This window comes from Barbus barbus (assembly GCF_936440315.1).
Source record: "Barbus barbus genome assembly, chromosome: 1".
Taxonomy (NCBI): domain Eukaryota; kingdom Metazoa; phylum Chordata; class Actinopteri; order Cypriniformes; family Cyprinidae; genus Barbus; species Barbus barbus.
The window spans coordinates 19,160,752-19,304,930 of NC_136729.1; the positions used below are offsets into that span (position 1 = coordinate 19,160,752).

Sequence of the window (144,179 nt, forward strand, 5' to 3'; positions counted from 1 at the left end):
CATTTTTTCAGTCATTAAACTGAAACTAGAAAATCTTGTAGAGTTTCAAAACCATCATGACTATAAAGCATATATTTATATGAACTCGGCTTATGTGTTTTAAATTACATTTTTTTTTTATATTTTTCTTTGCCATATACACTGTTATTTAACTGTTCCTTGTGTTGGTGAGATGTAAATGTGATCTCTAGCTGTAATATGACTGGGGAGGTCAGTCCAGGGCTTGCCCAGGTGAGGCCCACAGCTTTGGGCTCACCGTGGGCTCTCTGTGAACAGCCCACACTATGGGACACCCCACATTAATCCAATGATGGCCCAGTCCCTTGTGAAAAAGAAGTGCACTTAAGTATACTTTTATAAAGTGTACTTATTGCAAAAATAATATACTTTAAAAGAACACACATAAGTGCAAATGAAATGTTATTTTCGACGTTTAAATACATTGTATTTGTAATTAACTTCAAATGTATCACATTTTAAAGTGATATTAAATGCAATAAGTTGAACTTTTGAGTATTTTTTTTTTTAAACCACTTAAGTGGGACTTTTTAGTACATCTTTATACACTGAACAAAATTATAAACGCAACACTTTTGTTTTTGCCCCCATTTTTCATGAGCTGAACTCAAAGATCTAAGCCTTTTTCTATATACACAAAAGGCCTATTTCTCTCAAATATTGTTCACAAATCTGTCTATAGCCCGATTCGGATGGTAATTGTTTCTCATATGGCCGTCTGTAAAAATTAATTTATATATGACCTCAGTGATAAAACTCATGGATTTGGACGGCGATTTATTCACAGTGGAGGAGCGAACACTGTGATCCTGCAAACCTGAGAACGCGCTGCTCACGTGGCCAGTCATATGATTGTGTGCTGTAAATAAAATTAATTTATTTACAAATCTATTCTTATTATTGTGTAAAATGTATTTAAAAATACTTATGTAAAATGTATTCTTTAATCCACAAACACCAGATGTCCTGATCCCACCATCTTCACTGACACTGGGCTTTAAAAATATAGCATTTTAAAAAATATATATATATATTCCTACTTTACAGGGAATAAAATGCAACTTTATCAATTACCCAAATATAGATAAATATCCCTAAATCTATGAAAATTAAGAAAGGTACCTTCCATTTTTTTTTTTCCTCATCTTGCCTTGGTTTCTCTCGCACTTCTTCATGAAGAATGTTCCTGTATTTCCCACGACAGACACAGCAAAGCTGCTGTCCTCTTCCTTTGGTTTGTTACCTGCTAAATACATCATGATTAGAGGGCGATGTGTAAAAGCACAGGTGGGAATATATTACTTGCAAATGGAAAAGATTCAAAGCATTTAAAATCCATTGGGATAGTGACTTAATATAGCACTTTTAGCTTGTCATGTGTGATCAGGGTGAGCTGACTGGGCAACAATTCATTAAAAACTTCTAACATCACCTCTTCAGTACTGGTCTGTGTTTCCACACTGTATCTCCTGTAACACATCTGCACTGATCCTGCAAAATGAATAACTCCAGATAAGTACAAAAATACGACATATTACAAACACAGCCAGTAATGAAACATCTCGCTCTTCAAATGCAAAAAGAAAAGAAAACAACAACAACAACATTATTTCTAGAGGTGGCTGATATATTGAATATTACTGGTGGTTATAATATCGATTATAGCCTATACATTAAATATTACAAGATCGGATCTTTGAATTTTGTTTAGTAGCGTTAAATTGAATTTTAAATAGTTTAGTTAAAAATAAAATATTGTACTTTCAGCAGCCAAATTTCTTGGTCCACGCACGTGACATTCCGATATCAGAATGCATTCGTAGATAAATTGTAACTTAGGACACGATTAATTCCCCTCCCAAGTCCATACAGCAAGAACTGCCGGGTGTTAAGAATACATTAAGAATAAAGAGAGCTTATAACAAGATATACTTACTTGATTCTGTGGGCGGAGACTGGCCAGCAATCAGTTTCAGGTGCAGGTGGCTAATCATATGATCAAGACCGCATAAATGGTTGTTGCAACAACAGATGGTGTTTTCTGCAGTTTTGCCGTGTTTTTGATGTTGTGCTCGACGTGCAGCCTCTGTACCCTTTCACATAGGCTGATTATTTAAGAGGTTTTTATTCTCTGTCTGGGAAGCGGGGTAGACAAACATTTATTGCTGTGGTATCTTCAATGGGCTGACAGCCGTGATGGAATGCTGAATAATGTACCTTTTATCTATCATGTTTGGGGATTGAGAGCTGAGATTGGGTAACTGCTGCAGTTGTACTTTCGATAAAGGGCAGACCAGCCACTGTTTCTTGTCTATTTAAGCTTTATATTGTGGTTTAGTGTCTTTTTTTTATTCGATATTGATGACTAATGTGATTATATTAAATATTGTGTGTGTTATTTGCTTTTTTATTTCTGTGGTACAGCGCTCCTCTTTTTTGTGTTACAGTGCTCAGTGACTTTGTACAGGGCCGGGCCTGCATTTATACTAAACCTCCTTCGGTGTAGGTGATTTGGGTGGCGTGCCACTGTTGTGTGGTGTGTACTAGAAGGTTGGCACTGAAATGGTTATTTATTTGCGGTGTATGCTGTAGGTTTTCTTTTTTGTTTTTCTTCTTTTGTCTCTTACAGGTGGTAGGAGGTTCATAAGAGCAGGCCCGACCCTCTTGCAGTCTTGAGGAGAGCTATTTCCTACTTTTGTGGATTTTATTATTGATGCGTCTTAACATTTGATGGTCTGTGTTGGACAATAAAATTGTGATTTCTTACAAACTCCATTGTTGCCCAGAATCAAGTATTGTGATTTGTGAAGGGCTCCTCCTGCCGTTAATAAGGAGGAAGCGTAGTCAGCTTATATCTTCTACACTACATTTTATTATCTGCAGTAATGAAGTATCATCTGTAATCATCCAAGCGCGCCGCTCCTCTGTTCTCAGTTGATCAGCGAAGCTCCCTCTACCCTCGCGCGTTGCATTTTTCAAACTCTGCTGAAGTAGCGCGCCATCATGAAGTAGTATTTTTGGCGCATGCGCATAAAACAAAAGAGATACTTTGCGTGGTTACATGTTATTTCAGGCTTTTCATTTCTGTTCAAGTTTAAGTTGTTCTAATTCATTGTGTAGTTAGACCAAAGACTATTGTTAGACTCATTCATGACCCATTCACCCAACTAAAAGTCAGTAATTTTTTACAGTGCAGTGTAGCCTAGTCTAAAATGAAATGTATTTTAATGCTAATTAATTTTGTTTAGAAAGTTAAACTTTTGCTTGCAATTAAATGTGTTTGAGTGAGAACAACGATATTGAAAGTATTCTGTACACAGATGTAACCGTACTATTACATACAAATACAGTACTCTCATAAATGACACTGTCAAATATTATGTCGAAAATTAAACTTCATAGAGTTCATAGCGCAAGAGCTGATGATGAAAATTTCAACAATAAGTTTTATTGGAGTATACTGTATAAGAAAGTATATTTAAGTTTAGAAGAAAAATACATTTCAAGTGCATTAATGCACATATATCAGGGCTATTCAATTGGCGGCCTGCGGGCCCAATCCGGCCCGCCGCCAATCATCTTCATCCGGCCGAGGAAAAGTATGCAGGTTGAACATTCGCCTTGAATTGTTCTTGCACTAATTAGTTTGTCCACAAGGTGGCAACACTGGCCCGGGCCAGCCAAAAAGAACAGGGAGAGACGCAATAAGAACAATCTACAGGAGACCACAACGTCAATAGATGGCATTCATTGACAAGCGCTTATGTGAGGGAGTTATGAGAAATCCACAATTCTAACGTTAGTTTAAACAAGTTTAAAGACAGTGTTATTGGTTATAAAGATTTTTATCAAAGCAGCAAGTAGTTTGAAAATCTGCGCGTTTGGCTGTACTCATAAACTGAGCCGCTTCAGACAAGCACGCCAGCGCTTTAATGGACAAAACCACACACTCTATTAAAGCCATTTGTTCCCTTTAATTTTAGCCATTAATTATAGCCATTTAATATTACATTATAATTGAAATGTTATGATACTATTTTTAACATTTAATAGGCTTTGAAAAATATAATAACTTTTTATAAGTGAACTTATAACAATCTTCACATAAACTATAAATTGTATGCATAAGCGATATTGATTATTCTTTCTTCGAGCTACAAAAGTTAATCAGCAAGCAGAGCAGTCAAGTGATTTCTCTTTTTCTTTAGTTCTTTGATTTACATCAATCACAGACTGCAGCAGGTTTCACATTAAAAGCAGTAAAAATACGTGGTTTTTAATGCAAGCTACCTCATAAACACAGTCTTAAATTAGTTATAAAATCCTAAATGACTGTAAAGAGTTGGGAGAAAATTGGAAATGTGTCACATCCGCGTCATGTGCATCAGGTTTTATTAAAGAAACAGCTCTGCTTTTAATGTGAAACCTGTAGTTACATACTGTACTATAATGTTAAAAAAAGGTTCTCTTCTCTAAATCTTCGGATTATGGTGGACACAGTGAATCTACTGATGTTTGTTTTTACCCTTTGTCCAGCCTCCCTCATGCTCATACCATGGACAAGAACATGGTCAATCACAGTAGCTCTGATTTCATCAGTTATTACTGTCCTTTGTCTTCGCTGACCACCTCGACCTCCTCTCACACGAACTCTTCCTCTCAGATTTCTATCCATTGTAGGGCCTCACAAACCAGTGCTCTCTGAACTGGCTTACTGTATATGTTCCCTCACATCATTAGCCACAAGTGTGATCAGTTTTGAGTTGTTGTGTTCAAGTGGTGAAACCTGTGCTTTAATTGTGTTTGACTTTTGTCACCTGTGCTCATCATTATGCAGCACGGGTGCATCACAATGAAAATGTGTTGGCAAGTTGTGTCTAAACAGGTGAAACGTGCTTATGGTTTTGCCAAAAGAGTGATTGATTCAATCAGTGGGTTCAGGCAACTGAGCATTTGCTTCAGACAATAGGGTTTAGTGTTTTAGCAATTGAGAAAAACTGTAACAAATGCAATTTTGAAGAACACACTTAAGTTGAAATTAAAATTAATTATTTTACATGTGCTTTAGTATATTGATAAATATATCAAAATAAGTGTACTTATTTAAAACACAATAAAATCATAATTATGTAAAATGTATGTTTAAGTAATACTTAATTAGACATTATTATAAAGTGCATTTTTAAAAAGTGCACTTAAGTATTAAGACCTATTGTCATTAAAGTGTACTCTTTTTAAGTACACTTAAGTGGCCTTTAATTTAAATTATATTATATTATCTGCAAGTGCACTTTTTAAAAAGTATACTTTTAATAACTGAAGTACACACTAAGTACACTTTTACTGCAATTAAGCACACTTCTTTTTCACAAGGGGTGGGCCAGCCCATTCGGGCCCAGAGCAACTTTTGTATCTTTGGGCCCATGCAGGTTGTTGTGTAGGCAGCCCTGTAATGCAACTAGGAGAATACAAACAACATTCACTGGCCATTCTTTAGCCACTCAATTGAACTGGAATGGCTCAAACCAAAACCTTTTCAGAACCTGTTGTTTCAAAGGGCCTGTGTACACCTGGTAATTTCATGCGTTTTCGCTGATCGGATATCTATCTGATTTGTTAAAACGTTTCCATTTACACTTGGCCACATAAATGTGTCGTCGCAAAACGGATATAAATCCGATCTTCAATTCCCGCGCTATATTTAAATTTAACGGAGTTCAAGTCAACGAAATCAAAAGATAAGTGCTGCATTTTATTAATTATCAACTCATTTCAAGTTCAAAGACCACAATAGGAGTGCGCGCGGCATCAGCACTGGAAAGATAAGTTTGTAGGTACTACTTTTAATGAAGATGATTGTGTGTTGTTGAGCGTCTGCGTCTTACATTTGTGGCAGTTTTGCGCCTATAGGCTTGCTGAAGAGATGCTCATGCTCGTCCGCGGCGATGCGATGCGTGTTGCATTAGCGCAGTCAAATCTGACTATAATGTCATATAGCCTTTAACACGCTCTCACACGTTTATTATTTTAACATTTTGGGAGGAGTTAAATTTACATATGTGTTTTCAACAACCAGATGCATTTACACTTGTCCAGTTTTGTCTGGAATGCGGCCCAGACCACCTCCTGAACTGGTTTGAGCGATCGGATTTAAATCCGTCTCGAAAGCGTTTCGGAGGGCATTTACACCTGGTCTTTTCAGGATCGGATAGCTATCCAATCAGAAAAAATGCATGAAGTGACCAGGTGTAAACAGCCCCAAATAGGCAGGGATCCACAAATCTGGCTCACGAGATACACTTTCCTGCAGAGTTTAGTTCTAATTAACCTTAATCAAACACACCTGAGCATGCTAATCTTTAGGATCATTAGAAAATCACAGTTGGGTGAGTTTGATAAAAGTTGGAACTAAACTTTGCAGTAAAGTGGGTCTCACGAGTCTTATTTGAGGTGCAACAGACATGAGCCAGTTAATAATAATTTTGTGGGCAGTTTTCTTCCTTACCACTAGGGGTGCTAGGGTGTTTTAGGTTTCCTAAGCCATGTGGGTAGAGGGAGTAGCAATAACAAGCAGCAGTAGCCAGCATGGCTCACCTGCTGAGCACATTGTGCTGTGGTCTGGTTGAGAAATGTGTCATTTCAAGCCCAGTCTAAAGTGAGGAGTTGATGTTTTTTGCAGAGATGTTACATGTATGTATAGCCTATGTTTGGAGTGATGCTAAGAGTTTAAGACAGTGTATTTGTATGCATTTTAGAAGGACTCTTTATTGGTGAAGTCACCACATCAGGGTCTGGTTTGAATATGGATTTAAAGTTCTTTTCGACGTGGGACCATAGTCTGGACTATTTTTTATTTTTTTTTGACATAGTCTGTGTTTGAGAGCTGTGGCGTGTTTTCATTACAAGAGGCTGAATTATTAATTTGCCATAAGTAACTTCAGCTACGGATAGTGTTTGGACATTTATGCACTACAGATAAGACTTTCGCACACATCAACTTTCACATGATGAAATCCTACAGTCTTACATTGCTTTGTTTGCTTTCTTTAGTTTTTTTTCTTTTGTGTAATTACATTTTTGGCTATATGTAGCTATATTAACGTGAATTGAATGTTTTCTATTTTGTATTTACTTGATTTGAAATCGCTTTGACTACTGTTAATTTTTGACAATACAGACATTAGTTATGTGGTGACTGCATCCATTTCAGATGTATAATAACCGTTTTTCCCAAAGACTTAAGATATTGTAGCTGGAAAGTATTGATAGTGAAACGGATGTATTGTTGTTGATTAATAGTGCGGGCCCTTTGTGGGCCTAGTGAGGGCTTCCTGAGGGCTAAGTGAGGGCTGCCCGTGCAGGGCCAGCACTAATGCTGCCTTCACGTGCTATCGGAAATTTCCTATTTTCCACTTATGAAGTCGTGATTACGAGCTTGTCCTATTCAAGGGCTTTAATGTCGAAAAGAATGAAATGTAGCGTCCCATTGGTTGACAATCATATAAACATTCACCGTGCTATACATGCAGTTTGCTGACAATTCTGGAATTTCGGTCAAGTACATGCTTATTTCGCTGCTTATAAAACATGCAATATGCTTTGAATGATCGTTCACATCTAGCCTATAAATACACTATTTTAGCGACAAGACAAAGGGATGTAGTTGTTGTGAGAACAGCATTGGCAGCACCAATGGTTGTCCCCTCCACCATGTTTAAAGTTTATGGCCCGCCCAACTCGGAAACTCTGTATCAAAATTATGCTGCGTTCCAGGCAGGTTTTTGAGCCGTAAGTCACGACTTCAAACCATGACTCACAACTTTGTAGCGTTCCAGGCAAGTCATGCCAAACTACCTGAGCGCAAGGAATTGTGGTAGCTAGATGTAAACAAACCAGCATGGCGTACCATACGGGGCTTATGCTCCTTTACAATCATTTATATCGCCAAAGGTGCTTCCTTGCTTATTTGAGGGAAACGGAGGAGGAAAAACGGCGCATAAGGCAAGAGAAGCTGTTATACAATGTTATATTGTCCTAAAGTCTATTTCTCACCGTGTACCACTTGCATAAACACCGCATCCGTAGGGGCTGCCATTGTTGTTTCGCGGGCTATGTGACGTCAGAGCTGGGACTGGGAACTGGGAGTACATCGATCTAGTAAAAGTTCACGGGTGGGAAGTCATGGGTTTGACTGCCGTTCCAGTGCACTTTCATGGGTAGAAGGTTGGAAAACCACAGGTTACGGGTTGCCTGGAACGCAGCATTATTTCCGAATTTCCCAGCAGTAAATACGACTTGAGAGGCCATTCACGTCCAATTTCCGATTAGGAAACTCGTATTTACGATAATTCCGATAGCACGTAAAGGCAGCATAAGGGCCAACGTTTTGCCAATGAGCAAATTCTCAGGGGCCCTGCGCTGGCAGCCTGCTGGGGGCCCTTAGGCTAGCCCTAAGTGGGCCCGTAAAGGGCCACTGCAGGGTTGTGTAGCTGAAACTTAACTCATTGCAGAATATTTAATAATTGTTGTTTCCCCCAAAACCTTATCTTACCTTAACTACAATCTTAAAGTTATTAAGCCAATCCTCAGTCTAAACACAGGCTCTACTCTTTACCACAATGGCAACTCAGACATTACAGAAACACTTTTAAATCCCAACATAACAGAACATTAACCACTAACAGATCTCCCCATATTAATCTTGAGCAAAAACATAAATTAACACCCAGTTTCAACATTTACTCTCCTTTAACAGTCCAAAGCAAAGCACAGCACACTGGGAAATTGAAATCTGCTGAAACTCATTTCAAGTTCAATTTCAGCTGCTTCGTTTAGTAAATTCAACTGTTGAATGAACTAGGGATCTGAAGAAGGAAGGATATGTCAAGGGTTTTGATGCACAGGACCCCAATAAATATTGAAGTAATAGCTGACAGCAAATATTTTTGTCTATTTCTCTATTACAGTAATTAGATGTTTTAACCTTGAAAATAATTTAAAAAAAAAGTTTGTTTTAAGTTATTACCATTAAAAAATAGGGATTTCAATAGAATACCATAACCATGATTTATCTAATGAAAAAAAAGGAATATCAAATTCATATAAATATAAACCCATATATATATATATTCCCATATAAATATAAACATGAATTAGCCTAACAACGTAATCTGACAATTCAAAATATGAAATTTGTCAAATATTTCCTTCTATATAATTCCCACAGACTCCCAAGCATTCTCTTCGCAGTGAGAGTGCAATACAATATGATGCAATACAAAAATAAAAAAATAGAGAACATGGGGAAAGAAGAAGAGGGAAATAAAACAAGAGAGAAGGTAGTGACATTTAATCATGTTGCTTTTAATGTAGTTTTAAACAGGTTATACATATTCTCCACCAATTACATATTTGCCTGCAGGTTGTAAAAATACAAAAGTATTTTTTGGTAGTACAGAGCGTGGCATAGAGGGTGGCTTGGCTTAATTAGAAAAGACTTGTGTTGTAAAAAGGTTTTCTTAAAAGTCACGTAGAACAGCTGTATGGAAAGTGTCAACAGTTCCACTTAGCACCTCAGAGATGAAGTTCAACAGCTTCAGAAGAGGAGCCAGACCACATCAGAGTTCAGAGAGTCTCTGAGAGAGCACTATGCTCAGATAGCCAAAAAGAAGATGAATGTAATCATAATAACAACCCTTACCTGCCAGACAAGATCATGTCACTCACAAAGACATAAAAGCAGCCACACATTTCCCAAGAGAAGAAAGTCTGCAGGTAGTTCTTCTAAAGGGCTCCACTGGGAAAATGTCTGACTTCTCTTTGGGATATTAGATGCCTGAAACATGACCTGGGCCCGTATCCCTAAAGATTCTGAGAATCCTCTCAGAGAGCTCCTAACTTAACCTAAAAATTCCTTGCCAGGAGTTTTAGCTTAGAAGTGATTCCAGAACATTTTCAGTGAACTCTGAGCAAGGAATGGATGGAAAATCCTATCTTAGTGAGGAGGTGTGGTTGACCCCGTTGCTAGGTATGAGTCATCATTTCAAAAGCCGTGATTGGTTGATCCTACAAGTTTGATGAAAATGAACTTTTGGTGATAATGAGCAAAGGATGTACCCTCACATCAATAAACATAATTATACACTCTAATCTTATGCAGACTGTAATTGTAAATAATATTTCACATTCAAGAAAATATCTGGAAAATGAATAGTAAGCTGTAGGGTTTATAGCCTAACATTAGAATCTAAAATATGTGAAAACTTAAGCTCATTACACCCTGTTCAAATAATGATTTGTGTCTTATTTGCTCATATTAATATCCTAGCTGGCATATTTTGTACTTTCACTCCCATATGGACCCCATTGAAAACAAGATGGCCTATCTCAAGGGGCTGTCCTTAATGAAGTAGTAATTGCAACGTTAGAACTCAGTGTGGTCTTAACGAGGGTAACACGGCTCAGCTTTTATCAATGTCTGTGATTGCTGGCTGGTCTATGTATGAAGGCTTGTTAACAAATATCCTACAAACACAGAAAATGGAGAAAAAAAGGAATCGCAAGCCGAACTGGACTGAGGAGCAAGGTTTGTTGCTGGCCCAGTTGGTGAACGAACATAAAGGTATGTTACGAGGAAAATTTGGCCAACTGTCACTAGCCAAGGCAAGAGGCGCGCCTGGGACACAATATCCCAAACAATCAATGCCTCTTTTCCACTGGTGGTGCGGACAGGCGACAATTGTGAGAAAAGGTGGTATGTGCTGCAGTCCAAGGCAAAAGATGAGATTGCAGCACACAAGCGTGAATCCTCACTCACAGGTGAGCAAAATATTATAGCCTACCACATAATCTGGCAACTTGCTCCTGCTGGCAAAGTTAATTTACATGCCTAAGTACTGTGTTCATTGACTGTTTCTTTCTAGGGGGTGGACCACCTGCAAAGCGGCTGTCCCAGGTGGCCGACACTGTCTTTCAAGTCCTGGGACACTCTGAGGTCAGTGTCACCGGGCTGCCAACAGGCATTGACACGTCAATGATGCAGGCCCTTGAAATGCAGCAAAGGTAGGACACAGGGTTATTCATATCAACAGTGTTTATTCATTGCAGAAGCCATTTCATCCATGCTCATTGTATTAAATTAATTTAATCAAAACAATAATTAAACTAGGCCTATGTATTTCTGTAGAATGGAGCCATCACAAGAACCGGGCCCATCAAGTTTGCCGACAAGATTGCCGCCTGAACCATCTGCAGCTGCTACTCAGGATAGCCCGGCGGATCAAACACCATTCCCATCCGCAGCACCTGCTCCGTCAGCATCCCTGCAGGAGAGAAGATTGCAACTCACAATTGATGTGTTTGAACAACAAAAAAAGTCCTTTCCCTTCAGGAGGAGTACTACCGCCTTAAAATTGAACACCTAAAAAATAAACCATTTACAGATTGTGTTCTGTGTCTTGCCTTTAACAATTGCAGGTGATGTGCAGTAAAACTGTGGTAGTTCTTAATACCATCACAAGTTCTCAAATGACATGGGGCTACAGCTTGCCTGAAATGTAAATTTGTGAAGTTTGCCCTGTAAGGCAGTCCACTCTGGGCTAGGTTCCCCTGTGGAATGTGACTATCTTCTTCACCACCATCCTCATCGTTGTCTTCATCCTCATCCTCATCGCCATCCTCCAGAGGTTCTGCAATCTGTCTAACCTTGCAAATATTGTGTAATATTGCATAGGCTATAATGACTTTGCTGACTTTTTCAGGCCTCAGCCCCACCTCTCCGTGGAGAACATGAAAGCGCCTCTTAAGCTGGCCTATGCCACGCTCCACCACTGCTCTTGTTGTCTTGTGGGCCCTACAATAGAATACAGACCTTTAATTATTTGATGGAAATATTGCACTACTTGGATGCTCTAACATATTGCTTGCATTTCATTTCCATGATTTTTGTATTGTTTGGCTTACCTGTTATAGTTTAGTTGGGGCCCTTGGCGTGGCTGGAAGTAAGGTGTAAGGAGCCATGGTTTGCATGGGTAGCCACTGTCCCCTAACAAGTGGCAATTAGCTGGCACATAGCGTCTCTCAAAAAGCTGTCTGATGCCACTCTCGGAGAGCATTCTCACATCATGTGTGGAGCCTGGCCATTTAGCCACAATGTCCAAAATCTTACAGGCCGCATTGAACACTATTTGCACATTGATGCTGTGGAAATTCTTCCTGTTAACAAAGACAGCCTCGTCCTCTGATGGCGCAATTATTCTCACATGTGTTCCATCAATTACACCCACAACGCCAGGGAATCCTGCAATGTCCATAAATGCCCTTTTATGTTTGTGTAAAGTGCGGGCATCCAGCGGGAATGAAACAAATTGTGTCACAATATTAGGTTGTGACAAAGCTGTCAGTTTTTGGGTGATGACTCTGCTGACGGAGGATTGGGACAGACCCAAGTCATCACTGCTGCATTGTTGCATTTTCCCTGTTGCCAAATACCTCAGGGTTGTGATTACTTTCTTCTCCGGTGTAATAACGTTGTGGCGTCGAGTTGGTGAAGTAATTGCATCTCTAAGGAGATCCACCACAAACATGATTCCTGCACGATCCAATCTGTAGCGTCTCAATAATTCCCTGTCATCCAGTGTTTGCAGGACATCTCTCCTGCCTCCTCTGTTGGCCATTTTGTGCAGCTGCTTAGGGGAACTCCTAAGCCACTAAAAGTCCTCTTACCTGCTCTTAGCAGATCTCGCCTTAGGAGCCCTTTTAAGCGCTAGGAATCTTGAGGAATAGCTTTTATATTAACTGGGATTTTCGTGTCACTTTTAGGGGAAATTCTAAGAAAACGTCATGACTCTGAGAATTTTCTTAGAATTTGGCCGCTAGGAGCCACTTTTTGCACAAAAATTCTTTAGGGATACGGGCCCAGAAGCTGGGATAAGAGAGTATGGGGAGAGGCAGAGCATCTACATAAAGTCTAACCTCTGTTGCCCTGAAGTGACACCCCTGCTCATGATCACATGAGGATATGCAGTGCTCCTGATTGCACACCTGGCTCATTTCACTTGAATTGGGCCCCCAGGAAATTTATGATGCACCTGCACAAATAGGTCATGTGGATTCTTGCCAAGACCGTCTAAGATACAACCTCAGGACTCGGGTCCCCATCAGCCCACTTACATGCCCAGATATGCTCCCTCTCCACTTGAAAGATGCAGTCGTGCCTGAGGCCCACTGTCACCACACCACGTCACCACACCACTCTAATACCCTTTATTTTTCTGTGCTCCTCTACCCTCACACCAAACACAGTGCTTCACACGCACGCTGCTAGATGATTATAGATGTGGTGCATTAGAGAAAGAAAAGTGCATTATCTGCAAACACCTATAAAATCCCATTCTCGTGATAATTGGTATTTTAACACCTTGCACAGTTTCCAAACTCTGAATACCTTAGGCTTATTTATGATTAATGCAAACTAGCAGTTATGATGTCACCAACATAACAGTTCGACATAATTAAAAGAAAAGGGTATTTTAAAACGATTTCTCATCGTTTTTTTTTTTATTATTGAATTTAGCAGTCATCTTGTCACTTGTTTGTTCAGAGTGAATACAAAAGTTATACTTTGTAACATAGCAGGGTTTCCTGGCATCAGTGCAAATCATGCTCAAGATCATCTTAACACTCTAGAGACTGTTTCTGAAACCAGTTTGATTTACTTTTTATTAAGTAAGAGATAATATGCAGTCAGTCATTATTGCAAAATAACCCAAACGGGTTATTATTTTATTTTATTAATTAATGTTAATAAAATAAAAAAAATAAAACACATCTGCTTTGTGCAGTTTTGATTAAAAAAGTTACACTTTGTAGAGTACAGTGTTGTCACAGAAAATGGTCATGATATCTGACATATTAGAACACTAATGCCATGGTTGGCTGAACAAAACAAACTTTCTTTTTTTCATTCCATGACAGTGTGCAATGATCAAAATGCATTAATATGATATATTGCTATTCCTATTACTCTGTTAAAGCATCTGTTTAACTTGCAAATAATAGGCTTACAATTGGTCCTTGGTTCTCATTAATTTAAGAACATTTCTATATGCTACTTAAACAGTAACACTTATGGGAAACATGCCATTAAGATGAAGTACTGCTTGTTTGCGACTAACATTCTACTTTAAGTCTTCAGGAAACATGCCCAAGGTTATCATCAGACAGAGAATAACAATTCACACAGGATTACACAACACAGAAAGTGTTCAGGTGCTTGTACACCTCTTGCACCATTGAAAATATTTCTCACAGTCTGGTACAAAGATCAGTTCATTTTGATGGATGTGAGAGTTAAAGATAATCCGTTCATTCTCCCACACCTATTTATAATGCCTAATCCTTTGTATTCCCAAAATAGCAGTGCGTTTACTACATTATACGCTGCAAAATCTAACTTGCATGGGTTGAGGGTCGAGATTCTGAAGCAAATCTCGCAAATTCAAGCAAATCAAATTCTGAGGTTCTGAAGCAAGTGAAAACCTGGCCAGCAGGAGCCATCTCTGCTCTTCAGGACTGTTTCGAGAACACTGACTGGAACATGTTTAGGGAGGCTGCAACTTACGGCGACTTAACTGACTTGGAGGAGTACACGTCATCAGTGACCAGTTACATCAATAAGTGCACAGATGACGTTACTGTCTCCAAGAGTATAATTTTACGATCTAACCAGAAACCGTGGATTACTGCGGAAGTGCGTGCACTTCTGAGAAGCCGAGACTCTGCCTTCAAAACGGGAGACATGGTGGCCCTTAGAAGAGCAAGGGCCAAACTTTCTCGGGCTATCAGAGAGGCGAAGCGCGCGCATGCCCAGAGAATTCACAATCACTTCAGGGACAGCGGCGACACACGGCGCATGTGGCAGGGATTACAAGCTATCACAAACCACAGGATGACAACACCTGCCTGTGACGGTGACGGCTCCCTTCCAGATGCGCTGAACAACTTCTATGCTCGGTTTGACAGACAGAACGTTGTGGTGGCGAGGAAGTCCACCCCTCCTCCGAACGATCAGGTGCTATGTCTCACTACAGCTGATGTGAAGAAAACTCTACGCAGAGTCAACCCACGTAAAGCTGCTGGACCAGATAACATCTCAGGCAGAGTGCTCAGAGAATGTGCGGAAGAGCTGGCAGATGTTCTTGCCGACATCTTCAACATTTCTCTGAGCAGCGCCGTCGTTCCCACGTGCTTCAAGGCCACCACCATCGTTCCCGTGCCCAAGAAATCTTCTGTGTCCAGTCTCAATGACTACCGTCCCGTTGCACTTACACCTACCATCATGAAGTGCTTCGAGCGGCTCGTCATGAGACATATCAAGACCCTGCTGCCCCCCTCACTGGACCCACTGCAATTTGCGTACCGTCCTAATCGCTCAACGGATGATGCCATATCCATTACACTCCATCTTGCCCTCACACACTTGGACAAGAAGGACACATACGTTCGAATGCTGTACATGGATTTTAGCTCAGCATTTAACACTATCATCCCCCAACAACTGATCGGGAAGCTGAACCTGTTGGGTCTGAATACCTCCCTCTGCAACTGGATCCTGGACTTTCTGACCGGACGGCCTCAGTCAGTACGGATCGGAAACTGTACCTCTAGCACCATCATACTGAACACTGGGGCCCCACAAGGCTGTGTGCTTATTCCCCTGCTGTTCACACTGCTGACTCATGACTGTGTAGCTACACAGTTCGAATTACATCATTAAGTTCGCTGATGATACGACCGTGGTGGGTCTCATTAGCAAGAACGACGAGTCAGCGTACAGAGAGGAAGTGCAGAGGCTAACGGACTGGTGTGAAGACAACAACCTGTCTCTGAATGTTGATAAGACAAAAGAGATGGTTGTTGACTTTAGGAGGACACAAGGTGTCCATTCTCCGCTGAGCATCGATGGCTCCTCTGTGGAGATCGTCGAAAGTACCAAATTCCTGGGCGTTCATCTGGAGAATGACCTTAGCTGGTCTCTCAACACCAGCTCCCTGCACAAGAAAGCCCAACAGCGCCTCTTCTTTTTGAGAAAACTGAGAAAGGCCCAGCTTCCACCACCGATCTTGACCACCTTCTATAGAGGGACTATCGAGAGTATCCTGAGTGGCTGCATCACTACCTGGTTTGGGAATTGTGCCATATCGGACCGAAAGACCCTACAGCGGATAGTGAGGACAGCGGAGAAGATCATCGGGGTCTCTCTCCCCTCTATTGAAGACATCTACACTACACATTGTATCCGCAAAGCCACCAGCATTGTGGCTGATCGGACACACCCCTCTCACACATACTTCACACTCCTGCCATCTGGAAAAAGGTACCGAAGCACTCGGGCACGCACATCCAGATTGTGCAATAGTTTTTTTTCCACAAGCCATCCGTCTTCTCAACAAAAAAGGGACTGGACTGATAAACATGCACGCACACACGCACAAACATTATCACTTAGCTTAAACTCAACTATCTCAAAACTTTGAGACTGGACTGACTGATTAACATAAGTGCAAACACACTGACATACACTACCAAACTATTACATCAACACATCAACTTACACATCAACTTGTAAAGGCTCTTTCTGCACAATATTTATTACTAGGACTACTCTTTGCACTAAAGTGTTAAATTCTCCTAAATTCTAAAATGTATACTGGTTTTGCACTACCTCATTTCACGTACACTTTATGTTGTTTGTTGTAAATCTACGTTGTAAATTTATGTTGTATGTAGCACTTTGGTTCTGGAGGAACGTTGTTTCGTTTCACTGTGTACTAACTATATATGGTTGAAGTGACAATAAAGCCTACTTGAACTTGAACTTGAGAGATACAGTGACATGAAGAACAGAATTGAGTTCATTTATAGTGCCCAATCAATTTAATTCGCATATATGAGTCTTTACTTATGAATGAACAAAACTACTTCCAAATTTCAAGTTTAATTCAATGTTACTTGTTTTTATTTTTTTGTTTTTTTAATTATTATTCATTGTGAAATTTATCAGGAATTTCTGTGTGATTTTTTTGTTCAGTGTGCCTTCATACTGTACTGACCATCAAACAGCCAGTGCAAGGGCACTGAAGTCACACTCATAAAACATACCCACTCCAAGTATTCCAGACCCTTGTTGACAAGTTCGAAAGGCTTTACAGTCATGCTTTGAAGCGATTCGGGTGAGTGTCTCAGCGAGTCCACCACAAGAAGCGATGAAGGGCTGCTTTATCTGTCAGACAACAGAGACATAACTGACAGCACAACTCTTGTTGTCAGTCCCATGACCAAGTTAAAAAACTTAAAACATCATCTTTTAGTTATAAATGTGACAATAATAGCTATTTATCCATTTCAATCAGTGTTTTGTTCCCTTGGAAACCGAATCTAGGTAAATAACATTTACTAATTGTCTTAAGAATTAGATAATTGGTGACTGAGAAACACAAAATGTGCACAACATCTCTTTGTCATACAGCCAACGGCAATTCCTTCAATGGCCTCATTCATTTGTGTCTTGGAGGAAAGCAGAAGAGAGAGATGGAACCAACATGACCGCAGTGCCTGATGAAGTATATTTGCATAATGTCTGCTGAGCAATGTGACAAGTGTTCTGTGGTCAGCTACTTTTATGGCCACTCTCCTCCTTTTGAAATTTTTAACAGCGTGATTTGAAAGGCTCTTATGTCTGACATGTAATTGTTCATTTCTGCCCTGCTCTCTCTCTGATATGTCCTCAAATTCCCCATCACCAGGCTGGAGACAATGACAGCTCTGTGAGGATATGACACGGTCTGACTGTCTGTCTTACACATCTGTCAAACATCTTGCGCTGTTTCAAGGGTGCTTGTGTTTGAGAAGCGGATGAGCGCCATCTAGGACCGGATGCTCCGATGATTTAATTTTTTCTGCTTTTCCAAGCATCATTACATATTTTCTAGCTTTGATCATAAACATCTGCTGTCTTTGGGCAATAATTCTCTGTATTCGTAGGACTTACAGTATAAACAGTTCAGATATGTCAGTCACATCTCTAGACACTTCTGCTGTTTTGAGACATTCAGGATGGACTGGACGGGAGGAGGGAAGAATGAAGCAGGATGATGGGGATTAAATGTGGGGAACGGAGGAGATGGATTTATCCGACGTGAAGAATGTGGCATGCTGAGGGGTTTATTTCTGATTACTCAACTGCTTACTGTTGATCAGGCCCAGAGAGACTGGGGAAAAAATAGAGAGAAAGAGTGAGAGACAGATGAAATGAGAAAGAGAGCGGCATGAGGTGCTGCAAGACCAGACATGCATACAAATCTCACACTCATCCCTGTACGTTCATGCAAGCTAAGTACACAAATCGTGTACTTGAGTTAAAATGCATTTGCTTGAATGAAATATTACTCCAGCAAATGTATAATTATAAGTAGCCTATGAGTGTAAAAAATAAGGGATCAATCATTCATTCTATTTAATTAGTGCATATTTATTTTGTTTCTTTAATTTAATATAAACCTAGATGAAAAAAAATACAGTGGGGAAAAAAATTATTTGATCCCCTGCTGATTTTGTACGTGTGCCCACTGACAAAGAAAGGATCAGTCTATCATTTTAATCGTAAATTTATTTTAACAGTGACAGACAGAATAACAACAAAAAATCCAGAATCCGCATTCTGAACTACCTTGACGACTGGCTAATGCTACCCGACTCAGAACGGCAAATGGCCTCCACAGTTCCCCTGGGCCTGCTACACAGGTGGCCCCTTCAATATTGGCTAAAAGCCCACGTTTCGTCCCACGCATGGTGCCTTATGTCAAGGTAACCCATCGCTGCCTCAAAGCTGTGGCCCCTTGGACAACTCCTCACCTGTTTCAATCAGGCGTACAGTTGGGGATGATCTCCAGAAGGAAGGTACCAGTCCAACACAATCTTAATTTGAATCACATAAACATAAAATAATAGCCTATAAAATGTTTACATTCACTACGGAACTCGGATGAATGTTAAACTGAAACTCATTAACAACTCAAATAAGATATGGCTTAATAATTGATCTCTGTAGATTTAATACATACAGTGATTTGCATTAAACTGTAAGCCCTCACATTACAAATAAAAGAAAATCATATATTGAAATATTATCTGTGGCAGCTCTTTGATCCCGGCCCCTTGTTTGTAAGGATTAGGTTTCATTCATTCATTAATTTGATCGCTTGCATTGTTGTTCGTTATCTCTAATAGTAAGGAATCTTCAACTTGGCTCATTATTTATTTGCATAGCATCCACAATACACATTGTTTCAAAGCAGCTTACAATAAGTTTTGTTACCTCTATAATGGCTTAATTCTTTACACTGAGCAGATTTACTGGGCAATTGTGATATACCAATGCTAAACTTACCACTGTTTAAGATCTAGCTATTCTCCCCTTTAAAAAAATAGCCTTGGTTTTGCTAATCTAACCAAAGTGTTTTAGCAGGTAGCCTATATCAGTACCACTGGGGAGGAGACTGAATAATGAATATTTGCAGCCTCTCAGACAAACCACAGAGCGATTTTTTTTTTTATTTAAAGAGATTTACATATTAGTCCGTTTTATTCCAAGAGTATGTAAGATGGTTTTCAAAAACTAATAGTTAATTAAACAATAGTAAATGGTCGGCTTTTTTCTGTGGTGATTTGCGTGTGTTTATTCTGTGTGCTCCTGCGCGTGACCTAAAACATGGCGGAATTTAACGCGGCGTGACGGTTTGGGTCACAAATTAAATTATTTGTATATATTTCATTTTCATTTATGTTTATTTCTATTTACATATATATTTAAGTTTTATTTAAATTACTTAAAACTATTATAACGAGTTGACACTGAACAGTTCAGCTGCATTTTCTGAATCCTGGGTGTCAGTTGAGAGAGTTGAGTTACCGTGACGACTGCAGCGCATCCAGGACCGTGAAAGCAACCACTAACTCTGGTCTCTCTCATTTACTACTAAGGTTAGTTAAATTAATTAAATGTCACATCAAACTGTAAGTTGCATGCTTTAATGTACAAATAACATGTTTCAACTGATTATTTATTTTATTAATAATTTTAAGATGCCTGTCACACAGAAGTAATTTATGTGTACAACTACTTACCCGAGTTGTTTACCTGAGACACTAATTCAGCTAGTTTTGTATATGAATTAGAGCATTTCTGTACATATGGTTAAGTTTTCATTTGGTTAGGCTATTTGTTTATTCATTTATTTATTGTGATTTGATTTAGTATCTATACAGTGCGTATTATTTTGATGTTTATGATGTTTAATCACTTTGTGATTCAAAGTGTCTTACTGACTCTGAAATACAAATGTGTATGTGTATTAAAAGAAAACAAAGAGGACCATGAAAGCAACCACTAACTCTTGTCTCTATCATTTACTACTAAGCTGATTACTGCTTGCCGTCTTACCGACTGTAACACAAACAAAAACAGTACAAACACTGAAGAGCAAAGCACTGTAGCTGCCATCTGCGGCCCCATCTTAGATATGATATGATATGATATGATATATCCCTTTAAGAGAGTGCTCCTAATCTCAGCTCGTTACCTGTATAAATGACACCTGGGACCCAGAAATCTTGCTGAATGATAGGGGATCAAATACTTATTTCACTCATTAAAATGCAAATCAACTTATACAATTTTTGAAATGCATTTTTCTGGATTTTTTTTGTTGTCATTCTGACTCTCACTGTTCAAATAAACCTACCATTATAATCATAGACCGATCATTTATTTGTCAGTGGGCAAATGTACAAAATCAACAGGGGATCGAATCATTTTTTCCCCACTGTACTAAAATGTATTTGAAATACATTTATTTCATGCTAAGTATACTACAAATACATTTACATATTCTTGTACTTAATAAAAATTCTCTGCAATTGTACTTTTGGTATACTAAACTGGTAATAATAAGAAATGTGCATTGTGCACTAGTAGTACTCCAAATACAGTTGAATTATAATTTTTATTTTAGTACGTCTCGAGCGATACGTCAGTAAAATGTTAATAGATTTGAACTATACTTATGAAATAAATGTATTTAAAATATATTACTTTTTTTTTTTAAACTAGGGCAGATTCTCAAAATTCATATTTAAGGAGAAAGGGCTCTAACGTGCCAGAGCACAGAAAGATAAAGTTTAACCGTCTTGATATATTATGAATTATTATAAATAGTAGTCAGCATTGTAGGATTTCATACAATCCTTGCTGAAAACAACTGAAACCAGCCTAAGCTGGTGAGCTGGTCTAAGCTGAAGATCAGTTTGGCCAAGCTGGTAGACCAGCTAAGACCAGTCAGCCAGCATAGGTTGGTTTTGGCTGTGTTTTTTTGTTTGTTTTTTGTTTTTTCAGTAGGGATGTGTGCAAAGACCCTGCCATATTACAGCAGCTTTAATTCACAAACAATTTATAGTTTTTTATAACATACATATGATTTCCATTTGCAATACACAATACGAAGATTTGGCAATAGTCACTTACTTTCCAATCAATTCCACTGAACTACAGTCAATTCTTCTGCACTCACTTCCTGTTCTTGACTCATTTTGAGTCAGACCAAGACAAGTAATTTACTATAATCTTGTTCTAAGCAGATCATTAAATCAGTGAGTTATTGACTCTAAAACAGCTTTAGGCTGCATCCGAAATTGCCTACTCTCTCAGTAGGTACTTCTTTTGAATAAGTATTTATTTTGCAACTGTTAAAAAGTATGTTCTATATAGTATGAATGTATATTGTATGAATACAGTCCAAATGAACCATGTTCGCCATATTGTGATTGTCATGTGACCTACCAGCATCAGCTGTGTCACATCACTGCCATTCACAAATCCTGTCCTGTGACCTCACTGTAAATTGGATTTGCACATCAGAATCTCGCCAAAAGTTGCAGGTCATTTGGATACTTTTAGCATTAGGATACTTATGTTTTATGAGTGCTGTGAATCATGACATACTACTCTTTTCACATACAGTTTTTCAGCTACTACTCCCAGACAACAACATAGTTTTGGCCCAGATCCGACCCACATCTGGCCGTGTGAAATCCATGCGAGCCAGATGTGGGTCGGATCTGGGCCAACACTGCTTGCTGTCTGGGCTGTATATAGTAGGGAAGAAGCAGCAGCAAGTATTCTGCAGCAGCCATAAACAGATCAGTCCAAATCACAAATTGTAATTTATGATGTTCATCAAAAAGAATCGAGCAAAAGAGCGATTAATTTGTGAACCAGACATTGCTATTATGCATATTATGCTATTGATGGAGCAGGTCTCAATATGTGTTTTTTTTTAATGAAATGTAATGGAGTCAGAAGCAAGATAAATTGTTTTGAAATGTGTTGTGACGAAGTAAAAGATCACTAAAATTCAAATATGCTAATAATGTAGAGGTATTTCTAAATGTATTTTTTTATGTTAAAGATGCTTTTCAGCTTATTTTTTCAAGCTATTTTTGCCATTGACAGTGTGCTGGCTCACTTTTTCAGTGCTAAATGACAATGGTTTTGACTTCTAGAATTCCTGCCACTGTCTTGCCACATTGATGTGGCTGCTGAGTGTGGGTTTGCATCTCAATGACATGTAGTGTCTTGCGGCTGACTCTCATAATGGGCGGTACACTCTCTGTGATCAGTAGCACATGGCAGCACTTTGAACTAATCACAAATTCATCATAATTTGTAGTTGCCCTGACGGGCAGAGCATGTAGTGGTTTGTGGTTTGGTATGGTTAATGCCAAGACAGTTTGCCAGAAGAACGTGATGGGGTGGTGTGTTGGCATCCGCTGTGCCTTTTGAGGATCTGGATTTCAGTAAATGTATTTAGTTGTTAGGATCTGAGTAGTGGTTGTGGTGCAGTTTCATTGACACAGTTGGATATTTCTAATAGATACATTTTGATTAAGTGCTTGTAGAAGAAGCTTATTGGTGTAGGTGGGAAAAGCAGTTGTATGTGTGTGACTGTGTGCATATACAAACATATGTATATGTGCAGAACCAAAATATGTTATGCTGGGAACTCATTTAGTGATTCATTCTGAGGTTTGTTTTTATTTCCTCCACAAATTTCCAGAATACTCAGATATTTTATGTTTGCACCTTGCCTATAAGTTTGTTGAAAGGCAAAATGGTCTGTAAGCTGTTTTTAAAGACAAAAAAAGAAAAAAAGATTATTCTCTTTTGTACTCTGTTGTCTTTAGCATTGTAAAGTTTGAAAAGCCCTGTTTTATGCCACCACTGAGTGTCAGTGTTTCCACTTCTTCTGCACTTAAATGTTGGATAAAACGTCAATCTCAACATGCATTTTCGAATTTAAACGTTAGATGGCGATAAAGGATCACTTAGCTGATCTCGACTTTTGCTAGATGGAACGATCATTGATATCTAAGCCTTACTTTTAGCCAGTCCGTCTCAGCATTACACGTTTGAATAGCGTCCATTCTACAATAACTGTTGCTAACCCTGTCAGGGCAATTCCACAAAACATAAAATCAAAACTTGAAGACGTTTGTTTTACTTTTGCTCTCAACAACTCATGAAAACTGAATGTTCAGAGCTATCTTATTGTCTCTCTTTCTCTCTCTCTCTCTCTCTCTCTCTCTCAAATCAATTAATTTCAATTCAATTCAATTCAGCTTTATTAGCATGACTATGTAACACAATGTTGTCAAAACATTAACATATATATAACAACAACAACATAAATAAATAATAATAAATAAAATAAATCTAAATAAATGAAAAGATAAAGTAAGTCAGTTTCAAGTTAATCATGTTTAACATCTAACATTGTGAATGGTTAATACATATTTTGCTGCTAGTGCAGCTGTGTTATCATCTTCTCCAAGTAAGAAGGGCATTTTCTCAGTATCACTAAGTTTAGTAAATGATGGGATCAGGGCTTCAAATCTGGGGAGAAATGTTTCCCTCACATTGTGATATTTAGGACAAATCAGCAGAAAGTGTTTGTCGTCCTCTGTAGATCACAGTGTCTACAGATCCTCTGCTCTCGCTCTCTCCATGTTTGTCTGTGTCGTCCTCTCTCTATTTCTAAATCATGGTTACTTTATCTGTATTTGGAGAGGATTTGTCTTTCTTTAAATGGTTTAATCAATAAATAATTGGCAAATTTAATGGTTCTATTTAGGGTTGAGTAGCATTGGAGTTCATTTTGAAGGTCAAAGTGTATTTTTAGACATTCATCATGAGTGTCTTTTACATTTTTGTCAATTTCTTTAATAATGGCTTTGGGGTTGAATCTGTAGTCAGTGAGGAATTGGATTTTATGAACTAGCTGAAGAGCGAGTGTGTTTAGAGGATGAGATTCTGCTAAGGTTTCATTGGCGAGGAGGGCTTTATATCAGATTGAATCAGGATCAGATCGATGGAGGTGATGCCAGAACTGAACACATCTCTTCTGGATCCCAGTCTTCAGTGGGTATAAGCCTAATTCAGCTCTGCAGGCATCATTGGACGTACCTCTATGGACCCCTAAAATGTTTTTGATAATTTCTAGTTGTAGTTTTTCTACTGAAGTTTTATCCCAATTTTTAACATTTGTTATTGGTCCCCAAATTTCACTCCCGTACTGTAGAATTTGTTTAATGATTGCGTGATATAATTTAATCCATGTTTTAATTGGTCATTTTAATTGGCCAAACCGTTATTTGATGGCATAAAATGCCCTCTGGGCCTTCTCATTCAAGGCCTTCACAGCCAGACTGAAGCCCCCTGATGCAGAGATCTCGATGCCCAGGTAAGTGTAGCTGGTGCTGTGCTCAAGGACTTCTCCTCCGTAACTGAACTGGTCTCTGCTTCCCTGAGACCTGGCCTTCTTCTGGAACACCATGACTCTGGTTTTGTCCAGGTTGACCATCAGAGCCCATTCCTCACAGTACTGTTCCAGCAGGGCTAGGCTGTACTGGAGACCCTCGGCTGTGGGGGACAGCAGAACCAGGTCGTCCGCATACAGCAGGCATTTGACTTCAGAGTCGTGCAGAGCGAGGCCCGGGATGCTGCCGGAGCGGTCCAGAGCTCCTGCCAGCTCGTTGATGTAGATGTTAAACAGGGTTGGGCTCAGACTGCATCCCTGCCTCACTCTACGACCCTGCTGGAAGAACACACTTCTGAGATTCCCAATTTTGACCGCACATTTACTGTTTTTATACATGGATTGTATAACATCAAATGTTTTTCCACCAATGCCAATTTGTAATAATGTGTATAGTAAACCATCATGCCAAATAGAGTCGAAAGCTTTTTTTAAATCAACAAAACATGTAAATACTTTTCTTTGATTGGCCTTTAGATTTTTGTTAATTAGAGTGTGGAGAGAATAGATGTGGTCAGATGTACGTTGTTTTGGTAAAAAGCCAATTTGTGATTTATTTAGGATGGTGCATCTTGTAAGGAATGTCACTATGCGGTTGTTTATTATATTGCAGAAAAGCTTTGCTAGGTTACTGCCCACACAAATACCACGGTAATTACTGGGATCGAATTTATCTCCTTTATCCCTATCTCTCTCTCTCTCTCTCTCTTTTTTGGACCTGAAATTGAATACGCCTATTGTGATACTGCTTTGTGGATGTGTTGTGAATTGTGTATATTTCCTCCTCAATAATTTGCACTGGATAAAAATATCTGCGTAATTAATAAATATAAATGTTTACTAATCATCTTGATAATTTATATAATGTTAAAATCTGAATAATAGTCAGGTCAGAAGTAGGTTTTCGATCTGTTTGAAGAGGTTTTACAATTTTTTGTGAATTTATGTCATCATTTTTGTTCATTTATGTCAGAATTTAATTTATTTAGCCCATTTAATGTGTTTGAAATATTACGGTGAAAAAAGTTTTTTTCATGAAAAATAGTAAATTGTATTTTATAATTCCACATACTGTCTAAGATTGTGTGCAACATGGCGTTTTGAAGAAGCTACAGAATCTGGGTTTCTCGTCACAACACATAGGTCTAGTTTATGACTTGTTTTATTGTTTTGTACAATGTTACTGTCAGACTTGTGTTTCTGTTTGTCCCTGTTGTGCTTCCTGGTTTTCCTTATTTGGTCATTTTCCTGACCTTGTTTAGTTTGATTGTCATTCTGATCACCTGTTCCCTGTTAATTTACTCATTAGTCCCTTGTTTGGTTCAGTATTTATAGCCCTGCTGTTCCCCTGTTTCTTTTTCCTGTCTCACATCATTTTAAGTGGTTGTGTTTCCTTATTTTCCCATGTGGATTTATTAAAGACTTCGTTCGATTGACTATCTGCCTCCTTTGCACTCCTTTGAGCGTCTTGCTCCAGCAACCTGTGACAGTTACGTAATGTACTTTTTTTATAATTTAAAAATCCCTAAACTCTGCAAACTATGAAAATAATGATCAAATACAGCCAAATGTAGTAAGCTACTGTTAAATTGATCTCAATTAAAAAATTGTTATAACAATTATTGTTGATCTTACTGTATTTTGTGTCTGTATCTCCCTCTCCCCATTCACAGCTTTGATAACCCTGTTTTGATAGTCACTGTCTATTTGCAGTGGGATCTTGATATGTGCCATTCAAATGTGCTCTCACCCATGTCACTTCCTCTTTGGGCCATCTATCATCAGGTTGCACAAGTGCCTTTTCACTGGTCAGCTGTCACTGTTACTAATGCAAATTGTATTTGCATGAAAACCCATTGCCTCGTGGGCCCTTCCTGCCCTTGGGAACTGAGACCACTGCTGCTGCGCATATCGACAATCAGATTGAACCCCTGCATCAAAATGACAATATTACTGCCTCTATGAATTGATCTTGTATAACCGATAGGCTATCAATTATACTAGGTATGTCATATTTCCATCCTCACCCAATCAAAGAAAGTGACGACAGGTTTTGACACAGGAGTTGGAGGAGTGCTCATCTGTTCCCCAAACATGCAAACTTGATGGTGGCTGCTGACATAAAGAGCAAATGAATTCAACACACCTTCGTTATTCACATACCCAAAGCAGACATACCTCTTTTAGTGATGAACATCAAAACATGTACTACAAACTAAACATTAATTTCCCATAAGTTTGACAATGTTTGCGGTATGGGAAGATTTAATTTTATCCTGAGAGGAGCGTAAGTTCACTTTAGACCACATGTAGTTTTTGTTTAATTTTGGTCTAATAAGGTTAAATGCAGCTCAATGGAAAAATCTGTCCCTGTTCGCATCTGGGCATAACAGAAATTGTGATAAAACACTGCAAAATAACATAGTCAAATGCAATAGAATGATAATGGTGTGAGGCGTAGCGTTTGGCAGACAAGATAAAGAGCTACAGTCTGGACAAATATCTGCCTATAAAAGCAAGCTTTAGTGATTTCCGATAAACCTGACGTCAATGGAGTAGAGCTTGTATCGAGGAGGTAACATGGAAGAACTTACAAAGCACATGCATTGTGGCCAAAACATTAAACAATTATTTTTTTTTCTCTGTCCCTCTGCTTTTACCCTCTTAGTTTATGAGTCAGTGCCATGTAATCCCATGGGTGGTGCAGCAATGTGTGTAGCTGTGCAGACAGTTATGAAAACTTTATTATGGCTTATAAAACTGAGAAAAACAGGAGTATTGGCAGACGAAGACAGTCTTTCTCTTATGTTATCACAGACAGTTTTTGCTAATATGCAGCCAGAATGGGTAGAGTGTATATTGTATTCTCTTGGCCTTTTCAAATATGACTTAAGTTTAAACTTTGGAGAGTCCAAATGGAGAAATATTACTGTAAATATCTGCAAATGATTGTTTTAAATATACAATACCTTGCAGATGTAGGCACTTATTTCACTGAATTACAGATTCTGCATGTGTTCTTTCAAATAACTTTATTTTTTAATCTTTATGATACACACAAGACTTTGAATTCTTATTAAAATCTCTATTTTAGAAGTATACACATATTTACACAAGCTCTAGCTTTTAAGTAATCTGCTGAAAATGATTGTGATACTGCTTTTGGATGTGCTGTGAAGTTATGGTTTTTCTCATTTGTAATTTGAATTGGGTAAAGGTGTCTGCTATAGTTTATAAATAAAAATTGTTAAAATTCTTGTTTACTTAATCATCTTGAGAATTTATGCAATATTCATAAAATCCTTTACAGAATTTAATAATACTTAACAGTGTTGGGGAAAGTTACTTTTAAAAGTAATGCATTACAATATTGCGTTACTCCCTAAGAAAGTAACTAATTACGTTACTTAGCTATTTTTTATGGAAAGTAATGCGTTACGTTACTTTTGCGTTACTTTTTAAATATGAGCAGGGCTTGATTGTTTTTAATACAATAAGTGCTTATTATAGCAAATGTAAAAGCCCTTTCACACCAAAAAGTGTAATGAATGAACCTCAGGCTGAAGGAAAAGTAAATTCATGTCTGTAAAGTAGAACGCAGGAGAAGAAGGCTCAACACTCTTCAGCAATAAAAAAACAATGAAGCACAATTGTTAGTTTATCTAAAGTCATTTTTGTTTATTAGTATGGTTGAACTGGATCATATTCTGATCCATAATCTTTTTGCGTCATATTCTCAGTTTGCATTTCACTGTTTTAATTAATTTTGATGAATACTAAATCAGTTTTTTTGTGAGTGGGATGAATTAATGCACATTCACATTTAGTCAAGAACTACTTAAAACAGCATGTTCACACAGCCCACTGTCAGTCAATAAATGGGAAAAAAGTAACTCAGATATTTTCTTGTAAATTAAAAAGTAATGCGTTACTTTACTAGTTACTTGAAAAAAGTAATATTATTACGTAACTCTTGTTACTTGTAATGCGTTACCCCAACACTGCTTATTAAATGTTTTTTTATTTTATTTTATTTTTTTATAACTATTATCTGTTTTTATACGTAAGCCTTGGCTCTCTATCTATTTTGGTCACACATGACTTTTCCCATATAGCAGCTCATTTTTATTCTTTTTGAGAGCATTTGAGAAATGGCTTTTTTGGGAACACACTCTATGCAGGCCAGTGTTATGCAGTATGGTTGATTGGTGCATCTTTTCTTTTCTCTAGCTGAAACAGAAGAGCATGGCGCTAGCCGAGTCAAGGATATTGGTTTGATTCCCATGCAGAGAAAGCAAGCACTGATCAAATGTACCTTGAATGCCTACTGTCCCTTTGACACAAAAGCATGTATACATCTAGATGTAACTATTCTCTGTTCTTAGCTACTGAACTTGTGTATATACAGCCTTTTTCTTTCTTTTAGTTGTGCTTTGGTTTAACAACCTTGGGATGGTATTCTGAAATTTAAGAAATTGGAATTCCCACTGGAATTGACTTATTTTGTATTATTTTCCTGATTACTCGTTTGAATCACCCCAAGCATTTTCCCCACAGCTATTTCTGCAGGTGAATAAAGAGCTTTTAATTGCTGAAGTTTTACCTAGAAATGATAGCGTTGTTTTATTGATTCACAGAGGACAACTTCAACAATATTTTCCATTACTCTGCAACAAGGGGTATTAATACTAATGTAAACATAGCCTATAGTTTTATGCCTTTTTGTTACTTTTTTCAGATGTTTCTTGCCACAATATGCAAATAAAGCTTTCAGAATATTTCACAGTCATAAGTTTTCTGCCTTCAGTTTCATTCTATACAGCTGACGTCGAGAAATCATTAATATGTAGGTTTGTATTAACATATTCAGCACCTCACTGCCTGTCCTGCAGAGAGAGAGAGGAGGAAACGTGAGTCTCTGACCGTGTTTTCTACAGGAAACAAATCAGAGAGAGAGAGAGAGAGAGAGAGAATACTGTTGTAACCGCCGTGGTTCGTCGCGGTTTTGTGAGTGTTTTCCTGGAAGCGGACGCTCAGCGAATCAGGGCAATCTGGAGCCCCGTTTGTTTAGACCCGGGAATCCAAGCTAAAGGTGTTTATTTTGTGTGTTTTTGGAGGTGTGAGGCTCGCAGAATGACCGTTGACTGGCCCGATCTGCCTATCGTTCGCGGGCATTAGGTAAGAGCACTTATTTACACCGAACATAGCAGAAAGAAAAGCAGGTAACATAACGTTTCTTTTGGGGCACTCACAACAAGAAGACATGTTGTGGCTTAATTTTAGTCTGTTAACTCGCCCACATCTGATCAAGCCCAGCGAATTCAACCCAAGTCTTCCGAGAGTCTGATATCGTACTTGTTCTTAGATTCAAGGAGCTATCAACATCTCTGTTTGCTGGCGAAACGAGCACCACGCATTTCCTTCGAGGGGCTTTTGGGTCGAAAAGAGGAGAATAATGGCATTGCTGGCCACCCGGATGCTCATGCTGGGGCTGTGGGGTTGTGCTGCTGCGGGAGAGGGACCGTCCACTCCGGCCACATGCTCTCCGCTGTGCCGCTGCGATGAAGACGGAGGAGCGGACTGCTCTGGACGAGGACTGACCACCGTCCCCACCGGCCTCAGCGCTTTCACTTATTACCTGTAAGTCACCACAGTAACGGTTAACAATCAAATCAAGTGCAATAGTGCATGCTGGGAACAAGTGCATAATGCATGTTTGACGTTAGAAATGTTTGGTTCTCTTTTCAAAACTGTCCTTGCAGTGTCCATGTTACACATGTTACATGTTTCTATAACGAATAGGAATCCCCTGAAATAATGACACATGTCATTTATGCAGTCAGTAAACTAACAATAACTTGTCTGATACAAGTCTTAAATTGTTTTCAGACATCAGTTGAGTAAGATCATGTAATATCAAAATCTTAATAAACTAACTCAGAATCTCATCTGCATACACTTAGTTTTATTCGCAGCATAGCAGTTAGAAAAACTGTAACAAAATATTAAAGATTAGAAGTGAAATTCCATATCGAGAAGTATGATTATTACATTTAGCTAAATGTGTCTTGTATCAATAAGTCTGGCAGTTGTTTTCATTCTGAGATTCATTTTTCGCTTTGCAGCTCAAAGTCCATCGTGGGCCGCTTTTGGGTACTTTGTGTGAGTGTAACAGACTAAATGCTCTATGACCCAAACTGGTAATATAGAGAGGGCTGCTCATCCATTATTAAATATAGTCAGCCTTTAAAACCTCACCGGCCTGCTTTTAAACCCATGCAACATAAAAAGGTAGATATTGTGCCAGTTATTTATATTTTGTGGTAAGTTGGGGTGCTTTTCTATGAATAGTGCTTTCCATAAATGTATTTCTTTTTCTCAGCAGTCTGGTGCTGAATTTTAGATGGCATAAGGGCACTAGTATGATCTCGTTCTGAATTCTTTACCGTTATATTTTCTTAATTTTTAAGTAACTTAATGGATTCACTGATAATTTAGGAGCCCTCTTACAGTAATAAAACTTAAAGTACGTCTAAGTATACTGTCAAGCTGTGACTTTTACCATTACTGACTAAAGGTACATTCATACCAAGAACGGTAATTGTATCGTTAACTATGTTAGCGTCCACACAAATGCATTCTTTTTGTTAGTATAAGCATGAGCTTCAGTTATGCCACATGCCACAGTAAATGCTCTAACCCTTTAAAGTCAGGTGAATTCTGATTGGCTGTCAATGTTTTACTTGTTCATCAGCAGGAAAATTTATTTTAATGGTATCGTTTCTCTGTATTGTTTTTATTACAGCTCGGGTGTTGACTTGTATTATATAGAAATAGGATGATTATTAATACGTTATAGTTATCGTTATAGTTGGCATCCTTGGTGTGAATGGGCCTAAATTCTTGAAGCTGGCTCCTTTAGTTTGTATCAGTGGAGCACTTGCATCAATTGTGCATAGTTTGATTTCTCCCTGGTTGACTTTGAGAACTATTTATCCCACAAGTTTTTCCATCTGTCTTAATACAGAAAGACTGGTTTATTGCTGGCCTGAGCCAGAGCCCGCTGTCTGTGGCACATGTGAATCACATCCCTCACCTCATTACACTTTACCAGCATTTATTGTGTTTTCACTCTGTTGTGATTAAGTGTGGTACTTTTCTGCCAAAGTGTTTAGAAGCGTGTCTGGAGACAAGTGTTTATTCTGCAGCTCTCTCTTGGAGCCCATACGTTTTGAAAACAGCTTGACCGGGCTCTCGAAATATCTCTGCCAAGCTGGAGCGTGTAACCCAACGCCAAGCTAAGTCCAGTCTGGAGAAGCGATAAAGCCAGAAATAAAGCCACAGAGTTAACACTAGTGGTGGCAGTGGCCATCTTGGATATCAGTGAATTATATGCAAATAGGGGGGCTGCATGTATAGGCATCAGCAGGATGCTAACACTCCCGATTGTTTTTTGTTTTGTTTTGTTTTTTTGTTAACAACTGTTTATTGAATTTTATTCTGTGGAACAGTAGTACAAAACAAAAAGCAGCAGTACAAATTTAGAACCCACCCCAACCCATCTCACCCCCTGGTAGACTTAAAAAAAATAAATAATAATAATAAAAATATATGAATTAATATTCATAGATAAATAACAATAAAATCATTTTTACAAAGATTTGAGAAAAGAAGACACAACATTAAAAGCTGAATGCCATGAATTTACAGTTTTCACGTTAGATCCATGTATACGAGAAGTAGAGAGTTCCATTGAGATAATGTCCAACAAATACACAGTCCAGGTTCATCTGTCCATTGTGTGAGGAGGATTCCAACGGTTGACCAGCAATTTTTTTGCTGCTGTGAGAGCAGCTAACAGTAAAGATCTTTGTTGCAGGGACAAGGTGAAGTCAAACATATCTCAGTACCCAACAAATATGATAGGTCCAGTCAGAGCTGAGTACAAAAAGGTGAGAGAAAAAAAAAGCAAAAATGTGCCTAAAACTCCTTTAGAACAGAGATTATACTTAGGAGAAGATGACAGATTCGTATAAAAACGTTTCATTGGAGTCAAGTAAACCCTATGCAGCAATTTCCAATGAATCATTTGGTGATTTAGGGTTTTTAGAAGACAATTTAAACATACCCCATACCTGATCGGAAAATAAAACATGCACATCCTCATTAAGATCCTTAGCCCAAACAGTAGTAATAGATAAAGGTTTGTATGAATGCTCAAGAAGAAAGAGATAGATGACTGAAGCAGAGGAGGGAGATTCCTCAGAAGGAAGGATTAGTTTGCGCAAAGGGTGAACAGGCATTTGGGAGTTCCAAGGCACCCTGAATACCCGTAGGGCCGATCTAATTCGCAAATACATAAAAAAGGAGGTGCCTGGCAGATTATATTGAATTTTAAGATTCTGGAATGATTTTAAACCACTATCATCATAGACATCTCCCAGAGTGTTTACTTTACTATGAGTCCATTACGGACAATGAAATGGAGTACTGCCTGACAAAAGGTATTTATTGTGGAAAATAGGCAAATGCCTATGCCATTTTGTAGCTTGTTGTGAACGTCTTTCAACATCCCTCCATGTGGAGAGGAGGTGGGTTACAATGGGACCAAACCGAGATTTACACTGCCTAAGCGGAACTCGTGAAAAAACAAGGTGCTTCAATTTATACAGATAAACAATAGATTCCTCAATTGACCTCCAAGACACAGAAGCGTCAGGATCAAACCAAACTGCTAAAGGGTGGAAGAAAAAGGCTTGAGCATACAGTCTAAAATTAGGGAAAGAAAGACCTCCATGTAATCTACATCGTTGTAAGGTAGTCAGTTTAATACGAGGACGTTTCCCATCCCATATATACTGTGAAACACATGCATCTAGTTTGTTCCAGTAGCCAACCGGTGGAGCGAGAGAGAAAAGAAATTAATACGTGGGAGAACATTAATTTCGAAGACGAGACCAATTTTACAAATCTGAGGATACTTTGGCTAGAATACCATTATAGTTTTTTTAGACGATTTCCTGCAGGGAAGGAAAAACATCTATCCCAAAGTACTTAAAGTTTTGAACCAATGGAATAGATATAGAAAGGGACATGGAATCAATTTTAGAATTGAGAGGAAGTAAACATGACTTACTCCAATTAATTTTAAACCCTGAGAGAGATCCAAAATGGTCAAATAAATTCAGCACATGAGGAATAGAATGTGACGGCTTCTCCAAAAACAATAAGATATCATCAGCAAACAAAGAAATATGATGATGAGTATTCCGTATATTTATGGGAGAAATAGTTTCAGATTGTCGGACCGTTTGAGCTAAGGGTTCCAAGGATAGGGCAAATAACAGAGGAGACAGCGGGCAACCCTGACGAGTACCTCGATGTATAAAGAATGGGTTAGAGCGAACAGCACCTGTGAGAACAGTGGCTGCTGGATTGGCATACAGAACTTTTATCATATTTATGAAACTCGATCCTAGACCCAGATGCTGTAGAACCGCCCATAAATAGTTCCATTCTAGCTGGTCAAAAGCTAATAATAATATGATATATCCTGCGTAAGTTATCCGAAGCTGAGCGAGATTTAATGAATCCTGTTTGGTCATGATGAACTAGTCTATTCATAAATTTCTCTAGACGATGAGATAGTACTTTAGCATATAATTTAACATCAGTCCCTATCAAAGAAAGTGGCCGGTAACTAGAACAGGAAGTCGGATCTTTATCTTTTTTTAACAAGAGAGAAATAACAGCTATATTAATGGATGGGTGAAATGAGCCTTGAGTAACTGAAAAATTTATCATATCTAACATGAGGGGGCCTAAATCTGACCGAAATGTAGTATACAATTCGATTGGAATGCCATCTATGCCTGGGGATTTCCCCTTGTTCATAGATCGAATTGCTTACTCCAGCTCCTGAAGAGAGATCGGTTCAGCCAGGTATACCGAATCTGAATCTGACAGCCTAGGTAAATCAAGGTTGGACAGAAAAGATGCAAAAGAGTCAGGGTCACCATCAGCAGAAGAAGTATAGAGGTTAGAGTAAAAAGAGTGAAAGACAATATTAATGTCTTTTGGGTCTGTCATAATGAGCCCAGATTGGTATTTCACAGCTGAAATATTAGCAAACTTTTCGTTGTTGCGTAATCTTAGGGCTAAAAGGTGGCTTGGTCTACTCCCTTGAAAATAGTAATTCTGCCTGGATCTTTGGATCAAGAATTCTGCCCTGGATCTCAGTAATGAATTGAGTTCGGACCTAACCGCCATGATTTGACTGAGTGTATTGTCTGAGAAACAACGCTGATTATGTCTAGTCAGATTCTGGAGCTGTAATTCCAGTTCAACTATCTTTTTGTGTCGGTTTTTCTGAAGGAAAGAGGCATATGAAATTGAGTTATTCCTTATAAATCCTTTAACTGCATTCCAAAGTGTTCGAGGATCATCCACTGAACCTTGGTTAATTTCAATAAACTCAGCAAATTTATTTCTGAATTGACTGCAAAAGTTTTCATCCTGTTTAGGGTTAAATCGCCGTCTTGTGGCAAGAGATGGCCGAGGGATCAAAGATAATCTGCACAAATTTCCATCATGATCTGACAGAGATAAGGAACAGATATCGGCATCACGAACAGCTGAAGATAAAGAAGTAGAAATTAAAATATACTCAATTTGCAAATAAGATTTATGAGTAGCAGAAAAGAAGGTGAAAGACTTAGCAGAAAGGTTTAATAAACGCCAACTGTCCACCAATGAGGATGAGGTTACACATTGCCGAAGTTTGTCAGAACACAAAGCGTGAGAGTGTGATTACAAATCTATCTAGGATATGCGACATTACAGAATTCGTATCTGCACCCAATACAATTTCAAAATCTAAAAACTTCAAGAGATAGGTTGACAAAACAGAGGAAAAAAGTAGGGTCAGGAGTACAAGGGGCATAAACTGAGAGAAATACAATATTCCTATTCTCCACTATTGTTTTTATATGTGTTATTCTACCATTTGTATCACAACCTTTCCCTAAAATAGTAATATTTAAAGTCCTCATCTCCAATATTAGGACACCCTTGGCTTTAGTATCCGAAGATGAGTGAGATACCACTTCATAAAACTTATTATTACACCTGCGTATATCCTCCTCTTTCAAATGGGATTCTTGAACTAACACTATATCAATCTTTCGTCTTCGTAAAAAATCCAGAAAACCTGTACGTTTGTGAGGGCCATTTCTCACAATAATATTACAACTCAGAATATTAAGGTCAGTCATAGGTATCAAACATAATTACTGCATAATAAGACAAAATACAAGTTTGAAAATAAAACCAGTTGAGTCTACCATTAAACCACCCCCCACCCTCCCCGTTACCATTCAAAAAAACATAAACACATTCCCATGAACTATGGCAGAACAAACCTTGATCTGCCAGCACCCCTTAATATGGTCCGTGGCGTCAACAAAAACCTGCACATTACTGTAGCACCAACATTTGGCCCCATAATCACATATTGACAAAAAAAAAAGAAGAGATATAAAGAATACAACTAAAACAAATAAAATATCATAATCAGTAAGCGACACTGTATGCACAATGAACTATGAATTAAGAAGTGAACATTAAAGTGAACAGTGAAAGACACAGTTACCTAACCATTTAGAGCATCTCTTCTCCGATTAGACAGCAAATGTCCAGCTGGAGTTCACTGAGAGTTGGTGGATGAAAGGGATCTGACAAAATCTCTTGCTTCTTCTGGGGAGTGTAGCATTTTAGATTCACCTTGATTGAGAATGACCTTCAGCGTTGCAGGATAAAGGAGAAAATTCGGGATACTAGCGTCTCTCATCTCCTTCCTAGTTGGCGCAAATGCACTTCTTCTTTTTGCGGTGACCGGAGAAAAATCTGGAAAGAAAGACAGCGTTGCTCCGTCTGAAGTTTTCACTGGGGCATGAAGTCTGGCGGCCCGCAGAATGTCCGTGTACCGCAGCAATTTAAAGATGAAAACCCGTGGTTTAGTGCGATCTGAGGAGAGCCTTGTGTACACGCGATGCGCTCGCTCCACTTCAATCTCTTTGCCCGCCAGAGATGGGAGCCACGTAGGCAGCGATCCTTTCAAAAAGCCCATAGGATAGTCCTTCTCGGAACCCCTAGGCAATCCGACCAGATGCAGGTTGCTGCGCCTATTGCAAGAAGATCTAGTTTAGAGCATAGCGACTGAACAACTGACATGTGAGAAGCGAACTCGTTCCGCATCGCCGTCAACTCGGTTCTTAGAATGTCCTCAAAGCGAGTAACAGTGTTCGCCATCTTGTCCATCATATCGCTCGCGGTCGGTGGCTTGGATTTCTTCTTAATCAGAGAAGCCGATGGAGACAACTCCTGCTGTTTACGACTGCATGCCATCAGGTAAAGCACCACCAATGAATAAAACTTAAAACAAAACGAAAAAATCTACAAAAAGAGGCCAAAAGTACGGAGCTATACTCGAGTGCGATTAGGTTCATGAGCACGTCACATGACTCCCTTGTCTTTTTTTTTTTTTTTTTTACATTTTGTTAGGCAGCTTTATCATTATAAAAATCACACTGGTGTGCTTATTGACCAATATGAAAAAAAAAAATTGCCTGCAGGCCATATTATATTTTTTAGAGTTTGCATGAATTGTTTTTTTGCTATTTTAATAATCCGTTACACTCGGATGTACGTCACAATATGGAAAAAAGATCTGTTGCTACATCTGCTTCAATGCTATTTTAAAGACTATTAGAATATGATATGATAGTAGAGATACTGGTTATTCTGAAAGCTATGTTAGTGATGAAAGTGTCAACAGTTTGTGTTTTAGCATAGCCCCGTTTTTTCCAAAAAATGCTAGATCAATCCACAAGTGATGCTGAGCAGATGACGGAACATCTGTCAGTCAATCTGTGTGGTAATATTCATGAGCTGTGAAATGCGCTGCCACCGTTCCAGCCGCGTTGCTGCACCGGCTGCATCGGCCTGCTGCACGCTTAACTGCATTTCTGGTATTTATTTATGTAATTGATAATAGTAGGGCAGTTCTCTCTGCCCGTCCTCTGGGTTGCCTTCAGCTGTCGCCACACTGTCTCTCCCCGCAGAGAAGATTAGCACTGGAGAATTAGCAAGAGAAAGGACAATAGAGGGAGGGAGTTGAAGTTTCAAAACTGGTAAAGTGACAAAAAATATGTTGGAGTATATCAGCATTCGAAGGGTCTGAGAAAAAGAAAGGGAGGGAAATGTGCAAAAGTGTGCGAGAAAGAGAGTAGGCACAGTCTGGTTGATCATTATTCTCCTAGTCCAGATAGCAGCTCTCAGTCTTGTGGGGTTAATGTAGTTTGCTCACTTCAACAGGTTGTTGCGCAATGCTTCAGGTTAATCATACTCTGTTTAGGCGGAGTATCAGAGCAGGGCAAGCGAGAGACTTAGCACCGGCTTAAGAAACAAATATGCACTGTAGTATCGCTCCACACCAGGGAAACTTTGACCTTGACTGTGCTGTATGGGCGGATGTAACTATATACTTAACTCCCACTGCAAGTGGTTCATAGCTTATTACACTCTGCTTTCGATCAAATGGCCTTCATAATGTTTTAACAAGCACCTCATAAACATGTATCTGTTATGTTGTATAGGGGGGAGGGCGAGATATGTGTAACTGATGTTTTTGAAAAAGTATCACCTGCATGTATTTTAGTATTTTAGAATTTTTGTCTGAGGAACTTTTAACATCCATGGAAACTTTTCATTCCATAAAAGGTTTTTTAAAAGTGGAAAAGGTTCTTTAGATCAGATCTTCACACACTAAAACTTTTTGAGAACTTAAAGGTTCAATGGAAAGATTCCACGGATGTTAAAGGTTATTTATGGAACTATCAATTTCAATCAGGAACCTTTATTTGTAGGAGTGTGTATGGCATCATTGCAAAAACCCCTTATTTTTAAGATTGTAAATGTCTTATATAGGTTTTTTTTGTTTGTTGTTTGACTTTTGTTATTTACTTTATCACCATAAAGATGCAGTAGCCTTGTTACTGAAAAAATAAAATATTAAAATATTTTTGGAATTTTCCTAGCTAATTCACTTCCATACTTGTTTGTTCTTATCCAGTAAATTTAAAGAATGTCTTTTTTAATGATTCAATGGCACATCCTTCATAGTCCAGCGTGTGACTCCTTTACTTTTGACCCTTTCTACTTTTCAGTCTACCTTGCCTATTTTTTGGTGTCCCCTTGCTGGCTGAATGAATTTCCCTTGTGTATATGCGAGTGTGTGCACTGGCTTAGTGTGGTGGGGATATCCCCCCTTAACCGTCTGTTCACACGCCATTAGTCCACTCTTGTCTCAGCCTCAGTAAAGCCCTTCAGCATTGAGGAGCTGGAATGTGCCTTTGTGTCCCATTAACAAAACAGAGACGCCATGTTCTTTTCCATCTTAAAAGCTGTGGAAGGGTTGCACGTCTTCAGGTTCAGTCAGATGGAACTTAACCATTTTGAACCATTTTTCCACACCTTTCCCTGTCTGAATGTATAGAGCGATTAGTGAGCGCTTTTTTCACATTCACATCTGAAGACAATACCGTTTCTGTGCAGTCAGTGGGTACGTGACAGAAAGTGACTGGTGAGGTAATGCACTTTTAATGGGAGAGTTAATGTGAAGTGGAGGATAAAAGTTTGTCAATGTTCTTTTTTATTTAGAAGTTTTTGAGTACGCCACTGGAGAATGTCACACAGTTTCATTGAATCTGTCAGATAAATTTACTGTTGTGAAAATTGTGGTGTAGTTGATCCAATGCAATGCTTCTCACCTGAAGATGGTTTGTATGCCTCATTGCTGCACAAATGATTTACAGCTCTGATGTTGAGGTAAATTGGGAATGGGATAGTTCAGGATAAAGGTTGTTTTATGTACATGAACACAGGCAGCCTTCAGTCATACCTGCACACACACACAGGTCATGAGAAGAGCTCTGGAGGAGAAGAGGGCCCTCTGTGTTCAGCGTTCTGGCAAAGACTCCCTCAGCCATTAAAGGTGAAGCCTCATGCATGTCTGTGACCACATTTTCAAGAACAACATTGTGTATCCAGTTCGAGTCCCAAACTTTGAACTTACTACAACAAAATCTATGGTTAGTAACCAAGTTCCAAGTTTAAAAAAACATTTACAGTTGTCAAACATACTAAAAAAACCATGACCGAGTCCTGCACTACTTTTTCAATCCACTAGTGAATCTACAGCATGAACAGTGTAGTCAGATTATGGAATAAATTACCCTTATCAGCCAGTTCTCTCCAGTGAATCGAAAACAAACAGTGCAACTATGTAGTCTGATTCCTGAACAAATTACCTGAACACTATTTTTCTTTTCTTTTTTGTGAATCAAACACATAACTTACAGTGAAATCTAAATCAGTTTAGTTACTGACTGGTTGTTTATGTGTAGATAAAGATGTCCATTATGCAGTTCGTTAGTAGAATTTAATAAATATTAATGAATGAAATATTACTGCATTTTTGTTTTGTTTGGTATAGCTGTTTAACAGTTAAGGCCAAATATTAAACTGAATTAAATCTGTCTGTAAAAAAAAAGTGTTAAACACATTCTTTACAAGAAACGTTTGGTAACAATTTAGATTAGGGAACACGTATTCACTATTAAGTATTTGCTTATTAGCATGTATATGACTAGCATATTGGCTGTTTATTAGTACTTACAAAACACTTAGTGCATAATTCTGCATCGCCATATTCTAGATCTCTTAACCCTACCCCATACCTGAACATAACTATTACAAACACCTACCTGACTTATCAATAAGCAGCAAATTAGGGGTTTACTGAGGAAAGAAGTTTATAGTGAATATGTGTTGTCTAATCTAAAGTTTTACCTGTTGTTTTAATTTAGTAAAATATTGTTTATTAGTGATTTTATTATAGAATCATCTCATCATTAGGCAGTGGAATCACATTTTTTTTCCACCAAATATTTATTATTTACAAAAAGTAAAATAAAATGTTAAGCGGAAAAATTCTTTTTGATTCCCATACCAAATAGCATCTGTCTGTCACCATGTATCTTTCCTTTTTTGGATCCTTTGGTTTTCTTTCTCTACCCTCTATTTTTGATGAGTATGAACGATGGCTCATGATGATTAGAGAGACACGTAAGAGCTTTTCTCTCACTCAGAAATGGTGGGTGTGGGACAAAGAGAGAGACTGTTAGGCTGCCAGACTTTCTTAAAGCATTGCGAGTGTTTACACATGCAGCACTCAGACCTCAAATCAAGCCTTATTGGCAATGCCCTTGTTCCGTGGATTTCATCCCATGTGGAGAAAATATCCACTAAATGTCCGTTCTGCTGTGAGGAACTATGAGGACTGGATTAGTGGACTGACAAGTAGTCCCCAGTAGAAGTCGGACCGGAGATGAGCTCTAATCCAAGGTTTGCGTGTGTTGTGTTCTCCGGTGGTTAGACTCCTTGAGAAGTGTCCAGCAGCTGAAGAAGTGCGGATGTCTTCTCTGTCCAGCTCTTCCAGTAAGGAGTGTTTAACATGGCACCTTTCCTCCTCGCCGAAGGTTTGAATGTGTGTGGTCCTGCGTGGTGCCACTTGGCTGGCATTTCCTCTCTGCCCGCTTGCGCGATCCCCGGTGACCTCGAGTCGCAGGGTCCATCATCGCTCCACAGCCGCACACTTCCTGACCTGGAGATGACCCCTTCGGGTCCCCTGCATCTGTCCACGCTCTGCCTCCTGCCAACAATTTGTGTGTGCTTATGAGTGTGAGAGAGACAGAAAAGCAGAACGTGTTGAATTTATTTAAACTGAGCTGATGATACATTATGTCTAGAGGGCAGTAAAATAAACAGTTATTCCCAGTTCATCATTTTCTTCCTCATTTCGAAAACCTCTGCTGTCTCCTTGTCTGTGTGGCATGTCATATTTAAGACTGTCATGCTTCATTTTGCGTTGCTATTTTTAAGGGTTTGCAATGTTTTGTGTGTGTGTGTGTGTGTGTGTGTGTGTGTGTGTGAGAGAGAGAATGTCAGAACTTTAAAACTTTAAGGGACATTTTTTGTTCTTTTATTTTTAATCAGTTTAAAACCATTGAGGTACGTTCACATTGACAACAGTCTGCAGTGACAAAACATGATTTTCTATGAGATTTGAGGTGACAACTGACAAGTGACCATGCAAATCTAATGACACGGCTAAACAGAGGGGGAGATGAGCTAGGTTAGTAATGAGGAGCATATTACTGAATAAAAGCATTCATTCTTTTTTAAAAACAATTTGAATGATGGTGTATATTGGTTAGACTTTAAGGAACATTTATTAGTCATTAACAAACATTTGTACTGTTTAACATCAGCAGTTTATAAACATTCAACTACATTAATCAAATTTTCAAGGCATTCATAATTTGAATGTACTATATATTAACTAATGACCTGTGTTGAAAGCATGGCTCATGAATATTTATTAAGTTACTTAGTAATTTTCCCTTGCAAACCGAGAGAGTATGCGTAGAGAAGGCAGGACAGATTGTGGAGTTGTAAGGTAGTGAAGAGGCCTCTCTGTAATTTATTGAAGTGCTGAATTCTAGTCAAAACCAGTCTAATTCACTATATATGGTCTAAACCAGCCAAGGACAGCCGGACACTCCCTTCGACTCACTCCATTCACACGCTTGAGTTCATCTCCATCCTCCAGAAACGAAAGCTTGTGGACGCTCGCAGAGATGGCCACGTGATTATTTAGAGATCGTTCATGGTCAATAGTGTTGTTGGATGCAGACAGGTTGCCTTGGCAGTTAATGGGTTTGTTTAATGTGAGCTTCCTGATGGAGCCTTGAAGAAGGCCATCTGCTGCGTTAGAAACGCCTGTCTCCCATCACATCTTCTTTTTCTAATGGACACCAGACAAATGACAGGATGAGGATCTGAGATCAGTGGAAAGGAATGAAGGGGAAGTATGAGAGAGAAACAGAGGGAGAGAGATGGGCCGAACGATAAACAGAGGGGTATACTGAGTGAGATGACCTGGGAAAGCACTGAGCCACACACACACACATTCTGTCTCTTAGTGTCACAACACACACAGATACGCAAATAGGTGCAGCCACAGACAGGTCTGTACACACTCTCTTACTGGAAGGTGGGAAGCCTCTCTGGTCTCACTGGAATGTGAAATGGCTTCCCAGAAAACTGATTTTATATGGGTTTCGTTCCCATCAAGCTTCCGTCCAGCTCAGCTCACCTCTCCAAAGAGAAAGAGAGGGAACGCATGGACCAGTTTGAGTTGGAGTACTTTAGAAAAGAAATTGCTGGCCATGAGATGTGTTTTTCTGAATTTTGTCAGTATCAAACCCCTTATGGGAGGCAACTTACATTTAGGTGATGCTGTCAAAGACATCTGGACAGCACTCACTGCCAAACATTAGCAAGCACGTGGTATTTTGACCTTGCTGATGTTGTATTAAAACAACTGTTATTTTAAGCTGTTGAGATATCAGCTGATTAATGTCTGATATCGGCTAATATCATGATATCTTATCCTTCTTTAGTGGAAGAATGTTTCCTTCTCACCAGAGTTTTAATTGAATGCTGTACACAGGTATGTTTTAAACGGAGCATTTTTGTAGCAGACTGGCGTAAAAAGATGAGATGTTTATTGTCAGTGCTGATTTGATGCTCAGGTAACATTTCTAATTATTATCATTGTTGCAAATGTTTTTGCTGATCACTGATTTATTGCTAATTAGCATTAACTGATGAGATTATGACATTTAAGTTCAATAACATTGAATATATGAAAGAATGATTGAGATTTGAGCGCTATAGAATAATTATATTATAGAATAACTGTTCTGCTGTAAAACAGTTTTTTTTTTCAGTTTTAATATGACATTTGCTTTTCCAGAACAAAGGTCCAAAAGGAAAGCGATAGTACGGTATAGTAGTTACAAATAGATTCCTCTAATGTTCAAAATAAAAGGGTTCCAAACAGATCACAGTGATCACATCAGCAGGATGTGAAGAAGAAAAAATAAAAATAAAAATAAAATAAATAGATAAAAAAAAGAAAAAAAGAAAGAATATATATTTATATAATAAATTAATATATATATATATAAGCTATCTCATTCCTAAGTAATCTAACACAGGCTTCCATATTTTCCAAAATATATCTAGCTTATCATTACCAATAAATCGTAATTTCTCAATATGAATAATGGCGCTAGCTCACTCAGAAACACATCAAATGTTGGGACAATGTCAAGTTTCCACCTCTGAAGAATCAATCTATTTGCAAGAACCATAAATAAAGAAATACCCTGTCTTTCATATGAACTAAAAGAAAGTACAGAAATCACCCCAAAAATGGCAATCATTGGATCTGGAACAATATCTTTTTTATACACTTTTGAAAGCAGGTCAAAAATATCTGTCCAGTACTTATGAAGGTTACAACATGTCCAAAATGAATGTAGAAGTGTACCCTCCACAACCTTGCATTTATTGCATATCAGTGACACTTCAGGGAAAATTTAGTGCAATTTAGTTTTACACATATATACTCTATGTAGAGATTTGAATTGAATTAAGTTGTGTCTCGTATTAATTGAACAATCATGTATATTCTGTAGGCATTCCTCCCATTGCGCATCCTCACTTTCCACCAGATCTGTTAATACATTAAAGAAATATGACACTGCTTTTGAGTTTCCAGCTTTAAATCTGTTTATTTCCTCAAATTTTTCATGCGTTTTTAGTTGTTCAAAATTAGGAAAATATTTTCTGACGTAGTCTCTAATTTGCAGATATCTGAAAAAGTGAGAGTTTGGTATGTTCTGCTGTAAAACTTAAGAGGAATTGGATCTATGATATTTTTTTTATGATACTTGAATGGCTCTTTTTTTTGTTATAAGCCATTTCAGTGAATGGAGAACAAAACAAAACAAAACAAAAAACAGCCTAAATATTCTACAATTGTGTTCCTTGCAATAAAGAAAATCAGATGGATTTGGATTCAGGTGAGAGCAAGTAATTGTGACTGAATTATCCTGTGAAATCTGTTTTGTTAATTCTGTTTAGAAAATGTTATGTATTTAAGCATATTTTTCTTGATATTTTACATATTAAAGTTTGCATTTAGGTAAATAAAGGGAGGTGAAGAAAGAATGGCTTGCTCTTGGCAAACTTTTCGGTCCGACTCCAGTGTTTGTTGTTTGTGTAGATCAGTGGTGTGTTCAGCCTTGTCCATATCTCGTTACAGATAGGCTATCAGCACAGCCCCAACACACTGTCTGCTTACAGCCATGGTGTTCCTGTGGAATTAGCGGCTTAATATACTTCCTTTCTCGCATTCCTGCTGTCTCTCTCTTTCTGTAAGTCCTTTGCTTTCTCTCAGACTCAGAATTTTTTTTTGTGGGTTGACATGTTTGCTCTCAAGGCTGAGTGTTTGTGTTAGAGCTCACGTGAGGGAATTGGCTTCTTGCTCTGTGACTCCAGACTGTAGCCTTTCTTTAACAGGGCATAGAGCTCCCTGTGTGTTAGTGTGACTTGATGAATGTATTTTATTTTATTTTATTTTATATATATATATATATATATATATATATATATATATATATATATATATTTATTTTTATTTTTTTTAGAGTATAAGTTATGTGTGCCTGTGTGTGGTCATTAGGGCTGCAGCTATCGATTCTTTTTGTAATCGATTAATCCAGCACTTAATCGATCGATTAATCGAGTAATCGGATAAAAACTTTTTTTGTGTTTTTAAACAACCAAAACAAATAATGCATAACGAAAATGATGTGGCTGTAAAATGATCAAGCATTTGGCTTTTATTTCTCAAAAAAAAAAATATTTATTCAAACTTCAACATTTGAACAGTGCATGACTGAGCTGGGCGAACAAAGCTGTCCATACTCCGTTGTGAAGTGCTGAGAGGGAGAAAAAGAGGAAAAGCAATTTAGCTTATTAAAATGCACAACAGGTTTCCCCATACACAAAAGAAATATGTTTTCACAATATATCTGAAATATATTTGCATTGTTGTTCACTTATATTTATCATTTTGAAATATATTCTGAAATATAACTAAAATATATTTATTGGGCCAATTTCGAATATTTGCATATATTCCAAAAAATATATTTCAGATATATTGTGAAAACATATTTCAAATATATTTATTTTGTGTATGGGTCATGCTGTAATCTAGCCCTGAAAGTATATAGTATGTTTCATCGTAAAAGCCATTCACAACTTTTTTGACAGTAAATTATTTCCATTGGTTAGTTACCCCACAGCTGTTAAATAATGTACGTTTATCATGTAAGGGATAAACCATGACGGCCAGTGCAATTCTATGAAAATATACCACACCTCCACGGCACGTCGTGACCGCATCACACATCACAACGTCGTGCGGTATATTTTCATTAAATTGCACTGGCCGTTGTGGTTTATCCCTTACATAATTAACGTACATTATTTAACAGCCTTCCTCTCGACTAGCAATCACATTGATTTAACGCTACATTGAATTTATTACCTTGTCTCGGGTGACGGTCCTCCGGTCTTTGAGTAGAGTGGATGCTTTCTGTTTAGATGCTGTAGCATGGACGACGTGCTGTTGTGGTATGCTAGCTCGATCTCGCAATATACACACACCACGGCGTTCTCTTTACTTTTCAATTTGAAATGATCCCAAACCTTGGACATTCTGTCGTTTTCTCTTGTTTGAGTCTTCTCTTTGCTCACTGTTACCGCTCCCATCTTCCATTTTGCTGCCCGCGCTCTCAAATCAAAACACCACTAACGACTTGCGTCTCCTTCCGCTTTTTGGGTGACGTAAGCGCGTTGTGTCATACAAAAAATAATAATTGCGAAAGAACGTGATGTGAGCTTTAAAATTATTTAAAAGAGGCTTCGAGGCAGAGGAATTTGCCTCGATATTTTTTTGTAATCGAGTTACTCGAGTTACTCGAGGAATCGTTGCAGCCCTAGTGGTCATATTCTCTTCTTTTAGCATAGGGCAAGTCTGTCGATTTTTTTTTATTATTTTAAGGTTCTCAGGTAGTTTAGTTCAAAGAGGGTTTAGACTGGAACTCATTACTCACAGTTTAAATCCCATGTTCTGCGTCAGACGGCCCTCTTTTCCCAAACATTTGAAGAAAAACATTTAAGTGCTGTCTTCCCAAACATTTAAAGATCCGAATACGGTGTTTGAATTCATATACAGCTTATATCCCATCGCTGAGGCCATCAGTCCTGTCTTTCTTAAAGAAAAGGTGCCTTTGACTTTTTTTTTTTTTTTTTTGATAATTTCATGAGTCAAACCATATAATTGTTGTCTTGAATGGCAGACAGTTTGCCGGAGCTCTAATATGACTCAAACTTTTCTCTTGTGTAGAGAAGGAGAGGAATTTGTCAGGCATGACATCATCCAACCCACTGATAGGCTTCCAGTGTTTAGTGTTCACTCTCTACTGTATGTAACGCAGAAGGAAAAACAGATCATCAGGCTTGTGAGAAGAGACTAATGTGCTTCAAATTCAGGGTGGAGGTCCTGCTTGAAACAACAAACCATCAGCCCAGCTCAGGCCTTGAAACTCGGTGTGCGATTGTAGGTATTGCACACAATTTTAATCAATCCCACAAGCTGCGCCTTCAGAATGTGAACAAATAATCACTCAAAATAATCTGTTGTTTTATTTGTATTACATTACATTTCGGTTGCATGATATACAAGTGAATAAGTAGAATGGATCTATGAATTTTTGGAATAAACTTTTAGATAAAGTAGGACAACAAATGTCCTTATTTCAAGTCCATTTTTAAGGTGCACACCCTTTTTAGGCTTGATCCTTAAAAGACATCATTTGCAGGCCTGTCAGTCAAAATGAAGTTGTCACAGAAGCGCCTCACCCTTCTTGGCCTAAAATCCAGCCCAGTGAATGAGACCCACCCATGTTCCAATACACACACTCACACGCACACACACACACACACACCACATCTGCAGGCCTTATCATGGGGCAGGCTGTGGCTGGGCTTCTTCAGGGCTTGGCAGGGCTGTGAGCGGACTGGCCCAGCTGTGATGTGGGGCTCTGTGGGCAGCTGTGGCCACCGTAAGGCCTGCTGCGGTGCTGGTGTGGTTTGCCGACACGCGGATGCTCCCATGTTTCACTGATGCAGTGGAAATGTAAAAGTTAACCCTCAGAATCTTAGCAGAGGAGTTTAGGAGCCCACGGAGAGCAGCTGCTGTTGAGTACATTCCTGCAAACGCTCCGAAACAGGCTTTCTGCATTGTTTGACCATTTACTTCACTGAAATAATTATACATATCAAGTAACAATGCAAACATGCCCACCAAAACTGTGCTAAATGCAATTTTCCCAGCATAATTACTGATCTTGTAGTCTGTTTCTAAGTAGTGATTGACCACTAATTCCTTTTTTGTCTGATATTTAGGGTAAACGTACCTATTAAGCTCACGTACCCATTAAGCACACTTCCATTTCTGAGATCAGATTATAAAAATTAAAAATAATTTATCATCCAACTTGATGTCTTAAACAATTGATATGTTTGTTACTATATACCTCCAATAATTTCAAGTCAATCAGATCATTGCACACTGAGATATAGTCTTCAGATGTTCACACTGTCTGGCGGCCATTTTGAAAGCTGTCTAAAAACTTTCACCAAAAGCCCCTTAAATGTGCGTTTTTTTTTAGATGTTTAAGCCTTTATTTGGGGTAAGTTTCACTACTTATTGTAAAAATAAGAGATTAATGTTCAGACTTTTGCATATTATAACCTGGAACTTGGATGTGGGAAATAATTACATTAAATTCAAAAGATAGTTTTAGCAACATAGCGCATATGCTACAGAACACAGTTAGCTGACTAGCTGTATAAGATTGTGTGCTATGCTAACATATTACCAAAGTCTCTTTAAGACAAGTCATGTCACTCGGCGGCCATCTTTGAAACGCCTCTCGGGCATCCCAAGTGCAGCTCCTATCACTTTGTATGGAGAAGCATCAAATTCTTACGATTAAATTTCATATTTGAAATCACCAATGAAATCGGACAACAACTGTGTCATAAATGTTGTTTCTTTTGCGCAAATAGTGTTATAAAAAGCTTATTTCTCAGGCTAGATCAGCCAGTGCACATGCGTAGTCTTGAACGTGCGTCACAGAGTGCTGACTGTTTCTATAGCAACCCGGACTTCTAACGGCAGCTGCAGTGACGCGCTGACTTTACTGATTAACGATTGGCTCTTTCATTCAGAAGGCGTGGCTTCCTGCAGTTGAGCGGCCATATTGAGAGTGGCAACCTCCAGCTCTCTCTCTTGAAACCAACAGATAAGTGACTAAAACTGCAATTCATCGACTGGCCGCTAGAGGCTGGCTCCAAAAGGGAGTCAATCCCATAGACTCGCCATGTTAAAATGCCCAACTTTACAGCGGAAAAAAATATGTTTACAGCCTGGTACAAAAAGTGGTTTTGGGCTATATAGCTAATTTTGCCCTTCGTGACAACTCGAAGGGCAAACTCATCCGATTCAATTATATTAATCCTTAAAGTTCTGCATAATTAAGGGTGTGGCCACTTGGTGGATTGCCGCTCTGCTCCAGAGTGTGAAACTTGCTAGAGTGTGAAACTTAGAAAACTGGCTTTAAAGATTTTTATTTGTACAGAAAAAATAATTATAGGTAGGGCACTGGAAATCTGGCAATTAGATGTTTTAATGAAAATGATCTCAAACTTGATTTTTACCGCTATATTGATATTGTAGCTACTCTGCTTTTGCACTGTCTGCAAAAAGTGAGATGTCACTCCAAGGCAAAAGGCAGTAACTTCCACATTATATAGGGTGCTGATCACCATTTACAGAGTCATTATAGTAACATCTTTATAAAATCTAGTGATGTGATTTTTTTCTGACCATAACAACCAGACAAAATGTAAGGAGAAATCAAAACACGTAACACTAAGAAACTCAGCATACTGAGGTAAAAATTCAAAATGGAAAGTTTTTATATTTAAAAACTTACAGTTAGTTAGGCAACATTACTCAACGTTTTCACCATTACAACTGTTAAATAGTTCTATAAACAGTTCAATGAGCAAATACAATAATATTAGGTGACTTACATTTTTGGCCAAACCACAGCGCATCTCACAGCAACCAGCCGAATGATTGCTGAATGATTCAGTGTTTTGAACGAATCGGTTGAGTCAAAGCTTCATTAGCCCATGCACAAACATCTGATGAATCTGCCGTTTGAACAAATCGTTTGAATGAACGACTCAATGACTCACTCATTAACGCTCACTACTGGCGTTTTAATTTAGTTGAAAAGTATAATTTCCATATAATATTATTATTATTATTATTATCATTAATAAATTGCTATATTCTAATGATTAGTTCTAATTGTGCAAAACAGCATGTTATTAAATAACATTACAACTGCAAAAAATCATTGACTGAATTGCATTCCTGTGTTCTAGGTTGCCATAGCCACAATGCTGTACAGCATCTCAAGACAGCATGTCTACAGTATGGATGCGTGTTTGGCTTGAAAACTGCATGTTAAACTGGTTTGCATTTAAGTTAGTGAATATGCACAGGTTTCTAAGATAGCACGTGCAAAATTGTAAATTTTATGACCTCTGAGTATGTTCAGTCAAAGACAAACAGGCTTGCTGTGCTTCTTTCAAAATGATTAAGAGAGAGCGTCCTACGTTAAGCTCTGAAAGAATAAATGTTGTTTTAGAAAAAGGGAATGACTCTATCCTCATAGAAAATAAGGCTGTCATTCATAAATCAATGTTCTCTGTCCTACAGCATGAGTTTAACTAGGCTTCTGTCTCTTTCCTGCTCTATTTTTGTTACTCTTATTGACAGGCAGAAAATCTACAGTGCTCTGTTGAGACTTGACATGTTCCTGAGCTCTCCTAAAACAAGGCTTTTCTTCTTCCTTCCATGTGTGTAGTATGCATTTTCCATTCAGTCACGCTCCATCTGTAGCTCTTAGGGTGGTCCTTATTTGTAGTCGTCGAGTTAGTATTTTAATGACAATGCCAAATTGTATCTGCCTTTGCAAGCTGAAATCGTCAACTGTTTGAGCATGTTGCAGAATTTCACCTTTACAACAGGCATTACATTGTATTTCTGTCATTTGTGTTAAAACAAGATTTTTAACACTTTCAACCAGCTAAAATAAGTTTTGTCTGTCATTTGTCATGCTCCTTAATATGAATTAATCTGACTACATTACACTGATAAGAATATTAGAAATAGTTCCTTAAAAGAAAAGTTATCCTCAAAATGAAAATTATGTCATGTCGTTCCAACCTTGTTTAACTTTCTTTCTTTTGTACAACACAAAGTAAGATATTTTAGACAATGCTGATGTCCAAACAACATTAAACTCCACCACATTTTCAAAACGTCTTATTTTGTGCTCCACACAGTTGTGAGGGTGAGTAAATAAAGATAGAATAGTCATTTTTTGGGTAAACCTTTTAAGGTAAGAACTGGATATTAAGCAATTCTGTTTGGTATCATATAAATGAGACGCAACACTTTTTCGATTCTTTTTCGATTAATAATTATACTTTATTTAAACAGAACATAAATTCAGTAGAACTGGTCTCACACGGTCACAAACACACACACTCTTTAAGAGCACACGTTATCAGTCTCATAGGATAGAGTTTCCTCCGGTAACGGCTCCAGTAGGCCTCTGTCTCCGTCCCTGTCTTTGTCACTGCAGTGCGGCCCCTGGCCCCTAATGAGGAAACCTGCTACTCGGGGATAGAGATCACATTCACAGACCCAAACACACATGAACATAGTCTTCTTTCTCTCTCTCTCATCCAGCTCCCAAGCTCCTCAGCCAAAAGACTGGGAGAGTTTGCAGGCGTAGAGGAGTGTGTGTGTGTGTGTGTGTGTGTGTGTGAGTACAGGAGGAACAGGACTGTCAGTAATACATAATGTATCCAGAGGACCACCGGGACCGCTGCACAAATAGGGGCCCAGGGACAACACCAAGGGGGAAAGAGAGAGAGAGAAAGAGCGAGTGATAAGGAATGAGAGGAGAAAGGGGAGTGTTCTGGTGGTACATGGTCCATTGAAAGCAGCCTGAAGGGTAACTGGATATGGCAGGTAACCTGTGGATCCAAAAAAAAAGATAGCGGAGCGATGGAAGGTCAAAGCTGAAGGGGGGCCCCTTTCGGTGTGTGTGATTGGGGGGTAATCTGATACACAGTGTGGCCAGGGGCCCTCGTGCTTATATATACACTTTCAAGACTCAAGATAGCCCTTGTATTGAAATCCAAGATGGCGGACGATATCATCCTCTTGTTTTTCTCTTCCTTCAGGGTTGGGGATTTGCCTCATTAGCTATTGTAGCATGTTTGTTGGGCTCCATCAGACACAGACTCCATGTCTACTGTTTGCAGCCTGGCTTTTGAAGCCACATATAATGGATTCCTAATCAAGATCTCAGCCTGAGCTGAAAAACCTGCCTTCAGTGCTTCTCCTCCAGAACAAAGACTGAATCACGCACACACAATTCTGTCTGGAATACAGTAGAATAAATAAACAAAAGGACTGAGATGTATAACAAGTCGAATGCCACATAAAAACACACTTATTATGATTTACATGCACTGGTTCTCATTTTCTCTCTGCGAGTTTGTGTTGTGGCGTCTCTAACGGCGGGTGTTTTAAGGTCAGTGTTCAGACCTCTCTTGCTGTGGATCTACCATTTGCTTTTCTTGCTGCCCACACACTTCACCTTTCAGCCCAAATGGAAAAGAGAAAGAGAGAGAGGAAAACACTTTGTGTACTGCCTGCATTTTTGTCATGCTGCTACATGCTATCTCTCTGTCTCCTTGACAGCCTCCGCTCTCTCTCGCTCTCTATCTCTCTCTCTCTCTCTATCTCTCTCTATGCTCAGAGCTTCGGAGCCTTAGGGAGAAAAGGAGGGACATAGATAGTTTTATAGAAATAAGAGAAGATAAAATGAGAATGAGGGAAAACCTAGAGAATTGTTTGGTTCACCATTAACTCGCTCACTGGATGATTTTTTTTTATTTTTCTGTTACAGTTTTATGTTACTCTAACCATTCAGTCTAAAGTTATGATGATTAGAGGCTATTAAACTTCAAGATGACAAAAAGCACAATAAAAGTAGCCCCTGGTCATCTTTAACAATTTGACTAACAAAAAAGCTCTATGAACCTATTTGTCAACCTATCTTTGCTATATTTAGACTTTTATGAAGCATCACGATAATAGCATAAAAGACATCTGTCAGGCTTGATGTATGCAGTGACAGACATACACACTGCACTTTTTGTTCAGAAATCTTACAGAGTTCAGATTATTTAGGTGTATATAGTGCACACTTTGACGTTTCTGTCATGAAGACCCTTTCTTAATAACCATACATTCTAAAGAAATTTCTGGGGTCAAACAAATGAGGTCGCTGTAATATTTGCACAATGCTTTGAGATTTGTGCCAGTAATGTGGATCTGAGGTAAAGAGGCAGAGCGGGAGAGATTACGGGGGATGATGGGAAATAACGATATGTATGTATATGTCAAAATAGATTTTTAGGTGGAAATTCATGCATTTACTCCCAGCCAAACACTTGTAAGCCTCTGATGTCATACTTGCACGATGAGAGGTAAATCACCATAGTGCAGTGCTGATGACATCAAATACACCCTGCTTTCTTCTATTACTGTTGCGTGATGCTTGATCTTGCTGACTGATCTGGATTCAGGTCTTATCAGTCGTCACAGACATACAGATCTCTGTTTGAACTTGTAAAGCATGAACATCAGCTGTGGGAGGGACCGCTCAAAGAAATTTGTCAAATTTAAATACTGTTTGTTGCCTCATGACAGAATTTTGAGTAGTTCTATTTTGAGTTGTGTTATAGGGGTCATTTTACTCTTTCTTTTCATTTGTTGGCAACTAGATTTTATATTTAAAATGCATTTACTGTACTATAATTATATACTTTAAAAAAGCTTTTAATTTTTCTTGAGGTTTTAGATGCTACATGTCTAGTTTCTATAGTTTCACATGCCTATTTTTTTTACAGTTTATTTTTAATAAATGTTTTTTTTGGATTGGGGAGGGAGGTGAAATCTACAAAATAGAAAGCTCTGGTTTTAAATGAGTGTCTGCACTAGAGCCCTGCACGGGCCTCAAATTTAGGCCCTAGCCCGGCCCACGTCCGACATCTTATCAGAATTACCGGCCCGAGTCCGACCCGAGCCCATCTTTTTTTCCCCCCTTCTCCTAAAACAGTTTATACTACTGTTTCGGCTATTAAAATAGTTCAGTTTTTTGTGTAATGGCAAAATTATAATATTTCGTTTTTTTTTTTTTTTATTAAGTTAATTTAGAAAAACGTTTGGAGCATTTTTGTTCGTTAAATAGCCTATAAGTTTTTTTTTTTTTTAAAGTAACGACCAAGCGGCCAGCGGCATGAGCTGATCATAGCCTATGTTTGATCAGTTTAGCCTTCTCTTATCATCACGACTTGCCTAAAATAAAATCTATAGATATACTAAAACAGTTCAAGTATATAACAATGTTTAAACGTTAAACCTGCTATAATAATAATGTGCGCTAGCGTATATCTGAGTTTGTGCGGAGAGTGGAAGCTAAAGCGCGCTCTGCAGGACATGGAGGCACCAGCAAACACTTGGATTTTTTTCAGTGGAAACAAATTAAAATAGCCTACGCCGTCATTTATTTTATTTATTTTTTTGATAAAGGTAAGCGTAATACATCATTCGGACCTGTAAAGGGTCTACTTGTATTTGTGTGCACCCACAATACCAACAAAAGGTAGTTCTTTTATAAAACAAAGAAAACACACATGATGCGCTTTCTGCCGTCTTGAACAGGAGCGCTTCACAAAAATGAACCGTAGCTGAGCGAATACATTCCTCACAGACATGATAAATATATCTATAGAAAGCTTAACTTAACGAAATAAAAAAATCGAAAACAAAAACTCTTTTATTATAATCTTAATCATAATCAATAAAGATGCATTTCTATCTAAAGGCGCGTCTAATGAGGAGACGGCGAGTCAGGATCAGCAACTTCATCCTTGCCACACGGACTCAGAAAACATTTGTTTATTGGTAAATAATTCAAATATCTCCTTACTATTTCCCGCAGACACATTTATGGTTATGTTTGCTGGGGTTTTGCAGCAAGCTTAAGCCTATTGCGTGCATTTGAATGCAGAAGTATTCAGCTGTGCTGAAGTCACTTGAGCGCCTGCTGCTGCGGGACACTAAACACCATCGAGCTGCTCTCAGTCGCGGCACGGTCTCCTGTTGTTTCCACCAGCGCGGCAATTTTTTTCATCACTAATCGATGGATGTCTACAATATAAAAATAAGGAGAAACCCAAAATAGGCCCGAGGCCCGACCCGCGTCTAAACTATGACGTGAAAATTGGCCCGAAGCCCGGCCCTAGAGGCGTAAAAAAAGTCGGGGCCCGGGCCGAAATGCAGGGCTCTAGTCTGCACATGGCCAGTTTTAGTTATGTTGGTAAGTCAGCTTAAAACCAAAATTCTCTTCCATGCAAAATGATGAAGCAGTCAATGTAAACAACGTGAACCATAAAATGAAAATCCAAACAGAAATGCATCCAAACAGCAAATGTAAATTGTTTATGTTGTGTTAACCTATAGAACTTGTACCGCTCAACCGCTGACTACGAGCATTTGTTCTTCTGTTTCCATAGGGACATCAGCATGAACAACATCACTGAGCTGCCTGCAAATGTCTTCAGAAACCTGCCCTATCTGGAAGAACTGTGAGGATGAGTTCTGTTTTCTCTCTCTTTCACTATTTCCCCACATGCTGATTTCTTTTTGTTATAAATGCTTGACACCTTTTTCAAACACCATCATTGAAAGATTATGTATGGAACATCTCCACGATGATTTGAGATTATCTTTTGGTCATTATTCTTGAATATTCTTGTCTATTTTGAGATTTTGAAATGTTTATAGAACTGTAGAAACAACTTTAAAGCTAAAGCCACATGGCATCCATTAAATCGCTGCTGGTCTCAGTGTCAGCTTGTTGGATTACGTGAGCTCCATTGTCTTCATTTCTTTCCACATTGTGTCACTGTCCAGTTTCATGAATTAAATTCTGCTAAACAGTGTTGCTCATGTCGCCTCAGATTGCCAACTATCATTGAAAATGAACAACTTCCAGACACTTTGTCTCTGCAATCACTGTTAATGCTTTAGTGCTGTAATACATGGGCGTCGAAAGCAAGATAAATGTGGGTGGGTCCTCCCCCAGAAAAAAAAAATTACTGGAGTATATGCCATTTTCTGCAATCTGGTGGCTTTTAATTAACGGAATAGGCCATTTTGTTGGCAGGTGTTATTTACATGACCTCTGCCCACTAACGTCATAACATTACAAAAGATGTCTATTTAAACACATTTTCAGTGACGCAGGTGGTAAAGCGTGTAGTGTTTTTGATGCGAGCGACCCGAGTTTGCGTCCGCCTTTTGCCGAAATTGTTCTTCTCCCTTTTCACAAGGCATTTGTTTTCAATAAAAAAATAAAAATTAAGGAAATAATCGAAAAGTTTAAATAAAGTACCGTTTACTTTGCTGTGTCGCGGGAGTGCAGCAGGCGCTACTAACTAGTGAAAACACAGAATAGAGTTATATGGACTCTGAATGAGCCAAGTGGAATAGATTTGAGGAAGCAGCAGTGAGGAATTCAAGGCTGTAGCTAAATGTAGTTTAATCTATTAGGGCATTCGTCACGTGGAATGGAGTTGACTGACGGTGCTCTGAAAAGTGCACACAGACACTTTCACTGAATTAGAGACGGTAAAAGTAGGTGGGTCCAATATTATTGGTCTTCAAAAGTGGTTGGGTCCTGTTCCACCCACATACAATGTTTCCGACACCCATGCTGTAATATGAGGCTTCATTGCCACAGAAGATCCACTCAGGTTAATATTCAGTATACCAGCACTAATTCACGTATAACATGAATTGACCCTTCGCAAAGACCCCCCCCCCCCCCCATTTAGTTACATCACGGAGCAAAGACAAGACAGAGCAGGTTACTCCGCTTTCAATTTTTATCTTTTTTTTTTGACATTCAAACAAGACGATAACTAAATAAATACCAGTTATAAATATAAATATATGAAATACATATATTACAAAAACATTTTATTTCACTTAGTTTATAAGCTTTAGCTTAACCTGATGTACAAAAATAACCAAAACAGAAAGAAAAAAAAAATAATATTGCATTACAATTTAACAAAACCCTATAGATTTTAGTCTACTAAATCTACTGTAGATTCAGTCGACTAAAATTGTATGATATTTATTCGACTAAAACTAAAACAATTCAGATGACTAAAATAAGACTAAAGCTAAATTGCATTTTCGTCAAAAGATTGACTAAAACTAAATCAAAATTTGCTGTCAAAATTAACACTGGTGGAAAGATGTCAGTACACACCATTTTTCAAGTTTATCTGCTCTCCTGTCTGGTTTGTTTGTCAGACAAAAATTGCGGCTTCGGCATTATGATTGGTCAGATTCCCAGATTGTCATTCAAACTCCCTACAAAGTGTCAATTAAGCCGTATACAACACTGGCACAAAATAAATAAATAAAAAATTGAATTAAAATTAAAATAAGACAAACAAGCTGCACACTGCCTATTAGACCTTGAGAGTTCCCTTCAGAAAATTGCAAGGACCTACAGAGAATAAGCGGGGAACAGATTTGACCATCAGTGTGGTGCTGCACATCTGGAACAGTCTTATAGCTTACAAAGTACTGTTAGTCAGAGCATCTCAGGATGGCTTTTGAAGCTACATCTAACTTGTTCAATGCGTGTTAATGACATTAAAGGAACAGACACATGCTGTTTTAGACTGTTTTGGAGTGGCTGTATCCGTATGTCTGAAGTAAGTTCTGAACTCTCATTGGGTGTGACTGACTGATCTTTTTCTTTGTGTCTGTCTTTTCTTTACTCCTTCACTCATCCCGTGTCTGCCCATCTGCGGGAAGGGCAGATAACATCTAAGTGATATCAGGTACCCGCGCTTCCAGACTGCTGAAATGACCAGCTCCCAAAGTCGTCTCCCCCTCGCTGTTCGTTCTTTTCCTCCCTTTTCCTTTTTTTATTTGTTTGATTGGAGTGTGTTTTCTTACCCTCGTGTGTCTTTCATCCACTCCAATCTCCTCAGCTCTCGTTCCCAAACAGTCCTCCAGCACTTTGTCAAAGGCCAATTTGCTTTTCAACGCATTGTGAGAAGGAATGCATGGCAGGAAGAAGGAGGGCAAAACAATGGTTTCCGTGACAACTGGAGTTTTCAGAAAACTCTGTATGCTATCTGGGAATGGGGTGGGGGTGCGCGAGGTCTCCGGGACCTGTACGGCACTGTATTGTTTCAGATGCTCTTTGTCAGGTTGCTTATGGTTCAGTGGTCACAATGGGTGTGGTTAATCACGAGGGTCAGGAGTTCACTTTCTGGGCTTAAATTTATTTTTAAACACACCCTGGACTGTTGTAACCACTCAGCAGCTACATTTACATTGCAAGATCTTCAAGTAGCCAATATCCATACAAAAAAGAGGAAAAAAATATAACCCTTCAAAAGAAAAAAACAATATTGTTTAAATTAATAATAATGTCATAAAAATGCCTTGCAAAATTAAAAACCTAATATTTTTGTAATTAAAATGTTAATTAAATTTTAATAAAAAAATGCATGTGCATAATTTGGAGGAAAAATATATGTTAAATTTATCTATTAAAGCGATCAAAAAGGTTTTGTTGTGCTTGTTTGTGAGGCTGTGCAATTTGGCCAAACTTCTGTGATTTATATCACTATTAGTAATAATAATAATAACAACAACAATAAGTCTAATTCTAATTATCATTATTATTATTATTATTATTACTACTATTATTATCTACTAAATAAAAGAAAAAAAAAATCTAAATATTACTATTGTAACTTTTTACTGTACAACGATCAAAACAGAGTATTTAAGAAAATTATTATTATTATTATTTTAAATTAAAAGTATACTTATATTTTTATTTTGTTTCATTTTCAAATATTAATCCATCAGACTTTTATTTTGATGGAAAACCACAGAGAGCCCTTTAAGCTTCTCTTTTGTAATAAGTTCTTTCATTACAAGTAGATGGTTGGCAGATGTTACATTTCTAAATGCATGTTGAAGCGACACAAACTCAGAGATGAAGAGACGGACTGCAGAGATGGAGTTCAGGTGGATGTAAAGTGCTATGTATAAAAGTGTGGGTGTCCAGAAATAAGCTGGCAGATATTGCCTTTCAAAAGTATTTCTCATGTAGAGGTGAAGGCATAAAAGATCACTGTAAGCAGAACACCTATTTACAGTATGCATTTAGCCTGATGTGCTTGTGTGTGTGACCTGTGACAGCACAGTGGAGAGCCAAGAGGAACATTCTCTGCCTCAGAGTCATGCAGTCTTCTATCATAACCACACACACACACACCCTCACCTCTTCAAACATATCCACCCCCACTGACAGATACAGAGCTGTCAAATATTCCTAGATTTGTGTGTGTCTCTGGCTTGATAACTACACTGTAAAATAATTCAGACCTCCCTAACTCAAAAGTGACTGATAACATCTAAATATTTCCATTGGCCCAATTGAATTTCTGCTTATTGAATTTGATCAATTGTGGCAACAGTCTGTTAACATTGACTCAATGAGAAATAATATGTTGAGCCAATTGAGAAAAAAGAAGTGTACCAAACCAAGTTATTGGCCCAATTAAATATTTTAAATAGTAGTAGCATACATATTTTTGTTTTACCTCATTTAAAAATGTATATTGTTAAATGTATATTGCTAAAGCAGCCTTACTGAATTGTTTATTTCCTGTTGTCACAAAAGAAAATGAAAAAAATATATATTAAATGATGATACACTAAACACTGCCACATTTTAATACTTTTAATGAAATATACAACAATATTGTGAAAATACCTTAAAATTATAAATACATTGAAATTTTATGCATTGTTTTTTGCACTATACAGGATAATGTGAAATCCCACATCGTTAAAACAACAATTACAATATCATCACAGATGATATATATCGCACACCCCTAGCGAGAGATCAGTACGGGCTAAACTAGGTTATAAACGCCAACATGACACCAGTAAAGAATTCACTGTTATTCTGCAAAATACAATGTAGTACGTGAAACATGACTTAATAAATACAAAACTCAGTAGCTATACTCACCATAACTTTAATGATAGAAAATCCGTCTGTAAATTACGTTCTGTCGCCCTTCTGTATCGGCTCCACTCTCTCGCTCTCCCACGCACAGGAATTTGAATTCACAACAGCACCGGTTTCTCTCAGGCACATGGGTACATGCGTTTTTTGCTGCAAAGCTTGTTCGGCTAACACAGATTTTTCAATTCTGCTTGATAGATTGGCTGAGCACAATTTAATATGTTCAGTGAATGTATATTTTTAATTTTAATTCAAGACCTTCAGCTAAAATTACTACAATGCAGTTGGGGGGGGGGGGCAATTATTGGGAAGCAAGTTGTTGAGTCAATATTTATTTGTTAGTTCATCCTTCACTTGTTCCAAACCTGTATCAGTTTCTTTCTTCTGTTGAATACAAAAGAAGATATTTTGAAGAATGTCTATAACTGAACAGTTCACGGTAGCCATTGACTTCCATTGTATTTTTTGTTGCCAACATTCTTCAAAATATCTTTTGTGTTCAACAGCTGAAAGAAAAAAAATCCAGGTTTAGAATACCTATTTCTTTAAAGGTCCACTTATGTTTTTCTCATGAATTTGTGTAAAACATTTTTGTAATCTATTAAAAAATATCATAATTTTGTATTATGTATGCCAATGACCTAAAGTTGCTTTATGATGAGATATAAAGGCATTTCTACATTGACCTACAGTAGTTGCAAAGACTGCAATTATTTTTAATTAATGTAGGTCTGAACTGAAAGTACATGTTTTAAACTTATATGAAAGTGCACCATTAAAGCTCTTGACCTGGGAAAAAACATTCACCATTCAGAGTCTGTGGTTTCCAAATGATGTCACTTGGACCAATCTGAATCCAGCCTGTCTAGATGTGTCCTAAACAATACAGTAGGAAAATTTGACAATACCGTATTGGATGTATTGCATTGCATTGCCTTATTAGTTCATTTGTAATTTGTTATAGGTAATTCTGCTGAACTCTTCAGAAGGTCACGTGACAGTAGCTCACTGAAGTGGTTACTAAAGCAACACACCGGAGCAGCTCTACACAGCTTTGGCAACACACTGACCACAGAATGAAACTTAGATTAGTTCCAGACAAATAAAGCTCAGGGGTGACATCTCCCCTCTCAATGCATCAGACTGCTGAATAGTGACAATGAGTGTGTGCTTAAGAATCCACCCATGGAAGCCTGGCCAAATTTGGTGGCTTTGAGACACAGCCAAACCCAAACGATGTAGAGAGAGAGACGTGGATCGAGAAAACGTCTCTGTTTCCCGCAGGCTAACTCAACCGCATTGGTGTGCCACAACAAATGTGTTGATGTAAACAAGAACGCAGTTGGACAGCAGTTGATTGTGTAATTTGGGGTTTGTGTCGTGGTTGTAGAGAGACAGATATTCTGTCATAATTTTAACTTTTTAGTGTCCCAGCAGTCTTTTCCATCTCTCCCTGTGTTTTCTCCCTCCATCCATCTTCTTGTGTGTGGCAATATTTCAACACTTAAAAGCTGAACCCCTATGATCCTGCGGACTGATAAGCCGCCCCTGTCATGTCCTCACCATCATAATTGCAGCTGTATTATCCAGTGTCTCTTGTTGTTTTCCCCTCTCTTTCCTTTTTCTGTCTGTTTGTCTTTCTCCAGGTCTACAGGTGAATAATGGAGAAATGGTGCCATAAGATCCACATGTATACTTTGGTATTATGAAGAATGTAAGGGTGTGGTAGAGAGAAGGATGACTGTAAAAAGAGGGATATTTTTTACCCTAAAAGGTGCATCATTATTTTTATAAGTCCTTTATTCATCTTAGCAGCAGTTGCTCAGTGGGCAAATGATCCCTGGATGTTTTTGCCAGTTCTCGTTATTCTAAATTTCAAATCCTGTTTTTTGTTTTGTTTCATTTTGTTTTTTGTTTTGCTTTTTGTTTTGTTTCGTTTTTTGTTTTTGTTTTGTTTTGATGTGCTGTCTTTTTTGTTTTGTTTGTCATTTTGTTTGTTTTGTTTTACATCAAAGGCAGCAGACACGAAAGAATATAACATTTCAAGTCCTCCAAAAATTCAGTTTGTTGCAGCTTTCAAATCTGTCAATGGAAAAATGGGTTTAGACGATCGTGGAAAATTCAGTAACAAAAACAGAATTACTTGGTGCAGCTTGAATACTCGTTGAAGACTTTTCTCTCAGTCTGTTTACTTCCACACACAGGTGGTGCTATTGTGAGGATGGACATTGCATGTTTTTTGGGTTTTTTTTTGCTGCATTGAAATAATCACAATGCAAATGTTTTATTTGTATATTATATTTTAGATTTGATTTATTACAGACATGCATCTAAGGGCCACCAAGGGGCACTTAACACATCCTGATGCTGTAAACATCTAGATAAATGTGTGCAGTTCAGCACTTCCTGTGATGAGAGGGCCAAATGGAAGGCTTTCTTTTCTTTCTGAAACTCTGTGGCCTATTTCTGCTCCTAACAAATAGAGAGAGAGATGATAAGAGAGTTAGAAGAGTGTTTCATTGGGTTATAAATCTGGTGTTAATCTCTCGGGCCTGATTTGTTGAAGTTATGTGGACCCTCTGCCTACCTTACCACACACAAACACTCTCGCACACCAGTAACGGCACATGCAGCATTGAAAAATGCATGTATGCAAACAATTTACATCCTAGCATGTATTGTGCAGTACAGTTTAACCTGTGTACATGCCTTCACACGCCATGTGAAATTCTGACTCAAGATGTCCACTTGATTCTCTCTGACTAGAAGGTGTTAGAGTATGTGTTGTCCAGCCCAAAACATATCTGTACAATCAGAGCTCATCAACTCACAGCACATTCATTCCAACTATCACATTCTGACACGTCTTTAGGTATTTGTGCTGCCCAGTCAGACAGAGAGTCTGGAGATACTTTTGCCAACAAAGAGCAAGTTAGCACTTCAGGAGAGAGCAACGCTTATCAAACACACTACTGTCAGCACCACAGATATCAGCTGTTGTATATATTGTTCTCCCGCACTAAGCCTGTAGGCTGTTTGATTTCCAAGCCACATGGCAATTGACCCTTTGCTAAGCTATGCCCTGCTTAGTTACGTTGCTAATTTAGACAAGCTTTACAGAATGTCTCATTGACGTGAAACTGGAGATTTCTTTAAAAAACATACAATTGTGAAATAGTATTACAGCTCTTTCCTAATTTAAAGGGGTCATCGGATGCCCATTTTCCACAAGTTGATATGATTCTTTAGGTTCTTAATGAAAAGTCTATAACATATGGTTCAAATTTCTCAATGATAGTGTAAAATAACTCAATTTTTACCTGGTCAAAAACAGCTCTGTTCACAGCGACCTGTTTCGGTGCATGTCTCTTTAAATGCTAATGAGATACTACTCGATTAGGTTCTCATTCTCAAGAACTCTTATTATCAATGTATAATTATAATCATGTATGTACTTTACATGTGTGTGTATATGTTTATGGTATATTTGTATATTAGTTGCTACTTTATACCTAATTTACATGGACTAATACTACACCAACCAACCATCACACCCTGCTTGTACTAAGACTGAATAACTATGGAGTATGGAATATGGAATATTGTTTGTATCCGAGCATTCATGTCTTCACCAGATGGTATTCCCCCGGACTACCACAGAATTATGAAAATAATACTTGGAGAAACATTTAATTCATGATGTGTCTGCCATATTACTTTAGCAGATATTCCGTAATACCATAGCAAAAAAAGCGTCTCAGCCGAAAACGGAGAAGCACTCTCACAGCTAGGCTTTTTCAGCAGGGCATCTGGTATTTTCAGCTGGCTAAAAAAGCTTTGGTGGACACATGGCCTTAAAGGGTTACTCCACCCCAAGATGAAAATTTTGTCATTAATCACTAACCCCCATGTCGTTCCAAACCTGTAAAAGCTTTGTTCGTCTTCGGAACACAATTTAAGATATTTTGGATGAGAACCGGGAGGCTTGTGACTGTTCCATTGATTGCCAAAGAATTAACACTGTCAAGGCCCAGAAAAGTATGAAAGACATCACCAAAATAGTCCATCTGCCATCAGTGGTTCAACATTTTGAAGCTACAAGAATTTTCATTTTGGGGTGGAGTAACCCTTAAGGTGGTGCTTAGTGAGGGTAAAAATGAATAATAAAAAAAAATAAAGTCGCAGGTGTGCGTTTCTCTGCATTTTACACTAGCCTATCCAGCCTAGTTTTTAAATTACTCTTTCTTCACAGTTCCTTCCCACTCATAACTTTACTTTCACTCCCTTTGACATGCTTTCTCCAGCTTTCCATCAGAATATCTGACATTTTTGCAGTCTAGCTGATATGAAGTATATCTCTTTCTCTCTCTGTAGACGTTTGGCTGGTAATGACCTTGCATTCATCCACCCAGAGGCTCTGTCTGGCCTCCATCAGCTTAAAGTCCTGTAAGTATTCAACACACACACACACACACCTATATTTGATACAGGCTTACTCGTTCACCCAGTGAGATCTTGTACAGTGCAGTGAGAGAGCAGTAGATCCTGCTGTGAGTTTTGTTGAGTTGTTAAGTGGTGTTAACTAACAGAAATTTCGCTGCTACTGGATCAGCGAGTCTGTCAGTGTCTGATGGAGTACCTCTCATCATGATGCAGCATGAAGCCTTTTCTCTCTCCCCCTCTCTCTCTTTGCTGTAACTCATACTTTGTCCTTCAGGTGTTTGTGAGCCAATTCAAATGCAGCTTATCAGCTGCCTGGTCCCCTCAGCCATGCTTTACATAAAGCTCATTTTTCCTCTTCCTGCCCTCATCCAGGGCTGTTTCAAACCCCCATGGTGCTGTTACAGCTCATCCAGACACTCTTGTGGGAATTGATTTAGGGAAACTGGTTGTGCACCAAAAGCCGAGGACTTTGGAACTATAGATGTTGGAGATGATTTGAGACCAGTTTTTATTTACTGTGGTCATGTGTTTGTGAATGCCTCTTGGCTGGGCTGCGTATGTAATTGTATGTGTGTGTTAGTGTGTAGTTGTGTGTGCTGTGGCCTGGCACTGAGTGGGAAAAGCTGTCCTTGCGGCCTATGCCATTTGAGTGACGCCAGAGAGCTGATAGGGTAGAGGAAGCAAGATATGCACCGTGATTAGCTCAGAACAAGACACACACACAAACATATATTAAATCAATAATAGAGATTATATTTGTGGAGAAATCTTGAAGTGTATATGTATTGTGTTGTACTATGATATAGAGGTGAACAAGGGATATAATGATGGTGTTTATACTTCTTTTTCAGAATGCTTCAGAACAATCAGTTGAAGACTGTCCCAAGCGCAGCTCTCAAGAATCTCCATGCCCTGCAGTCTTTGTAAGCATCTCATTCATTTTCTTTCTCCCACTCTGGAACAAATACTTCAATATAAACTATTGTTCAAAACAATTGGGGTCAGTAAGGTATAGTAAGATAGAAATTATTGCTTTTATATGGAAATGATGGTCACACTTTATTTTAAGGTCCAATTCTCGCTATTAACAAACCATTACCTAAAATTAATTTGCTGCTTATTAATAGTAAGGTAGCTGTTAAGTTTAGGTATTAGGTAGGATTATAGATGTAGAATATGGTCATGCAGAATATGTGCTTTATAAGTACTAATAATATGTTAATAATAGGCATGCTAATAATCAACTAGTTAGTGAAAATTTACGCATTTAAACTGTTTAAAAGTGACAGTAAAAACATTTATAATTTTCAAAATATTCCTATTTCAAATAATTGCTGTTCTTTTGAACATTCTGTTCATTAAATAACACTGAAAAAAGTATTATGGGTTCCACAAAAAATACAACAACATACCGTTTACAACATTGACAATAAGAAATGTTCCTTAAGCACCAAATAAGCCTATTAGAATGATTTCTAAAGGATCATGTGACACTGAAGTTTGGAGTTATGGCTCTTGCCAATTCAGCTTTGCCATCACTGTTACGTTTGTACTCCGGGGAGGTACACAAGACAAGGCAGGCAGGCAGGTATATCAAATAATAAGCTTTACTCACGACGACAAAGAAATGGTGTAACACATACAATAGCGGACATGGGAACAGGGGAGAACACAGGCTTTTAAAGGCAGGTCACAATCAAGGGAGAACAGAAACAGTTGAGGAGCTGATTAACTAATAATCATGGGGATAAACTAGGAAGGCAGACAGAGACATAACTAAACAAAAACAGATCAGAATCGTGACAATCACATGAATGAATTACATTTTTAAATATATTAAAATAAAATAAGAAAAAGGTTAAATTGTTATAATAGTACACAGTATTACTTTTTACTGTATTTTTAAATCAGATAAATACAGGCTTGGTAAGCAACAAGACACTTTTTTCAAAAATTCTTTTTTCAAAAGTCTTACTGACCCCAAATTGCACTTGTGATGGCAAAAGGTTTATTATAATGGTGAATATAAATGTTGTTTTTCATGCGTAAAAAAGACAACTCAACTGACTTTTTTTACTCAAGCCTGCCAAATGCTTTTTTTCCAGACCCTTCTGACTGACAAGCCATAATATTCTCAGATCATTGGCTGTTTGGCTGATCATTGCTTGTTGCTGCCAATGTCAGACAATCAATTTATTGGCCAACACAGATGATCGGCTTATACTGTACATTGGTGCATTGCTTTAAAAAAAAAAATCCTGCCCATGTCATTTTGTCAATTACCTGTATGGTGTTATAATATAAATTATCTTATGTATTTCATCAAGAAATATTTACATGGTAATGACTCGGATGCATTAGTGTTTCTGTAACTGTGCATTGTTTGTTTGAATCTGTCCTCCAACTTTGTCTCAATGAGACTTAGTCCAGCTGCTGTGTCTGCTGTGGGACAATGTATGTTTAAAAAATCAGCTCTCAACCATTATCATCTCTCCAGATCTCTTCGTCTCTCTCTATCTCACCCCCTCATGTTGTGTGTTTTTCCTTTCCTTTTTCCCTGTGGTGCTGAAGTAATGTGTTTTGGCACAGTCCGCCAGCTTTTGGATAAGGCCTTCGAGAATGACCTGTCGATCAACGTGCCTTCTTCCCTTCAGCATGGATGATGAGAGAAAGAGTGGGAATATAGTCAGAGCAAAGGCCAAGGACGAGAGACATATGAGAGAGAAGGGGGCAGTCCTCTGGGAATGTGTTCACCCTGCAGGCTTTCTGCACAGGTTCTTCAGCTGCACTAATCAGATTACCAAAAAAAACCCTCCTAATTACAGTAACATTGCTGTGGGGGAACAAGGTGGAGACAAAGCCTGTGGAAAACACCATAAAAAAACCTTTATTTCACCACTTACAGCAATTCTGCTCTGACAAGTGTTTGATAGATCGACTAATTAATTTTTGGATGTAGCTAGTGATGCTTGGTTGTAGCTAGTGAGTATTCAGGTGAAAGCTGATACTGAAAACCCCCAAAATCCCCATTTTAAATTAGTATATATTATGTTCAAATAACAATGACTTTTTCTTCATATTTTACTATTTTTGGGCTTTTACATATAAACTCCCATTCAAAGTTTTTTTTTTTGTTTTTTTTTGGTATTTAAAAAAAGTATCTTATGGTTACAAAGGCTGCATTTATTTGATCAAAAATACAGTATATACAATAATATTCCAAAATGTTCAAATATTTCTGTTCCATTTAAATATATATATTTTTAATGTAATTTATTCCTGTGATGGCAAAGCTGAAATTTCAGCATCAGTTAGATTTAATCTTATTACTATTATTCATGTTGAAGACAAATTTCCTGCCTAATATTTTAGTTTAAACCATGATACATTTTTTGTATATTTTTAGGATTTTTTGCTAAATTTATTTAAAAAAAATATATAGACAGATTAGAAATGCCATTACTGCCACTTTTGGTGAAGTCATATTGATTAAAATGTTGAGCCTAAGCTTTTGAACAATAGTATATTTGTCTGTCAGCTCCTATCGGTTGTGAATACTCTGCTAAACAGAGGTGTGTATGTCTCAACAACTATAAAACTCAACCTCTTTCCTATCAATATATCACCCATTAACAGCCCGTGTTTACATTAAATCTCAATAAACCTGGATCGTTTCATGTGCACACTGCTTTTTCCTCCATGCCAATGATTCTGTTATTGAATTTAAATTTGAAAGGACTGTTTCCATTTCCTTCTTTCTTTTTAACAATTTTAAAACATTTTAGCTGGCCAACATTCTTTGCATCCCTAGTTAGAGCAGTTGATGCTATGGATATACTCTGGAAATATGACTGCCTCTCCTCACTCAAACAGTTTCCAAAACCACAATTGTAATATTAGGTCCATCTATAATTTCAAGTGGCTGCCTGTGCCACAGTTTGCAGTGATCCGGTAAAGGTCTGTGCCTTGTAACCTCAAAAAAATCTATTCTGTGGTTTCCTAGCCAACAGAACAAAGAGCAATTCATTATCAGTGAAGTGAAGTGAAGTGAAGTGAAGTGAAGTGAAGTGACATACTGCCAAGTATGGTGACCCATACTCGGAATTCGTGCTCTGCATTTAACCCATCCAACGTGCACACACACAGCAGTGAACACACACACACCGTGAACACACACCCGGAGCAGTGGGCAGCCATGCTGCGGCGCCCGGGGAGCAGTTGGGGGTTCGGTGCCTTGCTCAAGGGCACCTCAGTCGTGGTATTGAGGGTGGAGAGAGCGCTGGACATTCACTCCCCCCACCTACAATCCCTGCCGGCCCGAGACTCGAACCCGCAACCTTTGGATTACGAGTCCAACTCTCTAACCATTAGGCCACGACTTCCCCCAAAAAAGATGGAGCGCTTCACGGATTTGCGTGTCATCCTTTCGCAGGGGCCATGCTAATCTTCTCTGTATCGATCCAATTTTAGTATATGTGCCGCCGTGGCGAGCACATATACTATCATGAACAATTATCCTTCATCCTTCTTGAGTGTTAAAGCTATGATCTCAAAATGCTTACAAAGTAAAAAATCATCACAAACGTGGAGCTGCTAATTTGTTACAACAGCCCCTATGGCCAAATGTTTCCTTGGAGATATACATCTTAAATGAATATCCTCTCTGTCTCTCATCTGTGCCACCCAACCCTTTTGAGTCTCAGTGAATCTTGTACTATGTGTGTTTGTGAGCATGTGCACGCTCAGGTTTGGCAGTGGCTGATGTGGACATGCCCAGATCTGTACGTTCAAAACAAGCAGCATGCACAGCCTTCAGCTGCAGCTGACAGATCCAAATCCAGATCATATCTCTATAGATAAGAAAGAGCCACCTGAGTCGACTCCAGAATTGTGATTCAGTTCAATTCTCAAATTAACCGTCCGTTTTGGGATGGATCTATAAGGTACTGTGAATGCCAGATTGTGTCATTCATTCACTGATTTCAGTTTACTTATCACTCACGGGCCCCACATTATGCCCATTGTGTGAGCTCTATGTCTGTGTAGAGCGAAGAATAAAACATTCTCAAACGTGCCAAAGCCGAAAGTGAGCCAGAGTTCATATCCAAAGCACACGTCAGTTTAGATGATCTCTCACTGTAGTTCACAAATGCCTCGCAGTGCTCAAACGTTTTCCTAAAGACTTGCACTCAGACAAAAAAGGGGAACAGTACATGCATGAAAACTGGTTTTCACTCGTCATGTGCAATCTTTAGTCCTCCTTTCTCAGAATGGCCTGGTAGAGCATTAAAAGTTTATTTAACTAGTGAGACTAAGCCTAAAGTACACTGTATACATTATTCCACACAAGGCTATTGTGAACAATTATGAGCTGTTTATATTTTCATTTGGTAGATCCACAAGACCTCTGTAATATATTTAAGGCGACATATGCATGTTCCTGATGTGTTGTACATTAATCTTTTGCATAGAATGCAGTTGAGACAAGTTCAGTGAAAAAGTGTCAATAGAAATAGTGTAATTCAGTCTAATTAAGAATAGAACAAAATTAGGTGGAAAAAAAGTATGGAATTGTTATGCTCAATGGAGAATCGGGATTATCTCAGCCACTGCCAAACCTGAGCGTGCACATGCTAACAAACACACATAGTACAAGATTATCTTAGTGAAAGGGACAAGATGGCGCCGCTGTGTTCGGACGCCGTTCGGGTCGCTCCGCTGAGATTTTGCTTCAACTTTCTTTTTTACTTAGTTTTACTTTCTCTTTTTACACATCTCACGTCGGCACTGATCACCTACAACATAGAAACACTTTTGGACATTGGAAACCGCTACACCAACCTGCTTCAGGACACTTTATCCACGAATCCTGCGTGGCCTCTGGAGATTCTTCGGAACGCGGAGATAAACAACACCCCCCCGAGGCGACGGATCAAGAAACACAGCGGGAAGTGCGCTGGAATTCGAGTCAGACTCAGGAAAAGGGCTCACAGTCCTCCTCTTCCAAGCATTCTCCTCGCTAATGTCCAATCCTTGGAGAATAAGATGGACGATCTTAGAGCCAGGATTAGTTTCCAACGGGACATAAGGGACTGTAACATCCTTTGTTTGTCAGAAACGTGGCTTTCGTCCTCGGTCCCGGACACTGCTGTAATGCCAAGTGATAACTTCTCTGTCTTTCGGATGGACAGAACAGCAGAGGCCGGTAAATCCAGGGGTGGAGGAGTATGTTTCATGATCAACAAGAAATGGTGTGATCCCAGGAATATCTCCATTCTGTCACGTTCCTGCTCGCCTCATCTGGAACATCTTTCCATTATTTGCCGCCCATTTTATCTGCCCCGGGAGTTTTCATCGATCATTGTTACTGCTGTGAACATTCCACCACAGGCGGACACCGGCTTGGCTTTGTCTAAGCTTCACGATGTGCTCAGCGGCTACATTAACAAACATCCTGACGTTGCCTTCATCATCGCGGGGGACTTTAACAAAGCCAACCTCAAGCAGGTCATGCCGAACTTTTATCAACATATATCCTGTCCAACTAGAGGACCAAACACACTGGATCATTGCTACACTCAGTTCAAGGATGCCTACAAAGCCCGCTCACTACCGGCTTTTGGCAAATCGGACCATGCCGCCATTTTTCTAACACCGGGATACAAATAAAGGCTCGTTCAGGAACCTCCGGTGCAGAGAGTAGTGACGCGCTGGTCCTCCCACTCAGAGACTATGCTGCAGGCGGCGCTTGATGACGTCGACTGGGACATGTTCTGGGCGAGTTCTTCTGACGTCAGCGAGTTCACGGATGTAGCATTAAGCTTCGTAAACACGCTAACCGAGCAAGCTACAGAAACAATAACGATAAGGACATTCTCCAATCAGAAACCGTGGGTGGACAGAACAATCCGTGCCGCGGTTAACACACGCACTGCCGCTTACAATGAGGCTCTTCTGTCTGGGAATACGAGCGAGTACAAAGCATCGTGCTATGCTCTCCGACGCGCAGTAAGAGCCGCCAAACACAGATACAGAGAGAGAATTGAGTCTCATTTCCAGCTCAACGACTCTCGACGGATGTGGCAGGGACTGAGGACCATCTGTGACTTCGGAAACAAATCCTCCGCGGAGGTGAGAGCAGATCCGTTGCTGGCCGACGAGTTAAACATCTTCTACGGCCGCTTCGATGGCAACGGCGGTGGCGCGTTTCTGCCGACCAGCGCGTCAGGGAGCAGCAGGCAGAGCAGCGATGATCCTGTAATCACCGTGTCGGAGGATGAGGTTCGGAGGGCGCTAAAGAGAGTGAACGTCAGGAACGCAGCCGGACCTGATGGGATAACCGGCCGTGTTCTGAGGTACTGCGCCGATCAGCTCGCTGGTTTGTTCACTTCTATCTTTAATGAGTCCCTTGCTACCTCCGTGGTTCCCACCTCATTCAAAAAATCCATCATTATCCCTGTGCCAAAGAACAATAAACCCTCTTGCCTGAATGACTATCGCCCAGTTGCCCTCACATCTATAGTCATGAAGGTTTTTGAGAGACTTGTAAAGATTTTTACAAGACACATTTGCTCCTCCATCCCTGATACTCTGGACCCTCTTCAGTTTGCCTATCGCCCAAACAGATCCACGGACGATGCCATTTCACACGTTCTCCACTCTTCCCTCACACACTTGGACAGCAACAATGGGAATTATGTAAGGCTGCTATTCATTGACTATAGCTCAGCTTTCAACACTATAGTCCCCATCAAGCTGGCATCTAAACTCACAGACCTCGGCCTAAACTCCTCACTCTGTGACTGGATTCAAGACTTCCTCACCGGCAGACCTCAAGTGGTGAAAGTTGGCCAGTTCACCTCAAACTCCATCACTCTGAACATAGGAGCCCCACAGGGCTGTGTCCTGAGTCCCCTGCTCTACTCTCTCTACACGCATGACTGCGTGTCCTCTCACAGCTCCACATCTATTGTCAAATTCGCTGATGATACTGTGGTTCTGGGCCTCATCTCCAACGATGAGACCGCATACTTTGATGAGGTAGAGAGTCTCACATCATGGTGCCAGGACAACTGTCTCTCTCTGAATGTGAGCAAAACTAAAGAGCTGATCATGGACTTTAGGAAGAGACAGCAGCAGCCCTACACTCCTCTTATGATCAGTGGGACCCCTGTGGAGAGGGTGAGCAGCTTCAAGTACCTCGGTGTAAACATCTCCGAGAACCTGACTTGGACTACACACATCCAAACATAGGTTAAGAAAGCCAGGCAAAGACTGTACCATCTGCGACAGCTGAGGAAATTCAGGGTCTCACCAGCAATCCTGAAAACTTTCTATTCAGGGACCATAGAAAGTGTATTGACTCAGTGCATCTCAGTGTGGTATGGAAACAGCTCCAATCAGGACTGCAGAGCACTACAGAGAGTTGTGCGCTTAGCTGAGCGCATCTCAGGGTCTGCTCTCCCCTCTCTGCAGGACATCTACCTCAAACGCTGCAAAAATAGAGCTGTTAAAATCTTCAAGGACTCTAATCACCCTGGTAACCATCTATTCACTTTGCTTCCATCTGGTAAGCGCTTCCGTAGCCTGATGGCAAAAACTGAGAGACTCAGGAGGAGCTTCTTCCCCCAGGCCATCAGGCTCCTAAACTCTAACTCTGTGTCATAACATCACTTGACTCCATATAAATATCACCATATCAATAAGCTATTCATAATTTTTCTCTACCTCATATTGCTGCTATTTAAATACCCTGTACAACTTTTTTGCACATTATTTTTGCACATTCCTCTTATTACTTTAAGTCAACAACATACTGACCTGCACATTTATATTTATATTTTTTATCTTATCTTTTATTTTATGTTATTCTTTTATTTTATTTTTTCTACTTTTCTTCTCTTAATATTTGTATACTTTATAATTGCACTGTCCTTGGAGCGGACCTGACCTACATTTCACTGCTGGTTATACTCTGTATAATTGTGTATGTGACAAATAAAACTCTTGAATCTTGAATCTTGAATCACTATTCAAATACTAATCAACTGAAAGGAGGAATGCTTTTTGTATGGTATATAGAGTTGACTATACAACAGATAAATGACTGATTATCCAATTAGCCAATCAAATCACTACACTGATAAGCTTTGTGTTATCCACCATTGTAGCTGTCAAACTTTTGTTTGTATGTTTGTGACATACAAACCTCCTTTTTTTGGAGTCCTAAGATTTTGGTGTTGTTGTGGTACATGTCATTTGGATACTAGGTAATCCAAGAGGCTAGTGAATAAAGAGATGTTCGGTCTGTTTCCCAAAAGCCAGCCAGTAATCTCAAGTGCTCTTTAAGTGCTGGATCAGTATCAGTACAAATAAACAACTAATTTAGCAAATTTCGGATGATCATCCATAAACAAAACATCTTTACATTTGTACAATGGAATAGTGTTAGTTACACATTTATCCTTTGTGTTAATGCCAATGTTTATGACATGTTGACTGTCCGACTTCTACGGTTATATTTAGTGTTTCAACATAACAACCTGGTAAAAAAAAGTTGTTTTTTTTTGCACAATGATAAATTTGAAGTCATTTATTCCACATCACCAAGCATCACACAAACATCACTTTTTATTTTATTTATTTTTAGTTTGACAGGGACATTGTAAATTAATAAAACATTCCTGTAAATGTACCAGAATTAGCCAAAGGCTTTTTTTCATCCGTAGTCCCTGGACAAGATGCTACAAGTCACCCTAATGAAAATTTGATTAAAAATACATAATAGAAAATGTAATAATTACACAATACAATCATACAGTAGTCTATTGAAAACAATATAGGATAAATTAAAAACAATGCAAACAAAATACAAACAATAATAGGATGGCTAGCAGATATAAGATTATAGCATTGACAAATCTGAGTACTGATTAACCAATTCTTCAATTGAACCCTAAATAAAGCATATGTGTCTAGATCTCTTATAGTTGTCGGAATAGTATTCCATTCTTGTGCAGCTTTGACAGAAAAAGCAGACTGACTAAATTTACTTTGTCTAAGCGGTATGATACAGTCTCCTCATAATGCGCCTCTTATAGAGCGATAATCAGTTGTTCTAATACCAACTAACTGACCAAGAGGGGGAGAAGATAAACCATAAATCATTTTATACATCAAACATACATTTGCATATTTAATCATGTTTTCCCAACTTAACAAATAATATTTTTTCAGTATTGGACTATGATGATAATGTACCGATTTCTTATCGAAGACTTTAAGTGTACGTTTGCATAAGGACTCTAATGGTTTTAGAGTCACTGAACTCGCCTGAGACCAGGTGGTTAAACAGTAAGTCATGTGAGAAATAACCATAGAATACATATACATCTTAGGCCTTGTGATGTCATTTTGTTCGATGGACAAAGATAAAGCCTTTAAAAATGAAGTAATTGTTGTCGTGAGGTCAGTTCAGTCATTTATGAGGTTCTGTTTGAGTTAGGATATCTAGGTAAGCATTAGATAGCTCAGCTAAGTCTGGTAATGGAGCGTGTGTGTGTGTGTGTGTGTGTGTTCCCATATTTAAAGTTTCAGTGAAAAGGTTATTAAGCTTAGTTCTTGTTCTAACTGAGATCTACACCTACGCATGCTCTACCCTTTGTGTTTTTTAATTGTACAATCTTCAGGGAAGGGAGAGTATAGCTTAGTCAGTGTCAGCCATTCATAAACAGGAAGTCACCACCCCACCAATATTACCCATCAAGCCCTTCCTCCGTACGATTAGCTCCCATTCCAAATCTCAGTGCCCTAATTTAGAATAGAAAATTGAAATAGAAAATTTTCCATGTGACTTGTGCACTTTATTAATAGTCTTCTGAGGTCATGTGCAACTCACACTTGTTGATAAGTATATCCATACTGAGTTAGATCTTTTAAGCATCCACAGTATTTGACACAGCACTGTTTATTTCGGTCATTAGCCCTCAGGTCTGAAAGGTGTGGTCCTCTTTTCTCATAAACCCATTGAAGGGGCCCCGTATTGGGGCCAGATTTGAGGTTCCCACCTGGGCTGTGTGAAAAAGGGAGGCCAGTGCAGTGAGATCATGGAAATGGCTTATGTTTCTTTAACAGCCCAGTGTTCGGAGACTGAGTGCTAACTGATGTTTTAGCACCTACTTGATAGCATACTGTTATTCCCAATATGCACGCTCATTCAGTGGCGTGTTTGTCGAAGCATCCGTTTCATTAAGTAAAACATTTTCAACTCATTTATGCTCTGTCCACATCATGTTTAGTGATCCACTATCCACAATCTGTGCAGGCGGTTGGATGCTAACCACATCACGTCAGTGCCTGAGGACAGTTTTGAGGGTCTGCAGCAGCTCAGGCACCTCTGGTTGGATGACAACAGCCTCACTGAAGTTCCCATCGGGCCCCTACGGCACCAGAGTAACCTGCAGGCCCTGACGTTGGCCCTCAACAGGATCACACACATCCCTGACAAAGCCTTTGCCAACCTCTCCAGCCTGGTTGTTCTGTGAGTACTATGCCATTTTGGTCCCGCACTCTAGAGGAATTCATAAGACCCTGCTTTTAACACTGATAAATTTACCTTCCCTTGTTGCTCTTTAACACACGTCAGTTAAATCCATCAATGCGCTACACTAACTGTAGTCTCAGGCGGCTCGTAAAACACTCATTCAAATACACTTGCACATGGTTAAGTACACATGCAAGTAAACAGTGGCGTGGATGGGCGATTTTAGAGAGAGAAAACAGGGGAAAGCAAAATGGACCCTTGTGTCTTGCAAAGTCAAACAGAGACTAGACAACCCAACACCCCCCCTCCCCCCCCCCCCCCCCCCCCCCCCCCCTCTCTCATTCTCCCTGTGCCTTACATCTGGATGCTTCTATGTGGGACTGATTTACCAATTACATTCCAGCTGCTGGAAAATATTTGTCTCGGGAGTGGAGGCCAATTAATCCGTTAAGTAGACTGAACAAACACACAGACCTGTGCGGTGAAGTGCTCAGCAAAACGGCTGAGGAGTTATCTTCCAGGGACAGAAAATGTTTACGTCGGTGTTCTGCTGAGAAGTGCATCTTTTTAATGACTGGAAAATTCAAGCATAATAGACATCCCTTGTCATCTGAACAATTATAAATTGACAAATTGATTCTGCATAGATGAGATGCTATTCTTTTACAGGGTTTCTGCTGGTCTTAAAGTCTTAAGTCACCCTTCCATAAATTATGAACTAAAAAGGTCTTACATTTATAAAGTCATGGCACTAAATGTTTCATTCACTGCAAAACGTGAATGTCTTCCTGAGTATTTTTGTTTTATTTTCCCAATACAAATATCTAAACATCCTTAAATCAAGATACATTTACTTGAGATGCAAGTCTTTTTGTTCTGGTAAATTGAAGTTTATACCTAAGAAACATCTGTCAATGGGAAATTAATTAAGGTCATTTCATTTGATTTAGGTCGAATTAAGTAGTTTTTTTTCCTCAAAAAAACAAGACTTCTTATTTTATGACATTTTGCTTCTAGAGTAAATTAATCTTGAGTTAAGAATCTTTTTGCACATAAAAACAAAACAACCATAGAGGAAGACACTTTTTTGCAGTGTGATCAGAAGGTACTGTGAAGTATTCTACTGGTTGATATCAGAGGTGTTCAAGCCATGCCTGTTTTTTTTAATAAATTAAAAAGTAATGATGATTTGTTGTATTCTATTCAGTTTATTATATGTGGTTGTGCTCCGTTCAATTTATTGCTTACATTTTCTTTACTTGCTCATAAAAAGTCTTAAATTTTCTTGCTCAAAACCTGCAGAAATTAGTTTTACCTCTCAGATTATATTCACTATAGCATTAGTGATGTGTGTTATATTGGTACCTTATTGATTATTGACAATAACAACATTTTAATGTTGTGCTTATATTGATATTTAATAGTGCATGCTCATTTCCCTTATTTTTATATTTAGTACACCTTTGCCATCATCTAATGCACACCTAAAGTTAATCTTTAAAATTGCTAATAATTTAATAACGTTGTTGAATGTAATCTTTAGCAAAACTCGAAATGAATATCCTCTTTTTCATATATAATAACGTTATTATATATTCTAACGTTATACCTGATTTATATTTTATTTTTAATTCATTTGGACAAAAAGTATTGAATTAAAATTTTTGTCCATTGGTTGTGTGTACGTTAATGAATGTCTAAATTATTGCTTTTAAAATCTTGTTTGTCCATGTTGTTCAGGCATCTACACAACAATCGAATCCAAGAGATTGGAAAAAACTGCTTTAATGGGCTGGACAACCTGGAGACATTGTGAGTTCCCCTTCACATACATGTGTAGCCACACTTCCTGTCATTTAAAGAGATTGTAACCGCATGCAACGCTACATTTCTATCTGCTGCAGTGGGTCTGTCATCAATAGCATCATGCTACATCATTTTACAAGAGATTGTTTTTGGGTACAAGTATAGTTATGCAGTGTTTGGTAGGATAGTTATCTGCTGCTCTAGCGCCCTCTTCTGCAAGACCCAGGGTTGCAGAGAATCAGGGGGGGCATTGGGGGGCAGTGAGACAACACAACAGTGCCCCCCTAATTAAATCGTCATGTTTCATAATTTTGTTGACCGTAAAAGAACATATTTTAACAGTGTGTTTCCCAACCTCACGTCACAGTTTTGATGAATTAAAAATCCCACGGCACACCACTGCACTGAAATATAGCGCAAAAAAAAAGATAGGAAGGGGGTGGAATATATATATATATATATATATATATATATATAAAAAAAACAAATTATAATAATAATACAAAAATAAATAATTAAACACTGCGTTGGTATCAGACACACAACACTTGCTCTTAACATTTAACAGTTAACGTTTTTGGCCAGCGAATGACGGAGGTCTGTTTTGTCTGTCACAGGTGTATGGGCATCGCATTACGCTTTCAACAACTTACAGGTTATAACGTTTATTGTTGCTATATGGGCGCTTAGTTTTTCTTGTTGTTTAATACACTTGGCCAAAATCTCATGATATAAAAGATGAACCGCTATGCACCGGATATATTTAAAATGTACAAAAGTATATATTGGCTACAATTAGTATTCGCAGACAACAGACGATCTATATGCATCACAAACGTAAGGCCCAGCTCATTCAGCTTGCTTTCGAAAAGGACCTAACACGCAAGTGTCTCAATGAGTAGAAAGACAAAGTTCTCAGGAAATTTCACACAGAGACCTGCCGCCTTCAACTATTTTAATGGTGAGTACATGATATTTTGTTGCTATGCGGCGTGTGTTGTTTTGATTTTGTTGGTGGAATTGAAAGGCTTTTGTGACTCGTGTTTACGAAGTATGTAGACATATTGTAAATGTTTTTTTTGTTCATCTAATTGTTGTAGGTTGAATGATCTTGCTTTGGTGTTCTGTTTTAATATAGAACTTGGTCTGTTTCAGTCACTGTTCCGATATGTGAATACTAGATTGTGATTGGCTGTTCTGTGTCGGGGCCAGGGTTGCTGAATGCAGAGAGATTGTTTTATCAGTGTGCGTGTTAAAGTTAAAAGAGAGTTGACCGAGTTGTCTGCTCCATCCATGTATCATGACAGTTACAATACGGGATGTTATTGTTTTTTGTGAATGTCTGTTTCTCAGATCATAAAAAGTGTGCCCCCCTATCAAAACAAAATGCCCCCCGTTTTATACGTTCTGGCGACGGCCCTGCAGAGAATGTTGGGAGCTTTCTGGAAGAATGCTTTAGCTGACAATTATTTAAATACCTGTATGCAGTGTAGAGCAGAGGTTAAGGCCGAGGGTGGAATCCTTGAGCCTGAAATTTACCTCATGCATTTAATTATGAATAAAAAGCATGTGTTATGTAGAGTTGGGTTACTTGGGTACGTCCACATTTTGACCGGTACGGTACCGGTACCCAACGGCACCTTTTTTCAGCACTTTACTATCTGTGTAATAACAAATACATTTATTTCAGTGAAAAAATTAGTCCAAAACTCTCAGTTTCAACATTTTGAACAATAGGGCCCTACAATTTTTTTTTCGTTTCTTTTTTCCCCAGAAATTCTTGTTTTATTTTTTCTGATAATCAAATGAAGGCATGAAACATTTATTCATTTTTAATCAAATGAAGATGAAACCCTTTTATTTTTTGGCGAACAAACAGAGGTTCACTGTTAAAATTAATACATGGTAGAAAAATTGTGTTAATATTCCTTTAAAAATGTTTTAATAATAATTGTATTTTTTCTACAAATAAGTGGTTAATGTTGTTGTAATTATTTTGATCATTTAATTGGTTTAATTAAATTTTACAGTAAATGGAATAAAGACTTACATTCGGCTATAATGTTCAAAAGTAATACAAGAGTAATATATTTCTGTTACATGTTAAACCGCACTATTTTGACAGGTTGCCGTGAAGTTTCTATGTATATACAGTATGATATGATGCTAGTTTTCTCTAGGGATGGGCGATACCTCTTATTTTATTTTCGATCTGATACCGATATTTTCAAGCCCAGTACCACCGATACCGATACCTGTAAACTAAAATGATCTTTTAAATTATTAAAAGAATATAATCAGTAATTATACTCACTTAATATTAGATTTTAAAGCCATGTTTTTTTTTTTTACATTTCACAGGCCTTTTTTTTTACACTGTCAGAAATGAAATATACTAAAATTGTATTTTAGCCCTTTACTGGGGCAGTAACCTCAAAGGTGCACCTATACCCCTAAAAGGGAGCATATTAGTACCATACAAGTATGCATGCTTTAAGGATATAGATAAGTTACAAAGGTGCACCTTTAAGGGTACCTCGTGAAAAATAAACAGTGTTAGTAAGTACTAAAATGTATTATTATTATTATTACCATGGCAAATTTGTGGTTACTACAGTTTTACCTCACCAAGGCTGCACCTATTTGAACCAAAAATACAGTAAAAACAACAATATTGTGAAATATAACCATTAAATAACTATTTTCTATTTTAATGTAGACTTATTTAAAAAAAAAAAAAGTAATTTAAAATGCATCTGTGATCAAAGCTGAATTTTCAGCATCATTATCCCAGTCTTCAGTGTGACATGATCCTTCAGAAATCATGCTAATATCATTTGCTGCTCAAGAAACGATTATTATTGGTGCTTCATATTTGCGTAGAAATCGTGATGCATTTTTCAGAATTAATTTTATATATAGTAATAATGATATGTAATGTAATAATGTGGCAATGGTTTCTTAGGATCTGTATGCTTCTAATGCTTTTGGGAAACAGCTCTATTTGAACAAACACTTTGACTGAGCCATGCGTCAGCAGCGAACGCAGTCTGTGATTGATTGGTCCTGTCTTTCAATCTTTGCGCGTGTTCCAATGAGCAGGAGAAATAGCTCTATCCAACACAATTGTTCGCTAATATAGTCTATTTTTCCATTTAGAAGCTTATTTTATGCACCGAGTTTCTTAATAAATAAAATTAGTGGTTAAAAAATGCACTTTAGAATCGATATTTTGATGTGAGGATCGATCTGCCCATCCCTAAGTTCGTGTGTTCATGTAAGTTAGTGAGATGCAGAGGCCGAAAATCACTACGAGTTCACGTGTGCTTCAGTATTTGTGAAATAAACAAAACCACGTCTCCGCCATTCATAAGTTACCGTTACCGAGGAAAGCAGAACATGCAGGATCCACATTTAAACCGTATTTTTGCATTTTAATATTCACATACACTAGTTCATATCGCGATTCGAAGTGACAGACCTTCTTTTATTCATCTAAAAATTGATGACATATGACCCTAGAAATGTAAGCACACTTCAGAGCATTTCGGTTTGTCCTGTGTTTTAAAGAGTTGCAGGGACATCATGTCACAGGGTCTCTCTCTTTCTCTCGTATGCGCCAAAATGCGTTCTCAGGTACCGAAATTTGGTACCGAATGATTTATTGTGTACTCGGTAGTACCGACGCAATTGGGTCTGTCCCCTTCCTGCTTTCGTCGCCACTAGTTCGTCGGCGTTGGCTTGGTGTGTACCGGGCTTTAAAAGTACCGAGTTCGGTACCCAACCCTATGCATGAAGTGTCAAAACATAGTCGAGTCCCTCTTTGACACTCAGTAAGTTGCTATTCTGACAAAACAAAGCAGTTGACCTATAAAAGTTAGTTCAAACAAATAGCAATATGCATTTTCTCAATATATTTTGATGTGGTTAGAGATCAACCTAAAGCCCAGAAACACTAATGAGTCCTTACTGCTTCACTTGAATTGAGTTAAGTAGGAGTTACAATATACCGATAAAGGACAAAGGAGTCTTTTCAAGACCTTCGGCTTTACCTTGTTGCCTCCGTTCTCTCTCTCCACTTACCACAGTTCGTTTAGCAAGCATCCACCGCGTCAGGGAGGAAGAGCTGAGGGGAAGGGGAAGGCAGATAGCCATCGCTGAATCTGCTTTATTTACTTATTCTGACCATATTTAGGACAGGATGAGGACACGCCAACGTCCTGCGCCCCTAGGGAGGAGAGTGGGACACTGGACAGGGGCATTAGGGGGTAGAGAGGAAGTATCATGCCAGGTTGTGTATCGTGTGACAGCTGAGACAAACAACACACTAAAGAAATCAGCAGACTGACTGACCGGATTGGCCTCTGTAAACAGCACAGTTGATTTGTCTAAACAGATTTTCTTTCAGGTTTTGTCTTTTAGCCAAAAATTATCTTCAGTTATGGTTCTCATGTCTTTCTTTATACAACAGAAATAGCCCTTATTATACGGCTTTATTAAATATACAGTACAAAGAAAGTATAAAGAACAATAAAAGTTGCTTTCGCTTAAGTGTTTAGTTTCCACAAGGGAGGTTTTATCATAATGTGAATAACTTTCATCTGTGCTGACTCCTTTTAGGGATCTTAACTTCAATAATCTGAAGACCTTCCCAGAGGCCATTCAGATGCTGCCCAAGCTGAAAGAACTGTGAGTATCTCCAAACACACACACACACACGCCAACACTCATTTACAGTCATTCCAATCGTTCCTCTCAGACACTTGGCTTTTGATGTGGATGGCTGATGTTGTTATGTCATAGTTTGACATTTCGGATTGCGTGAACCTCTATTTCAGAGAGGAAAGGACATCGAATTGGTGTGAAGTTTCAGGTGCTTCTTTCATTATTTTAAAGTTGTTATAAAAAGCAAGTCCTTTTGAAAAACTAGAATAGTGTAAAAATCAAGGGTCCCAAACAGGTGTCTGTTACCCTCTTCACCATTGTGTTTTGAAATCCGGAGAGCTTTAAAAAATAATCACTTGTGCCAAGCTGCCATCTAGTGTTGAGAATTAGAACTGCTTCATAATTTTGAGCTGTGATCAGTGATGTAGCAGTTATGAATCCTGAGGGAAAATATCTAATCTCACAGAGCTTCTTAAAGATTTCTAGCTTAATGATTTCATAATGCATTTAATGTTTCCCCGTTTGCCAGTGGATTTCATAGCAACAACATTGCATCTATCCCTGAGGGAGCTTTCCGTAGGAATTCCCTGCTTCGTACAATGTAAGCAAACACTGATCCCACTGTCACGGAACACACACACAGTCTAGTTGAAATATTGTGATTTATTTATTTATTTTGTTGGCTATAAACATCCATTATATCTGTGTCTGCAGCCATCTTTTTGACAACCCGCTTTCTTTCGTGGGAACCACTGCTTTCCAGAACCTGTCAGACTTGCACTCTTTGTAAGTAGAGCCATTATTCAATCATTGTTCTGGAACTGAATGAATTACACTCACATTGAACATGTCAGTCACCTCACATTGATACCTGTCAGTTCATTTCTCTTTTGCATATTACAGTGTTTACTTACTTTTATATGTTAATTTCTGTTTATTCAACCTTAAAGCAATTAGTCACACCAAAATTACAGTTTAGTAAGATTTTTTTTTCTTTCCATGAAACGACAAAGAAGGTTTTTCGTTATTTATGTTTTTTGTATATTGCACTTTTCCATATAATAAACTATATATCATACTTATAGTGTTTTCCCCTTTGTTTGGAGCTTTACAGCATTCCCATTTACTTTCATTATATGGAAAAGAGCAAGTCAAAGTTTCTGTGACGCTTTCCTTTTTAAGTTGAATTAATGGACACAGTGTTTTCATTTTCTTGAATTTGTTATGTATTTCAGAATGCTGCGTGGTGCCGGTATGATGCAAGATTTCCCCAACCTAACTGGAACAATAAATCTAGAAAGCCTGTGAGTTTATTTTACACTGCATAAGCATACACAAAAAACAATGTCAGTTACAATAAAAACCATTTATTTTAAGTGTCCTAATATGGAAAAGTCACACAGCACAGCCTGAAATGATAATAAATGACTAAATTAAAAGCCAGTCTTTTAATAAAATTTGAAATACAGCATAAATGAAGCAAAATTCGCATTTCATGTCTCTTGTGTTGACCAGGACTTTAACAGGAACTAAAATCAGAAGCATCCCAGCAGACCTGTGTGAGGATCTGACTGTTTTGCGTACACTGTAAGTCATACTTAACACATGAACACGATTTATAATTCAGTTCCACACTTATACTGCTGACACAACAGTGTAATACATCAGAGACACACAAAGATAATAGCACTAATACCACATTGTAACCACACACATTAGTATGTATTTAAGCAGTGGCATACTACTCATAATAGTTCGTAACACATGTCAGTCAAATGTCCATGAGTGCCCAATGATGTGCCACTTACAGCCTCGAGCGCTCGGTAATTAGTCATCAGACACAGGCCCCCTAACACACAAAAGTTAGCTGTCAATCAGAACACTGAGTGTCACGGAAAAGCCTTCAAGCCTGTTCTGTCATTCAAGAGACTAACATATGCTGGGCATGTCAGTCATAACCGTACCCTCCCCTTTCCGTCTCCACTTCAAATACACTCCATCGCACACAAGCACAGTGTGCGTCAGTCAGGCATCATCCACCTCACAGGCCCGTGCGCAGTGGCCTGTCAGAGGCACAGCTGCAGGGGGACGTTTTAAAGTGATGTCTAATGACCTCTCGGAGGAGAGCGAGCCAAGAGGCAGGCCTGCTCGCAGCCTGACTGCTGTAACACATCACAGATCCTTTAGTTCCTGTCTAAACTTCATCAAAACAGTTCCATTCCTCACAAGCTCAGTGTCTCAACATTTGTGTGTGTGTGTGTGTGTGTGTGTGTGTTCTGACAGAGATCTTTCTTATAATGAGATTGAACACCTGTCGTCCTTTCAGGGCTGTGTTAGACTGCAGGATATGTAAGTTTGGTTATCATGTGACATACACAACTTTGAGTTCTTGAAGTTTGAATTCATTATGTGTATGAGTAGACACTGACGTTTTTCTGTTTTTTAATTACGTGTTCTGCAGAAGTCTACAGCATAACCAAATCCAGCAGATAGACAGAGGAACTTTCCAGGGCATGTCCAGCCTTAGAGTGCTGTAAGTAATCACAATTTTCATAAATGAGCCATAAATATATGTATATGGAAATGATAATGTGAAGTCAGTAGGTCATTATCATGAAATAATCCCAGACAGGGTGATCAGTCCTGTTTTACATGATCCTACATTATTCCACATATTACTTGGCTACTTGCCACATAAATAAATAAATGGACATGAAATATTGATTTGAAGTGGTACAAAATTTTGCCCAATTATGCCTTTATAATAATAATGCCTGATTATTGTCACTGTTGAAAACAGTTGTGTTATGTTGCTTAATTTTTTCCCACAAAAAATGGTTATACCTTTACTGTGTTGTGTATTGCTTTTATCACTGTTTTATAAAAGCAATTAGTTACGGGAGGCGCTATATTACAGTCATTTTTACCATGGTTAAGAGGGCTTCAAGGCTGTAAAATGTCCAGTTTATGACTTTTTTTAATTAAATGAACAGCAGTTCAGTAATCACACTCTAACTGATCTTTACTCAGAGCCATCTGTATATGTTTAGCCTGTGTATCTGTTTGTTTTCTTACCACTCTACAGAGACCTGAGCAGAAACCAGATCAAGTTCATCCACAGAGATGCTTTCCTTTCTCTCAGTGCTCTCACCAACCTGTGAGTGTTCAGTCATAATTATTCGCATTCATGCATTTTAGTGGAAAAACTACATTGGAATTGAAATATAATTGTCATGATTTAATTTATCATACATTGCTGTTGAATTACTTAAATATATCAAAAGTACTTTTGATGCAGTTTCTCCACCAGAGTGCCTCCACCTGAGTGCCACCAGATTAAACAACAAAGCCATATGGGGCTTTCTTGTGCGTGTGTGTGTTTGTGAATATAATTGCCTTTTTTCCATCATGCCATTAGAGATCTCAGTCTGAACTCCCTAGCCAGTGTTCCTACCGCAGGACTGAGTGCACTGAACCAGCTTAAACTGACTGGAAACGTGGAGCTGAGGAACGGCCTAATGTCTAAGAGTCTGCCTAAACTCAGGTTAGAGCTCTTCACAGCTCTACTCATGAGCCGTGACTGATTACAGGTCACTAAGGTTGCTCCTGTGTCCCTTTTCAGTTTATATGAATAATGACGTGACGTCCCCACCTTCACCCGTACTCTGTAATCACACTCACAGTGTACTCAAGAAATCAGAGAGACCTTGAGCCTTTCTTTGATCAAAACCCAGATAATTAAGTAACTCTTTGGGTCTTTCAAAGCAATTTGTCTCTCTCTCGCTCACTCGCTCTCTCTTTGTCCCCACAGGTCTATAACGGTTCCCTATGCATACCAGTGTTGTGCTTTTGTGGCTTGTGACAGTGCGGTTAACTCAGCGGAGGATGACGAGCGGAGAAATGCATTTGGTATGCATTTTTGGTGTGCATTATAATGCAGCTCAGCTGCTTGCTGCTTTGGTGTTTGTGGCTGCATGTGATTGAATGAAGTGGTCTGGCTGTATTTATGTGTGGTATTATGTTTCTCTTAGCTGACATGCATATAAATATATATGTTAGGTGGTGAGGAGGAGATGGAAAGGATTCCACTGGTCATGCACTGCTCACCATCGCCCGGTAAATACAAAAAGTCTCTTTTTCACTTCTTTTGCTATAGCCAGAGAACTCTGGGTAATGAAATGTTACGCGATACAGATTAGTGCCACATAACTCATGCATACTGTGTAATAGGGATGCACAACATCTGTACCATATTATGCTTTGCTTTTAATTGGTATCAGACGATATTATATATTTATCGATTGATACTGGATCTTTAAATACCAGTTCCCACTATTTAAACATTTAGATTACATTCATCTAACAGTCACATAAATATCTGTAAAAACACTAATAAATGAATAACGCTCGTAAGTGAATGTACATTATAATGTTTTAATTCTTAAATTCACTCGCAGCATTTAATTACATTTTTTTTTTTTTTATTTAGACATAAAATGATCATATCTGGCATTACATGAAATCAGGTTATTGGTCGTTACATGAAAATAATTACCTGCTTATTGTAGTTGTAACTAATAATAATATCTGTGCATACCTAATGTGTACACTGCCTTTCAAATAAATATATTTTCGATAAATTAAATCGATCAAACGTGGCAGTAGAGACATTTTCTTTGTTTTTTTCGATAAATTTTTTTTTTTTACATTGTGAAATGTTGATTTAGCCTCTTATGCACCTCTCATACTTCGGTTCTCTGTGGTTTTGCTCTTGCAGGGGCATTTAAACCTTGTGAACACTTGTTGGGAAGCTGGATGATCCGATTGACCGTGTGGTTCATCTGCCTGGTGGCGCTCCTCTTCAACTGTCTGGTCCTCGCCGCCACCTTCTTCCCACGCACCTCCCCTCTCTCCTTGCCCCGCCTCCTGGTGGCTCTCCTGGCCTCCGCTAACCTGCTGACAGGGGTCTATGTGGCAGCACTGACACTCCTGGATGCGGTCACCTGGGGCTCTTTTGCCGAGTACGGCGTGTGGTGGGAAACAGGCGCCGGGTGTCAGGTGGTGGGCTTCCTCGCTGTGTTCTCCTCTGAGTGGGCCGTCCTATTGCTGGCTTTAGCTGCGGTGGAGCGCTGCTTGGCTGTGAGGGCTCTAATGGGGAAGGCGGGAGCTCTGAGGTCCAGTGGCGAAAGGAGGGAAAGGCGAAGGAGGTTTGGTATCGCAGCGCTCCTGTTGGGACTGGTATCTGTTGCAGCCGCCAGCCTCAGTCTGTATCACGGATCAGCCATGGGCTCTCCTCTCTGCCTGCCCTTCTCTGGAGGTCCCGGACCAGGCCTGGGGTTCACAGTGGCCCTGGTGCTAATGAACACATTAGCATACCTGCTGAGCGCAGTGGTTTATACGCAGTTATACTGCAGGTTGGGTCGTGCCCAGCTGGCTGACCCCGAGCAGGCCGGGTCTGTGAGGCACATCGCCTGGCTCATCTTCACCAACTGCATCTTCTTCTGTCCGGTGGCGGCTTTCTCTTTTGCTCCCCTGCTGGTCGGGACCAGTACTGCAGTGGGCGGACCAGAGATGGCCAAATCCGTGACGCTTATATTCTTTCCTCTCTCTGCCTGCTTGAACCCCGTGCTCTACATCTGCTTCAGTCCCTCCTTCAAATACGACTGGCTTCGCCTTAGAGGACGTGGGCGGGCTGGAGGTTGCGGGCTGGTCGGTAAAGCGGTTACCAAAGGAACGGTAGCAGGTGGTTCGGCGGCATCCGTCGATGGCGAAGGCCTGTCTAGCGACTGTGGAATGTACACAAAGCTCCATGGGGACACTCGGGGAATGTGCGAACACTGTGACGCCACCCTTCACATCAGCACGTCTTCCTCTTCTGCTTCCTCCTCTTCCTCTGCCTGCAGACATTTAGTGAAGTCCCACAGCTGCCCGGCCTTGATGGCAAATGCAGCCCAGTGCTTGGGCTCAGAGGGGTACTGGCCCGACACCGGGACGCTTTCCGCTCAGTCGGAATATGGGGACGAGGGCGATTCGTTCGTGTCGGACAGTTCGGAGCAGGTGCAGGCGTGCGGCCGAGCCTGTTTCTGTCAGAGTCGCGGCCTCCCTTTAGTACACTACTCTTATAACATCCCCCACATGACAGACTGAGCTCACAGCCCCGAGCGCTCACACACTCACTTCCTCACACAGTCCTCCAGGGTGTGGAGTGTCCCTGCTCCTCAAGGACAGAGAACAGGGAGGAGCTGGACACATGGCTGCAGAGCCGTGGAAACGCAAACAGACCGGAAGCACTTTCTCTCTTTTCACACTTGTGTGTACGTGTGTGTATGAGTGAATGTAGATCGAATCCATGAAAAGGGAATCTAACGATTCAAAAAGACTCACTGAGCCAAATGTTGTCAGCAAACAACACGTCTTGTTTTCTGTTTCCTGTCCCCCTCAGCCAAATTCGGTTGCATCGGCACCTAGGGCTGATCGATGGCTGATGGACACAGTGATCTTATCTCCCTGTGCCTGCCTTTCAGTTTGCAAGAGATTAGAACTTGTCTGTTTATTTTCTTGGGGCATTTTTAGAAAAGAAAAATATATTTTCCCTTTTATTCTTACAAATGTTTGTCCTTTTTATTTAAAGCAGGGATATATGTGCCACTGTTTTTAGTGATGTTGATTCTTTTTTTCTTATTTCTTGTTGTCATCATAATTCCTGACTGTGGCGGGGGATCCTGTACTATGTAGCAAATTTCCTCCTTATACTGGAGTTCCAGTATGCCGATGAGAATGTAATCTACAAGTTTATGTTCACGCTGTCTTGTGTTCCCTCACAGTTCATGGTGGCTGTAATTTTTTAAAAAGCATTCATTCCTTTCTTGTTGATTATTCTAAAAATGATCCTAAAATCACAATCCTCTCCTTTGAGTGATCCAGTAATGCCAGTACAGACCTGTTTATTGAAAGATATTGTCTTTAATTTATGTTCTAAAATGACATTTGGATGTCTTGACCAGAGCACTTCCTTAATCACTAGTAAGTTTCTAATAATTTATTGTAAGACAAGGAAATGCTTTGATGAATGAATGGCAAACTACACATTTTATTCTGCTATTATTCCTGACAATTATATCACTAGATCAGTGCTTCCCAAACCTGTCCTGGAGGACCCCTGCACATTTTGTATGTCTCCCTTATCTAACACACCTGATTCCACTCATCAGCTCGTTAGTAGAGACCGCAAGAAATTGGGTTTGTCTTATAAGGGAGACATACAAAAAGTGCAGGGCTAGGGGTCCTCCAGGACAGGTTTGGGAAGCACTGCACTAGATCATTTCAATTTGTATTTTGTACACTGGGTAGAGTAAAAAAAAAGCTTTTTGTATATTAGAGCTTCTTCCTGTCCAGATAATCTGACTATACAGCTTACTACATTAAACACAAAAAGGGATTCACCAGTATTAATATTCTGGCCAATATGATAAGACAATTATTATTTTTATGTTATGGTTGATAAACTATAAATGACCGATATTAATATTTATACTATTATGACTAAATTAAAATTAAATGCTAAAAGCGAAAAGAAATCGATTTTAAAAAATAAAAACATTACAATACAGCATTTTAAGATTTGCTAAATATTACATTTAACAGTGTTACTAAATTATTAGTGTTTTTAAAGATACATTTTGTGAACGTTTAATGCCGGCAAAAGGAATCTAAATGTAAAAATAGGAAGAAGTAAATATCCAATATTGTTCAATCCAAATGTAATACATTTTTTAAAAACCTGAAATTTGTGCATCCTTGCACAAAAGCTGGAATTACATATATTGTACCAAGGTCTTTAATATTTAAAACCTGTCCTTATAAAAACTATTTTTCTCTCTCTCTGCACTTTACATCCATACAGTAGCAGTCTTGTTTGATCAGCTGTATGATATATTATTCAAATTGCCAGTAAGCCATGTCACGTGGGATGGGGAAGGGGGACCAAAGTGTGTCTTTGTGTTCAGGAATATAGAACAACATTTCATCATCATGATTCCGTTTGTACACCTTTGTCCATGTATGTTCAGGAATTCAAGTGAAAAGAAATGTGTGTTTGTTTGCCTTAGATACCGAATGTCAGCACTTTCATTTGGTCTTCTAATGTGTTTGCAAAGTGGATGCCATTATGCCAGTCATATAAGCTCTGGCATCAACTGACAAGCCTTGCAGGTCGTAGCTAATAGAACTGACAGAATTCCAAATCATGTGTCTATGCATGTGTGTGAGAAAGATCTGAATGTGTGTGTATGTGACGTTTAGAGATGTGAGTGTGTTGTAAATTATTTTTGTAGGACACATCTAATCAAAAATGGGATGCATTGTCTAACTGTGGAAGCTACCTCTTCAACCGTAGCGGCTGCCAGTAGTGAGTAGTACATGTGGTTACGTTTTCATGTTTATTTTGTTGGAATGATTGCTTGCGCTGTAAATACATCTAGTTGTACGTTCTCACTGAATGAGTCATGCGTTAGTTTGTACTGGGAGAAAATGACATACTGTATACAGACATTTTTTGTAAACCAAACTATATAAACTGATTCGCTTTAAAAGACGGGAGTGCTTGTCCTTTGTTATTAAGTTTCCCTCATGATAGTCCTCTTCTGGTAGACGGGTTACATCTGCTTTTTATTCCAATGGAGCTGAAAGGCCCTGCCACTGTACCTCTCACTGATAGATTTAACCTTGCAATAGTATGACTGTCAGGCTCATCTTCTTTATACTACTAACTGCAGCTCATAACAATGAACATTAGCTCTTTCATCCAAAAATAGCAGCTATCTTCAATATTAAAACATTTCATGTGGTTAATACATTAATTATTCTTTAACCTGTCGTACCATTTAAATACTTGACGTACGTTTTTATAAAGAGAAGAGCGTGTCTACAAAACAATCGTCTGCTCAACCCAAGGGAATTATCTGTTCCCTAAAAGGAAAAACATCACAGCCGGTGCTCCGCCAATCAAGCAGGCAGGGCTGGGGAGTGTGGAACCACGAGACACTGCCAGAAGGCACAGGGAGGGATTCTTAATAAAGGGCAGTCAATTCTTCTTCTTTCCCTCCTTCTAATTTCCCTGTTATCAGTCTCCCAATGCTTAACTGGAGGGACGGAATAAGAGAATTTCAAGTAGACACCCTGGAGCTTATCATCGAGTTGCGAAAACATCTCAGTGGGAATCTTTCCTAAGGTGGCCATAATTGTACCAACCACTTAAGCGTGAACGCTTTCTGCAATAAACCTTATTACAGTCACGCTGGTTAACACTTGATAAACTGCTATCTTTCTCCAAATGTATGTAATATTAGTTGTACAGATCTGCACAAACCTTCTTCTGAACAGGGCTGATCTTATCTGACTTACGGTCCAGAGTTTGGTGTTTGAGGAGATCTATGGTGTTCATTGCAGACCTCACTGGGTGTGCTGAATGGATAGCTTTGATTAGGCAGGAGTGAGAACGAGTAGGTTGCCAGGATTTGTTATTACCTTAATGTTCCTGGTGATAGACTAAAACCATCCAGGCTGAGAAAAAGACTCATTACTAAGACTAATATCACCGTCAGTACTCAATATACGGCTTGTGACAGGCAATTCAACATGCAATTAGTGATTCTGACGGGGGAGGGCCTCGTATTCTCCGGCTGGCTGTGGCTTGTGCGTGCCTCTAGATGGCGGTGCCGTTTAGCTGCTTTCTAACAGAGACGCTTTTTTATCTCAGTGATACTTCAGCTAACATGTTAACTTGAGGTGGGCTAATGTAAAGTGCCCACTTTACGTATTAACATTAACTTAGCCTAAATGTTTTAAAATGTCTCAAAAAGTCTTTACGGCTCTGTATGTGCCACCATCTAGCTTCAAAAGTCATGTAAATGTGCTCCTGATTTATGTAGTTCTGTCGTCTGTCGTTAGGATTTATTTGACTATTTCCAGTATCTGGTACTGCTGAAGCAATCAATTTACCATATAAAGACGTATGACATTGCAATTTTATAAAGTATTAAGTCTTTGAGGGTTGCTATGGTGATACTATGAACTGAAAAGGCTAATATAGCTTCACCTGTTCTCTTGGATCCATTTTCAGTTTACATCTTTAAAAATTGCTGTACTTTCTGTACATAACGATCTCGTGTTCATACTCATTTGAGTGAGATTACATGCAAATGATGTTATCTCAGTTGAGAGGGCTGTGACATATTTCCATACAGGAATTTTTTATGTTTTGCACATAATCTGTTTATCAGATATCTGTCTTGCCACGCACACTGGAAAGCTTGAATCATTAAGAAAGTATGGAAAAAGGCCCGAACAGAGCCATCAGTTCTGCAATTTACTGAGCTAGAAATCTCCAAGCCTTTAAATTAGGCTTCTTTCACCATGTGCAGAATTTTACAAGGTTTCATTAAACAGAGTCATTAGCACATAAAAGTCATTCAGAGCGCAGGACCAACGGAGCAGCTGAGCCACAAATCTCTCCTAGTGCAGTTTCCGGATAAAGGACAAACTGGAAGGGAGTTACGCTGGACCAGAACCAGAGAAAAGAGAAAGTGGCTTAAAGATTAAACATCTATTGGTGTTCAGAATGTTGATTCTTTCTGGCATGAAATGAATAAGCAAGGGTATCAGTAGAGATGTCCATCTGGACCTGGAAGAGACAATGTAGGCTGAGTTTGTCAAGAAACATAAGCTGTTAAAAATAAACCACCCTTAGTCTGTCGTCTACAAATTAAGTAATCTGTGGCACATGGTCGAAAATCTCACATGCCAAATATAGCTCCACCTTACCTTCCACCCCACCTTTAACCCACGAACATTGTGCAAATGTAATATAAGCTGTGTTGTTAATTGTTTATACACTATTTTTAGCATTAATATTTAGAAATAGCTTTTATGTTTGTATTTTCAGTTGTCATTTTAAGTTTTTGTAAATTTGTTATGTTCTTTTGTAATTTTGATTAGCTTTTTTGGTAACACTTTACTTAAATTAATTTTAAAGTGTTATTAAAGGGTATGCATTATAATTATTCATAATGTGCATTGTAATAAAACATTATACCTTGTCGTAAATAATTATAACCGAATGCATAGTGTAAAAATGAATTGATAAGTGTTATGTATTAACTGTAACTACAATTATTCATCAGATTGTACAATGTGTAACGTGTCTGTGGTTGAAGAAGAAGCAGCGCACGACGAACGGATAAACAAAGAGTCACCTTTAATGAACAGCTTTCACACTCACTAAGACAGTTGTTAACTTAAGATCAGGCAAACACAAAGGCAGAACTGAGGACTTATAAAGGGGCTGGAACAAACGAGGAAACAAGGTAATTAAACACAGGTGATGACGATCATTAATTATGGGTGGTGATGGCGCAGTGGATAAGACACATGCCTTTGGTGTGAGAGACCCGGGTTCGAATCCACTGTGAGACACTAATGTGTCCCTGAGCAAGACACTTAACCCCCTAGTTGCTCCAGAGGCGTGCGACCTCTGACATATATAGCAATTGTAAGTCGCTTTGGATAAAAGCGTCAGCTAAATGAATAAATGTAAATGTAATTAACAAAACTAGGACACAAACTAAAACAGGAAGAACCAAATAAGGGCAAAAAGGAAACTAAACAAACAGTTCTGTAACAGATATCGCCGCCCTCCCGGAAGGTGCGTCCCGCACCGTAACAGTAACATCGGCGGGCGCCCTGGAGGCTGGAGCTGGACCCGGACAGGGAGGAGACAAGGGAGGCCTCCAGGGCGGACCAGAAGACTTGGGAGGCCATGGCGGATCTGGAGACTCGGGAGGCCATGGCGGATCTGGAGACTCGGGAGGCCATGGCAGGACTGGAGATTCGGGAGGCCATGGCGGACCAGAAGACTCGGGCGACCATGGCGGGTCGGGGTCCTCGGGCGACCTTGGCGGGTCGGGGTCCTCGGGCGGCCTTGGCGGATCGGGGTCCTCGGGCGGCCTTGGCGGATCGGGGTCCTCGGGCGGCCTTGGCGGATCGGGGTCCTCGGGCGGCCTTGGCGGATCGGGGTCCTCGGGCGGCCTTGGCGGATCGGGGTCCTCGGGCGGCCTTGGCGGATCGGGGTCCTCGGGCGGCCTTGGCGGATCGGGGTCCTCGGGCGGCCTTGGCGGATCGGGGTACTCCGTGGCCTTGGCCCTGGCCTGGCCACACAGACTGAGACTATATGGCCCCCCCCCCCAAAATTTCTTTGGGAAAGTTCCCCTCTGGGGCCCACATTGGAGGAGAGGGTTCTTGAGGGCGCTCTGGAGGAGCGGACTCTTGGGGGCGCTCTGGAGGAGCGGGCGCTTGAGGGCGCTCTGGAGGAGCGGGCGCTTGAGGGCGCTCTGGAGGAGCGGGCGCTTGAGGGCGCTCTGGAGGAGCGGGCGCTTGAGGGCGCTCTGGAGGAGCGGGCGCTTGAGGGCGCTCTGGAGGAGCGGGCGCTTGAGGGCGCTCTGGAGGAGCGGGCGCTTGAGGGCGCTCTGGAGGAGCGGACTCTTGGGGGCGCTCTGGAGGCGCGGACTCTTGGGGGCGCTCTGGAGGCGCGGAGCTGGACGGAACCAGCGGAGACGAAGGAGAGCTGGACGGGACCAGCGTAGATGCAGGAGGGCGCTCTTGCAGCGCGGACACTTGAGGGCGCTCTTGCAGCGCGGACACTTGAGGGCGCACGGGAGGCGCGAAGCTGGATAGAACCAGCGGAGACGAAGGAGGGCTGGATGGGACCAGCGGAGACGCAGGAGGGCGCTCTTGCAGCGCAGACATTTGAGGGCGCTCTTGCAGCGCGGACACTTGAGGGTGCACGGGAGGCACGAAGCTGGATAGTACCAGCAGAGACGAAGGAGAGCTGGACGGGACCAGCGGAGATGCAGGAGGGCGCTCTTGCAGCACGGACACTTGAGGGCGCACGGGAGGCGCGAAGCTGGATAGAACCAGCGGAGACGAAGGAGGGCTGGATGGGACCAGCGGAGACGCAGGAGGGTGCTCTGGCAGCACGGACACTTGGGGGCGCTCTTGCAGCGCGGATATTAGAGGGCGCGCTTGCAGCGCGGACATTAGAGGGCGCACGGGAGGTGCGGGGCTGGACGGGACCAGCGGGAAATCAGGTGGGCTGGACGGGACCAGCGGGAAATCAGGTGGGCTGGACGGGACCATCATCGCCGTAAACGGCGCAACGTTCATCGCCTGTTGCGGCGGTTTCCACATCGCCGCGGGCGGAACATCCTTCGCCGTGGATAAGGCATCCGGCTCGGAGACTCTCCAGACACCGGATGATGGCTTCTCTCCAAGTGAGGTCGGAGGTGTCTGGGAGCTCTCGCTGCTGGTGGTGCGTGAGCCCGAGCCGGAGCAGCATCTTGAGGGTCCCATCTTCGAGTGAGCTGGTGAGGGCAAGAGGCGCAAAAGCCAACAAAAAACTCACTGGATCCTGGATGGCGTGGGCTAAATCAAAAAACTGCGCCAGTTCGCCCATCTTCTGTTGCGGTCTGATCTTCTGTAACGTGTCTGTGGTTGAAGAAGAAGCAGCGCACGACGAACGGATAAACAAAGAGTCACCTTTAATGAACACCTTTCACACTCACTAAGACAGTTGTTAACTTAAGATCAGACAAACACAAAGGCAGAACTGAGGACTTATAAAGGGGCTGGAACAAACGAGGAAACAAGGTAATTAAACACAGGTGATGACGATCATTAATTAACAAAACTAGGACACAAACTAAAACAGGAAGAACCAAATAAGGGCAAAAAGGAAACTAAACAAACAGTTCTGTAACACAATGCTTTATAAGGTGAATCGCAAGGCATAGTTAATGCATTAAAAGTACTTTTATAATGCATTAAAGGCTTTTAGAAAAGTGTTACCATTTTTTTAATATTTCTAGATTTAATTATTTTTTATTTCAGTAATTTTAGTATCCAGCTTTAACTTGTTTAATTTCAGTTAGTTGCCAAGAAATTTTTTTTTGTTAAGTTTTATAATTTTATTAAGTATGTTTGGTTTATATTTTATTTTAATTCATCAAACAGTTTTTAATGGTTTTACTTGTAGTTAACAACAACATAATGTAATCCAAATAAAACAAATATCATCTAAAAAGCCCAAAAAAAAAAAAAACATATAATCAGTCACAGTATCATCATCTTACTTTAAAGCAGAAAAAACAATCACAATCTGTCCGTCATGAAGCGCCGTTGCACTTCGGGCGTCTCGAGTTCAAATCCCGGCTCATGGACCTTTCTTGATCCCACCCCCCCTCTCTCACCCATTTCGCTTCCTGTTCACCTCTACTGGCTATCTAAATAAAGGCATAAAACGCCAAAAAAAATATATATTAAAAAAAGACAATCTGTCCAATCTTTTTTTAAAACAACCATTTGCTCAACAACTCCGATATTCTGCCCAGAATATAAGCAGTTACTCAAACACGGTTTCCACAAGCAGTTAATACATAACCACACCAGAATATATATAGAATATATTTGTCTATATATTTAGATGCACCATAGCTTTATGGTTGTTTGCTGAATGGAGCCAAGTGTGTTTACTCAAAGTTTAGAATAAATACAGTCAGACAGCATGTAAACTGCAAGTTAGTTCCAGTTTAATTTTTTAAGTCACCGCTATAACAGTCTTTCAGTACAAAGTTAGCATGATTTCTCTCCACTCAAGAGGCTGCTAATAGCACAGTTCATCTCCCTATGGCCTTGTCTGTGGTATCTCTGACAACACGCTCTGCTCATATCAGCAGACATTATTTGATAAAGCGAGCAAAGGGCACGAATGTGCTGAGGGATTAGCATTCGCTAACATTACAAGGTAATTCACAGTGGCACATCTGCCATCTTGATTGTTTGTAGAGAAAGCACACACCTAATCACACTGAGTTGCCCGTTTTCATCTCCCTCTGGCTTTCCTCTCTCAGCAGCTGAAGGTGATCACCACCTCATTGGGGAACGGCTTCAGCTTAGCCACATCCTGCTTATGCAAGCTTATCTCTCGCTGTCAAACATCTCACACAGATGCACCGCGGCAAGGCTCGTTTTTAAGCCCCTGTGTTGATGAGGACAGCTTATTTTAAAGTGTGGCATGTAATGTTTTCCCATTTTAAGTTATATCCTTATCTTTTTGCTAGTGACTTTGCCATGCATATTAGAGCATATTGTGCATAATATTTGTAGATTCAAATAGAAATGTACAAGTATTGGGAGCTTATTGGGGATACTTGATCATGTTTGACCAATCACTTGCTCCAGCGGGTGGATATTTCTTTAAAATCATTATCACCTGTTGGAAATGCTGTATGTCAGACTGGTAACTGAAACCAGTGTCGTGAACAATTGCACAAATCAGTCTGCCTTGTGATTCCATTTCCATTCCATATCAGTCCCTGATTAGAAAACCTACATACTTGGCTTATGTCATTTTATTTATGTAAATACAAAAATTAGCTATATGTTAATTGCCTTTTATATTGGTTTGTTACTTAGTGGTAAATAAAAAATTAAATATAATCAACCTGTTAGCCTGCTAGCTTATTAATTGTTTTTTTTTTTTGGACCATTTATATTTTATATTTAATTTTATATAATATTTAAAGGATTGGTACCGTTCCAGCATTTGTGGTTATAAAGTAATTTCTCTAGATAAGATCCTTATTCCTCAGCTGGGATCATATGTGACCCTGGACCACAAAAAAAGGGTAAATGTTTTGAAATTGAGATTTATACATCATCAAGCTGAATAAATAAGCTTTCCATTGATGTATGGTTTAGGATAGGACAATATTTGGCAGAGATACAACTATTTGAAAATCTGTAATCTGAGGGTGCGTAAAAATCTAAATATTGAGAAAATCGCCTTTTAAAATTGTCCAAATGAAGTTAGATGCATATTACTAATAAAAAATCGCTGGAGAGACAGTATCTCTTCTGCGGCTCGGAACGCTTTCAACTGTTTTTTTGTTTGTTTTTCTCCTCGAGCCTTTGTCAAGAGACTGTACGACATTCACGTTACATAATTTGACAGATTTTTACGTAGAGAGGGTGACAGCGCACCACATTAAAAATAAATGATTCATGGTTTTTTATAACCGCTGGCCAAACTCAAACATTAAAACATCTTTGAGAGCAAGGGGGCCCCCTGGTGTTTCGGGGGCCCTACGCAGCGTGCGTGTTCTACGTATAGGGAGGATCGGCTCTTGAGTCTAATAGCATGCAAGCTACAGTTATAAATAGCTATTCCTAAATTGTAGGTAGCTAGACCTTTTTCACATTTCTGGGTTTCTCAGCAGCGGAAGTTGTCATAGTTGGGTTAACTTCAAGAGCAGTGATTGGGAGAGTAACACAAAAAATATGCTCAAATAGCAAAAGAAAAACTCAAATCTGTCAAATACCGTCCCTCCCAAAGACGCTGCATTAGAAACACCCTTGCATTAGCATTAACTATTTTTTTGTAATTTGACACAAACGTGATATAGAGTAAAGATTTATAAATGTAAGTACATTTTTTTAAGTCAAAATGTAAAAAACTTTCAAGGATTTACTATGCTGATGTCCGTTGAAATGCGTCATCACAGTCTTGTGAAAAAGGTCCATTTGTGAGGGGGACCCAATTATTCTCCAGCCTGGTGTTGTGAGAAATTGGGTCCTCCCATTGGGTCTCCATTAGGACCCCAAGCAATCACGTTGGCTCAAAGAAATTTTAATGGCTACTCTTGCCTGATTACAATTGACTACAAAATCACATTATATGTCGTTTGAACTATAATGACCATTAATGTCTGTTTTAGTTAGCTTATGTTCTAGGATAAGCTAGCATAAGCCTGATAACTAAGCTTATAGACTATTTATTGACACGTACCCTACAACAATCTTCACAACAATCTTTAATGTACTGCAATTATGTACGTGTTAAATGTCCATATATCCCAGTTATTAAAATAGCACTGTAATGATGATTACATGGCAGAGTTTTATTATGCACTGTAATGTAAGCAAATGTATACATATTTTAAATTAATGTCATTTATGTAATCAGTAGACCTAGAACTAGTTGCTGGAGACACAATTTCAGGGGAGAACATGTTTTTGTTCTTCTCATAATCAACTCTCTTTTTCATACAAACACAAATGGCATTACTAGTGTCTCAGTTAGCAATTTTTGTAAAAAAAATGTCTTGTATATGCCAATTGTTTTGTAAATAACAATAGATTTTTCTTACGTATACGAGTACTTACCGCAAATTAATATTTCATGTCCACACGCTGCTTAGTAAATTGTATGTTATAAAATATGAAAGTGCACGAAGTCAACACTTTAAACTCCTTGTCATGGCCTTTCTAGGTCCAGTTGAAAGATCATATGATCTCACATCAACCGAGCAGGTGGGTTTGTTGTGATGTCATGAAATGAGTGTCAGATAATCCATTACTACCCCTCACTCTGTCATTCACACATATCACCATGCCTTCCCACAGGGCTGCTCTAATTCACTCTGACACTGCAGCGATCCTCGCAGTAGGTGGTTGTTTTAAGGGTAGCTGGGCCCTAGTGCCCATTTGTCCTCTTCATCACAACTGTATCTCTCTGCAGCTGCTTTCCCCAGCCACCGATCCCAGCATCCATTGTAATAGGATGTAAAACACATCACAACACGGCCTCGCTGAAACATTTATGACTCTAAACTCCTGTTCTAGATGCACTTTTATCCTCTGGCTCAGTCTTTAGTATTCATCCGCTGTGATAGGCAGAACACTGGTTGGAATGCTGCAGTGTGTATCATAATTGAACAAGTTTAAACCTGATTGTACTTTATGTTCTGTTAAACGTGTAGTATGTTTTGAAATGACACACCATCTTAGGCTGTCGAGCCACTGTCCCTGCTGGATACAAACAGAGGCTGTAAAATAAATGAGATGTTGAATATGAAGGAGGGAAGGAAGTGGAATGAAGGGAAACAAGCTGCACGCTGCTTGACTCTGTAGGGGAAAAAAACGTGATTTTCAGTGTTGTTCTAGAGAACTTCAGTGTTATTATGTAGGAACTTCCATTTGTCTGATAAAACATGTCTTATTGTTATTACATATTTTGGGTGGCACTTCACAATAACATTCTGTTTGTTAATATTAGTTAAGTACAGTACATTAGATAACATGAAATAAATAATTATAAAGCATTTATTAATCTTATTAATAGAGTACATTACTAAAATGTTATTAAAATTTTGTAACTCTTAACATTATTGAATAGACCTGAGATGACATGAACTAACAATGAACAGTTGTATTTTTTATTAACTAGTGTTAACAGAAATGCATAAGTACTGTATTATTAGTTCATTTTAGTTAATGCATTAACAAACATGAACTATTGGGACCTTATTGTAAAGTGTTAACGATATTTTTACTGAGTTCTCAAAGGTGTTATAAATTGCTGTCTTAACTTACTCTCATTATGTAAGTAAATTATGTAACTAGATTTTACATTAATCTCAAACATTGTGCTTGCATGGATGAGTTTGGGCACAGTAATAGATCCATAAAGAAATGAGATTGGTCATGGATTATAAAACATGACGTGATGGAGAGTTTCACTAGAACAGACACCGGTCGCTGATTCAACTCAAGTCTGGCTACATTAACAGGCAAGAGTTTTGTAAGCATGAGAGTCCATTGCCTTCATGGAATCACTTGAGGCAATTTTTAGGGAAAGCTTTTATTTTTTTCCCCTCTTTGCAGCTACTCTAGTACCTGTAAAGACACTTTACTGGCTATAAACTAGGTACTTGATTGATTATTCATGTACAAATGCTCATGGAAAGGACAGCATATATCAAGTAGTCACAAAAAATTTGCAGCGAACCAAATTTAATGATGCAACTGAGACAGTAGCTCCAAAGTCAAAGTCAAGTTGTACTGCAGAGGAGATACCCAGCCAAATATCCTGACTGGCCGGTCCCTTATTCCCAATCACCTGATCATCAGGGCACTTTCACAGCTCTCCAAATGTGAATATGACTGTTTATAGAAATACGAGGTAGATAGAGTGCTTCTGTGTATGTATAAATCTATATTTTTTTTACTCTCTCTCTGCAGATGTTGTTTAGATTATGAATGCTAAGTAAGAGTTGTTTGTTTCTTTTTATATTATTTTATCTGAATAAATCTGATTTGTCCCCCTCTCCGCTGTGTTTCATTGCAGGAGGATGTGACAGGAGGGCTGGCGGGGTAGAACACGTCTGCTTCTATTTGTCATAACGAAGCACTGTCATGCAAGGTGTGTGTGTTGAAATACTTTTACATCAGCATGTGTTTGTCACCCTGGGCTGGATCCATGTCCATCCTTGGCATTCCGTAAGGAAGTCGTGCACACAAACATGTCACACACGCATAATTATGTCTGAATCACATGAGTGCTTAAATGAACATGTTCATGCTACATGCATGTATAGCTATAGGCGTAGAAATACTTTAGCATTTTGCATACATGATTACCCACATATTTCGCATTCTGAATTTCATTGGCTCAGACACCCCCCTCCTTGACGTGGCCACACACACAGGCACATAAACAGGTTTGTGCGGTAACCACAGCGAGATAGGACTGTGAGGGTCAGCTGAGCCCCTCCAGGCCAGATCCTCCTTTCCACATGAGTGTGTCCAGTCTCTATTCCTCACCCCCTCCCATCTCCTTCACTCTCCTCTTGGGCCACGGGCTGCAATGTGGCTCTGAATACTCTGAAGACACACTAAATTAAATCCTCATCGCAAGCTGTGCCTTTTATTAGAGTTATATAAGTGTGTATGATGGATAGAAAGAGAGCGAGGAAGTTGGTCCTGTTTTTTTAGCTTCGTGCTGAGGGATGCCAGGTAGAAAATAGAGGTTTCAAAACGTTTTCAATTTTATTGGCATGATTTAAATCACTAGTCTATAAAATTGTGTTTTAAGATTGTTTTGCCATTGTTTTACCTGTTCAAAATTCCCACTGACCTTTGGCTTTCGTAAATGAGTAGTTATAGGTTAATACTGCACAGATACATGGGGATTTTGAAACATGGCACTCAATCTTACTTGGTCTGATGCACTAAGGAGGGGGATCTCAGAGCCTGAAGGCTTCGAGGAGCTGTCACACATATCTGATGTAATGTGGAGGCCAGATGCACAGTGGTACCACAATCAGAGGCTCAGTAGCTCCGCTCATGCTGTCTCATACAGACACTAACACACACATGCAGAGCGCCTCTCACAGCCATTAGAGGGTTGTTTTGAACAAAAGCAATGACATTTTATGAATGCATCAGACTCTAGTACTATACAGGCAAGCTCCTACATACACAGAGGAGCTCTTCAAAAAATTATAAAGAGAAAATAAATGACGGTAAATAAATAAAAATTGTGTGTAAAGCACAAAAGTGGTGTGAAGTGGTGCTGTGATTGGCTGATCATACTGTCAATGTGGGGATGGCAGCCTATCGTATTTATTTTCGTACGATGATTGGCTGATTACGTCACACGATACTGAGAGGTCATCCTCACAACAAGTCTGTAAATCAGCCTGAATCCAATTAAACTGGTGTACTAATTGCAGTGTGAACCACTCACCCACTCAAATATCATCACTTTTAGTCACGATGACCTTGAAAAAGTGCACTTGAAATGATAATCTGTGAGTGAGCTGGTTTTTAGCAAATAAATTAAAGGGGTCATTGGATGCAAAATTCACTTTCCAAGTTTTTTGGACATAAATGTGTGTTAGAAGTGTGTGTACACATCCATCCTATAATAATAAAAATCCACCCAGTGTTTTTTTTTAAATTCCCCTTTCTCAAATCAGGCTGTTCTGAGATTCCTGTCAGAATGACGTAGTTCTGCACAGACCGCTCCCACGATTTTTTTTACCTTAGCCCCATCCTGAGTGAGCTGTCAACAGTCCGCCATTGTGTCGACTCCGGTGCAGAGGAAGACAACATGTCTCAGATTAAGCGATTGAGGTGTTTTGTTGTTGGATGTAATAATGAACATAGCAGTCGTCATTTACTCCCGACATCTGAGCCGCTGAAGACGCAGAGGATTAACGTTACTTTCATTTTTAAGGGAATACAGTACTGCTTGTCACCCCACGGAAGAGAGGGGCGGGGTCAGCAGAGCTCATTAACATTTAAAGCAACATGGACTAGAATGGCTTGTGAAAAACAGAGTTGATTTCGACTGGGTAAAAAAGGTATTTTTTTACACTACCATTGAGAAATTTTAACCAAAATGTGTTATAGACTTTTCATTAAGACCCTAAAGAATCATATCAACTTGTGGAAAATGGGCATCCGATGACCCCTTTAAAGGAACACCTTTGTTCCATCAGTACATCTGCAATGATTATCAAGAATTCCAACAGCTATTGTTATAAAATAGATATAAAATAGCCAAACAGCCTGAAAATATGTGTATCTGAATTATTGTAGTTACTTTAGAATTGATGTTTAAAATAAATACACTTGAGAATTTAATAATAGTGTATTTAATGTATTTTATATATATATGTATGTGTAATATATACACGCTACATTCAAAAACTTGGTCAGTATGATTTTTTTCCTCTTTTTTAAAGAAATTTATACTTTTATTCAGAAGGGATACAATAAAATTGATCAAAAATGACAGCAAAAATCATTAGGATATTGAGTAAAGATTGAGTAAATTTCCTACTGTAAATATATCAAAACTTAATTTTTGATTAGTAATATGCATTGCTAAGGACTTCATTTGGACAACTTTAAAGGCGATTTTCTAAATATTTAGATTTTTTTTTTGTACCCTCAGATTCCAGATTTTCAAATAGTTGTATCTCGGCCAAATATTGTCCGATCCTAACAAACCATACATCAATGGAAAGGTTATTTATTCAAACAAATTGACCCTTATGACTGGTTTTGTTGTCCAGGGTCACAAATGATAATGGTTTCCACAAACATATTAAGCAGCACAACTGTTTTCAACATTGATAATATCTATAGGAAATGTTTCCTGAGCAAGAAATAAGCAAATTAGAATGATTTTTGAAGGGTCATGTGACAACGAAAACTTTAACAAAAATGTAACTTTTTTTTTTAAATTAGCTTTAATTTAAAATTTGAACTACATTTTAAAATGTAACTAAAATTAAATGAAGCTTATACTATCAGATCCATCACATCACAATGAATTAAATTTTAAAATATATTAAAACTGAAAACAGGTTTACTTTTTATTATTTCTCCAATCTTTTGAACGGTAGTTTGTGTGTGATATATATATATATATATATATATAGAGAGAGAGAGAGAGAGAGAGAGAGAGAGAGAGAGAGAGATAGATAGATAGATAGATAGATAGATAGATAGATAGATAGATAGATAGATAGATAGATAGATAGATAGATAGATAGATAGATAGATTATTAGATTTTTTAAGACTCTTCTCACAATTGCTAACATAGTAGCCAGCCTATGTTTTTGTCTGGTATATCTGTGCTCAATAACTCATTACGATATCTTAGGTTACAGATGGAGGTTGATTTGCCGACTTGCAAGGGTTTGCATCATGGTAGTGTCTCAGTCAGACATCCGCAAAACCCCTCCTAAGCGCAAAGCATAACTGGTGCTCATTTGAAAGTCTAATGTGCTAATATGTCGGTTAAACATGAATTTATTTATTTAGTAAGGAATATGCAATGAAAACCACTAAATCTGATTTATTCCGCTGTTTCAGTAAAAAGGCTGTGTTTGTCTGTGTGTGAGAATATTGCGTGGCCAACTGTGTTTGTAATTGCCTGCACTTATTTGTGTTTGTGCATGGTTTTGAGCGTTAGCTCGTGCTGAGTGAGTGTTCTGCTATGACAGTGTTGGTGACACACGCTGTCCTGTTACAGGGGAGCATGCCTGATGAAAACTGGACTAGCAAACGCGTGACTAGCTCTACCCTTCTCACTGCACTGTTGCATCATCTGCCTCTAGGACATCTCACAGCAAACGGATTCTCTCGGGCTGAAACGTCTCCATGTGATTGTTCCACCCAGTGCTAACAGGGCCGTAGATCACTCTCATTTTCATTACATCTTAAATGTTTACGGACGCTCATGATATTCAAATCTACAGCACACAGAAGCAATTGGGAAATTACTTCAATTACTTTTCATCATTATGTTGCAGTTGATTGGCAGTCAGTGACTGTGAGATGTGGTGGAAAGATGAAAGAAACGAATCCTTCAGTACCACATTTTTCTCCAGCTCTCATTTAAACCCATTTAAAGCAAATGCATCATGGGACTTCAGACAGGCTTTCTGTAATTTGTGCCTGTTTGCCTGTTGGTTGATTTCCAGGACTTTTTTTCATTTCAAAGCTTTCCAACTTAAATACTACCAACGTCCAAGGCCACAGAATCTGACGTCCATGGGAAAATAAAAAACAATGAAAGTGAAGATATTAGTCCTTGGATATCCTCTTTTCAGTTTGCTTTTAAATCAGACCTTGTATGATTCACGTTTTCGTGAAGTCCAGGTCTTGCTCAAGCGTCTTTGATAACTTTGTCAGGACCTATATAGTTTACAGAGTGCCATTGTAGTGACCAATGGGTGACTAAAGACAAAGTTTTCCTTCTTTTCTCTTGTGTTTCGGGCAGATTGTGGTTGTCACTATTCAGATGAAGATGAGGGTAGACTGGTTTGTGACCAACTCTGTCAGACCCCATTATGTCAAATGCACGTATGTTTGTACCCCAAATATACCAATGACATCATCTGCATGTAGAGTATGGAAAATGAGTCAGTGGTGCGGCACACTTTGAGATAATCATGCAGAGATTTACGCATGGATGCAGACCAGAGCAGGAGCTTGTTTATTTCTTGATTTGGTTGATTTTTTTTTTTTCTTTTCGTGTTCCTTTTCTTTGTTTCTCTCACATTCTCCCCTCTGTGCCACTTTTCTCTCTATTTTTCTTTAACCATTCTCTTATTCTCTTTTTCTCCTCCAAACCCTTGACAACTTGCTTTTGATGACGGTTTAGGCCGGGGTGTGTCAGTCTTTAAGGGGAGAAGAGAAGCACTTGCAAGGGTGTGGGAAAATTCTGCCGCTTTTCTAGTTACAGTATTTTGATTGGGCTAGTTGAAAAATGAGCAATGTACAGGTTACTCTGCAAGGGCACAAGTATTTTTAAATCAGTCAATTTATACAGATTCACCGGTTTCGTCTGCACAATGAAATTGCCTGTTGCAGCTGATCAGGTGTTCTTGTTTTGAAAGTGTATTTATATACGTATGTCCAATACCTTTTGTACAATGAAGACAAATTGTCCAAAAAATAGACTGGAATTTATTGGGTCGTTCAAGAAAACAAGCTTTTTGGATCCCTTGTACCATGTGCATAAATAAAGACTTCAACAATAAAGAGATGACAGCAAATTGTACACTCTTAAAAAAAGGCATCTTTATTGGCATTCATGAATCTATGAAGAACCTGTAACATCTATGGAACTAAAATTTTCTTTAGTGAAAAAAGTGAAAAATAGACCATTCATATGTTCTTCACACTAAGAAAAAGGTGTTTCTTTTAAGAACTGTTCACTGAAAGGGGATGCCAAAATTGTTCCTCTTTGTTGTTTCTCTGAAAACCCCCTTTTGGAGAGTAATTTTTCTGAACACCAACAGACAACAGTTACCTTTTAATATATATATATATTTTTTTAAATGACCCCAACTCTGTATTGCAACCATGTTGAAGTGGTGCTGTTTCTTTTAAAGGGAAGTTGTAGTTAAATAAGCATTTCATTGAATTGTTCTCTGGATAATGGGAGCATCATTCCTGACTGGTCTAGACATTTTTATGCAAATCAAATTAAAAAGGCAGATATACTATATTTTGATACATTCGATACTAATAATTATTCATTCAATACATTCCATTCGTCTTTTTTGTATTCAGTCAAAACTGCAAAGAAATGGTGAATTATTCAGTGATCTCAACTGTAACTAACATCCTGTTTGTTCTATGTTCTTTGACATAGTGACCAAAAGACCAGCTTTACAAGAATGGGCCTCCAATAAAAACTTTCCATCTAAGCAACCTGTTGTTCATATTATAGACAAATGAACACACAAAAATGCTGAATTTCTGATTTTCTTGCATGAGAGAAAAGAATGTGCCTAAAAGGTGTGTTGACATTTTATTTATCATAGACCAGCCCAAAAGCATTCTTAACATTTTCTTGCTGTCATTTGTTTCATCAGTTCCTAGTCTCAAATCAGTTTGAAAGTGTGAGTGTTAAATGCATACTCACAGAAGAGCACATTTGTGATGAATCTATAAGGGCAACCCTTCCGCTGAATGGAGTCGAGCCCGGTTGCCCTGACTCTTTTATATACTTTCCTAGAAAACACTTCTCTGGAGGGATTTGCACCGGACCATAATTTTTTTCCCCAGTCCACTGAGGGAAGCTCTATCTATTTTTGGCATCACATGACAGACTACCACAGCGTACCAAAGAGCCAAAACTCACACAATATCCTCCAGGCCTACAGCCAGGTGTCATAAGGACCCACTGTGAACAAAACAACAGGCTGTTGTTGTCAAACACTTTTGGATTTCGGAAAACCTGATGCTATTATTCCATGTCTTTCAAAAAGCTATTCTTATGCCAGGTGAAGCAGTTTTGGGAGACAATTTGGTCTGAGAGCCAGACTTCAGAAATGAAAGAATTAAGGATGATAGAAAGCGAGAGAGTCCATTTTGATGAGTTTAAGCTCAGTCTGAGAACCCGCAGCGAGATTCAACCTGAGATTCAATCAACAGAGTTTCTGCTCTAAACCTCTTATCAGCAGAATGTATCACTGGAATTAATGCTGATTATTGACTAAATTCATTAAAATCTGTCTAAATCAAGGATTACGTTCTTCAGTCGAGTGAAAGTGAGCTTTAAGATCAATCCAGACGTCTAGAAAAGCTCTGAAAGTTGTTCTTGGCAGCTCTACTTTTTGACCTCAACTGAAAAGTACAGTGAATATTACAGCCTGAGGTATCACTGAAGATTTATAAAAACATATGTACTTGTTCTGTCACATTTTTGGAATCATTTTTAAATAAAAAAAAGTTTTTGAAAAGAAGATTTATGAAGCTAAACATCAAGTCATCTCCTTTTTTATAAAAAAATTTCCCATTACTGTCATTAATTATACTCAAAATCATGCACTAGCAAATGTTTTAAACTGTATATTGGTTTGTGAGTTTAACCTCTCTAAGAAGAGGTTGTAATGTTCCCACAATTATCTGTGAATGCAGGCCTTTCTTGGCATTTACTGTATGCAACAACTGCGTAAACTCAGCAAGGATATGGCAGCTAGGAATCTAGCCAGGAAACATTTACAGAGATTCTGCACCTTACTAAAGCCTAGCAATCGAGTATGATCCTCAGTCATCACTGCTCTTAACAACACACATTCACAGAGGAAAAGGAGAACACATCTGGTCCTTATTGGAACCAGAGAAAAAATGAGTCCAAGCCAAACTAATTATTCAGCACCACAGAGAGGTATTAATACAAAAAATATTTACTTGCGTCATTGAAAGGTTACGTGTGATAGTCTCGTCTAGCCAGATCTTTGGCAATAATCTGGTCCACATTGCAGCCTATTCTGGCCAAGAACCATCTGCTTACACAGGACGAGCTGCCTGTCTGACACGTTTGACCTCTTGAGGTAACCAAAGAAATGAACTACATCCGTCATGCTGGCATTGTCCTTTTGGCCTCTTATGTTCTTTTTAACTGTTTTCTAACATTCATTTCTTTATTTTATATAATTTTATCACAATTTGTAATTACTCAGTACATCTCTATCATTCTATATATCTGAATATCTTTTCTTTTCTCTAAATCAGTAATTTATATGATTTATAATGGTACCAGGCACAGACTTCGTCTTAGTTTGGGTTGTATTATTGTAAGCAAATCAAAGTGGTGGTGCTTATATATATATATATATATATATGTGTGTGTGTGTGTATATATAGTGTATATACACTGAACAAAATTATAAATGCAGCACTTTTGTTTTTGCCCCCATTTTTCATGAGCTGAACTCAAAGATCTAAGACTTTTTCTATATACACAAAAGGCCTATTTCTCTCAAAAAGTGTTCACAAATCTGTCTAAATCTGTGTTAGTCAGCACTTCTCCTTTGCCGAGATAATCCATCCACCTCACAGGTGTGGCATATTAAGATGCTGATTAGACATCATGATTATTGCACAGGTGTGCCACAATAAAAGGCCACTCTAAAATATGCAGTTTTACTGTATATTACAGTGCAGCACATCTCCTTCGCATAGAGTTGATCAGGTTGTTGATTGTGGCTTGTGGAATGTTGGTCCACTCCTCTTCAATGGCTGTGTGCGAAGTTGCTGGATATTCAAGATTCAAGATTTTTATTTGTCACATACACAATTATACAGAGTATAACCAGCAGTGAAATGTAGGTCAGGTCCGCTCCAAGGACAGTGCAATTATAAAGTATACAAATATTAAGAAAAAGAAAAGTAGAAAAAAATAAAATAAAATAAAGATAAAAAATATAAATGTGCAGGTCAGTATATTGTTGACTTAGATAATAATAAGAGGAATGTGCAAAAAGTTGTACAGGGTATGTAAATAGCAGCAATATGAGGTAGAAAAAATTCTGAATAGCTTATTGATATGGTGATATTAACATGGAGTCATGTGATGTTATGACACAGAGTTATAACATCACATGACTCCATGTTAATATCACCATATCAATAAGCTATTCAGGATTTTCAGAAATGTTCAGAAATGGGTGGGTTCAAACAAAAGGTGCTATCTTCTAAGTTGTGAATCAGATCCAGATGAAAATACCTGTAAATAAAAGCTGAAATCTTAATCTCTCATCTCATATTCATCTTTTGATGTCAAACCCAGTCTACAGCAAAAATAAAGGAATTGGCCTTACTGTTCCAATACTTTTGGAGGGCACTGTATATATATAAATCTTACCAACAAACCTTTGAACAGTACTTTATGCAAAATGAAAAATGACAGATAAGAATTGTCAACAAACTGCCAGTCAATTTGTCAGTTATGTGAAATTATACTCTATCAGCCTCACAGACAGAGTCTTACAGACTGTATCATACTCAAGCTAAGTTCAGTTTATTCAGGCACCTTTAAAGGTATATAATTGTTTGTATACACTTTCAGTGGACATGACTGCTACTATTATAGTGAGTGACCTACTTATTTTGTGATACTCCACCTTAATAGCTTTTAGATGCATTTATGCATTAAGCAGACGCTTTTATCCAAAGAGAGCCTTACTTTTTATCAGTTCATGCATTCCCTGAAAATCAAACCCATTTGCTAGTGCCATGCTTTACTGGCCAATATATAAAACATTTAGTGCAAACTACAATGATCAACAGATGATACACAACAGCTCTGCTGATGAGAACTGAAACAATGTCATTTTCATTCCACGATTTTAAATGTGGTCATTTAACATTTCCCAAAGAGCTGTTTATTCTCAGCCGAACAACTGCAGATGAATTTATTCAGCACACTTTGGAGGGCTGTATGAAAACTGTGATGTCATGCCACATATTGGCTGGAAAATGATGACTCATATGTGAGTTTGTATGCTCACTGAAGAGTTGGTGTTCAGCTGAAGTGACTCAGTGGCTCTTTACGGTGTTTCATTGGCAGCTTTCAGAGCCTGTAGCTGCAGAGCGAGGTTGTAATATGGATAATGTGCATGGCTGCAACAGAGCTAATTTGCAATAGACCGAATGAACCTGCTCTTTAAACAGGCTAAAAGCTTTGCCTTTGAATTCACGATATTTATCAAGTGATCAACACAGCGATCCTGTGCATAAGTCGGTGCTAACATGAACGCGAGGGAGTGATAAAAAGATAGGTCTGTGGTTGGCTCTTGAGGAGCCAACGTTGTGGGAGGGATCCCAAAGTGCACACACACTCCACGAATACTGGCAAAAACATTTACCCAATATCCAAGCAATGTCTATGACGATTGCATGAGATTAAGCTAGCAAGATTTTGCTGGCTAAAATGTTAGATAAACACAATTTTTGAGTCTAGCAATATGAGACACGTGCTCGAGCCCTTTCTCTTAATCAGATTGGGTAGATTATGTCTCTGCTGCTGCTTTGAAACACTTGAATATCAGACATGAATACAACCAAGCTAAGTGCTGCCTAAGGCTTAACCTAACCTGCGACAGACTACTGGGATCTCAACAGAGAGGAAGAGCGGCCGGTCATTTAAACAAAGTGAAGTGGACCAATAAAAGTGTACCCAATACACATTAGAGGTCCGCTGTACTGACAAAACCTACTCCAGGCTGGAGATTTCTTTAATGCTTTCTTCAAGAAATAAAACTTACTATGATACATTACATTATGTGGATCATACAAATACAACAGCATCTTACATATATATTTCTATAATGACAACTCTCGGAGGGATTGGCATGGTAATGTACATGACAATGTTAATGTGTTTGGTACAGAGACTTGCTACTGCCAATACATCCACAACATGCTGTGAGCATGTAAGTACTGCTGCTGCTGCACATATATGAATAACCCCCATATATAACGTACATAACATCACCCTGTAGCAGATCTATACAGGTGGAGCTGGGGGAGGTGGAGGGTTTCTGAAGCGTGCTGCAACTGCTACAGCAAGCACTAGTCAAGTATTTGAATGTTGAGCAGCAAGCTCAATACCTGCTGAAACAAAAAGAAGCTAGGACTAAATCCAGAAGAACTGTGGCAATGTCTCCAAGATGCTACCTGCAAAGCTTCCTGAAAAACTAAGCTGCTTTAAACGCAAAGGATGGTCACACCAAATGTTGATTTAATTTAGTTAACAGAAGTTAATTGATAAAGATAATCGATTTATGACATGATTTTTGACAGCATCCTCATTTTACAGCATTTTTACACAAGTGCCTAAAACTTTTAGCAGTACTGTAGCTTTTGCTGGTAGATTTCTTGAAGCATCTTGGAGATGTTGCCACAGTTCTTCTTAATTTAGTCTGTCTCAGTTTGTTCTGTTTCTTCATGTCATTCCAGACAAACTGGATGAAGATGAGATCAGATCTCTGTGTGGAGTACTGGCTGTTGTCAGACTTCTTGTGCAAACAAAAATCTCACCGGATTATTACAACTAATGGCAAAATGAATATTTGGAAATGTAAAGCGATATCTCCTACTAACACACTACAGCTTAAAACCATTTTTGTCTGGTGAAAATACTAGTGTTCTAATACTTTTGGCCACCACTGTATAAGAACAAAGAACATATTCTTTGCTTCATGTTCATTCTGGAAGTTTTTCTGAATTATAAATCAGCACAGGTGTTTTCACCTTCACAGAGTGATACGGGAGAAGGTCAGAATACACCTCTGCTATATGTCATTATTTAGAGTCAGCCAAAGAGTTCATCGCCCACAAACTCATCCACATCTCACTGATGACTGTGTCGTTATGAAACCGTTGCCGTGGCACTCGTGTGCTTTGGCAGGTGGCTGCAGGGAGTGAAGGATTCCTGGCTCTGACTATCTGTGCAAAACAATGCCAAAATATTACAAAAAACTAAACAAAACAAAAGAATAATGTGGAATAGGTCCATACAGAGAGGTCAGATAAATGTATTATTCAGACATGGGACTTTTAGACATGTAACATCAGACATCAGTGATGACTGGTCACGCCAAACTGACACAACACAAATTGTCATATTTAAATGAATGCCAATTAATAATATTTATTATATTTAAATTATAATATTTACACTATTATTTAAAGGATTGGGGTCAGTAATATATTTTTTTAAATAAGTCTCATTTTCACCTAGGGCTACAAACAGTAAAAACAGTAATATTGTGAAATATTATTAATTTAAATGTAATTTATTTCTGTGATGGTAAAATTGAATTTTCAGCAATCATTACTTCAGTCTTCAGTGTTACATGATCCTTCCAAAATCATTCAAATTTTCTGATTTGGTCTTATTAAAATCAAACAGCATAATAAGATAATTTAATAATAAACATTTTTCTTCTTCTTTATTATCATTATTACTTTAATCTTACGGATTATCATTTTAATCATAGCATAAATTAAGAATATTTCCATATAAAATTTCTGTATGTTCTGCGCTAGAAATGTGTGGTTGAGTCATATGGACTAAATTTTTATTTTTATTTTTTTTTAGTAAAAAAAAAAAAAATGACAGGTTTAATTTTCGAGTGAACTAACCTTTGATAAGACCTTTATTAGCTTTGAATCCGTGTTCCACTCAGAGAGGAGGTGATTAACGAGAAAGGCCAAGCTGGATACCTATGTCACTGCGGGTCTGAAGTGGGTAAGACTAGGATGCTGGCTTTTATTCAGATACTGGCTGGGATGTGGCCTGGATTTGGATGTGCTTTGATTCAGACGACTGATGGGGGATCAGTTTATCACAAAGAGCAGAAACATTGGCAGTATTCTGGAAAGGGCAAGTGAATGGTAAATTTGAAGCTTTTTGGGCTGCTGTATTACATATGCAGAAAATAATACATTGTAATATTACATAGTGGGTGGTGATGGCGCAGTGGATAAGACCCATGCCTTTGGTTCGAATCCACTGTGAGACACCAATGTGTCCCTGAGCAAGACACTTAACCCCTAGTTGCTCCAGAGGCGTGAGACCTCTGACATATATATAGCAATTGTAAGTCGCTTTGGATAAAAGCGTCAGCTAAATGAATAAATGTAAATGTAAATGTAATATTGCACTCTCAGAAACCAGCCAGTGATTTTACAATACAATTAGAGCTGTTTTTGACTGAGCCAAGATGGCCAAAGTGAAGCCAACTACACTAAATGACAAGCATTATATTTGAAAGTCAAGACATTCCAGAGAGTTTTTCGACATTCAGAAGTTACCCTTTTATGATTCACTGGAGGCCGATCAGATCAATTTTGCCCAGATGTGATGCAGTGACAGTGTAACTTGGCCAAAGAGTAAAACCCTCTATTAAAAAGCTGCTGCATACACTTTATTTTGTTAATATGGGTTAATGATAAAAATGTGAGAAGCATCTCTAAGGACAAATGTGCCATCTGTTTGCAGCATGTGTGAGTCTGTCCATTGCCACCCAGTACAATGTCAGGACACCACTCCCTGTTTACTTGTCTCCTGGAAATCACCGGACATAACGTTATTCCACATTTCTTTTCGTTAATTAAAGTAATACTAAGCAGTGTTATTTTAGTATGAGATACTATTATAGTTTTCATTAATATTTTGAATTATTTTTATTTTTATATTGTACTGTTTTCTTTATATTTTTAGTTAAAGTTTTAGTAATTTGGTTGTTTCGGCCATTGTTTTATTAGTTTTTAGTACATCAAGTTGCTGAAATAAAATTTTATTTTAATTTAGGTATATTTTATTTTATTTCAAGTAACATTTTTTATGGATTTAGTTTTTAGTGTTAACTATAAAAACTATAATAACCTTGATACTATGTTTTCCCACTGCTACACAGTATTATTTTCAAAATAGAAAATAACAATAATAAAATGTTTCTTTAGCACCAATTCAGCATATTAGAATGTTTTCTGAAGGATCACGTGACACTGAAGTCTGAGTAATGGCTGCTGAAAATTCAGCTTTGCCGTGACAGGAACAAATTGCATTTAAAAGATAGAAAAAAATTATAATATGCATAAATTATACTATTTCAAAATATTCCTGATTTTAATGTATTTATATCAAATAAATGCAGCCTTTGCAAGCCAAAGAGACTCACAAAAACATTCCAAAACCTTACTGACTCCTAACTTCAAACTAAATTTGAAGAGTAGTGTACAGTCGTGCATGTGACTCGGCCCTATATGAATCCAGAATGTGAAATGCACAGCTGGTTGTGGTATTCTCATGTGTGTCATGATTGTGAAACTTCTGTTTTAGTGTCCGTGGTGAAGCCATTGGTATCTTTGTGTTGTTCTGGCAGCCTCCTGAGGAAAGACCAATGGGTACGAGACAACTCTCCATCTGCCTGCTGTGCCAAAGCTTGCAGGGCCTCTCCGTCTTGTTCGGCCCTGCCGAGTTTACAGTCTTGGTGACTGGCGCAAAGTAGCAGTCTCACGCTGCTACTGAATCATGAAGCCATTTCGCACTGAAGCAAGAGAGTGTCTGTGAGACTGAAGACAGATTGAATGATAGTAGCCATGTACAGTCATGCCGGTTCATGACCGCCGCCCTGTGAAACACTTAGCAGAGCCTTAGAAGCGATTACAGTGACTTCTCAAGTGGCAGATATCAAATTCTCCTTTATTTTTTTAAATGAGTGCTTGAAGGAGTTTAGCAGCCTTTACTTATAACCTGGTCATTTGGGCTCTGTCAAAATGCAACTCCCACATTACATCTGAATTGAGTGTTTATTCATTTCATTACAATGATCTAACTATCAGTTGATACGACTGCTCAAAATGCTACGTAACTGTTGCAATACTCTTGAAGCATAGTTTTTTATGGAAAAGGATGAACAATTTTAAATATTTATGTTATGAAAGTGAAGCAACTGAGGACTGAGTATGTTCAGGTATGATTAGTGTTAAGATGCCTGTTGTTGGGAGAAAAAAAAATTCATATAGGGTAGAGTGGGAGAAAACACCTCCATGGGGTAAAACGTCCCACTACTGTTTTTTACAGTGGCCGAGAGAGCTCAACGCACTGCAACTTCAGAAAACACATGCAAATATAAAAAGCACCAGCAAATGAAGAAAACATCATCAATTTGACAGCAGGTGCTGCAAATGCTCACAACACAAACAAATAAAGAATTTTATTTGCAGTGCGTTTCTTTATTTGGTTGTATTGTGAGCATTTGCAGCGCTTGTGTTGTCAAATTGACAAAGTTGTTTTCTTAATTTGCAGTTGAGCTCTCTCGGCTATCGTAGTTTTTCCCAAAATAACTATAAGATAAAGTCAAGATACATTTTTATTGTAACTATGGACTACGTTGACAAGAGTGATGTTTTCATCATGAAGCTCACACTGGTGATGTACCGGAGAGAAAACTTATTTCCCAGTAAATGATCTCATTTTCAGCAGTAAGAAAGAAAGTGTTTTAAAGCTTGTTGTTTTGTAAAACATCAGTTATGATATGAGAACAATAGGGCCTGTAAATAGAGAGGATGTGTTATTTAATAAAAATATAAAATTTGTTTTTTTGTTTTTTTTTTCAAATAGACTATTATAATTTTTTAATTCATAATTATTGATTATATTTTTTTTATTATTTTAAGATAAAACTGCCTGTACTCTGATTTTGCTGTAAATGTCTTTTTAAATGTAAATGTTTTTCTTTAAAAGAAAAAAAAAACCTTGCTACGTGTACTGCGTTAGGCTAGCCGAGACACTTGCATATCGTTGCTCTTTTGTTGGTTTTGATTGCCTCTATTGGCCTCATTTGTAAGTCGCTTTGGATAAAAGCGTCTGCTAAATGACTAAATGTAAGTGTAATGTAAATGATTAAATCAAATTTCTTTGTCAGACTGGGGAGCATTTTACCCCACCCATGGGGGCGTTTTGCCCCATAGGTGAGGTAAAATGACTCCTTGGCACAAATAAAATTTTTGTTGAAAATCTAATAACATGAAAACTCTGGACATTTTTCATACTTGTTTATAATTTATGTCATTGTCACTAAAACAATGATAACTTTTCTGAACACTTTTAACTTTTGTTTCACTTAAAAAAAATGACACAATCCTTAAGGGGGGCGTTTTCCCCCACTCTACCCTTTCATATATATCTATATAATTGTTTTCAGTATTTGTTTTTCCTACAATAAATGTCTTTTTAGAGGGTGATAGAGCTGGAATCTGATGAAAACCATTCATATATTTGTATGAGGTTTTAACCTGGCCATGACATGGAGGAGAGGTTGAGAGGGGCCCAGTACGATGTTCCATGTTTTTCTCCACATGGAAGGATTGTGGAAGGTTCACAATAGGCCCTCTTAGTCACTCTTCTCCAGGCTATAGATGATGCGTGCAATGACATAACAGGAGACCAATGTCAGACCTGTATTTGCCATGCCAGAAGATTTTTTTCCAAGTTATTTAACTAATGAAAACATCCATTATGATGTGGATGTGGAACCTGTGGTCAAATCCACAAGAAAGGGTTGAAAAAACATAGAAGAGCAGTGAGGAACTGTGACTTCTCTAATCTATTTTTTTTTTTTTTTTTTTTACCTATTGTGAGTTGATTATTTCATCAATAATTTTCAAATGTTTAATGATTCCAGTGTTTGTACTTTTCTCTCTAGTCTATTACAATGATGTATGAATGTGTACAACCGTAATGAAAGCTGCATCATGTGTTTTAAACAACTATATTTAATGACTGGACTAACAACTAAACAGTGAAACTATGGGTATCTTGTGTGTGGGTGATCTAAAGTAATGATATTTCATAATAAATTAGTATTTTGAACCAATGCTTCTGCAAATGCAAGGCTTCTTTAAAGATATGAACGCAATATGCAAAGTTTTGACCACTGGACAGCATGTGTTACATATAATGACTGTTTTGAGTTTTGAAAAATGACATGAAGGTTCTGTTATTAGTGCAAAAATGACTGCAAAAAAACTGTAATAAATACAATAAAGTAAACCCCAGTGAAAAAAAAAAAATTGGAACAAATAATTTTATACTTAATGCACATTGATTGTGCGAAAGCAAAGATATACTGAAGTATATTTGATTGGACCTATTAAATATCTTGCATTTAAAGACCAATATTACTCAAAGATCATACAATCCTCATCAATAATGGCATTATTTTAAGCTTAATATTAAGAAATGTGCACAAATATGTCAGTGTTAATAGATTTGAACTATACTTAGTGTGAAAAAAAAAGTTTTTTTTTTTTTTTTCTAATAGGGAACACAGTAGGCAGTCTTTATTCTATTTCTAGATTTACTTACAGGTCTCTCCTGTTTTCATTTTCCATCCTGCATTTACTTTGCACTGTAATAAACATTTTGCATCAAATACAGTATGCATAGTGCTATTCATGCCTTTATCTTGATATGAATTTATTTTGGTCTTATCTGCTTCTACAGTAATTTCCTTATACCCTGCCCAATAAGGGCCAGACACTGTGACCTTGGGTTTGCCATGCCTCGGTTTGAACCTTGACTTTTTCCAGGGTCTGCAGCTCTTCTGAATTAGACAAACACAGGAGGATGACAAAAAGCATGACAGAAAAACGATATACCCTAAGACCATTGAAACTACAGGAAAACAGCATAGAGGAATTCACTTAAGGGACTGAAGGGAATCAATTGCTTATAAGCTGTATTATAGTATAGTATTTATTATTATAATTAGGTTTTTGTATCAAAAACAGTTCTATATATTTATATATTTTTAATATATACAGATGGCATTTTGCTTAATTTGCTGGTTTATTTGTTCTCTGTAATTAGCTGATTTGTACATTTATCAAGTTGGTAAGTACCAGACTGCATTCTTGCTGGGCTAAAAACGTACTTTATTCCCCTATATTCTATAATGCATTAAAAACAGGGCTGCTGTGCAATCTATTACAGTTATTATTCCTCTGGCTCATGATAACACAGGTGCACTTTATCACCACAAGTCAACTGTTCTTATATTCCTAAATTTTAGATATACGAGGCAGCGCAGGCAGTGTAACAGAATAGTTGAAGAGCATATTAAGATCACATATTATGTTCCTGGGAGTGACGGCAGCAGAGAGGGTGAGTTATGCACCTTGTACACATTCATAAGATAAGTAGACCCTGGAGCAGCTCTGGGTGAGTAGCCACAGGATGGATGTTTTAGAGGGATTTACGGCAGTGATGGCTTGTAAACATTTTTAGGTGCGATGCCAATAAGAAATAGATGTAGCTGTGGCGAAGATGGAGAGAGAGTTCCTCTGATCTAACCTCACTGTGCTCTTCACACTTCACCCGAGGAGTCGCTAACGTCAGAGCATTTTTGACCAGCCATTACCTAGAATTAGGATGTTAGAATGCTCGTTTACAAATCTCTGCAAATGCAAGACAATAAACAGATGTGCAGGCGGCATTTTAGTGTGTGCGCCGCGTGTTACCTTGCACGTCGCTGAATGGCTTTCACACTCAAGTATTCCAGATGGAGTTAGAACTCAGCACTTTAACTGAGGCAAAATGTTTGTAGCCGAAACAGTGAATGCAGATCTCAACCCAGCATGTAAGAGCTTTTTATATGAATTTATTTATTTATTTCCGTGAGCATTCCACGGCCAAGCAGCAGACCCTCCGCAGGTAGTCCTGTTCATCACAGAGACAGCATGTGGATCTGAGCTTAGCCAAGTCCAATCCCAGCCCCTCTCCGCCTGTCACTTAGCCAGCACAGTGTGACACATTCAAAGCCTCTCCACTATTCATTAGCATAGAAGCTCTGTAGAATGAAATAAATATATTTCCCTGCCTCATCAGTTTGAATTTGAGGAAGGAATGGTTACATAAGTCTGCTAAATTTATCAATGCTCATTTTATGCAAAGCCCAAGCTTACAGGCGGAGCCTGCATGGTATTCCAACAGGAGGATGCCTGTTGTTTCCCCCCAAGCCATTCTATTATTGTTCTGTCTATGAAAAAGGAGGAAAAGATGCAAGATCTTTAAAAAGTCAGGCCATTTTTACCAAGCACTTCTTGGTTCAGGGGGCCAAAATGAGCTTGTCTTTGCAGTCCGTCAAATTAAGCATCCATAATAAATTAATTTGTGACTTGACTCGCTGTTTGGGGGCAAAGCACTGCAAAAGAAAAGAGAACATATATAGTCTGTGCCACTGAAATAGCTTTGTACATAACAAAATGAAAGAATCTTGTAGTGTGTGTGTGGTTTGAGTCTTTGATGAATGAATTGGTATTCTAACAGTGTGAGGCTGGAAGTGAACTGCTCTGCTCCCACATGAAACTGTTAGTGTCCCTCTTTCTTTCTTCTCTCTCTTCTCTCTCACTTACTCTCTCGGTGAGGCTGAATGATATGCCCCACGCCTGTGAGCTGCTCAGCCATATACAGGGCTGACTGACAGCTCCCTCAGAGCAGCTTAAGCTAAGACGGCACAGCTCAGCTCAGCTGAACACTACACTGCATACCACTTACCTGCACACTCCAAAAGGTTTGCTTTCGACATTGGTGGGGACGTAAACCCAATGACTTTATCCTAGGCTGAAAGATTGGCTATCTTTCCACACAACGTTTGTCTTTCTGAACCCTAGGGTTCTAAACTCAACTCCAAAGAACCCTTTATGCCCAAAAGGTTCTATATAAGGAGAAATAACCCTTTTTGGCACCAAAAGGGTTCTTTGAGCTAAACTATGCTTTATGTATATTTACACATTAGGCTATTTAAAATTATTATACTACATTATATTTGTGCTTTTATTTAATTTTTACTTTGACACACCTTTATTCCAAAGAAAATAAACTTAAAATTTACATCTGCACTAAATCAACCTATTATTATACCAACAAACTGATCTGGTAGAAATACATGTGTTCTAGAAGTGTATAGCAATCTGGACAGTTTGATCTGTTTATTAATAGGTTCTTTTATAGCTCATCCCTCCAAACAGATGCATCAAATGATCTTTGACATAAACGGCAAACAACTTGAACGTGTGTCTATGCGTTGATCAGTTTTGTCCCGTCTGCACAGCGGCGCACTTCAGTCGCGCGCCTCTCGCGAGAGTGACAACTTAAAAGCGCGCGAGCGCCGCTGTTTAAACTTCAACGGTTCGGCTCAGGAGAACGACGGTGAGAAAATTTCATTCATTTTTAACATGAATCCCTAAAGTATCTTTATAAAAACTGTTGTGAATAATTATATTTTAATTTACTATAACTGCAAACACCAAATACTCACAGTTATTCACAGAAAAAAGGAAACATCTCCATCAGCTGCTTCTCTCTTTGTTCTTCTTGGTTTGAATTCAAGTTTATAGGAAGTCTGACGGTGATTTGACGAAACTTTGTTTCATCTTTTCCTATAACATTATGAAATAAAATGATCACACAAAACCTTGATGTGTTATGCTTATGGATATTTCAGTTTTTCTAGTGATAAATTAGTTATATGAGCTGTTTAAGCCTTAAAATTTAATTAAAACAAAACAAAAATTAAATCCAAAGAATGATCCCATGATGGGAACCCCTAAAGGGTTCTTTTGATTAAACCCTTAAAAAGGGTTCTATATAGAACCTTTTAGGGGTTCCAAGTGCAAAATAATTCAAGGTTATCACTTGAACTTCCATTTTCCTTTTTAGTCTCTTCATTTTCCCTGACATCTCTCTGTCCCTTATGTGTTTACTTTTTTCACAATTTTTTTTCATCAACACATCTCCACCTTGTTGCAAAACGACCACTTCATTATAATTTGTTTGCACATAGTATATTTTTATTTTTAGAAAAAAAATTAAGCATTACATTAGGTCCTTATGTTATTGTTTTATCTTACCTAAATGTCAAAATTGGTACAACAATAGCTACATCCTGAATATATCTTAACACTGAACATGTTTTTGCATTATCATGGGTCATGTTTTGTATTTGTATCATGGGTCATATTTTGGTATTATTAGGCCTATGGTAAAAGTAACCTTTTTGTGCAGACTAATTACCAATTGTATAACCAGAGTTTTACTACAAATACCATGGTGAACTATATAGTGTAAACCCATTGTTAATTTGTGGTTAGCATAGTAACCATGTTAAATTTCATTGTGTTGTTGTCTGCCTTAGCTCCCTCTAAACCTGTTATAAAACGATGTGAATATTTGTCTGTTAAATTCCTACTCTTTACAATAGTAATTATGTCCTTTTGGTAATTTTGCAGTAATTAATTGACTGCTATTGCTAACATCTGCTAGCAGTCTAATGTTTAACTAAGTAGTCAAATACAAGACTACAATAGTCTATTTACAGATGTAAATAAAAAGTGTCAGCACCTGAAGTCCTGAACAGGACAGTTTTGCCTCTCTGCTCCATCTGGTCGCTTCCACTCCATTCTCGAGTCTTGCATCCTTCTGGTGGACGCGCTGATGCGCGGAGCGTGCGCGAGGCGAAGCGCGATGCCAAGACTAACCGATTCATGATTTATTATTTTAATTCGTTTTTTATTAATATTATTGAATGGCGAATTCGGAAATAATCACTTTAGTACATTCGGCAGGCAACAAAAACATCAAAAATATGTAGGGCAGCGGCCAGCTGGTCAAATTGGCTGCCAGGCCACCGGGAATTCTCCCAGTGCTCCCGATGGTCAGTCCGCCCCTGATAGGGAGCTAATAATAGGCATAGATCGCGCTCTCTTTCCGTTTGCTCTGTTTTGTCAAACAAACACCACTTCAAACTCATCGATGCAACTTTGTTCATTCCTGAATGTGGGCTTTTATATGAACTGTTTTGGACTGCTGTCTTGAATTGGGTGCAATACCTGTGAGTTGTTCTAAACGCGGCTGTGCTTCTCGTCCAGTGTGTGACTACATTCCGCACATGTATTAAATGCGCGTCCTTGAGAGCGTGCAGTTTTCTAACGTATTTACTTTAACTTGTTAGGTAATATCAATGATTTGACGCATCTGAAACGACAAAAACATATATTTAATTATTTGATCAAAATTATTGCTAGGGACAGTTTGGTAGTGTGGCTAATATTGGTATAGGGACACGTCCCTATAGCGCGCACCCCCACGCTTCTTTTAATTAATCATTCAAAAAGACTCATAAGTTACCTGTTTGAATCTGTCTGACATATCCTTCTGACAAATATATATATATGGGCCATTCTACTGAATTGGTCTAAAGTCAGAGTTGGAAACGTCTTGAAAAAAATGTGTGATATCCAAGGTTCTCAATTCTCATGTTGTATTTTGAGAAAGTTTTTGGAATATTTGTCCTCTCCCCAAATTTGTCACTACAGAAACACAGTAATAATAATTTAATTAGAAGGATCATATTGATCTATTAAGATTTTGCTTACATCTACAGTGTACATTTTTTTATTTTTTGCAATTTATTAAAAATTTTCAGAGGTAAATCAATAACAATTAAATTTTTAACAATATTTCAAGTGTAATTTATGAGATTTGTTGTATTTTAAATAAAATTTTTCTTTCTAAAAAGCAAAAAGTGAATCATACATACTGATTTTAAATGTAAGGATTCATTAGTTTGAATATACATTGAACTAAAAACCATCATAACATCTTTGATGTTGATAATTCATTATACTTTATTTTTGACAAAACATCCCATGTTTTAGTAGTGACTGCACATTTTCGGTAGTGACAGTAATGCTTTGGTAGCAACCACAACACATTACAGAATTTTAACTCACTTACTAAAATACTACTAAAACATACTAAAATACAAAAAATGCATAACTGCACTAAAAAAAAAGTATTTCCCCCAAATATGAGGATTATGTGTTCCCTTTTGTCACTACTGAAACAATGATGACATGTTTCGGTAGTGATAGTTCTAGGGATAACACCCAAAAAACAAAGATGCCACTACCGAAACTCCACCAAAAGTTTTGGTAGTGACTCTTTCTGAAGTGACAATTATAGATACTTTTGAACCTAGCTCAAAGATGCTAATCAGCACATGGTTAGCTAGCACAATTCTAAACAGTGGTACACATGTAAAAACGAAATGTTGTGGAATAACTCCTAAATAAGTGTGATTAATTGCTGAAAAAAGGTGTTTGGTAGTGACGTTCCTTAAAGTTACACACAGATTTTTCACATTTTTAAACACATTTACCCCAAAATGATGGGACCCATCTTACTCACTTTGTAGCTATGAGAGAGGGGGGCACGGGAATATTTCCTGATCATAAATTTAGGGGTGTAGTTAAAATCAGTCTCGGCCAATGGACTAAAACATACACTGTTTCAGTAGTGACATGGAAAAAAAAAAATAGTAAAATTTTTATAATTTTTTTTTGTGAACTTCACTTTTTAATTGAATCAAAAAGATGCTTTTAAAAACAACAATGGAAAAAAAATTCAATATTATTTTAATAAGTTGAAATTTAGGGGTTAGGGTTCGGGACAGCCACCTCCCAATTTAAAATACACAATAAATGATGATTTTATATATATTAAGCTCACTAATATTTTAAATATTATTGTGGGTTTCAATAGATAATAGATTGATCTTAGTAAATATCTTAGATTTGAATACTTAAATGCTTTTTAAATATGTTTTTTGGTTGTGGGACAGCAGTTTGCCCCAATTCTGTAGAATGGCCCATATTTTCAAAACAGAAAAACAGTACAATGATACTATTTCATTCAAATTTAATTAATAATTATAATGTATTCAAATGTATTTGAATGAATTTAATTATAATATATTAATATACTAAATCAAATTAATGTATAAAGAGTACTTTTGATAGAGATCCTCTGCATTTTTAAGCATTTTATTTCAAAAAGGTCAAAAAAAAAAAAATTATTCGAAAACAGAAAAAACATTATTTATATATACACACACAATATTATGTTAACTTGTAAATATCTAATTATTATGTAATGGATTTGGATGATATGTATATCTATTTTAACATTTAGGCGAAAGGTTTGAGTTCTGCTGTTATAGCCAACAAGCTGCCACTGTTATGGCTGACTTAACATGATTTGGGAATTCTGTCGCATTGTTTTAAGGTTACTTCTAAACAGTCATTGAGTTGTGTAGAGTGGCGTTCATTCCCATTTGGTCTGAAATTTAATTTGTAACTCTAATCTCCAGTCTCACGCACACACATGCATACATACACGTGTGGCCACCTAGGACGATGAGGGCACTGGCAGGTCAGGGGTGTCACAGCAGAAAATATAAGGCCAACTCCTGCTGCTCAGGTTCAGCCCAGGCCCCTGATGAGTGGCAGAAGCCTTTGAAAGTGTGTGCGTGCATGTGTCCATGATGCGTTTATGCGTCAGTCAGAGGCCTTTCCAAAAGAACCCGGTGCATTGTGTGCTCCGAAAGGTTGAGCGGACGAATGGAAATATCCATTGTAGATGATTGACAATGCCTGACACCCTTATATGTCACTCTGTCCAACGCTCATTGGAAATATACGTCCCACCCCCCGTCTAAATCCTCTGAGATAGAGCCGCTTAAGCACAGCGCTTATGCACAACTGTGTTTGTGCGCTATTCGGAGGCATGAATGTACAATTCAGTCACTCACAATCGGAATAAATGTAACCCGACACCTATTCCGCTGTGAGAAGAAGAACGCCTCGTAATATACGGCCTATATGAATATCTGCAGCTAGACATGAGTAATATATCATATCAACTTCAGAAACTCTACAAATCCAATTATTCATGTTTGTAGTGGCTGTTTGAAAGCTTTGGCTGTGAGCAAAAGAGGGAGTTTTTTGCAATAACAGTTTATATTTGATAGTGAACGAGTGCACCTCAGCCCTAAGGCCCTAATACAATCTCAATGAAAGAAAGGGTCTCCCCTAAATAGATCTACCATGTGACTTCTCTTCTCTTCTCTTCTCTTCTCTTCTCTTCTCTTCTCTTCTCTTCTCTTCTCTTCTCTTCTCTTCTCTTCTCTTCTCTCCTCTCCTCTCCTCTCCTCTCCTCTCCTCTCCTCTCCTCTCCTCTCCTCCCCTCCCCTCCCCTCCCCTCCCCTCCACTTGTATTTTTGCTCCAGACAATTCACACTGGCAGTTTCCATGACAACAAATAGAAATTTCCCTTCACACCTCATGCGGGTGCATTTCACCACCAGTGCATCGAAGACAGCGCCCTCCTCTCATGTCACAAACTGTCTGTGCCATGCTCTTGTGCTCCAACCTCCATTTCTCCCAACCAAAAAGCCCTCCTCCCTCCTCCTTTACCCATGTCACTAAGCCTTAGCTCCAAGCTACAGCCCACTAGCTTCTTCAAGGCCTCACGCTGGCCGCGAGGGCACGAGTGTCATATAGAATCACGCTCTCTGGTCCTCATTTCCCTATCTCTCGGAGGCCGGTTTGGTATTATGGGTAGGTTAAGATGAGTCAGTCCCATGTATTGAGTTCTCAGAGCTGAGAATGATGTCAGTAATTGCACAGAGCGGCTGAGGATGTGCCGTGTGCCCGTGGCAGTGTGTGTGTGTGTGTGTGTGTCATGGGTGGCTGAGTATGTACGGTCTTATGTGTTCTGTTCTCTTACAATTCAATCGTTTCTGCATCAACAGTCTTCTCTCTCTCTGCCAGAGCATTACTTCCATTCACTCTGTCATGCTACTATTCTTGTTCATAATTTTTTTTCTTCTGCACTCGTTCACAATTTTATTTTGACATTTATTTATTGAAGAGGAATAACCCCTTGAGATGAACCATCTCGTTTTCGAGGGGGTCCTCAAGTCCAAATACAAAAAATTGACATTGACCTTACAGCGGCAGTCAAATATAACAAAAAACATCTCTTCCTCATTCCCATGGAACTGTCCCTCGACTGTTATTCTGCATCATCCATTGTCCTACTCATTTATTTGAGTCTTTTTTCACTCTGTGCACCTCTCCCGCTCTCTTATCTCACTCTCTTTGTTTCACATAGTCCTGCAGAGCTACCAGACTGGTCTAACATATATTCATAGCTGCCGAAGGAACCCATTTCAAAAGAGGCGTCTGTTGCCAAGACAGCAGATTTTCTCTCTGCAAATATTACAGGATGTAGTTACAGCACATTTAAGGGTGAAGTGATGTTGTCAGCCCTTTGTACGCCTTACTGTGAAGTAACTCAGTTTGATTGCTATCATCCATCAACATAAGTCAAAGTTTGGAATAATTGGCTGCCTTCAAACTCATGAGTTGTAATTGAACTGAATTGGCCACACCCCAGAGGAAGTTGAATTGGAATGTCAGGAAGAGGAATTTACTGAATTGTAATTCAAAGAGATTCCTCACAAGTAATGCATTCTGAGTGTGCTGCTGCACTGGTCCATTCCGTTCCATTCCATAAAATAAAATAAATATTTGTTGTTGTTTATGAAATTGCAATAAATTATTCATTCTCTATTATATATTTATCCACCTATCTTTTCATGCCAATTAAAATGTTGCCATGTTGCCTATAAACCTTAAAAAAAAAAAAATTATATATATATATATATATATATTAAGAACTAAGAACGTTTACCCTGATAAACTTCTAGTTGAAATTAGTTTCTACTAGTTTCTACTTCAGATTGAAATTCTGCATCCTGTTTTTTAAAATCAATTCAAATGAAATGAACAGGATTGGAATTTGCATAGTCAAATAAGTTCTGACTGGTGCGTTATCAAACATTGAACTTGACATTACACCATAAAGTAACAAGGAAGCCGTGACCTTTGAACTCAACCTGTCAAAAAGAAAGATTCAAAGCTTTCCAATTAAAAGACAAGCATCACGATGATCATTTAACAGGAAGTACTGATCCCAGACCATATGCCATTTATTACACACATATCTCATGAATGATGTAAAAACGCAATTGATCTCTTCCTCAATTGCTGTCCAAAGGGGGAAATAATTTGCCTAAATCTTCCTTGGCCCATGACCGGCAATCATTTTTGGGCAAATTCAAATTTTGATTATCACTTGATTGCTTTAATTGGTTGAGAATCAAACGCCATCTGAAGAGGCCCTGGGAAAAGAGCTGGTAATTAGGGTACAGACTCATCATGAGGAAGAGGGCACAATAGCAAGAGAAAGATTGGACATTATCTGAGGATGAGTTGGGGAGCCTAAAATGGGGGGATTAGAGTGAAAAGAGAGAGGGACCAAGGGTACGGTGCAGAAAGAGTCAGGTTAAAGGAAACTGTTGGAGCGTAAAATGGTGTAGAATTTCTAGGGACAGTAACGGGCCAGGCATTATGTTTCCAGCAGTGTTAGGCATAAGGCTAGCCGCTTACTGCCACGTTCCCTGGTAGTGTGAATGCTTCAGAATGCTCACCATGTGCTTGGCTATTGTCCTGTGTCAGGTTTAATTTTACACCTTTGAGTGATGTGGACTATTCCTGGAAGACAGCTACAAGCCCCAACTCAAAGCTAGCAAGAAGGACATTCATGGCCTGTTTCATTCAATGACCTTGTATGTGGGTGATGCTTAAAGTATCGCTCTCCTCAGACCAAACGGGACTAGCTCATTGGCAAGCCAGTCGCCATAAATGAGCGTATGCACCCTGCACCGGCCAATGGTAACAAACATGCTCGGACACATCTAATGCGAATATGACAGCTGACATTCCACGTCGGAAACGTTACGTAAGTGTGCCAAAGCAGACGCGCTGCGTGTTTGCGAGCTGGAGTGAAAGCGAAGACGGGAAGACCTCACAGATTGTTTCAGGGTCCTCTGGCAAGTTCACCCCCGTTTTACAGACAGCAATGATGGGCGCTCGTCTATAAATATCAGCACCCAGCGCTGATTTACACCCTGTGGCCGTAGCCCAGAGTCCACAGGAACTGACCTTCAAGGCGGAATGCAAACACACAAAGACAAATCTATCTCTTTCCATGTCAGCTTCTGCAGTTTACAGTAAATAAAGAAGCCCACAGAGAGCGGGATGATCTATAATTAAAGTAGAAAGGTCACCTGTACCCTAGTACCTGTTGACTCTCGTCCTCCAGCCACTGGTGACTTTTCCCTGAAGTTAAACAACAGCAGCAGATAAGACTGGACTAATTAACACCTCATTTTTTTTGGTGCACTGGTGTGGACAAGCGAATGTGCGTAAAAGGGGAAGGACCACATCAGCATTCAAGTGTCATTGTGTTTACATTGCTGCATTTGAGCATATGCGTGTGACCCCTGGATGGATATTTTGTTTGCAGGGTGTGAGCTCAGGCACATTGTCTTCAGTGGGAGTTCAGCTACTGCGTCTGGAGCAAATCCAAGGGGCTAGTAATTGCTCCATGCAGGTTTCATGTTAAATATTTAAACGCTGCCGTACATGAATGACAAGAGGATCAGGTGTCAAAAACAAGTCTGTGGGCCCTTGCAGCATTAAATGTCCCATAATGGCACGAACACATGACGAGGGATTTGTTAGACTCGTGCTACATCAACTGCCACGCACACAAATGGAGATTTGAGTCTCAGAAGTGGAGCAGGATGACTGCTAACATAATGAAGAGTTAGATTACCAAAACCATTCATTCAAAAATGCACACACACAGAGGAAAGATAAAAAATGGCCTTCTTTGTTTTTATTTAATATATTATGTTTTGTTTTTTTAATTTTCAACATTGCACATAATTTCATTTCCATCACATCTCATATTGCTGCCTACAAAATGATATTTATGTAGAAAAATCCAGAAGATTGATGAATTAACCCCCGAAAAAGAAACAGAAAGAAATGATACAGGACCTCCAATATACAAAAAACAAAAAACAGTAATAAATAAATAACACAAATACATCGTCAATCAGGATGCAAGTTTTCAAAACCAAAGCATCATGCAGAAAGAAAGGGCAAGCCCATCCAAAACTCACATGAATAGAAGAACATCTGGTTATTTATTTACTTCTTTGAGGGGGGTGATTCTATACACTTTCCTGCCATCTGGATTGTTTATCGTAAGAACACAGACTCACCGAGCGCATCTCCCTCTGCATGCTTGTTAGGAGGCACAAAAGCTGACTCAACACACACCAATACACCTCTCATCGAAGCGGAAATACACAGAGGTCCGTCCACCTGTGATTACCAAAATGATCTGATATTAGATTCATATTTCTGATGTGCGATTGCCTGTTTTTGTGTTAGTGACCTGTAGCTGCATACATTGCTGTAGAACGGACACTAGAAGTAAGGTGATCTGGTCATTGAAAGAGATCTCTTCCAGTCAGCGATATTCTCCTGCGGTTTCATTACTGTGTGGAGACAAGGGTGAGCAGCCAAGTGTTACACAGGTAACTCTGTCCATTACGGCACTTTACAAAAGTGAAAAAAATGCCTAACAATTCTTAAGAACTTATGTAAGCTCACTGAAATCCATTAACAATGAGCAGACAGTCACTTGTACAGAAAGTACAATATATTCTATGCTGTAATGAAAGCCACAAGATTTTTTTTTTTTAATTGTTCATACGGTACTTCAAATATCACATTGGTGTGCTAAGGTTTCAGGATTTCGATGAGTGCTATATTTTAAGTTGCATTTCTAAGGATTCTCTTAATTTTGTCTCAATCAAATAGGGATGCACAATATATCGCTCAATATTAGAGATTTTTTCATTTATAAATTGGATCAGGGTGTCGAATCTCACTCCTGGAAGGCTACTGTCCTGCAGAGTTTAGTTCCAACCCCAAGTAATCACACCCGAACTAAAGTAATCAAGATTTTCAGTATTACTAGAAAATTCCAGGAAGGTATGCTGGAACAAGCTGGAGCTAAACTCTGCAGGACGTTGGCCTTCCAGGACCAGGATTGGACACCCCTGTATTGGATAAATATCGGCCGATATTGAATATATATTTGTGCATGCTTTTTCCACCATTTTTACATTTATATACTCTTAGCCATCATCTAACGTTCGCTTGAAGTTTTTAAAAACACTAATTCAATAACACTGTTAAACGTCACTTTTAGCAAATCTTAAAATGAATATTCTCAACATTACAATTTTGTGAGGCCTAAATTCACTTGTAACACCTAAAAAACATTTGATTTTAGTTTTTAATTTTAAAATTTATAAAGAGAAAATAGCATAGAATTTTAATAAGAGCCATTTATTGTCTATAAGCCATGACATAAAAAAACAATTGTTGTTATGATTTTATTTTTAGTGCATCCCTAACAATCAAACAGAATTCAGAATGGTAATATTGTGTGTGAATCTAATAAATGAGCTTTTAGATTTCTCTCCGTTGCATTGCATATTCCTGTGTAAATCAGTCCGCATGAGCCACTGTTTAATTGCAGCAAGTTGAATAGGAATAAAATAATCGATCAAATCAATGAGAAGATGTGCTGATATGGTCTATCTCGTTTAGCAGGTAACTCTCCTGTTTTTTTCACAGGGCAAAGCTTCCTTTTCCTCCAAAGCCAGCTGACCAGTCAGCACTGGCAGAGCATCTCCATGGTAACAAAGTCTCCTCACAGTTGGCTTGTAATTCTTGGCTGTTGACTCAGTGTGTAATGAAAGAACCATGCGCATCGCATTGTGGATGTTAAGGAATTCTTTTGTTGGAGATCCACTGCGTCGAGCACAGAGCGACATGTCCTGGTGACATCATAATAGCACTAACACTTATTTACATATCAAAGTCACATTCAGATCTACAACATGTGACTTGACGCAATGCTCCATGTTTAGTTGCTTCATGGCGCTGATCCACCTGATGATCTCGGCTTCAGTTTATGAAAAGCACTCAGCAAGTGGTCCTCTGCTAGAGAGTCCAGTCAACTAACTAACACACACGCTAAAAAAGAGAGAGCTGAGGAGAGAGAGTCAGCAACCGGCAGGATTGGTTTCCACAAGGTGCACAAAACCGTTAGGAATTAAGAGAATGAGAGAAAAACAGGGCCCGGGACTCGAGAAGGCTAACAGTCAAAAAGTAGATCTGCCTAAAATGACGTGTGACCTTGAGGACACAATAAAATAGACATCTGCTTATGTACATACGTCGTGTTTCATGTGCATCTATTTTTACTAGGTCTAAATCTCTTCAAGAAATAAAAAGAGGTCCAAACATAGAACATAGATTTTCAGGGTTCGACTTTGGTTATATAATATTCAAGGCTAGATTTAAAAAAATAGATAGTACACTTCCATAGAACTTTGCATACAGATTACTTGAATGTATTTCCATGACAACGAAGCAGCTGGTTCATTCTAGAAATTGTTTGTGTTAATATTCTATAAGATCAGAACACGTTTATCCTAAAATTCTGACACGTCGTCTATTCTGAGTACTTCCGACAGGACAGACAGACAGACAGACAGACAGAAAGAGAGGGACAGAGAAAGAGAAGACAACTGTCTGCATGCTTGGTTGCATGTCAGATAGGCAAGGAGGGAAAGCAAAAGACAAAGAACGAGAAAGGAGTGGGAGATGAAAAGAGAGACAGAGATGGGGAGGATTGCGGGGCAGTCATTTCAGAGAGAGTATCATCGTCTCTTTCTGTTGCTGTGTCTCCCAACAGAGAGAGAGTGTTAGTTAACTGGGAATATGACTTGCAGATCTGTTTATATGTGGCTTTATTGTCATGCTGTCGGTGTGTGGCACTGTAATTTGCAGTCTTCTGTTTGAGGACACTATTTATAGAGGGTATTGCAAAAGGGGCGAATTGAGCTGCAATACCAAAATTCCCAGTTCACAACAGCAGAGTAGTGTTATTCCTGTTTGCGATGAACTGATCGGTAATATTTATTGAAAGTGGATGCAGGCAGACAGAAGCAGACACAGCTCACCATCTGAGCGCTGGGCATCATTCCAGTAATGCACCAACTCAAATGAATAACCAGCTGTCCACCAAACCTGATGGCACCCACATTTCAACTTTCATCATTTATCTGCACCTTAGTGACCATCAAGGCCAACAAACATAGGTCTATTATTCAAAAGGCTATTAGTGATGTTTTACGCCTCTGGGTGTTCAAGGGACTGTTTACATAAAAATGAAAGTTCTATTATTTACTCCGCCTCATGTTGCACCAAACCTGAATGACTTACTTTCTTCTGTGAATCAACTGAACTAATTTCAGTCAAAGCTCTGTTTATATGAACCATAAATGTTGCAATCCAATTCACATATTGAAAAAGTGGACATATATGTCAGAAGAGCTTTTTAGCAAATATTTAGTGCATAAAATTAAGTCTCCTCCATTGACCAGGAGGACGTGACACTTAAACATATGTAAAAATTAACTTGTTCACAAGGTATTTTTGAATCCAATTGAGAAAGTAGTTGGATTCAAACATTTATGTGCTTATTTTTTTTCCTGTTCATTGATTTATTTCAGGTCTACATCATACCTTGCACTCTGATTTAAAATGTATTATTTGGGTCCATGCAAACGTATTGATTTGCACTGTATGGACAAAAAACGCTAATCTATTTGTCAGAAAAAGGAAAGTCACATGGGTTTGGAATAACATGATGAGGGTGAATAAATGATCAGCATATTTTTTGAAATTTGGGGTGAACCGTCCCCAAAATACATTTAGGGTTTCAGTGACAGACACAGCTCTTCTAATCTAAAAGCAGATTGTTCTTCATTGTTGAAGCTTTGAGCAATGCAATGAATCTGGTGCTGAAGGGAATGTGATTTGACCCTGCATTCATACTGTAGATGTGTGACCCGTCCAGACTGACATCATTGAGCACTGCCGCTGAATTTCTCCATTCCAGCTGGCAGTCTTTTGGTTTAAGAAATGAAAAGAGATAAAAGTAGATGGAAGAGGCTGCCACAGACAGACAGTAGACTTTCCCTTCACTTATATTTAACAGCTTTCACCAGGCCTACCACAAATAAACAAGTGGCAATATTACACCCAAACAAATATTTCTCTATTATAAGAAAATATTCACATCTGTTCTTGCAAGACACTGATTCACTCATAAAGAGGAAAATGAAAACATGTCAAGCTTTTTAAAGAAGTCTCCTGCTGCAGGTTCCTCTACATAAAGATGTAGTTTACTGTGTCTTTAAGGCATTTATTGGGGCGGGTCTTAAACAGTTTGACACCTGGCTTGATGATGGACTTCCTGTCTTACTGCTCGTCGAAGAGGCTGCAGTGTCCGCTCTCTATCTGATGTCCAGCAGGATCTTCAGTGACACCTGCGTCGACGAGTCTGTCCCGTCCACTTACCGTCCGTTGACTGCCAGTCATGGCCGTTCCCCTCTGTAGGAGTCCAACGGCTGACGGAAAAGTCTCTCATAGGTAAGACTCACAACACTGCAACAGAAAGGAAACAACAAAAATGTTGACTACCGACACAGCGTTTATCATCTAAATTGTCTATCATCTGATTTTAGTCTAGCTGGCTCAGTAGCAAATTAAAGTAAGAGTTTCCTCAGTCACGTCATTACAGTGTCAGTATTTACAGTGACAAAGAAGTGCAGTGTCAAGAAGATTGTCCTGTCCGGCACATTAACCCAGACAACCTTTACCTGTAAAAAGCATACTTTACCATTACTCAACAACAACTACAAGATAATGAGATTAGGGGTGAATTCATTCAAAAGTGCCCTACTCACTCAGAAGGAAAGAGCACTTGAAGGATGCAGAGCATTATTGTCTCATATGTTGAACTACCGTTGTTTAGGGTTGTAAGATATCACGGTAGACCATGATACATTTTATTTTTCACAATTCTTTGATGAATAGAATATTCAAAAGAACAGCATTTATTTAAAATATAAATAGTTTGTAACAATTGTTAAAGTCTTTACTGTCAATTTTGATCAATTTAATGTATCCTTACTGAATAAAAGCTTTAGTTTAATCTTATAGACCCCAAACTTTTGAACGGTTGCGTACATTACTGCCGTTTTATTTCAAACCAAAATGTAATCCTTCATAATATCAGAATAAAATTCATACAGCTGTTAGGACTGTTGTAAAAAATAAATAAAGTTTTGTGTAAATATATACTATATGCATTTTTCATAGTAATGTCTTCTCATTTAGCATTTGGTTAAAACAAACCAACATAAAAAAAAAATCAAACATGTACAGGATTATTAATAAATAGGTACAATTTTCAGATAATTTGTCAAATAAATTACCTCAGGGTTCACAATCACTCAGGAGGAAGCACTACTCTGGATCACATGATTATAACAGTAAAATGACTTCTTCCATCACATGTACCCATCCTGCACTTTGCTATTTGCCTTAGCTAAAATCATCCAGAGATCTGCCCTTCAACTCAAAAGCATACTAATACACAAATAAACATAAATAGAATGAGAAAAACACTTTTGAGAAATTACCTCAACAGAAGATGTTAGGCAGAATGACAGCCTCAGTCACCATTTACTTTCACTGTATGGAAAAAATATGCTATGGAAAAAGATATCAGTCGTCCTAACATCTCCTTTTGAGCTCCATGGAGGAAAGAAAGGCATTCAGGCTTGGAAGGACATGAGGGTGAGACAGAATTTTCAGTTTTGTGAAAATTACTTTGTCATTTACAATACAGCTTGAATTACAATAGGACAGCTTGCCAGTCACATGTACTTTTAACCACAGATGTCCATACAAATCAATGCCAGTTAAACTAATGCCATGAAAGCATACATCACAGCAAGAAAGTCCACAATAATCATTTCCATAGTGCCTAAAATGCCAGCTGCAGAACAAGAGTCATTGGTTGACATGCTAGTGGCCATGCCACGTACCAAAGTGGCAACTGCATAGGCTGCTCATCCACCCGAGAAGATAGCCAACAGAACAGATGAACAATCTATCCTCCAACACGTCACTCTAGTCCAGAAGCTTAAGATTTTGCAAGCCAGTGAACATTGTCAGGCCCTTTTGCAAACATTTGTGGGAAAACATCCTATAAATTATGCTTCAGAGCCTCTTTTGCATTAAACAGTCAGACATGATACAGAAAGCGCTACAAAATAATGACTCATATAATGTTCACAGTTAGTGCTACTTTTGCTGACATGCTCCTTTTTCTTTTTTCCAATAAATAAGAAGTGAAGAATTTTGAAAGGTGAAAAATGTTCTCATTCTCTAAAGAGAGGAAATAAAAATGTGATAATATTTGATATCAGCTATCCAATATGATAGTGAGTTAACATTTTACACTTATATTTTGTAACTTGGCATTTAAAAAAAAAAAACATTTTTGAAAGAAATTAATACTTAAATTCTGTAAGAATGCATTAAATTGGTCAAAAGTGACAGACATGTATAATGTTACAAAAAGTTTCCTAATGTACATAAATGCTTTATATTCTTAAAAGGATCCTGAGAAAAATGTAACATAAAAATATTAAGAAGCAAAACTGTTTTCACAACTGATTTTTGAGCACTAAATCAGCATTTTGGAATGAGTTCTGAAGCATAATGTGATACTGAAAAAAAATCAGCTAATAATATATTGAATATATATTAAAATAAATCATTTTAAACTGTAATAATACTTAACAATATTACTGTCTTTATTGTATGTTTTTGAATAAATAAATGCAGCCTTAGTGAGAATAAGAGAGATTTCAAAATCATTAAAAAATGAAGTGTACAAGTAAAAAGTGACTTTTTACAAAATGTATTTTAATAATAATCTAATCTAATAGAATAATCTCAATAGAATTTAAAAAGGACTGAAGATAATTCGCATTCTGTGTAGTTGAGTTGTAAATGACTGTAACTGTGTGCGCGATAGCCTTATTTATTTTGTAGAACAGTCTTCAGCTAGAATGTCTAAGATACTTGAAATGCCTCAAATTCTAATAAACACTATGAAGTAATAAATAAACACTGGCACAGCGTTGGGCTGGCAAGCCATCAAATGTGTGAGATCTGTTTCTGTGCTGAGAAGTCAAACGTATAAAAACAGCCAAGCATATGGTCTAATCAGTCCATAATATTTTGAGTTGATTCATGTCACTGGAAACAAGCGTACCCCTCAGAGCCCCCGACTAACATACACATTCTCCTTCTGACTCTCTCCTTGCTGCTCTCCTCTTTTTCCTCTCTCCGCTACTAAACGACGTTCATATTTTCCTGGCACAGGAGAGGTCAAAACATGACTGAATAAGGAATTCTCCAGTAATTGAGTCCAATTTTCCTTTTTCTGAGACATTTCATTCCGTAGCTAATTTTAGTGCTCCTGCACACAGTCTTTTCTGTGCTGTGAACAGGGATCCAACAACAACCACAAATCCCATGAACTCTGACGAGGCTGAAGCTGCACCGCTCAGATTTACTGTACAGCTGGGATCAACAGCTGCAAAAAAAAATGAAGGCAATAAAAAGAAAGATAACATTTAGATTCAGAATTTAGTATTTTTTTCAATAATTATATTTTATATATACACACCACTCTTCTTTTTTGTAACCAAAATCAAACTTCATTATTATTTATGCATGTTAGCTACTCTCCAATCTGACTGAACGAGCAGCCTTCCAAGATTGTTGATATACAATCCAACAGTTCTAGGACATTTCATTGCTTGTTTCACTTAACCTGTGTGTTAGTGGTGGGAATCTTCCTGCAGATTTCACCAGTAGGTGGTGACAAGTGAATCATTCATTGACCAATTTGTTGAAAAAAAAAAGATTAATTCAAGAAGGAATTTAGTTACTGTCTTTTTGAGAAGGTCACTAAATCATTCATTCAACCTCTTCTTTTCACACAAGTATTCATTTAGCAAAAAAATAAATATGAGTAAGTCATTGAATCATTTACTCAACTGATTCGTTCAAACACAATGATTCATCCAGGAATTCAGTAACTGTGCTGAACAAATAATTACTGTGGCTTTATTTGGAACTTTTGTGAGTGGAGGAAAAACAGACAAAGTCACAAACAGTACTGTGTCTAAAACATAAGTTAATATTAATGCTTGGTTTAGTGAACTGTATAAAAGCAACATCACACTAGCAATTGCACTACTGGTCTAAACATCAACCAATATCAACACAACCATGATGAAATAAAAAAACAAAAAAAACAATCTTGCTTGTGTGATATTGTTCAAATATATTATATGTAGCCCACACCTGCTGGTTTTTCTACCAACAACAACAACAACAACAAAAAACTTAAAGGGATAGTTCACCCAAAAATGAAAATTCTGTTATTAATTACTCACCTTCATGTCGTTCCAAACCCGTAAGAACTTCATTCATCTTCGGAACACAAATTAAGATATTGATGAAATCCGAGAGCTTTCTGACCGTGTATAGACAGCAACACAACTGAACCATTTTATAGCCCAGAAGGGTAGTAAGGACATCATTAAAATAGTCCATGTGACATCAATGGTTCAACCTTAATTTCATAAAGCTACAAGAATACTTTTAATAAAGACTGTATTCAACAATTTCTTCTCTCACGACTCGGGGAAAGTCGTGGCCTAATGGTTAGAGAGTCGGACTCGTAATCGAAAGGTTGCGAGTTCGAGCCCCCGGCCGGCAGGAATTGTAGGTGGGGGGAGGGAATGTCCAGCGCTCTCTCCACCCTCAATACCACGACTGAGGTGCCCTTGAGCAAGGCACCGAACCCCCAATTGCTCCCCGGGCGCTGCAGCATGGCTGCCCACTGCTCCGGGTGTGTGTTCACGGTGTGTGTGTGTGTGTGTGTGTGGATTTGTTCACTACTCACTGCTGTGTGTGTGCACTTGGATGGGTTAAACGCAGAGCACCAATTTCGAGTATGGGTCACCATACTTGACAATACGTCACGACTTTACTTTACTTTACTTTACTCTTCTGTGTCAGTCTTCGCCAAGCGTTCACAAGAGTACCACGACGCATGCGTGTGATGCTGCTGATGCAGGAGCCGGTGTTCTGATGTAGAACATGCATGTGCTGCACCTTGTTTACAAGCAGAGGAATGCACACGCATACGTTGTGGTACTCTCATGAGAGATACTGTCGTGGTACTACGTACGGCAGAAACTGACCCGGAAGAGAAGAAATCATTGAATAAAGTCATCATTTTTGTTTTCTTTGTGCACAAAAATATTCTCGTAATTGTCAAATCAAATTAAGGTTGAACCACTGATGTCACATGGACTATTTTAACTATGTCCTTACTACCTTTTAGGCCTAGAACGTGTCATTGGCGTTGCTGTGTATGCAGGGTCAAAAAAACACTTGGATTTCATCAAAAAAATCTTATTGTGTGTTCCGAAGATGAACGAAAATCTTACGGGTTTGGAACGACATGAGGTTGAGTAATTAATGACAGGATTTTAATTTTTGGGTGAACTAGCCCTTTAATACCTAATATTCACAACAAGACCATCATACACATTCAGTCAAAAACAAAACGTCCACAGCAGAAATCCACATCATTTATCACTGCAGATCTATCCTGAGCAATGAGCAATGTATCTCTCTTTGGCTTGCCTGAATGCCTACATAGCTGCTGTTGTTTTTTTCCCTCTGTCTCTCTCTTCTTATCCCTCTCTTGGCTGGCGTCCCTGTAGCAGGCAGAGCATGTAGTAAGTATGTGACAGAGTGTAACGCTGGAACCCTCGGCATTCGGATTTGGGGGAGAGGTACAATGGAGAGGCACATGTGCCTGATGTGCCTCTGAGTCATCTGACTCTATGACAGACCGTCAGTGCGAATTAGCGGCATCCCATTCACGGGGGCTATGGAACATCATTAAAGCAAAGACGTCCTTCGCCCCCTCAAAACAAGGCACAAATACAACCATGTACACCTAAGGCATCTACACAGAAAGCCTTATTCTTTACCGAATGCCTCTGATCAAAAACACGGGAGTGAGAATCGATCCCTGACAAAGTCAGTGGTACATCAGGTGTCTCTGCGAGACAATGAAGACAGCAACATGAGGTGCTACGCTCTGTCGAGCAATTATCGATTTTTAATCAGAGGAAGTTTCGTTCTCTCTACGGACAGCCTTGAGTTTGACAGCAAAGCATTTACAATTAGAGATCGCTTTCTTGATTCAACCATCACAAACATCTCTAATCCTGTAAACTAAGTGAGTTGACAGTCGGAGAGCTAAAATATGACACATGTAAAACCCTTTGTAGATAAATTTGTACGCTGAATATGCACTGTACAACCTGTAATGTGACAAGACTTTGTATTAAGCTCTTAAAACCCTTTCACTAATTCAGTTGCACAATGAAGCGTGACCTTGAATATTAGTGTGCATTTACCAGGGTAAAAATGAGCCCGAAGCGCACATACACTTGCCATGTCACACTCCCAACTTGCTGAATACTGAAAATGAGAAGAACACAAATTTAGCTAATACATTTAGCCAAAGAAGAAAGAATGTAGCTAAGACAACGGATAAATTATTCAGGACCACAAACACAATTATATATCTTATTTTTCTTCCACATAAACTAAAGCAAAAATGAAAGTGAATATACAGAGAGCTGTTATTAGAGGTTATTTGCCATTACACCCTTCTAACATTCACGTCATTTCAGGAAAACGGAATACAGGGTTATTAAACTCCATTTTTAGCTGATGCTTCTGGCAGTGTTAACAAACACATTCATGTAGCAGCATGGTGACTAAAAAGGGCAATGTTCAGAATGAAGTTAAAAAAGACTTGTCAGTGGTGTTGCTCTGAGGCAGTGTTTATTAATAGATTTAAATTAAGGGAACAGTAAAAATGGATAAAGTCTAACAGATTTAATTGTACACTCTCCCTCTAGCAAGAAAATTTTAAAATGTAAAAACAGATGTGTCCATGAAATTTACATAAACACTTGAGAGTTACATGTCCAAATAAGGACATCACTGTCTGACTAATTCCTCTGTAAAATGATGTTTCAATTAAATCATCAAGCTTCAGTTAATTCAGCATTCTCTCTTGGCACTGGACTCAACTTCAAATACCTGAATTAAAAAATCAAGACACAATTAAGCTGTTTTCATTAAGTTTATGTCAAAATTTACCCATATCAGAAAATAAGTAAGGTACCGTATATATATGATTTGTATATTAGGTAATTAATTAAAATCTTATATAATGTTTAAAAGTTTGGAGTCGCTAATATATTTACATTTTTTAAAAAGAAGTCACCTAGTCTGCTTTTATTTGATCAAAAATACAATAAAAACAGAAATTTGGGAAATATTATAACAATTTAAAAGAACTGTTTTCTATTGCATTTGTTTTAATGTAATTTATTCCTATGAAGGAAAAGCTGACATTTCAGCAACCATTACTCATGGATTCAGTGTCACGTGATCATTCAGAAAGCATTCTAATATACTGATTTGGTGCTCAAGAAACCTTTCTTATTATCTTATTGGTGACAGTTGTGCTATTTAATATTTTTGTGGAAACCGTGATACATTTTTTTTCCAGGATTATTTTATGAGTATAAAAACAGCATTTATTTGAAATATATATGTATATATATTAACAGTGTAAAAATTTATATAAAACACATTTTTACCCCATTTCTCCCTATAACTAATGTGATCATGTAACTGATCTCCACCCAGGTTAGGTCAGAGCTTTGTGAGCCAACATGGGTTGTGCTGCTGTGTGTAACGTTCTCTGAGAATATTTATTGCATGTCTGTAAGGAGGATCAATGTAAGTGATTGGTGCTGGATGATCTATGAGACAGCGATTACATAGTGTCTCTTACAGACTATATAATCATCACCAATAAATCCATTAACCAACAAACATGCAGTTGCCGACAGAGATTATGAAGCCAAGAGTATCTGCTTTTGATTCACACCTCTCTCTATTTGTGATATAGTCGAATGCCAATATGTCTGATCATTCAGAGCCGAAATGGATTGCAGGTGATCTAAAGGAGGGACACAAGTGTGCCAGTTGCCTTGCTGCTTCTCCTCACCTGAGAGGAGATTTATTGTTTGCTTTCAGCCTCATCAATCACACAGACGTATCTGAAACAGAAATTATATCAGCAGTCATCCCGTGCCCGTTTTCATCTCTTTTCATGCGCTAGATTTATGCTGCCAATGACCTTCATCCCTATTAGAGGAAGACAGATCTAATGCCTCAGACAGGCTCTGCCTAATGCCAATTATGTCTCGCTGTACAGCCATGAGAAACATGTCTGGCCTTCCAGCAAGTGGGGGTACAATGCAAGACTAACACAATGACACAGACCACTACATTAAATATACCCCGAACTACTGCTGTCCTAATACAACAAATGCTGGTAAGTTAGAGTGTGTATGTTAACAAGCATGTTAATAATTATTTACATTTTTATTAATGTTTTCAGTACATGGTTTAAAACAGGGGTCACCACACTCGGTCCTGGAGGGCCGGTGTCCTGCAGAGTTTAGCTCCAACTTGCCTCAACACACCTGGCTTGAAGTTTCAAGTATACCAAGAAAGACCTTGATTAGCTGGTTCAGGTGTGTTTGATTAGGGTTGGAGCTGAACTCTGCAGGACACCGGCCCTCCAGGACCGAGTGTGGTGACCCCTGGTTTAAAACTTTAAATTCAATGCACACAAGTACATAAGCTGCAAAATCTGAGCCTTTTCTGTGAATAGATGCTTAATATTTTTTATTTAATAATGAAAACATGGTCAACAAATGTCATACAGGCTACTTTTATTGTATTTTTGGAGTCCAATGACCCCAGTTATTAAAAAAAAAATGCAGCCTGGAGATTTTGCCAAAAAACTTATTTTGTGTTCCACTGAAAAGAAGTTATACAGTGTCAAGTAAACATGAATGTGTAGATACTGACATAGGGTAATGTGCTTTGCTCAAGGGCAAAATGATGATAGCCAATGGAATGTGAAAGTGGGATTTGATCTTAATCTTCAACCACAGCCTCACCCAAACTGATATGTTTTGTGAAATCAACAAGAGATCAGGTTCTATTGAAAACCTAGTGGATGATTAAAGCAGACAAACTGCAGAACACAACAGAAGGTGTCACTAACAGAATGACAATGCCAACACCCAACTGTGTCTGATATTTCTTTATATTTTATGCCATATGTAATCACTCCAAAACATGCCCTTAAAAGAGAAGTGTGTCATTTATGCACTACTAGCATCACCAAACAGAACTGGAAAAGTAATGACTGTTGTCAAACAGGTTTTCTGAACAGTCCACCCATCAAACACATAGATATTTCTGCCCCAAAACGTATACCCAATAAAACTAAAAATAAATATATAAGATTTAATATTAAAATATTTAAATTGTTAGTGATGAAATCACCAACAATGAATCCACCATCAACTGCACCCTATTAGCATTCAAATCCAATGAAACAACATTGTTGTATGCTGATGGGTTGTCAGCTTGAGATTTTAAGCTGTTGCAGCTGATAGACATTTTTCAGCATTTAGTGAAGATGAGTGGGAGGTCTTGAGAGAGTTTTTTTTTTTTTATCAGCGACAGGCATCTTCATCATGCTGTTGCCCAGTGCATGCTGAAAACACCCTCTACATAACACTTCAACACTTCACCCGACCCCTGCATAACACCTGCATGCAGCCATGTACTTATTTGCGATTCAACAGTCACTGCCTTTAAATTCACTTTGTGAGGTAATA

The 144,179-nt window shown here is 38.6% G+C and overlaps 2 protein-coding genes across 3 annotated transcripts; one reads left to right on the plus strand and one right to left on the minus strand.

The window, feature by feature from the left end:
• Positions 1–11,274: 11,274 nt before the first annotated feature.
• On the minus strand, positions 11,275–12,692 carry LOC306870019 (putative nuclease HARBI1; the record flags this gene model as incomplete). Its single annotated transcript, XM_079417039.1, has 3 exons — positions 11,275–11,339; positions 11,610–11,869; positions 11,980–12,692. 3 exons carry the CDS (start codon positions 12,690–12,692, stop codon positions 11,275–11,277), a joined length of 1,038 nt encoding a protein of 345 aa, XP_079273165.1.
• Positions 12,693–29,848: 17,156 nt separating this feature from the next.
• LOC306872164 (leucine-rich repeat-containing G-protein coupled receptor 4-like) lies at positions 29,849–91,404 on the plus strand. Of its 2 annotated transcripts, XM_079420598.1 has the most exons (19): positions 29,849–30,125; positions 30,313–30,587; positions 55,794–55,865; positions 64,736–64,807; positions 65,656–65,727; positions 76,128–76,343; positions 78,087–78,158; positions 82,773–82,841; positions 83,347–83,418; positions 83,532–83,603; positions 84,053–84,121; positions 84,333–84,404; positions 85,101–85,166; positions 85,279–85,350; positions 85,903–85,974; positions 86,236–86,361; positions 86,629–86,726; positions 86,877–86,933; positions 87,595–91,404. In XM_079420598.1, exons 2-19 carry the CDS (start codon positions 30,403–30,405, stop codon positions 88,962–88,964), a joined length of 2,904 nt encoding a protein of 967 aa, XP_079276724.1. In that variant the 5' UTR covers positions 29,849–30,125; positions 30,313–30,402; the 3' UTR covers positions 88,965–91,404. The 2 variants fall into 2 exon arrangements, with proteins under 2 accessions (XP_079276724.1, XP_079276725.1); XM_079420599.1 differs by lacking the exon at positions 30,313–30,587 and having other exon boundaries at positions 29,914–30,125.
• The last annotated feature ends 52,775 nt before the right edge of the window (positions 91,405–144,179 follow it).

Coding starts and splice junctions, on each gene's coding strand:
- LOC306872164 (XM_079420598.1), top strand. CDS start 30,403: ATGGCATTGCTGGCCACCCGGATGCTCATGCTGGGGCTGTGGGGTTGT. Junction 85,167..85,278: donor TGTGTTAGACTGCAGGATAT/GTAAGTTTGGTT, acceptor CGTGTTCTGCAG/AAGTCTACAGCATAACCAAA. Junction 86,934..87,594: donor GCACTGCTCACCATCGCCCG/GTAAATACAAAA, acceptor TTGCTCTTGCAG/GGGCATTTAAACCTTGTGAA.